Below are 144,179 nucleotides of genomic sequence, written 5' to 3' on the forward strand. Positions count from 1 at the left end.
ATGGTTTAAAGTGAGAAAATGGTCATCTGTAATGATTCACCTGCTTACACTGAGAAGTGGGAAAAGGTATTGACAATTTGAAAATATTTCTACATTCTTTTTGTGCCCCCAGTGCCTCTTGGTTGATCTGTGCCTAAAACTGGGGTAATGATGCAGCTTTTCCTCAAGATTGTAATGAAAAAAGCTAAGTATTTGGAGAAGGTGAATGTGACAGACATTGTGATTTTTCTCAATGTTTTTATGGGAAATCTAATCCTTATGAATTCAGAGCAAGGTTTGGATATGCCAGGACTGGTTTTAAAAGTTTGCAAAACAGGGAATAATGCTGAGATGTGAGTAACATGTGGAACAAGTGATGCCTAAATGATTATTTCAATGACAATTGATGACTGTCATCCCATAATTTCTTGTACTTGGTGCACTATCACACAAGTTTCTAGCAAAAAACCAGTCAGGGTTTTAGAACCACAGCTAGTGACTATTGTAGCTCATTGCACTTATTTTTTAAAGGATGTAAATTAGGTAAGTGTATAACAGTGTTTCTGAATGAAAAACAGAACCATAATGTGGCACATTTCCAGAAGAACACTGAGGGGCAGCATGTATATCACTGAGCAACTTTATTTAATTACAGTTTTTAATTCTATTCAAGATTACTCTGCATTTTTAAACTTCTGAAGTCCTTGCTCTGGTCTGATCCTTTCATTCTTAAATTATCCCTGAGCATTACATTTTAGTAATAGCAATACAAACAATAGCTAACATTTCTTTTTCATTATTGAGATTTATTCAGACATTCTATGTCCAGTTCTTGTAAGTTTTTCATGTCAGTTTGAAAGAATACAGGGAGCTTTGTTTTGATCTCTTCTACATGGATCTATTACTCACATTTTTATTGTTTGTGAGCAAGTCTGTAAAGAGAAAAACTAGGGAATGTGGTTTTTTGCAGCAAGGATTAACTTCAATTTACCTGTAAAATTAAGAGTTGAGTAAGATACTGGTTTCAAAGCAAAGTGACAGCATTGCTTAATGGGGTTTTCCACCTGAAATTTTCTTTTTTTGCCCTCTAATAAAAGCACATGTGCTGTTTCTGCTCCGAGGACCTGTTCCCTTGTCCTGCTACACCTGTGTGACCACACCAGCTGCAAGACATGATCTAGTTATGACTGAGAATCTGCCTGACCCTGCTGGGGTAGCTGACTTTTTCTAACTCTGCCTTCTCCAAGTTACTGCTCTTCGTGCAAAAGTCAGAAAAAAGAAGAAATCTGGACGTCCACACTACCAGCACAGGTATAATTTTAATTTGAAATTGTAAGCCTTTTCACTGGTATGGCCTCTATTCTGTCCCTTTGGGTACAGATATCTTGGTTTTGCTTAGCTGTTCTATATTCCACTGGATGCAAATAATTAAAACTTGTATAATTCTGAGAATGTTAATTTTGTTCAGAACATCAGACTCTGCTTTTGCTTCCTTTCCTCCATTCTCTTTGGTGAAATTTGTAGGCAGACTGGGATACAGGATTCATTGTGGAATATTGAGAAATGTCACATAATTTAAACTAAAGCTTTTCCTTGAGCTAAAGGTACCTAAGCTAACCAAAATATGTAAGTCAGGAATCTGCTAGGATGCTTTGTGTCAGATCCAGCTTGGCCTTGCTCTGAAACAATAACCATAAAGGTGAAAAGCAAGACCCATTAACCATCAGGAAATGGACTCTCACAGATTGGGGCTAAAATTTTTTAATGTTTACAAACACATTGGAATTTGTAAAATGCTCTGTCAGATGGCACAGCACAAATATCCATTAGAAACCATAATAAATCTTCTCTTCAATGAATTTCAAATATTGCAGTCCTATGTTAACACATCATTTATCCCTCCATATAACATTGCAACCCAAAATGTCTTCCTGGTGAGACAGTTGTGAACTTTATCTTTTTTTTGTCTATCTATTAAGTTCATGATACTAGACTCTCATGGAATAGTTATAAACAAATTCATAATACTATTTGCCTGAATTATTCATTTGCTGTGTGATTGCAATGATTTCAGGTCAAAGGTGATAATGCTTAATTATATTTCTAGCAGTTCTTAAAAATAATTGGATTAGAAATCATGCACCGAGATGCTACTTATTATTCTTAACAGTTCAGGACTTATTTAAGTGTTTTAATCAGGCCGTAAATGACGTATATCTCAGACTACTTTCTTTCCTGGATTTTGAATCACAGTTTGTAAGCACTCGAGCACAAGCCTTTTCATTAGGCAAAACAAATTTTTGTAGCATTTTGCCTTTCTGGTTGCTCACTGTAGGGAATAAACCCCAGCCAACAATGTTAGAGGCAAAGCCACACTATGCTGCCTAAATAAATATCCAGAATTAGCACATCAGTGAACTAATGCCACCAGAATTAATCTCATACACCTGCAGAATGTCTTGCCCAAATCACTCTTAATTGATTGCCATTGGAATTTGTCTGAGTTGCTAATGGAAATCCAGTTTTTAGTGAGGCAAACAGTCTGCTGTGTATTTTCATTAGACTTCCCGTGCCTGTATTGTACTGCACCTGCCTGCTCCCAAAATGCTGGTTATAGCTGTCATATACTTTTATGAGGATGGGAGCAATGTTCTGGCAAGCTAACCTGACTCAAATTGTGTTGGGATATAAAACATGAAGGCCCACTTGTGATTGCAAAGGTACTAAGTCTAATTTGATTAGGGCTCGGGTGACATGGCACATTATGGACCTCATTTGTCATTCCTCATAAGTGCTCGTGAAAGGATCGTTCGGAGAGGAGGCACAATTGGAGCCCGGGAACACATTCAGCACCTCTTGTGCTCAGGGGAAGGGCAGGGAAATGGCAGCAGAGCCTGATCAATATTGGCTTTAAAATAAGAAGAAACAGGAAAGGCAACAACCAGGAATTCCTACCTTTTGAAATGAGGGAAAAGTTTTCAGAGGGAGTATGATTTTCTCTTTAAGATTTGTGTTGCTGAGCCTCAGCTATTAAAAACTCCCCAATTTCAAGCCTTAGAACTCCGTTGTTAAACAACTGGGCCTTATTTTCTAAAAATGTTCTAAAAAACCCTTCCATGAGTTGCTAAGCAACTGGGCTTGGAGAAAAAGGCCAGATCCTCAGTTTATGTGAAGGGGAAGATTTCTAGGTATATGTGTGAATATAGTATCCTCTCCATTCTTCAAAACTGTGGATCAGGTTAGGGGCTATTGGGCAGATTTGGTTGTGGACAGACAATTCAGCTGATTAAATGATTTTACAGAGATGGCAAACATTAAACATTTTGGCAACATCAGTACGATAACAAAAATATCTCCTGTGGAAAATTGCAAAGGTTTTAAATTTTTCTGTCTCTATTTTCCAGAATCCAGCTGGAATACGTGTTTGAAATTATTTGGTCTCTGCTTTTTAGTTTTTAGGTGTCTTAGTATATAAATATTGCTGAAAGGATTCGTTAGAAGGCTATGAATACTGGGGGAAGGAGTAGAGTGGAAAAAGACCTCTTTTCCTCTTTTTTTTCCTGGAATATTCTCTCTCTTTTGTCAAAAAAACATGACTCAGGTTGGTGTTAAGGTAAGGGCTAGTGTGACCTCAGAAAGAAAGTGTGATCGATATTAATTACATAATTAATTTCATAATCACGGTATATTTATGTTTCCTACTACTGCACCTGGGAAGATGGAAGACTAATATAAAGAGAAACCAGGAATATATTTCACCTGAAATATGGGACTAAATTAACAAATAGAGGTGGACTTTGCAAGAGGGAATTGGACACCAAAACTATCTTTGGACACCAAACTATCTTTGAGTTCACTTCTGAAATAGCTGGAATATCTGCCACTGGACTTTTGTGAAAATATTAAATTTTCCAGGAAATTTGGGCTCTGATTCAATTTTCAAATGGGATTTTCGTAATAATTTAAAGTTATTTAAACTGTTACAAAAATATATCATGTATAAATACATTTTTCTTCATCATGATAAAAATGGACACTGGTATTTAGATTTCTGTATTTTGGGATAACCTAGAGATTAAATGTATACAGTGAGGTCATTGTATTCTTTTGTCTGAATATTTTTCAAGTATTTTTTTTCCTAGAAAATGCCCTTGCACAAGTAACTTGGCTTATAGATAACTGTTTGGAAATGTCAAAAAGGGCTCCCTGGACCTGGCAGCTCTAAACTGGATGAAGAACTATGTCAAGGGAGGGAAAGAGAAAAGGTCTCCAGTAATTTCCAGTATAATAAATGTTTTTTAGTGAATTTCTCCTGCAGGCAATAAGTGTAAATATAATGCACAGTGCTGCTGAATTAGAGTTGCTTTGAGAAATAACTTGTAGGATACATGAATGGAAAAATAAAAATGTGGTATTTAGTGTGTGGGTAAAAACATGGCATTTGGGCTGTCTCCAGCAGCTTCGTGTTCCCTCACTAGGAGCTCTCCTCTGTCTGTTCAGTCCCTCTGTCCTGGTTGCTTGCAAGGATCATGCTTAAAAGTTAAGTTTTGGTGAAGAAAAAGCAGAAAACAGTATTATCAATATGAGGTAAGTGTTCAATTCATCTTTCAGTGGCCACTGGTAGAAAAACAACCTTAATTCTTCAAAATCCAATTGAGGTATATATATTTTTTTAAATAAATAAGGCATACTGGATATTTTCAGGAGATTATAACACTTTTTGAAGCCTCGTGACATGCATTTTAATTATCACCTACCATCTAGTGTGTTGAATGTTTTTGGGCTTGTTCAGTGCATTAAAGCAGCAACTATGTTAATAAATTCTTGTCACTGATTGATATTAAATGACACGTAGCAAACAGTCCATCTGTCTCTGTTCTATCGTTCCGTGCCTTCTTTCATGTTTCCATTACAAATTCTGTAATAAATAGTCTGATCATTTTGAGTGACATTTGGGATCTTTATTGGACAAGACATTTCAAGTACATCTGTCTTCTGACTGGTTTATAGCTGACAGTTCTAACAACAGCTATTACCTTCCAAAAGGCTGCATTCAAAGTGTTCTAAGTGATCTCCATATTCCCCTTCCTGATTTTCTTTCTGGTTTCAGGGTGCATGTTGCTGACATTTCTGGCCTGTGTACTTTTTGAATTCAGACACTTCCTCTGTGATGATGATTTTATTATCACTGTTATGCTGACTCAGGCTGTATCTGCATCACTGTAAATCTTACTCCTGGTGTCTTTTATCTGATCCTGTTGCTGTCCTCTGTTAACCATATCACTCTGGCCCCTTTATATCTTGGTGGGTGTAGACTTTCTAAGTACTCAAACTTTACAGCTTCTCTAATATACGAAGTCCCTGGAAGCCCAGAGCAGAACAATTGAAACTACCAGCTCAGCAAAAGAGTGTTTGGCATGTCTGATTCACAAGCTATTACTGGGATGCTCTAGTTGCTCTTATCTCAAGTTGCTGTGAAATTTCTGTGGAATTATTGTCAAATCTGATGGCTGAACTATCAAGTCATGAAGAGTTGGGTTTTTTTCTTGTTATATAAGACATTCAAGACTTTTCTTCCTTCAGTTACTATCCCACTCATCTTCACTATTTTTAATAAATCATGTTTGGGTGGCCACAGCACTTACCTTTGTCTTATCTTCTCATTCCCTGGTGCTGGGAGGTGGCAACTTGCAAGGAGTCATACTGCTGAGATAAGTGACACATAAAATTATTTGACTTGGCAATAATCCTCTCTTATGTGAAAACCAAACCTTAATACTCTTGTGAGGACCCGCTGGATTAATTTCCTCTATCTGCATGAGCAGAGGCACCGGCCTGTGCACAGCAAAGCCGGAGAAACGCCTCCAGCTCCGGTGCCTCTCACCAGAGCTCTGTGCCCTGTCACTCCTTCTGGGGCTTTTGCTATATATAAACCATATATAAACTCCTGAGTTAGGAGATAATGGGTACAGGTGAGGAGGTATCTCTTGAAATCCTGTGAATTCTACGTTAAGTGCAACAGCACGTGAAGATCTTTCTAGAGCATCCAGGCCCCCCTTCTTGCTTACTTTGTTTTAAAAGTTTCTTTGAGCTTGCTTTAAATGAGAAGTAAATTTTGCACTCAAGGTGAACAGTAATCATTAAAAAAACAGCCTTTGTCATAGACAAAGTTTGACTGAAATTAATTTTATTTTGGATATGTGGAAGTAAAAATAAGAGTCCTTACCAGTTTTCCCTGCTGTATGTCAGCACATTCAGTCCAAAAGTGAGGAATAGTAACTGTTAGTGACTAAACTGTAGCGTGATGTATTATGTTCTGAGGTTGTACTTCTCCACTTTAAATATGAATATTTCATCATTACTACACTTTATTTTCAACTCTTCTGGGGAATGCAGCATCATACATTTTTAATTGTTCAGCCAGACACTTTCCACAAACACACACGAATTTTAATGGCGTATCTTCTTGTTTCAGAGACGCCCTGGGCTGGAGGATTGGGTGGTTTGAGGGACCAGGCCGTGTCTTGAGAGCTTTTCACCTGAGCACCCGATCCCAGCGCCACTGGAAGCAGTCACTGCCAGAAGGTTGGAAGGAGCCATGACTCCAGGTCTGTCCCTGGGAGGTAACAGGTGAGGCCCTTTGGCAGCACCAAAATGTTCACGGCTCAGACTTTGGGTTGAACCAGCCTTGTATAAGCAAAATTATACTTTCTGGTCTTTCTCCCCTCACACGTGGTCATGTCATACACGCAGTTTGGTAGGTAAAAAGTGACTTGAAGTGGCACCATAGGATGTTGTTGTTGCTGCTGTTGTTCTAAAATTTTAACTGCCTTTAGTCAAAACAACAAATTTGCTTAAAAATGCAGGCGTGGGCCCTTGAGATTTCTCAGAGTGGCTCACACTTTATGGGAATAAGCACGTCAACAGCAGAATTGTCAGACTCCTACTGCATTGTATAAGAGCCTTTGAATATCTTAAGTGTCTGCAGGCACCTCTGTGGAATTGGGAAACCATTTAAAAAAATCAGGCTGAAATGTCTGAGTCCCATCTCAAACTGGATAACAGAAAGTGCTGAAAGTTTTCAGCTTTAATCACGATGTGACCTTTTTACCCTTTCCCTCGAAAGGCAGGGGAAGTCATGGATTTAGAAGTCAAAATATATGCTTTTGTAAATAATATATAAAATAGGGCTGAATTAAGTTGCATTTTAAATCCAAGGAGCTCTAGTTCAAGGTCACATAGTTTACTCAATTTTAGCCATAAATCTCCAGATCAATAACAGAGGTTGAACCTGATAAGGAATATTTAACCTTTGACAAATGCCTCTATCTGTTTTGTAGAGAACTTTAAAACACAAAATCCCAGCTCTGTGTGTATGCAGTCACATGTGCCTGCAGTTATTAACCATGGAAGAAACAGAAATTATGTTTATATTAGGCAAAACATAGAAGATGGAATGAACATATTTGCCAAAACATTCTGTTATTCAAAATTCTCACTTTATTTGTGTGTTCCTAAAACTTGCAGCTATGGTTAAAAGAAAAATAAAATTAAATACAATTTTTTTAAAAAACAGAAAAGTATATACTTAAATGTTAAAGCATATGCAAAAAGAAAATTTATTTATTGCTGTCCCTCTTAAATTAAGAACTTTAGGCCCAAAATGACTGGTTATGGCCCTGTAAAGAGTGTTTGGCAGTGCAGGAGGAGCTCTTTCAAGCATCATATCCTGAAATTTCAGCCCAGTAAAGGGAAATTCAGACAAGAGAAGGGTGGGCTGGAAAATCCAAAGTAAAGTTTACGAAGCAAGCATGTTTATCCCTTCCTGAAGCTCCCAGGAGAAGAGAAAGGAAAGCAACATTACACCATAACAATAAAATTTCTTTTTGTTTTGAATGAATGTATGGAAAATTGCAAGAAAGTCCCCTGTAGACTAACCCAAAAAGTGTGTTGCCTTTCTGTGCATGACTCCCACCTTTTCTGTCTTTGAGAATCTGAATGTTTAAGAATTCATTTTGACAACTTTAGTGAGAGTATTTTCAGGCCATTAAAGCCTTACTGAGTTCAACGTGAGAAAACCAGTCCTTATGATGAGAGGAATAGCTACTTAGGATATCAGTATCCCAAAGAGGAAAGAAATAAAGGCTCTGGCTCTCATCTATCATATCCAAGCAGGCAAGACTCATTTTGGACACAGATGCATATTTAATAGCTTTGGAAGTGGTATTAACACAGGTGCAAAGCAGGCAGGAACGTGTAATTGCTTGTTACTGCAAAGCCCTGGCACCACAATGTAAAATACACAGTTACCTGTATCTACCACGGATAAATCACATTTATGTGGGCAGCAGCAGCATCCAAAATAACCCCACACACATCCCATTAATTTTTAAAGTGCGAGGGCAATTAACTTATTCACTGGGAAAGCTAAAAATCGTTTTCTGTTGAGCAACTTGTGGCTTGTGCAACTCGTGCATTTTGGCTTTGGAAGAGGCAAGGAAATATGATGGCATCTCCATACTGGGTGATGAGACTGACTGAAAGGTCTACTTATATATGTATATATATGTATTATGCTTAACTTGAATCCTTTAATATTTTCTAGTAACTTGGAGCAACAGAGGTCATAAATGCATTCCATAATTTATCTTACTGTCATCCCTCAGCAGTACAGGATCTTCAGGTTCTCTCATGCTTCCACCAAACATCACGGTGTGAACCCCTGAGAGAGATCTGATGAACTGAAAAAGAAACAAAATTGAGAAAATTTGGATTCTTAGAACTGATTGGATATCAGAAGAAACTCAATTTAGGCAATTCTTTGGGGAAAAAAAAACCCAAACCCCACTTCTAAATCAGCAAGGAATTAAGCTAAACTGTCTTTTGCTATGATCACACAAGTACCTGAAGGGAAAAAGCCAGAGCACATCAAATGCAGTTTGCAACACGTCCTGGGTACAGCTTGTTCTGCCATCCAGTGCAATCAATAAAAACCTTTCACTGATGTTAATGGTTTGGGATTGAGGCCTCCGAGTGAACAGCTGTATCCTGGGAATGCAGTTGTGCACCATCGCACCACGTCTGGCAGGTATTTTGAGCCCAGACAGAAAAAGCTACCAAACAGCTCATTTGCAAAAAGGGTAGAAATCAATCTGTGAAAAACTCTAACGTATTTTTAGGTTGCCTTTAAATTGATCGTGGAAGATCAGTTTAAAAATATGTATTCCTCAAGTCTAAAAACTGTGCTTGTGTTAAATATGTTTTGCCAGGAGTAACGTATGACTCTGTGGAGGTGGATTAGAATCAATACTGAAAGAAATCCAGTGACGTAAACCCATCTATTTGCCTTACAAAATTCTTGCAAAAATTGATGTTGAATCCAAAAAAAGCCCATTTTTTTTTAACTAATGTTTAAGCTTTTGACCTAAGTATTTGGTTCAAACTCATAACTCTCTCTCAAAAAAAAAAAAAAGGCAGATACTTATGATTTCTCAAGAGAGATATGGATGTGCTTGGGAAATATTCTTTGCCACTGTTTACAACTTGAGTTTTTCTGTCATGTCCTGAGTGATAAATCTTGAGCACTCCCAAAACTGACATATCAGTTACTACTAAGCAAAGATTTTTTTGGAAATGGTGTTTTACATGGAGTTTTGTGACTGTCTAGAATGATAAGAATGGCAAAATTATTTTTAGCCTAAGATGAAGTATAAAAAAGAAAACCACAATATTTGGTGCTTTTTTTTTTTCCCCTCTAAGAAAACATGCAGGTCACTGAGCTACTGAACAACCAAGTACTGAGCTGGTGTCTAAATTAAGAGTCCAGTGGTTTGGATTGCCAAAGCTTCAGCAGGGTCTGGGCAAGTACAAGGACTTGTGAATAAAGAAATATTCCTGGAGCTTCTATTAAATGTGTCTTTTCACTGCTAAGCACCTGCTTTATGTAAACCTCACAAAAATTTTAGTCATGGCTTGTCTGCAAGTCTGTTCATTTCCATTCACTCGAGGTTTGCGGGAAGTAATCACTGAAGAAAGAACTATCAATAATATTTATGAAAAAATGGAGCCTAATGCTTGTCAGATGCCATTTCATAACACTTGGAGGTACAAAATCACAGTGCACACTGTGCAGGCTCCTTGAAGAAGGTGCTTATTCTGATCCCAAACACTTTATCTGATTGTGTAGCTCCCCAAATAAATCAAATCCAGCTCAGTGCATCTGTTGCTGGTTGCTCAGCATATTCTCTCCCTTGCTCTGAGCGCAGATTTTAGAGTTCTGTAGAAGAACAATTTTCTTTTTGACAATACAGCAACATCAAAACTTGACGGGAATTTTATATTCAAATGTCTAATTGCATTTTCCTTAGTTGTCTGTTTAAATTGGGAACTTACTTTGACACTATCTCTAAATTCAGTTACTCCTTACAAAGGGACAGGAGGAGGATGATATAACTTTTTAAATATTTGGGGGTTTTCCATCTTTACATGGTAATCAGTAACTTTTGAAACAAAGGGTATATTTATGTTTTCTTTTACAACACTAAAAGTGGTAAGCACTGAAATAAAACTTATTTAGTGGGTAGTGAATGTAAAGCAACCTCACACCCCCTAATTGAATAATGGATTGGTATGAACAACATTATATTTTTTTAAAGATGCTTCTGTTTCTATTTACTCATTTAAAGATAACTCAGGACTTCCTTTACAGAAGCTGTGTCATTAATATTGATATTAAAATCTGTGTTAAAAATTGTATCAGCCAAATTCTTAGATAATTTCTAAAAATTTTCCAGTATTCATGTCAGATTCTGTTTTTCAAAAAAAGTTATATAACAAAATTTTAGTAACAGTCTCCCAAAGACTGAAACACATACAGAACTCTGAAGAGTAATTTTATTTATTGTGTTTTCTTGTGTGTGTGAATAATATTTGTACTGATCATTTTTAGGCAGTTATCATTTGTAAACGCTCCAGAATATTTTAGATAGTTCTATGATTTCTGCTTTTGAACTGTTGTATCAGTAGTTTTTTGTTTTAATTGGCTGTTAATTTATACGATTACATGTAAAAACTGGGAAACTGGTGGCTTTCCTGTACCTTTTATGAAATACAATACCAATTGTTTGCCCAAATGTTACCCTTTGGAAAAAAAATAATGTTAATGTTAGTATAAAACACAACCAAAACCAGTTTTTAACTAGTTTAAAGCTTCTGATGTAGAGCTACTAGGATGGTTCTCTCTTGTACTGTAAACACTGATAACATAGAAATCTAAAAACTGACAATGTAAAACTCTAAACCACTGATATTTAGGTACATGTGTATTTAACTCATATATGTTTGTACCCACAGTTTGCATTTAATGAAATCTCCAAATCACACAATATAAATGACAAAGTAAATGTTAAATACAGCCTGTAAAAATTATCTTGTTCATACATTTGCCTGGTGTTGTGGAAATCTATAATAGTATCATGTATGCAGCATGATGCTGTAATCTGCTCTCAGTGATATTTCTTCAATACACCGAGGAATGAATATTTTCATCACTGATGATTAATTTTTTCCATTGATTAGTGGAGAGTTGATGTCACCATAAGTATCAAAATAACATCTCGATGTTATTTCTGTATGTTTCTATGTCTCAGAAACAGCAAATATTGACAAGATTAAGGATTCAAACATGAATAAACTGTTTTTCTTTTCATGTAGCTAAATAAGAGCTGAAATGCTTTTTGTATTCTTTGCTGCTCAATGCCTGCTCACAAATCCATGATGTGGTTGATACAGTTCTTGGTCAGAACTTTACACTGGAGCATTTTGTTGTTTCTTCTTTATGTTTATATTAATCCTGGACAGTTTTGAAAGTATTCATTGGCTTTCTAGCATTCTTAGAACATTCTTATTCCTGTTTTGAGACAATATTTAGCAGAAAAATGCAAATGGACTTGCATGAAAGAGTGTTTGGCAAAGAACTTGCAATTAAATAGTGATATTGAAGATTTAAATGAAAAAGCTTTTTTTTCCTGCAAAGCTTTCTTGATTTCTAGAATTTCTTGCCAAAATACTTCTGGAGCCAGGATTTTGTCTTGTAGAACCGGGGAGGAGTTCCCAGGCATGGTCTGACTGTGCTGGAACAAGATCAAGCCAGGGAAGTTGGATTCCCCTGAGTGCAGGATGCACAATTGTTTCAGAAAGAACCTGGTCTAAAGTTAAGGTAAGGCTTAAGTGATATTTTCTATTAGCTCATGAACAACTTGAGAGACAAAAATGGTGCTTTAAAACCATGCAAAACATAGTAATATTTAGTGTGCAAAAGGAGTCAGTGAGAGAGTTCAAGTCACTTTCTGGTAAATCAATAAATGGGACTGTTTGCATGTTAACTGGGCTTTGGCTTTTCTTAGTCACCAGGGATTGCTTGCTGTGGTAATTGCAATATTTCAGGAGCATAAACCCCACATGTCAAAAAAACCCCCACTTTGACACATTCCAGTGCTTTAAAACAAGTCTCCATATAACCTGGATCTTGAGATAACCCAAAGAAAGTTTGGGGTCTTTTAGAGTTAATCCTCTGTATTATGTGAAGAACACCATACAGATGAGATCTGGAAACCTGTCTGGTGATGGAGGTGCAAACCACAAAACATGCAGTTAGCCTTTCTCTTTGTAAAAAGTGTTTTAAGCTTTAACCTCTACAGAAAACTAATTTCCAGGATTGGTGTGCATTAACACCCCTATAGTAGTTCAGCCTGTCACATCTATAATTAAGTTTGTACCAGTATTTGTGATATATGAATTCAGCAAAAGTTCGTGAACACTAGTCAGAACATTTAAAGGACCATTTATAGTGAATTTGTCTTAAGGAAGTTGAGGGCACTTGATTTTTGTACAAATATCTTTCTTTGCAGGCTACCATAGACCAGTTCATTTGAAATATCAAAGTCCCTAAAAGATGACAGAAATATGAAGAGTGTAAGCAGATCGATTTCTGAAGGTCTAATGATAAGGTTTGTCGGGGTGTTTTTTGGTTGGTTTTGGTTTTTTAATCAAATTTTAGTATTAGTAGGTTTGCAGAATGCATGAGATGCTGCTGCTGCCTTTTTTTTTTCCCCTGAAAAGTGGGGAATTATGTGGTTGATTTTGTTTTGTTGATGCCATCTGTTTACTGTACTGACAGTCCCAGGGGCAGCTGGACGAATTTTTTTGTGCCAGAGGATTCACATCTAAATTTACGTGATATTAAACGGGGGTTTTTTCTTTTTTATTTTTAAAAAATATAATAAAGCTTTACAATATGAGGATGTAAGCTCTCAGGTACCATTTGAGATACTAATATTGTCATTATATAACCCTGTTAGGCTTTACAAGATGGAAAAAGCTGAAAATGGACCTGAGGGCGAGCACAAAAAGAAATGCAATATGGTGCTTCCAAAAGCAGTCGGTTAGGAGAGAATTATTGCAAACCTGGGCCCTTCATGGGAGGAAGCTGCACAGGAGGCAGAAGTGACTGAAATGACCTAGAGATGACAGTGCCTGTAAAAATACAGTGAGTGCTAACAATGCAGGACAGAGGGGGAAATGCAAACACGCCACGTTATGGATCAATAAATGGCCAGGCCCTGTTTTTGGGGCACCACTGAGACCAGCTGCAAGTGCCTCCTTGGCAGATATTAGTGGGAAGGAGAAAGGTAATAGCACAGTGTTGAGAAGAGGGGAAAAAAAACAGGAAAAGGACTAAAATTGTTAGAAAAATTATTTTTGGTTTGGTAGTAGCATTAAAATTCTTTCTGCTTGTAGAGTGCACTGAATTACATATTTTGGTAAATATTTTTTATCCAAAAATTATGTGTTTAACTCAACATGAATCTTTACATTCTCACATAAAGTGTATGTGTGCTATGTTATTTTTAATTTAACTTTTCCCCAGTTGCTACATTACTGATGTGTTGTTAATCCCAGTGTCTCAGGAAGTAGCAATATTTGCTTATACATAGAAGTAAATGCATAAATGGCACCTCAACAAGGCAGCTCTGGTTCCCTCCAGCCACAGAGTATTCTGAGGCAAAAAAGAACCTTATGATAGGTGTAATTGTAGGTTAAAAACCCACAAACAAACCAACCCCGTTTTTTAAGGTTTTTCCATGCTGGGAAGGTGCTGCCGTTTGAGACTGCTGGGTTCTCTACAGCACATATCAGATGTGAAAGACATACACAAAAGCACTTCAGGCTTCTTGGACACAGGTAAAATATTTAAGAAAAAAGCAAAGGAGTTACATTTTCCTTTAAGGTTAATTTTTGAGAAGGAATTTCTTTCGTATAGTCTCACTGCAAACTTATTTACTTATCAAGGTTCTCTGCTCAGTTTTCCTAGGGTTGCAAAAATCCCTCCCTACAGACTGGTCTGAAATTATGAAGTGAACTGCAGACAAAGAAATGGATTTTTTGTCAGTGGTTGCTCACAATCTGGATATTACAGCAATTTCAGAGTCACCTGGAGGAGTCTGAAACCATTCTGTCCACCCTTGGCAAGGAAAGATTGTGTCCCAGACCTTAAACTAGAAGCTCTTCCTAAGGTAACAGTGTCAGTCATACTGTGGGGGCAAATATTGGGATGCAGCTGAATGTCATTGGAAGGCAAGGTACTGTATATTAGACCTACATAATGAATGCAAATTGTTTTTTTAGGATCCAAATGGGAAAGCATAAAAGGCTACAAAAGCCTTAATTTATGATTTGTTCGTTTAGAGCTTCAGACCATTAAGTACCCATTAAATCACTATTTTATATGCTGCTAAGTGCATCTCTATCACCAGAATAAAAAAAGATTGTTTAAATTCACCCTGTATCAAATAAAACATTTTAATTGAGAGCATTTGTGATAACAAATTGACTGGAATCGAAAAATAAATTAATGCTGAGCTCTGATGACAGGACATCTTTCTGATTTTGCTTTTAGTGCCTTGTAGGTACATGAACAGTTACATTATAAATATGTTTGTTTGTATTTCGATTTCAATCACAAACACTGTACCCCAAATAAGACATTCATTGCACTGGCAGAGTTCCCTAGACTTATGTCTGTCACAGTAACTTTTACCGTGGAGCTCAAATAATAACTTTTTAACCATTTTAACCTTTTAGTCTCCATTATTTAGGCTGTGTCTTAAAATGGGGAGCAGGCACAAGCAGATGAGAAGAAATTGCACATTTTCCTCCCTTTGGATATTTCAGTGTTTGCTTTTGTTTCCAGAGAAGGCAAAGTTGTAACACCTGCCTTCAAAGAACATTGATTTGGAAATAATGACATTTTTTGGGGGGTCATTTTTGATTGCACTAAAACACTGCATTCCTGCAATTGAATTGGTTCCTTTTCTTTTGGTCGTGAGCTGCTCAGCCTTTCTACTGCCATTATTGCCTGACCTCCAATTTTCTCTGTGGGGCTGAGAACTGCTCCTCCCAGGATGAAATAATTGGAATATGTGTAGCTAGATAACGACATACACAACTCTGCAGCAAATTGAAGGTCTTGTTCACTTATGCTAAAGATGTCTGAATTCCCAGAAGAAAGTATTCTAAAAAAAAATGCAGTTGGCAATCATTGATTTTAAAGCAAAACGTGTTGAACTGTTTAATATAATAAATTGCTTCAATTTGGTTAAAACAAACCCAATACTCGATTTTCTGAAGAAAATTTTGGCATTAAGAAAATATTTCCAGACGTAGTTTTTAGGTAAAATTATGTGCTAATAGCTCAGAAATTGAATTCTCTGTCAATATATGCATCTGAAAAGGTCACCCTGTGTCTCCCAGGAACTGCTGGATTGCTCCTGTAACGACTGTTTTCTCGATAATGGGGAGATTCTCAGTGTGGGAAGGAGAAGCTGAAGAGCAGAAGGGCCGAAGAGATGTTACCTGTAGCAACGTGCAGCTTGGAAAGGCAAGTAAAGGGCAATCCTGCAGCTCCTGGCTCAGACATGCTCACCAGTTAAGCAATTATATTACCTTGGGCTTCTCTGGGTAGTGTTTTCTGCCAGCCCATCTGGCCTGGTCCTTAACTTCTCCTGCAAGTTTTCTATTTGCAGCTCTTCCACCTTCCCCAGAGTTGCTTCCCCATCACGTTTTCCTACTTTCTGGCTCTGCCTTTCCCCCAGCTTCTTCCCTATTATTGATCAAACAACAGCAGTCACTGAGAATTGCTGGGCAAGATCGTGCATTTTAATATCTGTTTTATGGGATTATTTGGGATGTTGTTAAAATCCGCCTTTAAAATATATTTAGTTTTAATCTGGTTTTAGTGGCCCTCCTGCTTATCCATACGTGAGTAATTCCTCTAACAGTTTTCAAATTCACTACCTTTTCAGCCTAATTCAGAGTGGGAGGCAAATGTATGTACCTGCTGGGAATTCAAAGAAGAATTATTCTTAATTCTGTGTGAAAGGGTAGTTTCAAGAAAACGTTTGCTCATTCCATTAAGTTACCATATTGTTCTTTTTCTGAGGATTCCATTAATCTGTATTTGTCATTTATACAGACAAGGAACAACTCTGAAAGAGAAGGCATTTATCTATTTATCTGTTGATGGAAAATCACCTAGCACAGTATTTCAGTTTGCCTCAATTTTTTTTATTGAACTTGGAGATTTAGCTCAGACCCAGTTAATGAAACTACGAATATTGGAAAGCAGAGAGAGGGATATTGTTGTTGAAATGGTAAATTGTGGTTTAATTCAATTTTAAGTTTCTATTTTTGTCATATTAGGTTAAATAAAGGGATTTAATGATGGGTATTCAATATTTTTTTCTTTTAGTAGCAGAGATGTGATCATCCCAGCCTGTTTAGCATTTGTCAGGTGGTACCTGCAGTACATGCCCTTTAAGAGAACTTGTGCACGTGGTTTTCAACAGCATCCCTCTGGCACTTTGTGGTGCTGTTCTCTTTTATACCAAATCCTAAAACTCAGTGACTGAAAAACAGATTTATGCATATTTTTCAGGTATCATAGAAAAGACTTGACTCTAGATTGGGGGTTTTTTGTGTGGCTTTTGGTTTATTTTTTTTTCCCCTTTAGCTGACCTTTTGTTTCTGCCCGTGGAAAATCAATCTTATATAATGCATTGGGAAACTCTCTCTCTTAAGACTCCCTGCCTTTCACTTTGGGTTATCCTCTCAGCCAAATCCTGCAAGATTATAATTGATTTTAAAAGTCAGCAGCAAAAGTATTTGCTCCTTAGGTGACAAACAGTCAAAGAGGAGCCCTCAGGATCAGTGTTAAACGTCAATGAAATGAGATTCATGCTAGGATAGGCAGGTTACAAAAATTTAAATCCTGCTGTAATAGTGACAGTAATAAATGGAAACTCAGCAAAATGAAGGTATTAGTCAACAGTGTGTAATGTCATAAACTTGAACAAATGATTACAGAGCAGCTCAGGCCTGAATTAAAACCAAACAAGCTGAAACAAGCAATATCATTGAGATGGATAAATAAATTTATTCGAGTGGATATAATGACACCTACATTAGAATAAAAGCCAAAATTTTAGCTGATCTGTTTAAGGTAATCTGGACATCATCACTCAAAATGGGCAACAGCACCTGCATGCACTGCTACTAGAATCAGAATTTGGAATGCTGAACCCTGTCGTTGTTGGGTTTTTTTCTTCTGTGGTGCTTAGAGAATCTCTGTAGAAAACTATAGAGAGCTTCATAATGTCCTCATGAAAACTATTGCAACTATTTAGCATGAAGAGCACCTAAAACAATACTGGTACACAGAATGGCAAGGCAACCTTAGCAAAGAGCAAGGTTGAATTAAATTGACCTGGCATTAAAGAGCACAAAGCAGCCTGAAGGCACTTGGCTGTAGGAAGGGTGTATAGGATAAAACAACCAGAAAACTGCTTCCAGGGAGACAACCTTTCAGGGCATGTAATCTACATCCTGAGCCATAAGAAATACAAATAAGGAGAGAAAAAAAACCAAATGGTTTCTGGGAAAAAAATAATAATTAAATGCTGTAGCACACAGTGTTATGCTGCACTCTTAAATGCAGCTTGTTTTCAAACAATGCAAAACACTGTGTTGAGGGATCTTAACAATGACTCTATTGATACTATAACAAGCTGCGATTTTTCTTGTAAGGTCAGGTGTTCCAAATTACACTTTTAACACCTTCAGCAAACGCAGCAAAGAGTACTATCATGATTTTTCAGCAGCAAGAATGCTAAGTGAAAATACTGGAATAGTCCAACTATAATATACAAATAGAGTAAGAGATACTTGATGCTGAAATAACGAATTTAAGTTGTGCATAAAAAGGAATTCTACCACTGAAGTCATGCAAAGTTTTGCTATTTTTGCATATATGTTAGCAGAAAATATACAATAATTTTCTTTCTTACAGGTTTAGAACAGCAGGTGACTTGTTAGCAGACCCAAGATGCTTCTGGAAGCAAAGCAGTGGTTCTGCATGATTCATCATACCTTTTGGATCACCATGTTGTAGGTTGAAAACATCTGTAAAAATAACCTGTATTATTTCTTTGTGATCTGTGAGCCTCTGAAAATCTGGCTTCTTCAAAATGCCTATTTTTTAAGTGGAAAAATTGAGTTTTATTTCTCAACCAAGACGTACTTAATTGGGATAGACCAGATTTCAGCTGATTTCACTATTTTTTTTCCCCTGGAAGTAGGAAACTGCATGCAGATCTTGCATATAGGTCCTCTTCTTTTAGCAAAGTCTCCAAAAATATAAATGCAGGTATACAACTCAATCCAAAGTGTTCAAGTGACAAGCAAAATAGAGGAGGAGTACCTGTGTAATACAGGAGTATAAAATCAAGTGTGAATTTAATTTGCATTCGAGGCTCAAATATTTAATCACCTCAGATGAAAAGTAGTGCACTCAATTTATTCCACTCGTGGTTCACTCAAAGGGTGTCTGTGAGGTACTTGATCTCCACCCTGGGTGTTGAAGGGCTCTACCTTTATCCACAAAGCAGCATCAGTCCAATTCCAAGCCCTTCCTTAACAGTCCTTTTTCCAGTCTGAGAGAGCAGAGAATTATCTTTGAGAAGTCAGTGGTCACAAGTATCCATGGCTCCAAGCTCACATTATTCACATCAGTGGAAAGCCTTCTGCTACTGCTCAGAATGAGATGATTTTTAGATATTCTATCAGTGCTCTGAAACCTAGGCCTCCTCAGCCTTCTTCAAAGCCAGTGGAAGCTGCTTTTTGGACTTGAGGAAAGCTGGCTGGAATCAATGGCTTGAAGGTCTGTCTGCCCTCACTCCTCCTTTCCTTCCTTCCAGTCTGCATTCATGTGGTGGCTGTCCTATCTGTATCTCCAGGCAGCACAGGGAGGTAGGCACTCAACTCAGACACAAACACCAAGCCAAAATAAACCAAACAATTCCCATCCTCTTATCTAACATTTTCAAGCTTGTGAGATGTTTTAGAGGGCACCTTGGTGACTTTGAGCCAGCTGGTGCCCTTGTAGCCCTCTGTCTTGGCCGTGTTTTCAGTCCTATTTCCAAGGGCTTTCTGCTGGTTTTCCCCTGGTTGTACGAAAATCTGCTTGTTGCCTTGACAAATATTTGTTTCTGTTTCTGTGTAAGTAAACATCTGACATAAAATTGTCTCAGGATTCTATATGCAGATGACTGCTCTGCTACTGTTTACCAGAGTTCAAAACCTGGGCAAACAGCAATTTGTTTGGGCTGAGTAAGTAATACTTTATTTTAGAGGGCACAAATAACCATGTAATTATTTTGAATTAAGAAATTACCATATCATTTCAGGCTCATTACATGGGTATTTATTCTCAGCAGATTATATGCAGGCTGTTACAATAGTAACTAGTGTAACTTTTGTTTTGAAAGGGAAATAGGGTAGTAATGAAAGGAGGAACCTGCCTCTGGTGAGCTTGCAATCCTTAAAATGGCAGTGCCACCACAAAAGTGTAGAGCTCCATTTTCAACTTGAAAATAATTACTGTTCTTGCATAGTGTTTTAGTGAAGAAGCAACTAGCAATAATGCACTCATTTATTTTTATTTACATATTTCTCACAAGGAAACCTAGGAGCTTTGGGAACCATAACTCAGGCAGAGGCTCTGAGAACAGCTTGCTGATTGCTGGCTCAGCTTGTTGTTCATTCCTACCTGGAAGTCAGGAATCTCAGCAGAGCCTCAAGGCTTGATTTCGGGGCTCAGGCTCTGAGCACCACTCCCTGAATTCCACAGATTGGTGTTTGTACGGAGTTAGTGCGAGCCACAAGGTTTGGGAATGATATGCATAATTCCATCCATGGTTTTGATGTGAGGGATGGATTTTTTAATGATAGTGGGCCAGGTGTGCAGCCCAGGCATCGCCACAGAGCTTTTCATGTGCCTGAGAAAGCAGCAGGAGGTGCTGGCAAAAATGACAGCTCTGGACAACCCATGTTGTCAAAGTACTACAACAGAGCAGGTAAAAACATAGTCAAACTGGGTAATGATATGTATGACTTATGTATTCCTAGCAGAGAATAGGTAGTTGTAATTCCCTGAGGATCAGTCCTGGCATGGGTTAGGATATATCCATGTGTTTCAGCACCTCTAATAGAGCAGCAAGCTGGTTGTCAATGCGAATTCCCTTCTGTTTTCTCAGTGTCCATCAAGCTTCTGTGCTGGACTGCACCGTGAGGGTGTTGCGTGTGTCCACCTTTCTGCCATGAGCCTCTCGCCTTCCATTCATCCCAGAGAGCCTGACCATGGATAACGGGATCAACAACCTCTGAAGAGCCTGATCCAGTGGACACAGGAAGTCTTCAGGCCTCCATCACCTTCCAGCTTGTGCTGTAGGGCACTCACCTGGCCTGAGTCCTCCACTTCCCCAGTTCAACTTCCTCTAACAAGAGTAAGATTCCTCTGGCTTTCCTTTCGTGATTCTAAATGCTTATTTAATCTCTCTAATCTTCTTAGCACCAGCTGAAAAGACTAGCACAAAAAAACGTGAGAAATATTTGTTGTGAGGTAGAAATTCACCTCGTCATAAAATAATTGCTTCTAAACTGTTAGTCATTCATGGCATGATTCTAATTGCATTATACTTAGGGGATCATAATGAAACAGACTTCCAAATTTACCCTGGAGCACTTCTTCTGCAGTATTGGATTGGAAAGCTGTAATTTGAATAAATGAAATGAGTAACCAAGGACAGAATTTCCCTCTCCCCAATATGTCTCATATAAAAAAAAAAAAAAAGAAGGAAAAAAAGAAGAAAACTGTCTTGTTTAAGTAATTAGTGAGATGCTGACAAAATGCAGGAGGTGTGCAGTGGATATTTTGTATCTCAGATGAAAACAAATTAAAAAAGACGATTTCTGTATAGACAAGCTAAGCTTGTTTTCGGGAGGGACAAATTCTTATTTTTGTATGATCAACTAAAGACAAAAGAGGCAGTGAGAGCAAAAATGTTCAAGAAAACCTGACAATAACCTTGTTGTTAATTTTAGAAAGGGAGAGCCATAACATTGAGAAAGCCCTTAGGTGTCTCATACAGCTGTCAGACCTTGGGTCTGAGGCTGGAGGAGATAATGACTGTGTTTGCTGCTCAGTGCAAGAGAAACCAATAGAAGGGTTGAGGGATGGCAGTGTTTTGCTGTGATATGCAATAACAAGAAATTGCTAAATTCTACCTCAGCCCCTTCCCTGTTTTCTCCTCCACTCCCATGAGGTCACTCTGCCTGAGCTGCTTTCCTCAGCCACAGTTGCAGTTCCCTCAAATTCACACAGCTCCCTATCACAGAGTCAGGGCTTTGCTGCAAGTCACAACTCACTTCTTATTCCAATTCAGTGCACCTCCTTCTTTGGTCTTGTTCCTTTTAAAAACTGGCTTGATTTCAGTTAATTAATTCAGGTCAGTGCATTCCTTCCACAGATTGTTGGAACCAGACTCTTTTCCAAAGGCTTGGAGAGTGAGCATGTCCAGTGAGATTGGGCTGATGTTAAAAAGCAGAAGGTTGGCCAACTCACCTTAATGTGAGCTAATGAGGATAACACAACTACACACCTCAGACTGGTTTTTAGATAAAAGTCTTTTACTGACAGATCACCCCTATACATCTGAATATTGCCCTCGTGTTAGAAGATTTACCTCTGAAACAAAGGCTGCTTGTGCATTTACCCCACCCTCACACTTACTCCTATATTTTCTTCCCTTTTCTAATTCCTCTTTTTCACCACTGGGAAGGAGAACCATTCTTTCTGTGTCCTTTTCTCACCCCTGATAATTTACAGTGTTCTTAGAAAAGGTGCAGTGAAGATGAACACTTTCAGAGTGACCCTTCACAGTATATATCAATAGATGGTAGTAGCTGAATCTCATTGGAAAGAACACACCTGTAAAAATGTCATAATTGGCTTTTTCTGTAAGACAAAAATGAATGCACACTTTATGGATTAAAAGAAATGCAAGTTATTTCATAAATCAGGGGCAAAGTACAATTTCCCTTTTTCATTCTCAAAAGTTTTGATAACAAAAGTTGCTTTAAACAGCATCCAGTTTGCTGGAAGCCATAAATTGAAAGACTCCACAGGTTCAAAAACAGGATCAGAAACATGGATCTGTTCAAGTCCATGAATCTTTCCTTGGAACCGGGTTGGAGACTTGTTACTGATGACATGGCCATGACATTCACTTACAAAACAGATTGTCAATACCTGCACTATAATTTGGAGCCAGAAAGTCCTGCATCCCAGGTGGATTAGCTTGTTTTTGAAATTTCCCCAAACGTTTTCCTAATGCCAATCCAAATATTCTGTAGCAGTCTTGTAAATACAATCTAATCTCATTATTTTGTAGTATCCTGCATGTGAACACATCTATTTTAATGTCTCCAGTTTACATGAAAGCAAAATTTCAAAGTACTCTGTAATCACCATTGTTTTAATGGAGTAAGTCCAAAAAGCTAGTCTGTTAATCAGTAACTCGAGTATCTGCAACACATTTTCAAGGTGTTCACATTTTTGTTTTAATTTTCAAAAATTTGGAAGTCCCAGTCTCCTTCAGTGACAATTTATTCTTCTCCTTTCATGGCTCCTACTTATTTTCCTGTAGTACAAAATTTACAATTCGTTATTGTAATGCTGGAAAAGTTTTGAAAAATCAAAATCTGTTTTCACATATGTATTATACATCTTAAGTGAAAACTCATTTTGAAGCATCACATGGATTTTTAGATCACTTAGATTTTTCTCCTCAGAAGCAGAATGTCACCAAAATTAGCATAAGGCAGTAAATTAAAGCATATGGCTGCTGATGTATCAAAACTTCTTGATGGGAAAAACAGAGCCCTCTGGCAGAACATTTCTGAGCACTGTTATCATCTGAATTCCTGGATCTGTGGAAATATTTTTTGCTTATTTGCAAGCACAGTGGTTTTTTAAGTCTTGATGGTGATTATTTAAATTCTTTTGTTTATAATTCAAAGTTTTTTTTGCTTCTCCCTTTCTGTAAGTGTTTAAGTGATGCTCCAGTAAGAAACATTCAGAACAGATATATTTTTGTGACATTTATTCTGTGAGCAGTTGGGGGAAATGCACTGCCTGGTAATTGGCAAACCAATATTTTCAGATTTCTAGTTGAGTTCAGAGGATAGTAAAATGCTGGAAGCTTATGCTCAGTATTATCCAAGTTCTGTGAGCCTTGCATTAGCAAAACCATGTTGCAGTCTGAAAGAACCAATTTTTTTCATGATATGTAAAGTACATTTTCTCTGGATAGAAAATGTGTGAGGGTAATTATTTTTGTGTGCTGTTATGAAACTGCTTACTTGTTGCTGTATTGGTTTAAAATGGTAACTTGATAATGATTAATAATTATTATTTCAGGCTTTGACCAGGTGTTCTTGTCCACTCCAGTCTCCAGGTCAGCCAGAATGCACCTGTATTGCATATATATCTACTTATACAATGATTTTTGCACTTCTCATTCTGCTCCCTCTTTCTTTTACAAGCTAAAGCTACTAAGATAGATGGCTTCATGCTTCTGCATGCAAGCTAAATAGATGTAATTTTAATCCAAATGTGAATTTTACTTGCATATCTACAAGATGATACGGTGCATTCAGTTTGAGCGAGATGCATTTTTGATGATGAAAAAGAATTTAAAATGGGAGAAGAATGTTACCCATCATTTTCCCCAAATCATGATACATGATTTCGCTCAAACATCTGTCAGCCACACAGTAGTTCATTTTCCTGAATCAAACCTTAGAGAAGCTAAGGAACAATAACGTTGCTCAAAGAAAATTGAGCACCCGCTGGGCAAATGATATTATTGTTTTCAGCTGCGTGGAAGTCTAAATTCTCAACTGTTTTGACTGGAAGAGTCAACTGTTTCCAGAGGTGTGTCCCGGTGCCCCTTCACACAGTGGCAGGGGCTGCAGTTTGTATTCCCAGATAAAAGCCATGTTTGAAGTGACACCTGTGCTTTTTCTCAGTTCTTTGAAAGTCCAAAGCTCAGATATGATCTTTCCTGAAATCACATTCGACCTGTGCTGAAGTCTAAGGGTGGAAATGAAGAGATTTAGCTTAATAAGATTCATCTTTATCTGCTTGAGGTATCTGGAGCAGAGCCCGGGCCTGTGAGCTGCACCCATTTCCTGGAGCAATGCAAGTTTGCACTCAGAGATGCAAGTTTGCACTCAGAGATCTGCTGTGAAGAATTAAGCAGGATTTTTTTTTTTCCCACAGACATTTCATGTAAGTAACAAAATCTATCCTTACTTAATATAAAGAGAAAAAATCCCCAAGCTGCTAGAGGAGAAGGTGGATTTCCAGGGATTAAAAAAAAACCAAACACACTTCATAATGGTGCTGAGCTTTAAAGAAAATTGCCTGATCCTTTTTTCTAAGATAACTGTTTTTTCAGTCATGGGGTTTGAGAAACCTTTTACTACAGTAAGAAATTCTCATCTATATTTGGGACCATTTTCAAAAGGCATATTACATTATTTTAGTCTAAATTTTTTTGTTATTACCAATAAAAATAGGATTTCCTTTTCATCAGGTGAATAATATTAACTGTACTGGCTAAGACTGTGGGGTGTAATGCTACATGCAGGTGTTTAAAAATGAAAACAATCATTTAATTCCAAAATGCATGTTATTTCACATCATCAGGACTAAAAAAAGGTTGCTTCTTTAAATGTAAATGCAAGTGTATGTAGTTCAAGGATCAAGGTGGTGCTGTAAGAGACACAGACACAATAATGTACATTTTATAAAAGTTTAAAGTTTTAACTGAAAAAAAAACCAAAACCCGAACGCAGAATAAATGTCAATCTGTTTCTCTCTGTTCGTTGGTCACTTCACCCCTAGAAAATTAAACAGAGAAAAAAAAAGGGGATAAACTTATAATACAGTGAGTTATCTTTACTTCACATCATCTATTTCCAATCCTACTGTTCTTTTAGCTGTGGAGCTACAGATGGTGGTTGCACTGTGGAGTTCCCGAAAGCACCGTGTAGGTTCAAGCACCAGACCATCAGAATCCCAGCTGCTAGCTAACAACCCAGTCTTGATTTAATTTAATCTCATTTTTTCCTGTTTCTAATTATTTTTCCTTCCACTAGAGTGGAAACAAGTTTAAAAGAAGAAATAAAAAAAAAGTATAAAAATATAGAAGAAACATAGATGTTACTACCAACATTTTTTTATTCTCCTTGGCCTCCTACTCTGCTTAAAATTCACAGCTTCTATTTTGTGAGGATTATTGGGATGATGAATAAATACTGTGAAGTTTATTTCACAGTCTTTAAGTCTTCTCTCGGAGTCATTTGGATTTGCAAACTTTCACAGTGCTTTGGCAGCACTCCTTGATGTTTTTCTCCAAGACAGATACCCTTCCACAGCAGCCTTATTTCAGTCTTTCCTTACACTCATGACTGGTTACTAGGACAAAAACCTTAATAAGATCTATTGAGTTTGTCCTTATCCACTCAGTGCATTACTGGACTCATGAGAACTTTCTAGGTTCCAAACAGAGGATGAAAACCAGCCATTCTTGTACTCTCATCTCTGTCAAACAACTTGACCTAATTTCTGATGACTCTACTAAGATTTTGAAGCAACCTGCTCCTACTAGAAACCTCCATAGAGTAAATGCAATCTGAGTTAAAAAGCTCAGAATAAATACACCAGGATCCTTCTTTCTTTCTTTCTTTCTTTCTCAAAATGCAGGTCATCCCTGGGAATTCTCCCTGATCTCTCTGGATACTTCTGCACCAGACAGATCCAGAGGGCCCCTGAATCCAGAGATCCCAGGTGCAACCAGCTCTTTCTTAAGGTGAGATCTCCTTTCCTCTTGCTTCTCAGTTGTCCTTGGATGGGTGTCAACAAATCAAAGTATGCTTCAAGCATTTTCCTGATGTGTGGACAGGATCCTGGAGCATGCAGTGGGGGTTCTGCCAGTGAAATGCTGACTTCTCTCTTATCTTTCCTAGCATAAATTAGACCACTGGCTCAAAGATGACTTCTAGCAGTGCTTTAAACAATTTTAGCCAGACAGGTGATGTGAATATGTATTATTTACTGATGTTTTTTCCAGCTCAGTTTTTTGACCTCTCCCCAGATTGACCCGCTGTCACGCTTAATAACATCAGTATGCTTATTTTGCCTTCTGAAAATATATTTTGTTTATAATACAGATTCACAGAGATCCTGTGTTAGTACTGAGGGAGTTTTGCTATAGTGCTGGTTGTGTGCTGGGGTACCCAGAGGCTGTGGAAACAGTCTAACATTATTGTTTCAATCCAAACAAATATGGTAAAGACATAAAGAAACCTTAAAAACACATTCATGTACATGCTTTCTGCTAGAGCCATGAAACGGCAGCAAATCTAAAAAAAGTGTATCAAATGATGATTTTCTGTTGTGATTAGTTCAAATATCAAAAGAAACCTGTGGCTTTTCAGCCTTTAATTAAACCATAGGTGCTTCTTTGTTTCTCCTTCCTACGTATGTTTTGCTTTTAACAAGGGTGGAAAGCCTAAAATGGTTCAGGGCTGTGCTTTGTCTCAGAAATGGCTCCGACCTGGCACTTCTGAGGATGATGGCAAGCCTGTGGTTTGCTGTGAATTAGCTCAGTGCACTTGCTGGGACTGGGAATCATGTACTGTAACTAAGGCGATAGACCATTCCCGGGATTCATTCTGTGAGGTTCAGGGAGCCTCCTGCAAAGTGCTTGCTTTTAGTGCCTTTTGGAGGACCTCAAAGAACACCAGGTTTGGGGGGGAGGGGAGGGAAATATAGCAAAAGTACCCAACTCCTAATGCAAATGCATTGTTTCCTGTCAGCTTTGCTAAGTAGGGGCAGTGTGGTACAGCTCATTGCTGAAGAGGAAAACTCAGTTTTTCAGCAATACCCCTTGTATTTTTTTTTCAGGCAGGGAAAGGATCTGTTTTCTGTTTCAGGTTTTAAAATATGATGTGTAAGAGGGACTGCATTTCTTTTCTCAGGCTGCAAGAGTAAATACTATATATTACATCTAACTACTATTTATGCAGAGTCTAATGAATTTGCTAGATTCAGCGGTATATTAAAAATGTAAAAATATTTATTGCTGAGATTTATTTAAAAAATAATTAAAAAATAGTTTATAAAAGCATTCTGGAAGAGTTTTTGAGGCATGAGTTTTCTCCCTTGCATTTCAGGTGGGGATGCTTCCTGGAGCTGTGAGCATAAGCTTGGCTCATCCCTTAAGATCCATACTTGGATGGTAGCCCGTATGGAGAAGAGTTTAGCTATCTGTGCTACACAGTCCTTCACACAAGGAGGCTTTTCTGAGGGATTTGAGAGGGTAGTGAAGTGGGCAACACCAGTAGAAGAGTTTGGCAGGCTGAGGAGAAACATCCCAGCTGGGAGGCTGTAAGCACAAATAGCTGATCCCTCAGCTTTTCTTTTTACCTCTGCTTCTAAAGAGCAGCACGTGGTGTCTTAGGAAGCCTGAAGTGCACACCACTCTGCTGGACTCTGTAGTGTTTTTTATCCATCTTCAGGAAAACAAGAGCCAAGTGCCAGAGTGTTTTTTGGGAGGCATCACAGGATCCAAAGTTCGGGTCTCAGGTGAACAAACCACACTCTCCAAACGTGTGATTAGCCCTCATTCCATTCACTCTCAAGTGGAACCTTCCAAGACTTACAGCTGGTTTGTCCTTTGTTTTGTTTATTTTTTTCCCTCTCAGTTACAAACTCACGTAAGAGCCCAGGCTAATCTAGAGTGTAACATGATCGAGGATTTTGCTTATTCATAACAATTTAGTAAGCTGTGCAAAGATAGTGCTATTTTAAAAGTTTTTAGATTGTATCTCTTCCTAAAGAGTAGAAAATGCAAATGGCTTAATACAATCAGCTGTATCTGCTTAGACTTGCTAAATCATGAGGAGTCATGGTGCAAAACAACACAGCTCTCTTCCAGGCAACATTCTAAATTTATGGTACAATGATACCAGATGACAATGGAATTGCAAAGGAAGTGCTTAGTACCTCAAAAATTAATACCTAGCGAGTCCATTTTTTTTATGGTGATGATTATAAGTATTCACTCTGTGTTTGAACATAATCCTCTCAGAACAGCAGTTTACTAAATGTACTGGAGATTATTGAACAAAGTACAAGTTGAGGTCACGTTTGGGTCTTCATTGGGCAAATAACTATCATTTTCTTCTCACTCAAAAACAAAATTGCAATGTTGCAGGAGGCACTCGGATTTGGTGGATACAAATGGGAAGTTGATACCTGTGCTCTGAGCAATTCAGAGCTACGCAGAGAAAAACAAGCACATCGCACTTCTTAGTTATGAGAATAAGTGTATTATTTGACTTCAGGAGCTGTTACTTGAATGTGAAAACACTGACCAAACACACTAAGAGGTGGCAATGCTACTGAGTCCCATGCAGGGATGGACACCTGCCTTAGTGTAAATACTCACAGAGGTACAGAGATGATAAATAGGAGGGAGGGAGGAAGGAATTCAGCCTCTCCCAAACTTTTCCATTGTTCACTTCAAATAGAAGTTTCACAACCTCTGCTTTATGATCCATTTGTTATATTATGTACCTATTTTATTTGGAGTAACAAACCAGTTATAAACATTTATTTTTAGCAGTGAATCACACTTCTGGGCACACTTAAGCAGAGCTCATGTATGGTCTGTCCGGTACTCTGCGTGCAGCTCTTTGCATTAGATGAAAAATACACAACTTAATCAATTGCAACTGTAGCTATATACCAGGAGGGCTGTTTGATCTTAAATCTGAAGAAATCATCATGACTTTGTTTATTATTTCCAATTTCACAGTCTCACGCAAAATGCAAGAGTTTATTTTAGCAGCAATCGTAAAATTGAATAATTTGTTTCTAGACATACTCTTTGCTAATTCATGATGCAGTAAATTTTTTTTCAGTCAGTTTTGTGTCTTTTGCCACAGCTTCTCATATTTACATACAGACCCAGAGAAGCAACTACTAGAACTGGAAAAACGGTGGCAGAATCGTGGATGGCATATAGTGTACTTTGACTAATTAGGACGAAGTGCAATTTATTCCAAGTGCAAGGGAAGGATAAAGAGGGTCACTAACTGCGTTTGTGTTAAACTGTGAATTTCCCTCCTCACTTTTCCCCCCTCTGAAGTGGAATTTCTCCTGCCTGTGTTACTCGGGAGGTGATGTCAATGCAGTGTAGGACATTAACAAGACCAACCCTCTTAGCTTTGAGGTTTGACTTTTCCCCCCCTCCCCCAGCCTCCTCTTAATGATGTGACAGTTTGTTGCTGCAGGAGAGAGGCAGAGCTGCATCTCTAGTAAGTAAAGGTCAGACGCCCAGGGCTGCACAGGCTGCTGTGCTGATCAGAGCTGGGGAGAAAAGAGAGGAGTGATGGCTTCTCAGTGTTAAGAGTGGCCTCACAGAAGAAATGCATTTGAAGTAACAATGGTCTGAAGCAGCATGTCACTAACCTCCAGTTCTGGATATTAAAAAAAAAAAAATAAAAAAATCCCAAGCCCTTGAATATTTAATGATAGCTGAACAAACTTGGAGTGACCCAAGGAAGATGGAAAGTCACAGAAGTTAATGCTCCCAAAATACAGCAGAGCTCAGTAGTCCTTTAAAGCCATTAAAGAGCTTTTACCATCTGTTAAGTAATTACCTATCATCATTAGTTATTAGAAGTAGGAAATGATGTAAAGGGCACCAACACAGCAGAAAAAGAACAGCCAGATTCTTGTGGGTTTCTTGAATGAGGTCATTAAAACGTGGTTATTAATACTGAAATAAAAATGAAAAACATTTATAGGCGATGTTGTAGCTGCTCTGTTTCAAAAAAGAAAGCACTGCATTTTTCCTGACAGTAAATATTTAGCTCAAGTCTTGCACTTGTTACTAGCATGAGATAAAATCTCCAAAAAACAACATAAGATGATGAAGATTTAAGGTTTCTGAATTCAATGCATTATAGCTCAGCTAAAACCAATTACGGAAAACTCAATTTGAGGATCATGACTTAGAACAGATTAAAACCAAGTAACCAAAAACCCCCAAAGCTGTGTGTGCTTTTAAGCTGCATGATTCTACATGCAAACATATGCGCACATTCTTACTTGTACACCAATATGGGCTTTGATTTCCCTAATTCTAATTTCTTTTTTTCACCCTTCTTAGTTAAAGTAGGTTCCCGAAAATGTATTTCTTTCTAGGCATTAGCTGCATATCTTTAAGCATTCTGCAAGAATTGAAGTCTGCAGGACTCAGGTTGCACTGGGATCCTTGGGTATAGGCTTTGCAATTTTTTAGTTTTATTTCCTTCAGCAAACTGATATATCTCACTGCAAGTTCATAATACACATTAGAGTTATACAAATGCATAAAAGCCCTGTTCTGGACGATTTTTTAAAGTGTGCTCTCAGTTGTTTTTCATGGAGTAGTTCAATTCTAAAAATGATGTGGTTTTCTAGTAAAGGAGGATAATTCTGTGTCAGTCAAGAAAACTCAGAAGGGTGAAGGTTGTTTTTGATGTATTTAAGTTTGAATTTTGATAGCTGTACCAATTTCTTCTCAGGTTCTCTGCTGGAAAAGTCCTTGCAGACACATTATTGGGCCTCCTATAAAACTAAAAATGGTTTCAATGAGTGAAGTTGTTCCAGAGGCAGCTTGTGAGGGCTGAGTTTGCCTATACTGCAACAGTGAATGTTGAGAAAATACCTCTTCCTTGGCAAAATTGCTTGGCTGTTTGTGAAAAACCTAAAAAGCCCATAAGTGGCAAAGGATGAGCTGTGCCTGTGTCAAGGCACACAAAGGGCCTGTCCTGAATGTGTGCTTTGAGACCTCAGTGCTGAGAAACTGCCAGTATCCAAAGCAAATAGTGCCCAAGTGAGTGGCCTACCCTGGCCGTGTAGTTGCACAAAAAGAATAGAAATAAAAGAAACTGTTGAGCCATCTAGAAATCAAAGAGAAAGTCATGCCCAGGCTGCCCAGGCTAACCATGGTTTATGGCTGCAATAACAAGACAACTGTGTGAGAAATGGGCAAATCTCATACATTAAAAAATGGGGAGTTTGGGAATTGCTGTGGTGGATGATCAAGAAAGAAGTACAGTAAACATCAAAAAAGGGGAATTAGGACAGCAAAACCAGGGGCACTGGGGTAAGAGAACACAGGGTAAGCTATGTAATGGGGAGACAAGGGATGAACATGGGAAGGGGAAAAGGTAATAAAAGGAGTAAAAAGTGGTGCTGCTCCAGGGCTCCTTTCAACAGCCCCATGCCTGATCAATGCAGTCGTTCCCACCATGATCCTGTCTGACTTTCTCTCCCATCCAGAAGGGAGACGGTGCATCTTCCCTGGCCTTGTGGGATCCTCATGAGCTCATCCCAGCATCGAACATGGATGGGAGCAACTCAGGGAACACAGCATCACCTTCCCTTCATGACCCTCTGCATGAGGCTGCTGGATCTGTGGCTGCAGACATTGAAGGACTGCAATGTCTCTCTGTGTATGTATGGCCTTCTTTCTTTCTAGGGCTCTATTGCAAAATCTACTGAATAATATTGAATTACTTTGCTTCTTGGAGTAATTTTTCCCTGTGCAATTTCTTTTTAATATGTGAAGTATGCCATATATAAAATGCACTGCATATTAAAAAAAAAACCAAACCACAATTTTATTTTGGTTTTGGCAGCTGAAAGTCTAAACATTTAGGTAAAGAACAGAGGCATTAAGTTTGTGCTGCCAAAATCTTACTCATAAGGTACCTTATCCCATTATTTTTTCCATCTGTTTTGTCTCTTAGAGATTATTGCAGCAGCTTAAGAGTTTGATTTGTTTCCACCAAGGCATAGGAAGAGAATCTGTGAAGAGTCAGAACTGCTTAAAACCACAGTCTTAACTGCTGAAATATTCTGTTTATGAAAATACTTTCTGAATTTATGTTCAAAATCCTCTGCCTGATTTGCTGAATGAGGAGGAAGAGAGAGCAGGGGATTTTTCTCTGTCAGGTCTCCGCAAGCACGGCTGTGTTGAATATTTAAATACAACATTTGCTGTCGGTGCATATTGTTATACACTTTTTTTTTGGGAACAACAATCTGTGGAAGATTATGTTTGCCTTTTCATTAGAGTAAAAACAAAAATATCAAACAAGCACTGAATTATATTTTAATGTAAGTTGATGTTATGTTCTGTTTTAATCAAAAATTGTTTGGGAGTATCTCTCCCCTTTGTTGCTTCAAACCCAAGCAGCAGTTTTGGTAGGGACAGTGTGTTGTCTGGATGATGGTGGTGGTAAAGAAACTTGGAACAAAGACAATATTTGCAAAAGTGACTACCATTTAATCTGTATTCAGACACCTGACTAAGAGCTGGACTGCACAATCCTTGAGTACCCAAGACCCTTCTGCAGAAGGAACTTCATTCTGCAGAATTGTTCTGTCTATGTGGACAGCTTCATCTGCTCTCAAACTCCCCCTGCACCTGAAACATGTCTCCAGTCCATAAATAACAGTGTCTTGCTGGCACTGAGCCTCAGTCCTGGCAGCTGATTTATGGACCTTCAGGAAGAGCAGGCCAGCCCTTGAGGCCAGAGACTCACCCCTCCATATTTTAACATCCAGGAGGATGTAAGGGTGGCAAAGCTGAAACACTGACCTTCTCATGCATTGCAATATACCATATATCAGGTAGTGCAATCGTTGGGTTAATGCTGGAAAAGCAGCTACCAGTAGAAGGTTTACTGTGAAATAAGCAGAAATTTAGCTTGTCTGAAAATGGAAAGGGAGCTCAAGAACTGTGTGTCACAGCCTTTGTTCACTGTGATCTGAAAAAAATGTGTAAAAATAATTTTGGTTTGGGTTTTTGTTTGGCTTTTTTTATTTCTTCCTAGAAAAATGGAGACAGGTTACCTGAGCAATGGTTGAGGAGAGGACTGCAACCAGGGCATCTCAATGGCATTTGAAGGTAACACAATGTCTATAGGGTGAGTAAATCTGTGTATTGGTACCAGCACCAAGTCCCTTGATGCATTCTCAGTAAGTTAGAAGTTGCAGCATGTCGAAAGCTGTGACAAAGAAGGTGTGACAGTTGAAAAGGAAATATCAAAAATAAAGTAAAATAAATCTTTGAACGAGCTGAACTCTAAATAATTAAAACTCGCAAAAAGTGTAAGAAGTGAAGCAGAAATAATTGTTGGTGCTAATATTTAAAAGCTATGAAATGCCTGCATGTGTCCAGGCATCATTTTCTTTTCTGAGATGTCAGATTTTACATGACAGAAAGTTATCACCCCCAGACTGGTATTTTTGGAACTGCTCAGTGTCTAGTCAGTTAGTGAGAGCAGTTAACAATTGCAAGCCTCATGCCTGGAAATAAAATCAACGTGAGTGTTCCTGCTGTTGGCTGAGTTGGGCTGGGGGTGGGCAGGTTGGTGGTGGACAGTGATGGGACCTTCAGTGCCCAGCAGATGCCCACTTTACCCACTCCAATATGCTTTTAATCATAACTTGCTTTCTATCCCTACTAGCAAGGATTTGGGTGGGTCAGCTGGAACACAGAAACCCAAACAGTAAGTGGTACCCTGGATCTTAACCTAGAGGCATAACAGCCATTTCACTCTATAAATCTATAAATATTGCTACAAGCCTTTTGTTGTAACGTTGCTGGAAGAGCTTTTATTTTCATATTGCAAAAATAGGAGGAAAGCGTTGGGTTAAGACAATGCTGTAGCCAGCAGGAACAAGGGAGAGTAGCGGCGCTCTGTGACAGCAGAAATAAAAGCACAAGCAGGGAACCACACTGCAAACCATACCCACCAGGAACTACTGAAAATCAGGAGCTGCCCCATGCAGGCTGGAGAGCTGCCACCCGTGGAGAGAGAGAACCCTGGAGCTGCACAGGGCACAGCTGTGGAGGGCAAGCCGGGGAGTCACGCTGTGCTTGTGAGGGAAGGAGAGCTGGGGGAGCAGGGGATGAAGTTTCTAAGCATTGCAATTTTGCTGTGATTTGTTCAGGATGGGCTGCTCACCCGTGAAGCAGGAGATAGCTGCTTTTTTCCTGCTTTTTATTTCTTTTCTTACTTTTTTGTTTTTCTTCTCTATTGCTGCAGAGCTTTTGTCAGGTCGGTGAGTTGAAACATCCTCCAGCAGGGTCAGACAGGAGGTACAGACAGCCCAAAAAGGGCTTCTCAGAGAGGGACATGGGAGAGGCATAAAGATGGAACAGGGAATGGGAGAAGCTGTGAATCTGGTGTGTCCCAGCTTGTGCCCCTTCCTCCTGAGCCTGGTGCTGCAGAGGCTGTGTGGGTGGTCCTGGAGCTGAGGCCTCCAGGTCCTGCTGTGAGCCATCGACATGGCCTCTAAACTGTGAAAGTTGTGAGCACAGCAGGTCCATTTGGCATCCACAGCTCCCATCCCAAATAGGTGTGCTTGAACACTTTCCAACCACTGTTAAGAGAGGGCCAGTGGAGACAGATTGTGCAGTATCTACCATGATTGCAGTGACTGCTCTGGTAGCTGTGTGTTCCTCTGCTTGTTAATCCCCACTGTCCTCACTGTTGATTTAAATACCTTTATGTGGCATTTGCAGACTAATGGAGCACGGGGACCCAGAAGGAGCCTCTGAAAGGTTGTCTGATATGATCCACATAAATCAGAGCCCATTCATTCTTGCACACGATCCCCTGCCTGCGTAGACACAGCTTCTGCAGCAAAAAATAGAGATAAGTAGCAAAAGCTGCTCAAGGAGAAGCCTCATTGTACATGTTATGACAGTCGGGAGAGGGATTAATCCTGGCAGTGTTTCCTTGTATTTGTTAAGGTGGATGATACACAGTGACAATGGCAGCTGCTCCTTTCCACAGCGCTGCTGAGGAAACCTTACCTGCATGTTCCTTCAGAGGTGCATAATGCATCATTCCTAGCTCACAGGGGTGATCAAGCCCACAGGTGACAAACACTCCTGTGGCACCACACATAAACATAGCACCTTATTAGCTCACATTTTGAAGAGTCTTCTCTGGAGGAATGTAAAGGCTGTGAGTGTCATGGTCTGAGAGCAGCACAGACACATCCCCTTCCCTGTTCATGGATCAACAGCCTTTCCTGGAGTACGTAGCTAAGCCCTTTCTCTATACTTTTGTTTTCATAATCTACAGAGAAAGAGCAAGGCTTTTTTCCTGCCTCACTGAGTGTGTTGGTTTAGTGCCTGTGTGTAGCTTAGCTAAGGCAAAAGAGAGTTGGTACCACTCAGAACAGCACTCTAATGTTGGGCTACTTGAGGAAAAAGTGTTTCTCAATCACTCCTTTTGAACCCACTGCATTTAACATAGAAGTGCTAAACATGAGTGGAATGAGTGGAAAGGAATAAAGAGCTTTGATTTCTCAATGCTGGTGATGAATGGTGGTGGTGATGGGAACTCTGGGCTAATTGTATCTATGCTGGGGATTTTTTTTTCCTTCCTTTTTTTTTCCCCTTTCTTTCTTTCATCCCATAATTGAACAAGCTGCTAAAAGAACCTTAGGATTAAATATTGAACAAGATGATTCCTGAGTAACTGTTGCAGCTAATGCACCAGAGAGTTGTCCAAGTTTTTGCTACACTTGTGTGGTTTAGGGATAGGGATTTGACCCTCCTGCCTGTAAACACACAGCTATGAGGAACAGTTGGAAGGATGGAGAGGCACTTTACCTGCACATCAAGCTGGTAACCCTTTCTGGATTGCACAGATCCCCCTGGGAGGAGAGTGTGAAGCTGTTTAGTTCTCCCTGCAGAGGGGATTCCCCAGGAACAGACAGTCCTACAGCATTCACTGCCTAAAGCTGACTTACCATCAACAAAAGCTAAGAGAGGAAAAGAAACACAGTAAGTGATCTAAAGAGACAGCCATGCTGGGATGGAAAAAGCCTTTAAAAGTAATTACATAAAAAGCATGAGCTTCTATGCAGAGTTTGGGTCCCTGAATGGAGTAATTAAAAAGGAGCATGCATTTTCTGTTAGAAATCTATCAGAAGTAAAACCAAAATGTAATCAGATTCAGCTTCTAGATGGAAACTTTTTTCACTTCACAGAACAACTGGAAGAAGGTGAATAACAAACACCAACAATTCCCATCGCTGTCATCAATATTGAAGTACTTCACTGAAGCAAAATGTTACGAAGGAAGTTGGGAATGGACATTTAAAGACTTAAAATTTACTGAATTTTCTCCCCAATTTGATTGTAAGTAACCATACCCTCATTTAGTGCAGCATGTGAAGTGTCTGAGCAGCCCAAGGAGCAGGACAGCGCTTCAAACACAGGCTGTGCTGCTTCAGCTACTGCCAAGGGAAGGTGTTGGGCTTGTCAGGGTAGTTTGTATGTAAATTGAGTGAGGTTATTTGTGTTTCAGTGTTACTTAGGAGTTAAACAGCCCTTTTAGAAGGAAATTTTAGTCAAATCAACACATGCATCCCACCCTCCTCCCAATGGGGAAGCAATTAAGAAAGCGAGCAGAGCATTCCCAAACAGCACTGCTTAACAAACAGGTCTGAAGTGTTTGCTTTTTTTTAATCTAATAATGATACCGACTGGATGACTCTTTTATCTTTGTATTTCACTCCCTCATGGTTTAAGCATAGACAATAGTTTATGAATCTCCTGTTTTGTAACAGTTCATGAGAGTGTTGCTATTGTTATTTTTTTCATGTTGCATAGTGGGAAAAGAGGCAGAAGATAACTTATTTGCCTGCTTATATCTTACATATTCTCAAGAGCTCGATGAGAAATAAAAAGTTCCAGAAATACAAATGTAAAATTGTAAGTGTTGCTTAGCAGGATCTTTCCTACCTAATTTTCTGAATAGCCAATCTGATTGCACCTCCAAGGTGAGGGCTGTTATAGGTTCAGAAGTGTTGGATTTTGTTAGTTCAGTTACATTGTGTTCTGTCTGGATCCTGAAATGCCTGGTTGAAATTCCGTGGCTTGTGTTATACAGGAAGGCAGGAGAGCAGGTCTTAGCAGTTCCCTAAGCTCTTGAGAGGCATTTTGAGGATCTGTCAGTCAGACTGGGAATCAGGCTCCCAGAGGATGAGAAGCACACAAACAGTTGTCTTTTTTGATTTTTTTTCTCAATGTGTAATTTAGCATCACGTGAAAGATCTGTTGCAGAGCATGAATCTTATTCTCCAGGGCAGCTGTGATTGTCTCTCTTCAGTTCTCTCTTCTACACACTTTGGAACTCTTTTGTGTAAGAGGTGAGCTCTTGTAGCTGGGAAGTTAACTTCTACCCAGGGTTGATATTCCATTGAAACACTACCTAGGACAAGAGAAGAAAGGGAGCTTGCACTATGCACAAAACCAAACTCCATAAATCTAATGAAACTTTAAAAAAGTGATGTCTGCCTTATTCTAAGATACGGTTTGAAAAGTCACTGTGTAAGTCAAATGAGTCACACCTGGAATTTCAGTTGAGGTTTTCAGGAGAATCCTTATTTACTGTTTTCATATGCTGTGGAGTTGTCGTGTGGTAACAGGTGAATTTATCATCATATTAGCTATTGTGGTTGTTACACTAACCATTACTTCCCCATCACCCTTTCTCTACAGTTCCCAAAAGAAATGCCATTATCTAATGCCCTTTTTTCTCCAACTAGGTTGGTGAAGTTCAATGCTGAGTTCTGCAGGATTGACTTGGAGATGCTTCCTTTTGACTTTGATGCCTGGTTACTTGGAGAGCCCAACAACAGCATGGATTTAAGAATCTGCCTTGGTAAGTACCTTTGACTGTCACTGTTACTAAGATGCTCTAACTTGGATAATTTCATTTGTGTCCCTTTGTAAAAACAGGTTTGTTTTTCAGGCCTTTTGCCCCTCGAGACCTCAGTGATGTGAATGTGAGCAGTGCTCTGTGCATTTATGCATGCTCGTGTCCTGGAGCCTAGAAGCACAATTTCCCGTAAACATTTCCAAGTTTGGAACAAAAACAGGTTTTCACATTAAAAGCTCCTTTTTATGTTTGCAAGAAAGCTGTGTGTGAGCTGGATGTGCTCAGGCAAGTGCACTTCATTAGGTAATTCTGCTCTCAGCTGTGTGCTCATGAACCATTCCCCGTTTAACCTCAGAGAAGGATGTGCATGTGTGAAGTCAGTGAGCTCTTGCAGTCCTAAGAGTCATCCTTTTGGAAAGCATTAACAACTACAATAACAGAGATAATATTTTTAAAGCTGCTTCCTGAGGTTAACAGCTAAAGGCCATCTGAGATCCCTGCTCCATTTTCCTTTATATCATATTTAAAAGAGTGGTGTGGTATCCAGCCCCCTTGGAGAGATGTGTGCCAGCCACAATAACCACAGCTGTTAAGTTTGTCAGGGAACTTTTTGTCAGCAATAAAATTATCCAAATTTCGGGAAAGGCATCATATGGGCACCCAGTACAGGTACTCAGTGTAGATAAGTTTGTAGTCATAACAGCACAATAATAAACCAATAGTAAGGTTGTTATTCCTCCTCTCTTCCACTCCCCACCCCTCAATAAAAAAAAAAAAAAAAAAACAGTCCTCAACTTTTCTTAAGTTTTCTGGTTTTTTCTTATTTTCAGTGATGGCCTGTGCCGTGACTTGAGTTCAGCAAGAACTGCCTGCTTGTGCTACATGTCTTCAGGTAGGATTGACTGGCTCAGTTATCCTGCTTTATGTGACTGCTTAAGAGAAGACTACAGCCAGTCTCATCTGCAAAATGAAGCTCAAATTCTGTATTTATTCTGGCCCTGTATTGACTGCAGGTATGGCTTTGTTTGCAGCCTGGCACTTGGAAGTGCTGTTGCAGTTCCCTGGCTTCACATCATCAGTTCTAAGCTTTCATCCTGCTTGGAATAGAAATGCTATCATATCTAATGGGAACTATATTTTAGCAGTAAATAACAGAAAGGGAAGACATCCTGGGTATCCCTTCCGCTGTTTTTCAGACCAGTATTCAGCACACTAAAGGCAGGGGTCATTGTGTGAGCTTCCCTCCAACTCCTGTGTTTAGGCAAGGTAGGCTGGGCTAATGGTTTATAGCAAATAGCAGTAGGTTTCTAGACTAAAGGAGGAAAACAACAGGTAGTATGTGTGTCATTGGAAATTGTGTCACTGCTGGAGGGTGACCAGCCAGTCTGCTTTTATTTTTATATGCTGATAGTGCCGTAGACCAATTTACAATGCCAATGATTTGGCTTTTGTCTGTTTAAAAGATGGCTGTAGTCTAAAGAAGAACCAATTCCAGTGACCTTTTAAAACTGCAGGTTATCTTTAGCCTGCTGAAAATAAGTCCACTCTTTGAAAATGCAGAGTTATTGTCTTCACACAGAACACAAAACATAAGAGCATAAAAAATCCAACCCCGTATTCATCATCTTATTCTGTGGGAGTTATTCTTGAGCATGCAAGACCCCACACATTATTCCTATGGGTGCTTACATCTGACAGTCTCTTTTGTAATATGTCTGGTGTTACAATTCTTCTCTTTTTAATAATGACCTGCTTTTATTCAGAAATAGTTGAGCTACAGCAGCCCCGTCTATTTTAGATAACAAAGACTCCTTTTTAAAGCTGAACTGTGTGAATGCTTTTTAAACCCCTCTTTTATAAAGAGAAATCTGATATTCTTAAAAAGTTTAGGTTGTACATTTGCTATAACAAACCACTTGCAGCTGATGCATTGGGGGGTTCTTATTTTTTTTAATAAATTGTTTTCCAAATAAATAGCAAAATTCCCCATGGACACTAGGGTAGTGCTAAACATCTGGCTTGTCTCTGTAGACTGCACCATGTGGAACCCGAAATATCTGGTTCAGTGCTGTGCCTGTCTCCCAGCTATATTCAAAACATCAGCTTTTCTTGGAGAACATTTGGTAAAAGCTTCCTTCATTGCTTTAGGCCAATTCCCGTGTGGATATTACTCCTTCAGACCAATGTGAAATTATTCAGATTACAAAAAAGTGAAGTTGTCAACATTTGTTTGCAGAACAAAATGCTGCATTGCAATAACAAGTGTGGAACAAGGAAAATTCCAACAGCACGTAATACATTGCAGTTCTAATTTTCCCCCCACATTTCTAGCTTTAATAGAATATTCTCTGGTCTGGAAGACTAATTGTTTTTTTAATAAGAGAAAGTTTTTATGTTATTGAATTCAATGAACAGTTCTCTCCTACCTAAGCAGACAAATGCCTGTCATGTAAGTACGAAACACAGCCTATATATAACTAAGATCTTGGTTTCTGTCCACATTTCAACAGCTTTTTGTCAATATGATTTGGTAAAGAAAAGTGAGAGAACGGAGTTTCTAATGATAAGGTGGAGCTATTGGAGGGGAGAGGGAAAGCCAAACAACTACCTTTTTTCTTACATTTGCAAGTTTTTTTGTTAATATTACAAGGTTAAAGCTTTTTCATGACCACATTCCTCAGACAATCTCCTTTGTGCCTTCAGGATGTTTTTGCCCTACTCCAGGGCTGGAGACCCTTCCGTGTACATCATTCCACCACCTACCAAAATCCAACTGGATGTGCTTCTGGGGTGGGGAGGGCTTCTGAAATCAGCTTTACCATTAATCAAAGACATGATGCTCTTTTTTTTTGCTCTGTCAGACTAATTGCATGAAAAGGCACATGCACTAAATTGCCCCTGACACTGACCTGGTTAACAAGTGCCAGGGATATCTCATTTCATCTGTGGTTAAAGGGAAACTCGTGTGTCATTTTATAGAAAATGTAGATTCTGTAAGTTATAAACCCAACAGCAAACATTATCTACAGCAATAGGACCTTTCAAAACCTTCTGAGAGAGACTCACTGGATTACGAATTTTCTGCAGTTGCATCGTCTCTGGTTCAGTCACACAGATTAATGTGATCCATTGCTCTTATCTGCACCGATTTTATTGCATTATATGTACGTCATGAACATGGTTTGTGGTTGAAAAGGGAATTGTACTGCCACTGTATGAGAGTGAAAAAGCATAATTAAGAGACAAGTCATGAACATCCTTTAATATGGTCTAACAGCCATGCTAATAGCCTTGCTTTACATTTATGTGTAAAAGGTACTTCAAGAGGCAATGCCTTATGAAATAAATTTAATTTTGACATTAGGATGCTGTTATAACTTACATAGCCTGTAGATGACTTTAGATGGTTGTCTGCCATATAGCTCAACTTCGAGACACAGATAGAACCTCGACTGGAATCTTGACTGGGGTCTAACTTTTAGTACCTGGTCAAACAATATTTTTCCACTTAAAGAGCTTTTCACCTTTGTTTGCAGTGGGAGTATTATCATTATATAAATGGAGACAAGAGGTTTTCACCCAGATTACACATGTGCAAAAAAACCATACATTAAGCTAGAACATCCACTTCCTGAAAATATGGCACAGGAGAAGGGAGAGAACTGGTGTAGGTGTGAACCTTGCACCTGCATTTTGGAAAGGCACATTCTACCTGTCCTTCCATCCATCTGTTCATCACCCAAGGAATCCTGAGAGCTTTTTTGCTTTGCTTCCTGTGCCTATGGAAACAGAAAAACTAAAGAAAGATGAACGACTTCTGTGTGAAATTTCCTTCCAGGGAACTAACTGCAAATTGCAGTGGTTATTAATAGGAGTGATTCAAGTCTAATCAGGGAAAAGTAAGTAAAAACATTTACTTTGCATCCTACTATCTATGTTGGGGCTGGAAAACAAGAACTCTTTTTCTTTTTTTGGCACTTGTTTTCATTTTCTTGACTTTGTTGTTCATTTATAGAAAATAATGGAAAAAGGGAAGCCATCTCAGGAAGGAGAAAAACTCGCTTGTCACCTGGGATAAGGAGAATCAAAGGTGAGGCCCGGGGTGAAAAATGGGCAGAGAAAGGGCTCCCATGTTTGAGATAGGTGCATCTACAGGATATATATGTGATGTGGGCTGTTGCTGTCTTAGGTTTTTAGCTGGGAGTTCCCCTTGTGGGTAGAGCTTTACTCCTGACCCCTCGTGGTTCTGGATGTTCAGTGTCAAATTGGCCAGTGTACTCCATTTCCTGTGCTAATATAGGTCTTTTCTTTGTTTAAATCATGCCTTATGCCAGTGGGAGAAATCAAATACACAAAGTCATCCATATTCCACATCCAAAATGATTTTGGGCAACCGGGTTCACTACTTTCATTTAAGCTGCAATTTTATTTAACAGATGGAAAATAAAATGAGGAAAGTACAATTTCCAGTAAGATTCTGCTGAACTTTGAACAGGAATGAAAGGACAAATTGCGATATTCTTATTCTTGCCAGAAGTTATCTTGCTCCACACCATAAGATACTGTTTAGTGCACGTGAAGCTTCGTGTTCTGATACAGCACTGATTGACTCGTTCAGTTTGGAAGTCAGATTGAGAAAATCTATGTACTGATCCTACCATGAAATACTTCATTACCTTGTAATAGGCAATATATTCACACTGTTGTTTTCTGTAGAATAGATATATATTTTAAACAGCATTCACCTTTAGCTTGTATTTTGCTAATTTTGTGTAGTTCTATATTTTCTATACCTTTCTTATTGACTCACCAAGATTAGCAGTGCAGATATTTAGCAAGCTTCCCTTCCAACAGTGCTTTATATTTATTTAGGAGTTTTTACTTTGTAACCAGTCAGTCTGGGATTCTGATGAGCTGCGTCAAAGGCTCACCATGCCAGATCCTGTCTTCATGACACTTTTGGAATTAGTGCACTCCAGAAATAATAGTGAGGAGTTAAAAATGCTATCCAAGAAGACTCTGTAACAAGCAGCTACCTAAAGAGACTGCAATCTTCATTAATACAAAAAGTAACAGCATTTATTAAATGTGAGAAAAACTAGAAGGTGACTATACTTTGTATTTGATGCAGATAATTATGTATATTATTTTGATAGAGCAGCTTTGACAAGCTCCTCAGATGGTTTAAACAGAATCGTTACATGCACATCTGACTCTGTTACTGTTAAGAGGCTCAGTTGATTTATTAGTGCAGTATTGCCTTACACTTGGTTTATTCTTTGGACATGTTTCCGGAGGGTTTAGTTTCACAGTCTCTTGGGCATGGCATTTTGTTGACTAGCCATCATCTAAACTTGGCCAAGAGCAATCAGATGAGCTTTCCGCCCAGGCTCTGTAAGCTACATCTGTTCTCAATAATTGACAGCACAGTAATCCTCCCCCAAAACTCCTCCTTGGGGCATGTTGTATCCTCACTTGCCCTGCAAATTCATCACTTGCTTGGCTCTGCAGATCAGTCACCTGCCTTGTGCACTATTTCAGCTAAACTTCCAATGCTGTGGATGAGGAAATGTGGTTGGAGAGGAAGAGGTGGCATCACGAGCAACAGGAAAACAAGGCTGTGAATATCAGGGAGCATTTGGCAGTACCAAGAGGGTGCAGCTCAGATGACACAGGCCCATAGCAGTTGCCCTGTTTTTCCCATTGAAGTGGAAGCATTTGGATTTCAGCTGGTCACATTTTCTGTACAGCGTTTACACCATCGTGGAGTTCACGCCCCTCAAAGAGGGCCTTAGATGAAACTGCAGAGATTCAGTCATATTTTCTGGTTTTACTACCATGAGACTTAACCTAAGGAAGAGAAAAGGAAGTGGGTCACAGGGGAGCAGAAAAGGCCGTGACTCTTGCTGAAAACTGCTCAGCAATAATGAAAACATCCCCAAATTATCAGCACTGTTTCCAGTGCAAATCCAAAATACAACCCCATAGCAGCTACTGGGAAGGAAATGAAGGACCCCAACCCAAAGCAGCACACTGAGGTGTTTGCATTGTCTCTTTCTACTTTTAATAATGGCTTTTTATGTGACAGTGTGATGGCTGAAAAGCAACCTGATGCAGCGGCTACATAAATTTGGAAAACTCTTCTTGAAATCTCTGGTATAACCTGTGTACTATAGTGTGTCCAAATGGATTTAGTGTATCATAACGCTCCTAGAAAAACAAAGGGACAAAGAAGATGGGATTGCTAAGGGAGACATTAGATTTCATTTCACAGTGGTAATAGTTTAGAGACGTGTGCTGAGCAAAATGTGATTCAATTCTGCGGCACTTTTCTTTTTTATTGCTGCTAAGTGATTTCAATATCCAGTCTAAAGTGATATTGAGAGTGTTCGATAGAACGGGGATGAAATCAGGGAGCGCTGGAGGCTCAGAGGAGGCCACAAATCTCAGGTTGACTGGGCGAAGCCTTTCGAAGCCATCCCCACCTGACCTTAACCCATCTTATTTAACCTGGAGGCTGCTGGTAAGTACCTTGCAATGTAAGATATGGTCTGGTGTTAAAGGGAACTATGTGGCTAGATTGAATTTTGGACATCAATTGATGCTACGTAGTTATGGCTTTGGCCATGAACTTACCGCTTTCAGAAACATTTATGGCTAAAAGTTTATTGCCCAGCTGTTGCTGCCTGATAGACATATCATAACTAGGAAATGGTTTAAACCCTGTAACCTTTCAATTTATGGCAGTTGAAAGCAGATGGAGATTGCTACACAAACAGGGAGGAATACCTGTAGTCGATGGTCACAAACATGGTACTTGGGGGCTGCTTCTCAAAGCTAAGGAACTCCTTTCAGCTTCTGATAAACACGCAGCTAGAAAAGGTGAGTGTTGTTGTTTGTTCTACATCTTTTGCATTATTGATGATTGGAGTAATTTCTCAGTTTCTTGAATTTTAACTCAGCTGTTAAAAATGTGCTTTGTGTACAACAGTGTACAGTGTAGGATACTAAATCAGATGATAATGGTAGGAGCCTGAGGGGCACAGGAGGAACCACTGAGAATCTGTATTTTGGCTTTTGCAGGTTTTGGGCATAGAACTGAGGAAGTGTGAAATGAGGGCAATGCAGAAAAATACATCAGAGAAAGGCAGTCGCTCAGTAGGTGCCCACATTAGTGAGAGTTTCACAAATCTTTTTGTTTTCAATGTAACAGGGTTACACAGAAAAACAAGTTTATTTTCTGCAAGAAAAGGCTCAGGAGCTACACTGTATTGTCCTCGCTATGCTTTTGGAATCCTTTATATTTCCAGGCATCATCTCATTTTCTCTAACAAAATACTGAGTTGCTGATAAAGTGCCATGAAATTTAAAAAACAAAACAAAAGCAACCAACCTTTGAAAGGATTTTAAATTCATGTCTTGCAGTTAAACAACCTTGGCTTTTTTTCTGGAATGGCTCCTAACTTATGTGTTAGCATGGAATATTTTGTTCAGTTTCTGTGGAGTTCTTTGAGAGCAAACTCCTGCCTTTGGTCTTTAGCTGCATAATATTTTGGTTTAAAACTGGTAAGAGTAAATAACCCCCAAAGCCAGCTGTGGTTTGGTAAAACCTCCCTAGGGCTTTATTTAGTCCGTGTGCTGTGTTTCCATTTGAATGCGTAAATTGTGCTGTCACTTGACTTGATCTGCAAGGCCTTGCGAGAAGTAAAAGTGAGCTCTCAGCACTTCCTCCATTAAAAATGCCCTCAGCAGCACGGTGTAATTTTGGCTAGACAGCCACTTAGCTTTCAACAAGTTTGCTTTTAAGAACCTTGACTGAGGAGGCAGCTGTGCCCTCGTGTCTGTTCCTGGCGCTCCTGAAAGGCGTGTCAGGGGCTGGCAGGGGAGCAGGGCATTCCCGCTTATCCTGCCTTCCCCACCAAACAGCTCCTGGGCACGGAGGAGCCGGAGCCATTTATACTGGTTTCCCACTAGGCCTTTATGTAACCTGACAGCTCTGGCAGCAGACATGGCTTCTGCACAGTCATCAATGATTGCTTCTAAAGCTTCATTAAAAGTGCAGAGCACACTGACAGTGCTGTGCTCAGATTTGAAGTGGCACGGTTTCATTTTTTCATATGTGAGCAGATACTCTGCTTTGTGCTGAGATACTTTGCATACAGCCTGTGCAATAATTTATTGGCTTCTATAGCATTCAGGGACCTTATTTTTTATGAAGCAGGATGCATTCGTAGAATGTGTGTTGCTAGTATTATTATTTTTAATTTTCTATTGGCAACTGAATTTTCTGTTGCAGAGAATAATGAAACGAGATGCATTTGCTGGATTCTAGTTTACTTTAAAAAAATCACAATGGCAATTTACATATGTTTCACCCTCACATCCAGATTTTCACTATTTACCATAACTGGATTAGATTCTAGTTATGTGCAGAACTGACTGGAAAATAAACTGGCATCCTGATTTGCATTCATTCTGCACCAGTGGTTCCCCTGTCAAATTTGTTCAGTGTGGCAGATTTGTCCAAGAGCTGGGGTTGTGTATTACCTGTTACTGCAGGCAAAAGCCTCAAGTATGTGTTGGCCCAAATCCCTGACATGTATAAGGAATGACATGTTGCTACCCAGAGAATAGGAATACTGGAATTAAACTGCACTTAGTGCTCAGTGTAGAAGAGGGTTGGGGGGAAGGTTTGTGCCTGATAGCCACGAGCCCTTATTTACAGAGTGTGAAAATGGCTGCTGAATGCAGGGTGACCTCAGCCTGTGGTTTCCAGGTGGCTTCCTTGTAACTATTCCTGCCCTCCAAGGCAGATAGGTCGGGTTTGGGGGATGCCAACCACTTGTGTTTTGTGACTCCACTGCCACTTGACCAGGCACCAAAAGAGTGGGTATGTTAAAATCTTCCCTTCCAATTGAAGGTGTGTGATTTCAGGGAACAAACATTTTAATTTGTCTGTCTTTTCACGCTGTTTCCTCCTCATGGATTTTGTTTATAGGCATAACTTACTATGGACAACAGCACTCAGTGGAAGTTAAGAAACAACTGCTGGTGTGTGCTTATAAAATATGCATTAATGCTCAATGTTCTATGCAAAGTAAAGATTGTCTTTCTGGACTTATTTTCCATCCTTATTTTCCAGGTTTCGTGCAAAACCTCTCCTCTCAGGCCTAATGCCAGGCTCCCATTCTGGGGTGCCTTTTATTCTTTGCTGACTCCCAGGCAGAACCCAGTTTTCCCCATGTATTGCAGAACATCCTGTTTGGAGAACTTAACTCTTCAGGAGTTAAATATTTGTTTCACCAGCCCTTGTTCACCCTGATGCAGAGAAGTTTAACTCACCCTTTACTCTGCTGTTCACTGTTACCATCCATGAGCTGTCACAGTCAACCCCCATGTTCTTATGGCCAACACTATTACCTCAGCAACAGATTGGTGTTGATATTATTGCAAATTATATTTATAACCATAATTATTCCTCTTTCTGTCTAATAGAGATAGTAAAGGACTCGAAGGTAGATTTAGTACATATGTTTCAGCTTGAGCTGGGTAGATTTGTGAAAAGCCAGAACTAATTAAATAGGATATAAAGCTGTGCTAACACAAATATCAAGTTTTTGAGAAGTAAGCTAAATATAAAAGTGACCTGATCTGGGCTGAAGGGGGAGATACAGAAGGTTTTGCTTCCATGCAGATTTATACAAAAGATAACACAGCAGTCAAAATAGTAGCAGCAGAGAAGAGAGGTAGATGTTTAAATGGGATTTGAGTGTCCCTGGTGGCTTCAGAGGAAAGTGAAGCACTTCACTTGTGTTTGAAAATATAAATAAACTTGCTGAGTGCATCACTCCTCCAACTGCTCATTCTAAAGGCTGCAAGAGGCACGTGGGTGCTGTGCATCACATCTGCTGGCTCGAGCTACAGGGGGGCTGATGCGTCCGTCTGTCCCTCTATCTGCCAAACAGGGTTTCTCACAGGCTCTGTAGTGCATTTTGGAGGGCTGGGGCCTGTGGAAATTTATAAGTGCTTGAGGGTAATAGTGCAACTAGTGCCATGAGGTGTGCACAGCTCTGTGCTGTGATTCCCAGGGAAGCCTTCAGTGGATTTACTAAAAATTCCCTTTACTTTTGCAATATTCTCTCACTAGAGATGCTTGGTAAGTGACATGGAGATCAAGATAAGAAAAAAACCATGAGAAATTCCCAGTATTTACCTCACAAATTTTGTGATAGGAATGCAAGATAGTATTGAGCTATTGCCCTCTAAGGAAAAGGGTTAAAATTAAAAGCAGGAAATTTATGAAGTGAACATTGGAAAATATTTAGAAGAAAGAAGGCAGATGTGCAAAGAGGCTGTTTGGGATGACACAGCACTCTGCTCCGTGAATTAACACTCAGGTCTTTCTGACTATCCCACACTGCCAGTCCAGCACCCTTCCTCCTTTCCCCGGTGAAGAGTTTCCAAGACCTCACACCAAGGCCACAGCTCTGCCATGTATGTGTGGGCAGTAACATGCATCACTAGATTGGTTTGTGCTCTTGTCACATTCCTCAAGAAAATTATGGCTTTGGTACACTCAGTTATAGATTTAGTATAGACCTGCTTGTATCATCCACTCAGGCTGCTCTGAGAGACAGGACACAACTCAGGGCTGATGCCAGATAATGATTGATCTCCGTCTCTACAGAGCTTTCACAGGCACTAGGGACAGAGGGACACTCATTAAACTCTAGAGGATGCCCAGGTTTTCACCTGTTCAGATGCATCTATCTTGTGGAGGGGTTGAAAGTTATTTAAATTAGTCATTCAGAAAGATCTTTCATCAAGAGGCAAAATAGATCTAAATTTACTTTAAAAGTCAGCTTGTTATGTTTCAATTACTAGGAGCTGCAAATTGTTTGCCTACAGCCCCTGAGCAGTTGCACATCTTTTTAACATGCTGTTTAATTATCATTTGTATAGGAGCTCCTGGCCAGCTCCATGCAGATACAAAAATGGTATTAATTGTGTAGGTAGTGCATAGGCAGAGTATGATATAATTAGCAATATGAACATGCTATGTTCATAAACATCCAGAAGACTCAGGTGCTGAACAAATTAGTAAAAGGTAAAAAAGCCAACCTGATAAATGGTATGGTAATGATGTTTTGATATTATCTCATGGCCAAGTGACCGCTTTAAGAGAACCTGAAGATCTCCTGAGTTCCTAATTGACAGTGACAGATTGGTACTAATTAGATAATCATGATACCAGCGGAAAATGAATTGATGGGGACACACAAAACCGGTGACATGCAAAAGGGCACCAGGAAGGGCTTCCTTAAGTAGGAGGATGCTTCAGTGAGTTGAAAAAATACCTCTTATTGTTCTCATTTCTGCTCGCTGGCTTTTGGTTTTGTGGCTTTTTAAAGTATATGGTAATTCTTTTATCCTTTTTATGTTTTATTTAATCTCACGGTATCAGTGTTCCAGCTGGTTTAAACAGAGAACATTCCTGTGACCTCTGTCAGAGAGAAAGTGTTTTAAATTTTCTAAACTTTTCCTATTATAAAATCTCCTTTTAAATACCTGACATATGCAGATAACCTGTACTCAGATTAGTCTGGTATCAGGGCTTTTTGTTGCTACTGCTTTTATGCAATAAGCTGTGCACAAGCAAAATTTTACTTAGTCATGAAGATCCTCTTAATGTTTCCAGCATAGCAGAATATTGCAAAGAAATAAAACTTTAAAATTACTCATTTCATTAGACTGTGCCTTCACTTGAGGCCAGCTGCTGGAATATAACCTTCCTGGGCCTGTGCCATTGCCAAGAGGTAACTGGTGTATAAATGTACCAAATAAAAGCTCTTGCAAAGGTGTTCTCATGGTCTAGAAGTCCTGTCTAATTTTCTCTGGATGCAGCACAATTTCATATTTCTTTAATTATGTTTCAGTCACATGTATAAACCCAGTCCTTCAGAGCTGAAATGACTGCTGCTTTTGATTCATCACGTAGGGGCACAATTTAATTCTCCAAGAAGGTTAATAGCTTCATGCATTCATTGTTTAAGTAATTCCTTAAATCCTCAATGCTTACATGAGCAACTTTACTGGCTTATACTTTCTTTTATTGAAATATATTACAGGAAATACCTCAGAGCCTACTTCATTAAGTTTCCTTGTAAAATGCTGTATGTCTCAGAAAGAATGAATACTAATCCGTAATACTTGTTTTTAAAGGGAGACCTCAACTCTTTACTCAAAAAATTGCAATAAGTATATCTCAACCTCAAATACAACAATAGGTGCTCCTGTTCTGATGCTGCTGAAGCCACTGCAAAAAGATTGCCCTTCCTCAAGGATCAGTGTAAGACCAGGACTAGAATCAAGTTAATTAAGAAAATGTTGATTCACCGGTATTTTCCCCTCAGGTTATGATAGTGTTACTCATTGCCTGGGTAAAACAAAAATCCCCATAATTTCCAAGAATTAGCTTTCTTTATTATTATTATTTTGAGTGTACAAAGATGGAACTGCAGCATGATAGAGCTGAGATTCGAATGGGACTCCCTGGAGTTGCGTAGCTGCTTGTGAAAAGCTGTGTCATTTGAGATGGTCCTGTGGGTTCCTAATGAATACAGTTGCTTTCCTTGGTGGTGCTTGGGTTTGATTCTCTTGCTACAGCTGGTTTAGTAAAATTCATTCACTGATGATGCTGGGCAATCTACCTCAGTGAAAATGTATTGATTTCCTGTAAAGTCCATTTTTGGAAATGTTCTTACACTGTGTTTTTACATATGTTTGCTCATAATTTAATTGCTGTACCTTTAAGCTACCACTCGTGCTGACATAGCTTAAAGAGCCATACAAAGCTGCAGAAAGGTTCTTTTGCAGACAATTGGCATAAAGAAGGAATTAAGGCTTTTTAAAAGCTAAATTCTTTAAGATTTGTGTCAGCTTGTTGCCTACACAGTGTTGACACTTTATCTAAACTAAGTGTTGACTTCATGTTTAAGGGTTTATGCCACTAAATTATTAGGCTCAGTAGGTCAAATGGTGCATATTCTGGAGTTTTAAAGACATTTTCACTGCTGAAAAAAACACACAAGAAAGAGAAGCTTAATGTCTGTTTTAAAACTGTTAAACCTGTAGAAATTCCTGAAGCATAAAGTGGAAAGCATTGCTGCTTGCTGTACTTGGTCTGCACCAAGGGAAACTGTGTGATGGAACATTTCCAATGAGGAAGGGAAGGAAAACAGTCTGAGCAGAGGAGAACACAGCAGTGATGGTTATTGCATGAAAGATGATTAAAGCAATTACTAATGCACTCTGTGCCTAATGGATATCTGACTGTGACTGTCTCCCATTGATTCTCCCAGACAGTGGCAGTCAGAAACACTGCCAAGCACCTCCTTTTTTGTGCAATTTATTTCAATCTCATTATTTACTTCACTTTGTAAAATATGCTTCATATTTTACTGCTTAGAGAAAATGAAGAAGGCAATAAAAAGCTGGAGGTGAACAGCAGTGGTTTCCTCTGCTGAAGAAAGAGCTGTTGGAACTGGATATTGGACAAACCTCCTTAGTAATAAGGGCAGGTAGATCAATTTTTAAAAGGCTGGCAGTGAACACTCCATATCTCTAAATCTTGGAAGCTGGGTCTGGATGCCTTAGCTGAATATATACTCTTCTGTAGCCTAAAACTTCTTAGATGTGATGTAAGAATCACTGCATGACATTTTCTGATCTCTGTTATATGGAAGACCAAATCTGTTGATCGCACCGATCCCTTTGGGTCTTAAAATCTTCCAGCCTATTGCAAGGAAGATTGCTGCCATTTAACTGCTGTACTTGGGGTACAGGTCCTGAGAGCTTCACACACCTCTGCTGGTTTACCTTCAGTTCCTGGAAGAAGTTGAGAATGATGTTTAGTTGCTTCCCAAATTTATGGGTTTCATTTAATTCATATTTTTTCATTAAAATTTCTAGGTCTGTAGTTTTTGTTTTAATTATTTGCTGTAAGACTTTATTTCAGTTCTGTATCCTCTCACCTTACAGGATAGCAAACAAGGCCTGTGGACATTCATGCTCAACTCATTCCCAGGGATTAGGATTAAAATCATGCGAAGTTACTTTGTTTATTTGTATTTTTAATCCTCGTTGGGTACTACCATTAATACTCAGGTTTGTTTGTTTTCTTTGTGGGGTTTTTATTTGTTTATTTGTTTTCTAGTGCCTTTAATACATCCCACTTGAGCTATTGTTGAACCCCTTCACAGTTCATCAGTGTGCACAGCTCCCTGCTGAATTGGGATGAGCTGGCTGAGTCAGCTGACAGAAGGAAGAGAGGAATCGAGTTTGACAGCAGCACAGACTTACTTTGGCTTAAGGTGAGAATGACCTAACATTTGTCATCTGTTGTTTATTCTCTTGGCCTCTGCTGCATGAGGAGATCTAGTTGTGGATGGCTCCATTGGAGCTTTTATTGTTAGTGCTGCTGTGTATTTATGGATTTGTTTGGCACTTTGTGGGGAAGGTGGAGAGGTTTATTTATACAGTGATCCTTGGAGATGTTGTGTCTTCAGCAAGGAGAAGGTTTGCACAGGAGGAAGTGCCCGGGGAGTGCTCACTCTCTGGGCTCAGCAAGGACTCTACTCATGGTCATGGGGCCAAATTCAGGTCTCAGGACAAACATCACTTTGCTGGTTTGCCAGTCATATAACATGTACCAGGTCATTACAGGCCAGTGAACCACATATACAAGCACCTTGGTGGAACCTTTTTTTACAGGTATCTTGTGATAAACTGGTCAGTCTGCAATACCAAACTGACAAGGGGTTGGTTCAGACCATAAGGTAAGAGAGAAACTTCTCTTGAAGAAGCAGCAGGAATTTTTTTGGTTGAAAGTACAAAACAAGATAAATACCACATTACCTTTGGGGTCAACTGCCTCTGTGGACCCCTGTCAGGAGTGTTTCTAACATTTATGCATCCTGCACAATTTAGGATCAGAGATATTTTTTTTTGCTTTTTTTTGTCCTTAATCTTGCTGTTCAAAATAAACTGTAGCAAAATGGGGCAGCACTTTGATTGCTGTAATCATACCTACCACACTTAAACGTTTGAAGTGTTCTTCATCTCCAAATTTTCAGCTATCAGTAGCGTTTAGGACCCACTTTTCTTCCTCTTGAAATCACAGTGTCTGAAACAGAGCACCATGAGAGGTTGTCAGCAGCCTTTTCAACTCTGAACTCCTGCTTTTCAGCACCTCAGTGATATTTTTTGTCTCTTCCTTTGGGGGAGAAGAGGACAGGAAGCTCTTTTGGATCATGATGGCTCCTTGTTCTTTCCTGATTATGCTAAAATTTCAAGGATAACATTAAGAAAAATGACCTAGAAAATTATTGTGCTGATTCCTTTTCTAGTTTAATGGGCACTAACTACTAATTGCCTTTGTAACACCTAACCTAAACTATTTTTTTTCTCTCCTCCTTTATTTTATCAACAAATTTAATTAAACTAACCACAAAAGAACCCAGAAATATGAATACCAAAGATATTGGGTTTGTTGACAGATATGAATGTGTTAATTAGCCTTCAATTCAGCCACATTAAGAAAATGAAGTCTTCAGTACACTCTGTTGTTTTTTGTTAAAACTAAGGAATTAGAAAAATAAAAAGTGTCAAAGAATAGATAATAAAGCTTTCAGCGTATTGAGACAATATTGGTAAATCTTAGTGATATGCTGTTTATAAAAAAAGGAAATATAATGCTAAAATTCTAATGAGAATCTGCTCTGTTGACTCTCCTTCTAGCTGTGGGAACAAAGCAATTTATACTCTTTTCTGGAGCTATTAAAATTGTTTCTTTTCTGTTGTATGCTTTTGCACTTATGGTTTTTTTCAAGTTCTGCTCCTGTGGGTCTCCTTTCTCCTTGTTTCTTATTGGAGTGATGAGGATCATTTGAGTCAAACCCATTAACTTTCGCATGGTTTTCAATCAAGACCTTTGCAAAATGCCCAATTTCACAATGGCTTTAATGGAAAATATAGATTGCTTCATATTTGATTTAGACCTCACCCCTCTGCTTGTTTTCTGGTTTTTCCTCTCAGGCTATGCAGCTTTGCATGATTTTTCTCAATCTTTTCCTGGTATAAGCATGTATGTTGGACAATTGCTCTGCTTCTAATTATTTTTGCACTGCACTGAAAGTCATTAATGTTATTTGTAGTGATGCGCTTGCAGTTGGTATCCTGGAAATTAAAACATTCAGTGGGAAATCCCAGCTCTGCTGGAGTTCAGGAAAAATCCCCACTGAGTGAACATTTTTTCCTATCTGTCTAGGCATCCAGGTCGAAAAATAATTAGACCCTGGTTTGTCTCCATCTCATCTTTAATAGAGATATTACCAATCTTTAATAGAAATAGTAACTGTAGTTGTTATAGCTGATACATTACAAACTGTTAGTTTACTCTTTCCAGGGAAATTCTCCGACATAGGATTCTCTCCTGAGCCAGTCCAATTGAAGTGGAAGTGACAGCCCTGCCTAGTGATCTTATTTAAGGAATTGGAATGTCCTTTCTCACTGGTGTCAGAGCCAATTTCTGCCGAGGCAGTAAGAGCACCTACAGCCAGGAGAGTTTGATAGGCCCTGGCTTTCCTTAAAAGCATTTCTCAGGTTGTTACTGTCTTTTACTATTGAGTGCATTCTGAAAATATACTTTTCTGGAGTATCCAGACACTGCAATATTTACCTAACTATTAAACTGAGAGTATACAATATATGAGCAAGTGACAGTGTGTTTTTGATGGATAAAGTGGGCTTTTAGTGCAGAAGAGGTGATTTCTCTTAAAGGTGTTGTAACTGCCTGAAAGGAAGAATAAACAGACAGGGAAGTGGCTCTATAGGTATGATTTTTCTTCTGAAGTGATTTTGTTGTTCTTTTGGGCTGCAGGTGGAAGAAAGTGTTCGCTCTTTCCAAGTGACCTAAAAGCATCTGGAAAAGTGAAGGTAATGGACTCCAGACAGAGTTTTTTTCAAAGGCTTATACTGAATATGACAAATATTTGTGATTGCATCACTCAGGCCTTATGAATAAATCGAAACTTTTTAATTTATGTGGTAGTTTTGCTCTCAGAGCTCTATTTCCAAGGAGCCCTAACACAGTAATGGGCAGGGCTGGTAATGGGAGTGATTCCTCTCACCCATTGTGAGTTTTTGGAATGCAGTATTTGTGTGTAATTTTAAAAAGTATGGTTTTCACTCACTAAAGACGTGTCTTCCAGCTTCAACAGGTCTAATACACAACTACACTTCTCAGCCTGCCTACAACCAAACAAACAGAGTTTGCTCATTGCGTAGATTCAAAACAAGGGGAACAGCAATTATCGTCTAAATATAAAAGAATTAAAGAATTTAAAAAACAAAATAATAAAAAAGGAGAGAGGAAAAAAATCTAATATGGCCATGGGGTCCTTCTTAGTTTACAGAAGGCTTCTTCCATAGACTCTTTTTGTGATGCTTTTCCTTCATTTTGACCTTCTAGATTTTGGCCCGAGAGCATCCTCAGTGCACAATTGATAAAGTCATGCTCAGAGGAATGGTAGCCAGAGACAGCCTCAGTAGGAAAGCCCTTTTTCACTCACTTTCCAGTTTGTACTGGATGTCTTAAGAACATGATAGGGATTTCTTTTTTTTTTTTTTCCCCAGTCATACCACATTTCAAAAAGGCCAGCTTGGTTTCTTGGGTTTTCATAAATGTGGGTTGTCGGGTTTGTTGTCTTTTTTCATTTCCCTGGTGAAAATCTGATGTCACAAATGCATTCAGAGCGTACACAAACCCTGAGAGAAAAGAGCAGATTTGTTTATTGAAAATCAGCACCGTGTTACTTTTTGTGGCAGGGAAAGTGTAAAGGCAGAAAATTATTCAAACCCCATGTGTCCTGACTGCAAAGTGAATTTGTAGGAATCCAGAGCATAATAAGCCAATCGACTCGCTAGACAGTATTTTTAATCTTTTGCTGGTTTATTTCATTATTTTCATTTAATCCCATTTCCAAGTCTCTCCAGCCTCTCGAAGTGAGCATATGGGCAGTATACAGATATCACAACTATGTCTTAATATCCAGCTGCTATTTGTGTGCAAATGGGGACCGGCTGCATGGCTGGCTGGAGTACCCTGAGCTAACCTGCTGCTTCCAGAGAAATACTGCAGAATAATTTTGGTCAATTGCCTTTTAATTGGGATAGTTGCTGATCCCTAACATAGGTTGTTGAGAAGTCACGATAGCAGAGAGAAAGCAGATTGAATTAATGGAAGTATGGAAACTGTTTAGAGGGGAGGAAAGGGAGCTGACACTTTCTTCTCTGCCTTTACAGATAGAGGATTGGGGTCACAAAAACTCCGTGTGGGTTTAGCATCCTTGAAAACGCCAGGAATGGAGTAATTGGATGGCTGGTACAGGCTGTGGATGCAGCTCTTTCATCACTGCCCCCAGTGAATGGAATTCTTTCCCTTCTACATTTAAATCTAATACAGACCTTCAGATTTCGCTGTGGATGGTTTCACCTCTGAGCTGAGCAGCAGCCCGAGAGGTAAGGTTTGGATAATTGGAGCAAATCATTCAAAACCCTTTTCTGAGCAGTGCATTATGCATGCACCAGTTTTAAAAATGGACAATTATAAAGACACATCTTTTAAAAAGTGCTTTTGTAGTGAGTAAAACAAAGTGATTTCTTCATGCTCCTGTGCAAAATGGGTGGCTACAAAGCATGTGCATAGATTTCTGGAGATAGAATACAAAGGGGATGATAATAATAACCTTTTTCTGTTGCCAGAGAGTCTGCACAAAGATTCCATCAGCATTTTGCACAGCATGATAAAAAATGTGTTAAATCCTCATCATCAATGGAGGTTCAAAGTGAAACAGAATCAAGCAGAATAAGGTGCCCATAAAGAAAAGAAATAGCTAAATGATATTAAGGAAGCCGAGATAACTGAAAAAATTAACAGCACAATAGCTTATAGAATCTGCTTCTGCTAACAAAAGGCAATCTTTAGTGCCCAGTATCTCCATTCAGTCTGAAAAAGAAAGGTAGTTACATTCTGGAATGAACAAAACAGGAAAGGCAAGAAGCAGTCAGGGACTTATTCTCGACTCCAAACTGCCTTGGGCATCATTTCACATCGAGGTGTTGGCAGAGAGAGGAAGTCTCTCTTTTTATTGAGAGGTGAGAGTTCAAGTGTCTTAACTTCAAAATTTAAATTATCAATGTAAAATCATGCTTTTCCTGTTTTGTTCATCTGTTGCTTCTCCATGGGAATCATATTTCGGAGACTTTTTCCCATGGAAGACTCCTGCTTTGTATTTGTGGTTGAAACCAGATGAGACAAAAGTGTTTTGGGGGTTGCTTTTTGTTATTTTGCTGTTTACAGCTACATATTTGTCTTCAAAAGCAAAGGTCAGAGGGTTGTATTAATTAGAAATACTTCAAAAACTTGTATCTCAGAGCTCTTCAAGAACCAGAATAATAAAGAACAGAATCGGAGAAAAGAAGGTTAAGGGAAGATGAGAAAAAATTTAATATACCTTTTTTAGACTTATATCTTATTCTCTTATGTACAGAGAAGCTTTAAATCAAGCAAATTAAACCTTAACATGGTTCACCTTTGAGCACAGGGCATAAGGGAGAGACACCTCCTGAGGTCACTGCACTGCTGCAGCAGCCCAGTAAGAGCCAAAGTAATTTTGTTTAAATTCGAAACAGGTTCTGCCAACACATGCCCATCTGCCACCCCTCTGGCTGAGAGTCAGGTCTGCAAAAGTAGTATAAAGATGTAACTCCTTGCTTCTTGTCTGATTTTTTTTTTTTTTTTGCCCCTTCAGGTGCCTCTAAGAGCTTTTCATCTGCCTGTATTAAGTTCTCCAACAACACGAGAAAATAGGTCATGAATGCAGGGGGACAGAGAGGCAGGTTAAAAGAAAGAGGGGAAAAGGCAGCAGTTTGTTGTTGGAGAATAGATGGAGATGGATGGAGGCTCTTGTGGAAGGGCCTGGGGAGGGAGGAGGATGTTACTGAGCTCAGGGTTGAAAGTCACTATTACTGGTTATTTTATCAATATAGTTAATTTAATATTCTGATGGACCTTCAAATGTTTTTGACAGTTCTGCAGTGTTTGCATCTGCCATGAAAATAATCATGCATTCCTGGGAATTGGTAAATGTGCCAAAAAAAGAGGCAGTCTCCTTCATTTATCCTTGTTTTATGCTTATTGTAACTCATGTTACAACATGATGAATTAATTGTGTCTTACAGTGCTACAGGTTGACTGCATCAAATTGGATGAGTGTAAAATACCTCAGTGCAGTAATTACCATATGCTTCCAAAAAGGCTTTTCTGCATGTGACATGATGTATGTATGGCCATAAGTAAAGAAGAAAAAAGAATACTAACACATGACTTTTTTAAGGAGAAAAACTTACATGGGAAGCAGAATAACAGTTCTGATGGTCAGGGAAAATATGGGACAAAAAATATAGAGTCAGAAGTCAGTGTTTGGGAGGCAAAGAGGATGTAGCAAAGGCCTTGCAGATGTTGACTAATGGATGTTGAAAATTGAACCAGGTGTTATCTCCTAGAAGAAAGAAGCAAGTGTAGGTGTAAATATGCAATTTTTGAACTTGAAGCAACTAGAATTTTGAGTTAAAACTGAATAATATCGCTGTGAAACATTTAGCAGGAATTGGTGTGCATACAAGTTCAGCCTTGCATGGACAGAAAAAGATAGAAAAAGAGGAATAAAGAAGACTGCCTTTTTTAAGCATTTGGGTTGCACTTTGTGGTGTTGGAGAATACAAATAAAGAAGGGATTTCAAGGAATCATTATGATTAAGTGATTGAAAATAGTATGGTAGGATTCTGATTTGCAGCTTAAATGATGTTAAAACTGAAACAAGAAATATTGAACTGTGAAGGCAGGGGAGGTTGTTTGTAGGGTTTTTTTGTTTGGTTTAGAAAGGATACTTTTTTCCCCACAGTTTGGGCTACAGATGGGTCTCATGGGATTTGCTTTCCAACATAAGGGAGATATTCAGGCTTTCAGATTTCATTACCACTTTCTTCATTATTGTGCCTTGAGGAGCTATAAATAACACATGGCTAATTTGTGAATATGGCACATTCCAGGGGATGTGTGTATTTTAATCAGGGCACCTTCTGACATTTGGTAATTGGTTTACAAATTTGTTATATAATTTCATGAGTATTAAGTTGTTAGGAGGAAAAAAATCTAAATTTATGTGGTCTAAAATCTGCCCTCATTGGACCCCTACAGCAGCTGGTGCTCCTGCTAGGTCTAACTGAGGACAGGTTTTGAGTCAACGAGTACTTAAACTGGCACCATTTCTTTATTTCTTATAGTTTTAGTAAAGTAATTAGTAGCTACATTCTTCATTACATCTTTTTTTTAATTAAAGCTTTTTTATATGTGTGTCCATATATCACTAAACTGCTTTTAAGATGCGGGTAAATTTTGTCTGGTGAGAAATCGGGTTTTGTGTTGGAAGGTGCATGTTTGTTATCGGGGTATTTTTTTTAGGCCTGTTTGTAGGAACAAGTGTCGCCAGTGTCCAAATTGTGAGCTTGGATGCTGCCAAAGTCAGTTCTAAGGCTGTGTTGTGTAATATTGTTCTCCTGCAGCCGGGACATCCATATGTCTGAAATAATAGACATATGACATGGATTAATACGGAATATTATCGCCCATTTTTTGTATTATTGCAATCAAAAGTACAGACACAGTGAAAAGTCATCTCATTTAAAATCTTAATTATTGACTATTAGTTTTCTCTTTTGCACAGAACAAGACATACCTGACTGTGTTTCCAAACTTTCCTTACTTCTCTGTCTATACTTATTGCCACACAGCATTTAGTGTGTTAATTAACTGCTAACGAATGAATATTTCAGCTATAGACTACAGTGCTGTGCTTGTTCATTTATATTATTACTCATTCGATAAAGGCAATATGTGCCAAACAGCAGGATCCGGTGGGAACATCTGCTAGTGAGCAGCCACAGGCAGGAGAGCAGCTCACAGGAAGAAATCCACTCCAGTAATTTACTGAATTTTTATTTTACTTACTCATTTTAGGGAAGGCTATGGGTCATTCAACCATTTTGTGACAGGCCGTGGGGTTGGTTACTGCCATTTTGGGTAAGGGCATGGGTGGGGGGAGGTCTGTCCGCCATTTTGGGTAAGGGTGTGGGGTCAGTCCACCATTTTGTGACAGCCCATGAGCCCACTCCACCATTTTGTGTCAGGCCACAAGTCGGTCACCACCATTTTGAGACAGGTCATGGGGGCAGTCCACCATTTTGTGATAAACCATGGGACAGTCTGCCATTTTGGGGCAGTCAGTGAGGTCAGTCCACCATTTTGTGACAGGCCATGGAGTCACTCCCCCATTTTGTGACAGCCTGTGGGGTCGGCTGCTGCCCTTCCAGTGTGGACCAAAGGCTGACTAAAGCTCAAGGGGATGGAGTGGAGCAGTGGCCATCCCATCTACACAGAGTTTGCCCAGTTCCCCTCTACTTCCCACCTCATTGTTTTGAGCCAGTCAAGCATTCCTCCAATCTCCTACAGTCGTGGTGCAGGAAGCCACTCACAGATGGATAATTTAAACATCTGGACTGGCAGGGAACTCCACTCGTTCTGTCTCCCTGTCTCCCACTCCTTTAGGGCAGAACTGATTTAAAGCATAGCTACAAAACATACTGAGGTGTCTCATAAGAGTTAGAACATCCCAGAAATGCTTCTCTGGCTTCCTTTGGCACTGAACCCATGTTTTTGCTTCCAGAGTAATCTAAAACATTATTTATAAGTGTGTTGTACTACAGCCCCCTTAAGTCTTTGGACTTGAATCCTGGCTCGTCAGCAGCAAATAATGTGGCCTAGAAACTGAAACAAGGTTCACAAGGTCTTGAAAGCTGCATAGGAATATGCAGGCATGAGGGACTTGTACCCTCCATGTCGTGAGCTGTGGGTAACTGATAAGATCAGACAGTTGAGGGAGAAAAGAAGATCAGCCCTGAACTGGAATTCTGAGGACTTCTATGCTTGTCTTACATTTTTCAAGTTCTTCTACACATAACCAATGCAATATTAGCATTTTTAGATGGATGATAAGTAAAAAAAGTAGTGTAAGAGTCCACTTAGAGCCTTTGTGATTTCTTCTCCCTAATTTTACTCCATTTTTGTTGCAGCAAGGATCCCATCAGCCCAAGCTGCAGCACCAGGTATGAAGGTGAAATTTGTCTGGCCAGCCGAGTGTCCCTGCTGTCCATGCACAGCTGCAGACAGGGCACTTGCTGCCCCATATGCCGAGGAGCACAGCGGCCTGTGGCATGTTTTAACATTAAAAATGCCAAGCACCTGCGACAGGTTTTGGCATCTGTCACTGCAGCGTGAATTGAGGCAGCTTGGGCTGTACGAGGCTGGCTCAGACCAGGCAAGGTACCAAAAATTTTGCCTTTCTGTTCCAGAGCTTCACCTCTGCTGGCGTATGGAAAACCCTCTGAGGCTCCAGGTGCTGTGGAGCTTGTATTTGCCTTCTGCAAAATGCTTCTGGAATTTTAGGATGATTTACATCAACGTATCCCTCTGCCATTGCGCCAGGAGGAGTGGTGAGGGTGCCTGAAACACTCTGCAGGGATAAGGACACAGGAGAACCACACTCAGAAACCAGGAGGAGAGTCCCCACGAGGAAGGTGAGTGACTGCAATACCATGCCATGTTGCCCAAGAAAAGTCACAATTACTTTCATGGTGCTTGGTGGAGATTCTTGTATGTGGCTGGAGCCTGAGGCTTGAAAACAAATAGGAAAGGGGTATTTCTGCAGAGTCTGATGGATAACAGCTCCTGCGCTCCTGCTGAGCCAAAGTCCTGGCTTCTCCTGTTGAATTCTGGAGCCAGCCCCTACTCCCTTGGACTCAAGTGTGGTACAGCCTTGCCAGCAGCCCTGGTGGTGCTCTTTGTCAGGGATCTGGATGGGTTTTTCCTTATTTTTTAATTATTTTTTTTTGGTGCATCACAAGACTGCTTAAACAAATTACTTTTGAGGATTATAATTCTTACAAGAATTGCTTCTCTGTAGTGTATCTTAGACAACTCATTTAAGAAACCATAGTAATTTCTTACTTGTAAGAAGCAGTGTGTCCTCTCTTTGTTAGCTGTGGTATTTATCAGCTTGAGTTTCATACAGACTCCCTTCCTTCAGTCTGGGTTTTTCTTGAGAAAAAGCCAATATTGATAATAGTGTTTTAGAAATAGGTTTTGTCAGTTTGTGGGATCTTTGAGGTTGTCCAGGCAGTCACTGGTGGGTTGTACTGGGCTGGATTCAGCTATGCAATACTGTAACTTCAAATATTGTGGTTTTTTTAGTGTATATGGCCATAAAATAGAGACTTTGCCATAAAGTAGATTAAGGAAGATCTTTGATGCTTTCATTCAAAGCACAGCTCTTCCAGAAGGTGAGCATTAACAAGATGGTGGTGTCACATTTTCATGACAAGGTTCTGACTGAGCAGATCATTAGAGAGAAAAGGATCAAAGCCACTTCCACACGTTACATTTTGGGTGGACATGAGTGTGTCACTGGCAAAAAAGCTCGAGTAGCGAACTTCACAGGAGGGGAAGCTCACTCCTCCTGCCTTTCTCTCCTTTGCAATTTCCTTTCTGTGAGTCACAAACTTCTGGAATTTCAAAGCCCTGATGTTTTAATCCAACTGCAAGGGCTGATATAACTACAATAAGAGACTTAGACATCAGAAAAGTTGTTGGGTCTCCTTCATCACTAGTGGACAAAACCCAAATACCATGTTAAATCATAAAGTGTTTAGTTCTTACTGTCTCTCCAGTAATCTCCTTGGTCTGGAATTGCCTTTTTTTCAGAAGGGTTACTTATCTAACAAAAGACTGAATAAATTCACTAAGCACAGAACAAAAATTTCTAGCCAGTGCAGTAAACTGGGAAGTTTTACTTTCTAAATTTTAGTAAATTAGATTTCTAATTAATTTAATTCAATTTATTAATTTAATTCAAATGTTTAAATTTTACTAAATTGGAAAGCTACTTTACCATGTAAACCTATAATCTCTCTCTGCCCTGTATCTACTGGTGGGACATTTGGTGCTTTCCTCCAGGGGTATGGAATACGTACCCTAGAGCCCAGAGGCACAGGGAGCTGTTAGATCCTGATCTCAGGGTCTGCTGCAGGCAAGAAAGGCCCTTCCACTGCTTGATAAAGTCTATTGAATGTGTTGGATTGCCATTAATCATGTTCATCTCTGAGTGGGGACCAGCTCCTCGAAGATCTCCAGGAAAGTAAGCTAGAGCCACACCAAAGTTGTGTTCTTCAACAGGATTGTAAGCCAAAGTGCTTCTCAAACTTTTTACAGATACTCCAGCACATTTGGAGCATTTGACAGAAAAGAATAGGCAAGGGCAACAATGATTGATCCATGTTTTTAAGAAAAAAATTGGAACCATATTTCCACCGGGGGCTTCAGAGGGACATTGATATATTTATCGTGAAAGAGCTGACGAGCGCCAGCCTTTGCATCACTAAAAATGTAGCCTGCTGCAAGAATTTACAGCTGCAAGGGAAGATTCATGGCCCCTCTCTTTATTTATTGGAAAAATCTCTCGCAGCTGAGTAAAGACATAAATATAAAATTAAATCACAAAAACTACTCTGAAGTAGTGCTAAGGTTACTTCTTGAACCTACAGGGCCAGGACAACATAAAACTAATGTTGAAACACAATTGAGATGAACAGTATTTACTCATTCATTATGACAAACACCACTTTACAGCTAATATGTAAAATCACAGATTATTCGAGAGGTTTTGCTATATTCTTGTATGCAAAGCTTAACAGGAGGACTCAAGGACAGCATGTTAGATAAAGGTACATCCATGAATTTCTGTCCTTATGATTTATAGCTTTCATGTCACTGTAAAATTATTTTTATAGTTCATTTTACCAGTGCATGGTGCAAGAGAACTTTATATGCTTTTGAAAAATAGCTTCATAAACAACAACAGTCTTTGATATAAGTTCTTTGAGTGCATAGATATGGGTGTGAATGCCTGGATTAGGTTAATATTCTTTGTCCTTTTTAGGTCACTGCAGATATTTTAAGTGGCCTCAGCTCCATGGGCTGAGGAGCGTAGGAAACAGAGCAGGTTCCTCCCTTTAGCAGCCAGGAGAAAGGGGGCAAAAGACAACCCACCCCCAAGAAAAATTAGTGTTAATGTGTTATTTTGGGGAAGACAGTCCATAATCTCTACATAGTGAGTTTTCATCTCTAGATCTTCCAGCTCTTTATCTCAATTTTGCAGGTTGCAAAACTGATTAATTACACTAGCAACATCACTATAATTAGTGCTGATTATTCTCCGAGCTTTTTCTTCTTTAATCATCTGTTTAATTTGAACTAAATCCCTATTTATCCAATAGTGTAGGTTTTAGCATGGGAAGACAGTGGATTTTGCTTAAGTCTTTCCACCTTGAACTCAGGTATTGTTATAAAAGCTTTGGGAATACTTCTGTGGGATTATAATGATTATAACTAGATCAGGATTTGGCATTTTTTAAATACCTGGTCATCTGTCAAATGTTTTGATGGTATAGCTAGCACTTTGTTTAAAAATCTAGGAAAAAGAGATGAAAAATAACATCCTGGAGACTCTCATAAATTCCCTGCCATATTTACACCTTTACTCCATAACAGAATCTATGTTAAGCCATGAGGGACAATAGTTTGTCGGCCAACCCGGAGAAGTTTGAATTGTCTTTAATCAAGAGCTGTCAGGATAAAAGAAAATGCGTGGAAGCAATATGTGGCTGTTTTTCAAAACATAAATGAAACAAAATCTGAAGAAATAAGGACTGTACAGCACTTGTACATGATGTGCTCTTTGTAGTATCAAAGCCTGGTTTATGTTGACATATTGTACCATGACAGGCGAAAAGAAAAAATAAGTAAAACTTACAGCTGGGGTGGAATGATGTAAGAGAGGGAAGCAATACTTGCTTCACCTCAAATCTTTCAGTAGGTCTGGAGCTGATAGTTCTTCTCCTTCATTAACACCTTTCTGTTGGGGCTTCTCTCTCCTTTCATGTCCCCCCAAACCACTGCAAAAATAATTACTAATGATGATGAATAGGTTTTTTCTATTTTCAGTTTCCTCTATATGAAAATATTTATCATTCTCTAACTACTTGAAAAGTCAGTGTAATTCTCTGTAATTCAGGAGCTCGGGGCATTTTGCCCATTAGGATCTTTTTTTTTTTTTTCATCATTTTGGTAGCTACAGCACCTCTTCTCAAAGTGAAAAGAAACATAAGGGAAAAAAGTCACCTCTTGGTCCTATCCTAAACCCCTGCTTAGGTAAGAGACTTGCTGCACATCTTCTGTAATGGTTTGTCATACTTAATTGGAACAGGAAATATTGGGGCTATGCCAGGCATATTTCTGTTTGGTTAAGTTATTCCCATGAATCTACCACTAAAGATGTGCTTAATCTTTCTTCTGTTTAAAAAAGAAATAATTTTTTACATGGTGACTCATTTCCTTGTTTTAGCATTACCATATGCTGTTTATTGGTTATTTAAATTACATTAATGTAAAACGCTGAAGTTTGATTTCAGTGACATTATTGAGTGGGGGGTGGTGCATCAATTGTAATATGTGATGTTTAACTGCACTCACTGCAGATTTAGCATGTATTAACTTTTATTAGAGGTGAAATACTTGCCTAGTGAACAAGTTTATGGTGAGAAGGAAGTGCTCGTTTTCCGGTCACGATCTTGTGCTTTTTTCTTTCTAATTTTCCATGACTCTAGAACTTCGTTCTTTCTTTGGGGTAAGTGCAGACTAAAAACCCAAGCAGCTTCTGCTGTGATTCTTTCCCATTGCAATCCTGATTCTGAAGTTCAAGTTCGGTTTTCAGACTAATGATCTCTCATCAGGTCACTGCAGAGAAAACAGAAAACAGTGAGAGAGGAAAACAAACAGGAGCTGGTACATATGTAGCTTTTTTTGTCCTCTCTTGACCTTCCATGTCTAAGATGTTGGTGTATTTTAAAGGACAAGCTGCAGGAGGCACCTAAAATGACATCATATATTCTATTAGCCTTTAATGTAATTTTTCTAATATTTCTAACCTTTCCAATTGCAGTAAATCTACCTGGGTTTTGTTGTGTTTTGGTTTGGTCTTTTTTATTAAATTGTAAGTACAACCATATTAACCTCTTTGGTTCTCTTTGTTCTTCCTACAAATGCCCTTTCGTGGTAGCCTGTTCTTACTTATTCCCACAGCTGGTGGCTCACGAAACACAGGCAATGCCCTCCGTAGGGAGTCTTAAAACACAAATATACTGGTTTTTAACGGGCTGTTCTTCAGTATCAGCTGTGAAGTGGAAGCACAGGAGGAAGAAAAACAGTGATATTAATCTATCAGCCCAGGAAAGGCAAAAATAAGAAAAGTATTGATTTTTTTTAACATCATTAGGATCAGCAATGCATCACTTCCTTGTGAGAAATGACCCATCCTCCTCCTTTCCATTGCTGCTGCTTTTGTAATGAGTTTTTATTAGGTAACCTATTTTCTGTAAATTATAGCTCAGACTTCTCAACAGACATCAAACCATCTTCTCAGGAAGAATACTTGTTAAGTTATTTATTTCTACTTGGAAAAAATGCACTTCCCAATAAAGTAAGAGTTGTAAGGGAAGTCATATGTAAAATAGAATTGTGGGTATAAAAATGTTAATTGCAATCCTTGGTTAGGTTTTCTTCCTTGTCATACAAAGAGTTTAACTTAAACCTATTCTTAAATTTTTCCCATTTGGGACTTAATGCCAAAGTCCATTGGTGAGGTAGTAAAGCCATTCTATTGAGTTTAATTCTATCTCTGAGGATTTAATTGGAAGGGAATTTGTTTTTCTGTTCGTATTTTCATCAAAAAGATCTCATCAGTTCATATTAAATATAGATATATTTTAAGATAATAAACCCTTTTAGTTAAATGCCTTAAAGATTTGTTTAGCTGGTCTGTGTTACACAGGTTAGGAGACCTTATGCCCTTTTCCTGCCTAAAATGACTTGGACATTGGTGTTTACATTTAGTATCTTTGGCTATTCTTGGTGAAAAAATATGGTCAAATATTTGACTGAACCTCCATTTTCTAGTCCTTTTTGGATAGAGCAGTGTGAACTATTCTGCTCAAAATATTAACATTAACAATGGCCAAGGAAAGGACAACTTCTGAAAGAAGGACATCAGATAGATTTATTTTCAGTCTAGAGCTTTGAAACCATTTTTACTGTTCTCCAAATGATTCTAACACTATGTGTAAAAAGAATCACAAAGCATGCCATGTTTTATCAAAGCTGCAGGATCTTTTTATTATTTTAATGCACTGTTTAATGAGACAACACTGAAATAGGATCAGTCCCATTAATTTTTAAAGCTGTATTCTATACATGGTCAGTTTTTTAAGAGAAGTGAAAAAGGTTTGCAGCTCATCTTTCACCTGTACATCAGATCCCTTCTTATGGTTAGTTCTGGTATAAATGACAAAAGGTTTGGAGTCTTTTAGGGATCTGTTTCAACTAACTATTCAATACACACTGATTACAAGGACTATTTGGAATTACATGTAAACTCATCACCTTCTCTCAATGACTTATAACTTGGTATTTCCTTATTTTAGTTGTTTTTATTATCTGTGCAAAGAGAATCATACAAATGATGAGTTCAGCTTTGATCCACATTTGCTATGGCATCACAGCCTACTTCCCTCAAGCTACTGAAAATATGTTTATTCTTTAGCAGAGCCGAGAAACCAAAACACTCTGAATAACAGGCACAGTTTTCTTTCTACCTCTGCCCTGGGCTCAGATCTTTTGCACTGTTTTAATGTTTTATGGTGGTTTAATGTTTCATGGTGTTGAAACAATTTTTTTATCTGATGGGATTCCTGTAGGATATCCTGAAGGATAATAATTAGGCTGGATTTTTCAATCCCAATACTGGAAGGCTAGAGAAGAAGATAAAAGGATGCAATTACTGAGCAAGTGTGTACATTCTGGGCAAGGTTTCTTGATGATTCCAGTAGCATGGTAGGATTCAAGGGCTCGCAGAGGAAAACCTGAAGCATGCCACTTAACCCTTATTCCAGGTTTCTGTAGGATCTTGGCACAGCTTTAATGTTTTTGTTGAACCGAGACCATAACTGTGACATAGGGAATCGCTGCTGCTGATTTGTCCTATCAGCCAGAGGGTGTCAAAAAGGGACACTGAAAAGGCAAAATGTCCTTGGAGTACATGAGCCAAGATAGCACAAATTTATTAAATGAAGGACCTATAATATTTTGTGTAACAAACACAGTTTTGTGCAATTAGAATATCCCAGCCTCTATGTCCCCACTACTAAGAGGCTAAGAAATAATTACAGCTGACCAAAAAATTCTCAGTATGAGAGAAACTGTTGGGTTTGCATATTTGGGCCCTACTCCAGTGACCTCTCTTATCAGGTGTAAAAACAGTCATGCAATCAAATTTTTTAGTCCTGTCCCGTCCTTTTCTCTCCTCTGTCCTGTCTTCTGCTGTCCTTACTGGAGTAACTGTCCCTTTAAACGATGCCTATGTGGCTTTGATCCTAAGGATCATTCATGCCTGAGAGCCAGAGAGGGAAGAGTTCAAGACTTGAATGAAGTCATGAGTAAACAACTGTGCAGGAGAACACTCTGTCATGATTTTAAAAGAAAACAGGATTGTTGGACATGAACTTTACAGAATGGACATGGAGGATCAGATTAAGGGGAAGTAATCTCCAGCTACAAAGGGCAGTGCAGCCCAAAGGGTGACCCCTGCCCATGGCTGAGGGAGGGGTCAGACAAGAGCTTGGTAGCAAGTAAAGTGGGGAGAATGTGATGTCAGAAGATTAGAAAGGTCAAGATACATAACTTCAATTCGTGGCTGTTTATGCTGAAAGTACCACGACCAGGGATATTCACGGTGTGGATCTGAGGGCAGCCCTTGGGAGAAATGGAGATTTACCAGGTTGCTCTGCCTCACCAGATGGTTGGTGCTCATTCAGCTTTCCAGAATGGCTTCAAGCTCATGTCTAAGGGCTGGAATACTATCCACTGCAATCTGATAGGAGAGGAATAGCCAAAAAACCATCCCTCTTACATCTTTGTGGTCAGCATCCATTGATCCCCCTGACAAACAAGGCAGAATAGGGCCTTGTCCACACAGGCTCTACTGCCAGCTCTGCCACTGGGAATTTTCCTGCAATATGTCATAGTTCTTCACTTCAAAGTAAACATAATGCAATGCATCTGCTGTGCTGCTCTGTAGTTTTGGCTTGCACCATGTATTTTTATATCCCATCCTACCATGGTAGAAAAGGTATGGATGTGCAAAGAAAACGACATATGTGCTTTTAAATAGGAGTTGTTAAAATTAGAAACTGTAAATAATCATAGTTGCTTCTACTTCACAGACATTTGTAACAACTGTTTTCAGTGTGTTCCTTATTACATTTAGAAATTTTCTGGGTTTGTGTCTTTCTTTTTCCCCCTCCCTATTTTGTATGCCACAAAGCAACAAACACTCCCTCTCTCGCTTGCCATTTATCTTTTTCTCTTTCTTTTTCTTATGGGATAGAAGAGAAAATGGAGAAAAGAAATATGAAAAGCATAACATCCTTTGAACATCATGCATTCCATTAAACCCACTAGAACAAAACCAGGGGGAAAAATGTGAAAATTTGTCAGTTCTGAGCTATCACACAGCCTTCCTTTTTGAATTAAAAGACATACATAGACCTACTATCTCTTCTTTTAGCAAAGCTGAATCTTAACAGAATGTGTTTGGAGCCATTAAGTTTCAGAGAAATCTACAGATTTCAAAGCCCTCATCTTTCAGGGTTTTGTGCCTGAACCCATTACACAGTTTGCTCTTATTTCTGCAAGAGCACTACAGAAATTTTAAAATATAAGCTCAGTGATTTGGATCCTGATCTTTTTTATTCAAACAGCATCAATTGCCTCAAGTCTCTGAACCTGACAGAACAACGGAGTCATTTATTTCTAACCTTAGATAGGGAAGAGCTGTTTTTTAACATTTCTATTTTCTTGTCCACGAGGCATGTAAAATCAACACATCTGTAGGAATGCAAATAGCTTATATGTGAGGACAAGCTGAAATTTAGCTTTCTCGAGCAGATTATATTTATTCATCAGCATTCACATATTGTCTTATCAACACATGTAGGCACTTCTATTTTTAAAAAGCTTCCTTTATCATTTGTTCAATGTTTGAGGCTGAACTGTTTTTTCTCAAAAAATTGTTTCTTAGATTGACAGATCCTTGTGATAACAAAAAAAAAATCAACCAAAAAACCTCACCCACCTTTCTGTGCCTGCTGTGCAATAAGCCACCTGTCTGAAAACAGGCCTAGAACCAGCAGAGGGGTAGATTTCAAATATTCAATAGTATATATGGGTCTTTAGATATTGAAGTTGCATATAGAGTATATTAGAAATTAACATGCAAAGTTTTCTGTTTGGGAAAAATTATATAGTTATTCAACATACACGTTTGGTTCCCTGTTGGTTTTATAATTAGCTGGTTTGTTCCTGGGAATAATTCCTCTCCTTTTTTTTTAGGAGTTCGTATATCTTCTTTAATCAGCCAAAGCACACATTTGTCTTACAGACAAATGCATTATATGCTACATATTTCATCACTGAGTGGCTGCCAGAAATGGATTTCCATATCTAGTATTCATGAATCAGCAGAACACCACTATAAATCTTCACTCCCTATAAAGCTGTTTTTAATAGAGGTGTATTCTCATTCTGATATTCTATAATCAGCTTTGTCAGAGACACTGTGGGCCCTTTTTCTTTAAAATATTAGCTTGCTAAAAATTTAAACCACTATTCATAAGCAAGAGAGAGAGAATCCACATATTCTATCTAAAATCATTAAAAGATTGATGAGCATTCATACCAGCAAAATTCTGGCAGAAGAATAATTTCTTTGCAGCAACCTGTGTAATTAAGGAGAGAATGAATATTGGTAAAAACATTACTCCTTACCCTCCTTTTCCACTCACCAGAAATGGATCACATCTTGCAAAACTGTGTTTCCCTCTCCTGTAATGGCACAGACAGGTGGGTCAGTTGTAAGAAATCAGAAACCACAGGGCTCAAATAGTCAAGCTGAGTACTTGGACATAGGATCCCTTTCTCACTATTCTCCAATCTAGATTAAATAATTTTATTTCTTTCAAGCATTCCTGATAGCTCACCTTGTCTAGGCCTCTGCTTATTCTATGCCTTTCACCACCTCAGATTTAACACTGAAAAGTACTGGACGCTGGCCCTGTGGGTTTAATGTGTAGCAGACTGGAAAGGAGCTAAGAAAGCATCAAAATGTAGGACCCTGGGGAGTTATAGTGAGATAACAAAGGCCTGTGCATGGTTAGATGGAGTAATCCCAGCCAGTTAAACACCTCTGAGGGGACAGCACTGGTCATCTAGAGGGAGGTGGAGAGAACAAGAGAGGCATCACATAAACCAAGTAACAGCTCCTTGGTGGGAGGAACGACATGGATCTCTTTTGTCCCAGATCTTGTCGCCACTCGTAGAGAGAAAAGGTGACGAACCCCTGTCAGACTGAGGAGGAATGTTCTACCTAAGCTCAGTTCTACCCATGAGGTGGGCATTATTCATAGCCAGCTGAGAAAAGAGTACACTAGAAATCTAGCTAAGTTATTGTGACCGAAGAAGCACAAACTGACCTTAAAACTCTTAATATATGCTTTTTTTATGCAAGAAAAGCTATTCTTGTAAGAGCACGATATAAACTACAGACATAATGTTTCTGTAATTCATTTGTTGCACATACAAGCAATTGCCATTCCCTTCAGCCAAACAGCTAAACCAGTTTAAGTCGTTGTTAAAACAAGCCTTATTGTTGTTTTCAGCAAGAGATTATGGTATCTGCACAAAAGTAGACATGCCTTTAGGTTTCTTCTTCAAGTACAGTTACTGGCATATGGAATAATAAAAGCAACATTCGATGGCTTAGGGCAAGACCAGCATCCAAAATAGACTTTAAATGACAAACAAATTGGAGCAGGCACTTATGTCCACATGAGCCAAATGGTACTTACCTTTGACAGTAAATGCACAAAATTACATCTGGCTGAGAAAATCCCTCTGGGCTGGAAGGAATTGGCAGGTGGAATAGTACTCACAGGAGTACCATGGTTGGGTCTTACTTGTCCTTTGACATCTGCTTGTGCCTACTGCAGGAGGGAATATTGGGATCTCTGAGCAGGTGCTGGCAGTTGTGTATTTTTAGGTTATATCCAAGGAATTACATCACCTTCTGCCATTCTTCTCTTTGAGTCACTTCAGTGGCTATTCTGGAATAACTGTAATGACAATTCTGGGTTAAATCAAGTAGAAATGCTTTAAGTGTCTGCATTTGCCATGCTCGTTTTACCTCAGCATCCCTAACTTTCTATGGCTTTTTTCCAAGCATGTCCCACACTTACCTAGCTCTGTTTAATCTGGGAAAGGTATAAGAAAAATAGCTGGAGGTCATATGGCTGTTATCCATGCATAACTAATCCTTTATCAGAACAGATGTGAGCTGCAAAGAAAGTCAATGCCTGAATTTCCAAAAGGTTTGATGGAAATCTGTCTGGAAACTGCCAGAGCTGAGTGAAATATTTCCAGTGAACCTTTGCTTACTTCACTGAGAACTGGTGAAAGCACCATGTGTATATATAATATATATATATTTCAGTGACATATGTCTATTCAGTAATGAATTTGTTATATGCTGCAAAAAGAACACTGTACTGATGGGAATCAAACCAATGGAGCCTTCCAGTCTTTCCAGCTACTAGAGAAAAGGATAAACATGATTTTCATAGGTGGGATGGATAGTGATGACACTTAATTTGCTGTAGTAAACCTGAAGAGAAGTCTGAAGAGTTTAAACCTTTTAACTAATACAAATTCTAGAATTTCTTTGGAGCTTCGTTAAAGGCTTCCACTAATTGTCGATGTTGGGTTTAGTGGTGACTAGATACTGTGGGGATAGGTTCTCCAGAAGTGCTGAGAGATAGATAAAGTTGGGATAAACTGATGTATTTCATATTAGGAGCAGCTGGATGAGCCCTGAACACCATACCCAAGTGATTAATTTCTGAATGGTGGTGAAAAGAGAGGGGGGTGCTCAAATAAATCAATGGTGATTTTAATAAACTGGGAGCTTCTAGGTACTAAATCTGTCTGCATCTGATCTGAATTGCAATTACCTGTCAAAAATTCATCCATCATTTGCAAGTTCCGGACAAACTTTCTGGCAGCAGATGTTTCAGGAAAGCTATTTCATGCGGGAAATATATTGTTGGGTGTACAGCATTCCCAAGAACAAAGAGCAAAGTAGAAAACATTTCACGAGTAACAGCAATAACTTCTCTGTCATACCTAAGCCTGGTTTATTGGGGAATATAATTTGTAAATGTGAATTTCCAGCATAAATCAGTCAATGAAATCCTACTCGTAATTCAGCCGATCTCCAACAGATGTAGTAATTCAATATTTGTGTACTTGTGAAAGCAATGGTATTTCTAATAACTTTAAATTCAGCATTATTAAACCCCGTCTCTCAGACTAGAACACAGGTGACTGCTTTGCCAAAATAAATAAATGGTGTGCCTCCAGCAGCCAGGCTGTGGGAAGAGCAGCTCTCATGGTGACTGAGATAATAAATATGAAATAATGAAAAAAAACCACACCAAACAACCAAAAATCCAAAACTCAGAAGAAATTGGGGAGAAAAAAATATTTGCCTGCCACTTAATATGGGTTCATTGACTTCCTGTCATAAGAGAAAGGACTGTATGAAGGATTTAGATTCAGAATACCTAAACTCCAGTTTTTCCTTGACACCTGTTCCCCCATTTGATACATGGCTGGTCCCTCCTGTGGCAAGAAGGCAACATAATGAACATTTCTTTGCAGCCATCAGTGAAATTGTCATATAACACCTCTATTTCTCATCTGAACATGTACCTGGAAAATGACCTCTGAAGACAGGCTGGACATATGATTAGAAGATTGCTATCCCAGCCAAATACAGCCCCAAAAGCTCTTCTACTGCCCCCTCTATCAAAACCCTCCCTTCTGTTTGCCAATTAGAATGGCAGAATCTATCACTCTTTTCAATTTTCACTGTATCAGGAATTTACTTTGCACTTTTTCTTCCCCTCTGTAGTACTTTCAAATCACGTTTCATTAAAAGCTGTTTCTGGCATAATTGGGAGCAATTCCCTCATAAAATGACTGCTGACAGATGGATCCATTTGTATCTGATACATGATGTGCCGAGCTTCTTATCTTGTCACCTGTGCCTGGTGTTTGAGGATCCATCTTTTGTATTAGTGGCTTGGGAAGCCTTAGTTTGGTACAGTGTACCAGGCGTGTTCATTTGAGCTCTGCTCTCACACCCCTGGAAAACTGAGGGAGAAAACATCTGGGAGAAAACGTCTTTTACTTTTGCAGTATGTCATTTTTCAGAACTTCCCAGTGTGTGTGGCCTCGTGGCCTCCTCCAAACCACACTGAAAGTAGTACAAGGACTCCTGTTGGCCAACATGGGGTAACATTTTCTGTAGAAAGATGCGATTCAGAAAATATTTACATATTACATGCCCGCTATTTCCCTGTTATTTATTTCCTTCTATTATTTAGCTTGGGAGGGCTGTGGGTACTTTGTGCAAATCACTTCTCAGGCCTGTGACAAGAGACTGTGTCCAATCCAAGAGGTTTTACTGCCTTAGCACTGGCTCCTGTGTCTGTTCCTGTGTTCCCATCTGTCCATTCCCCTGTGCCAAAGACACAGAGGAGAACCAAAGGACAGGGAATAAATGCTCGGCTGCATCTCACAGGTACTCCAGGGGTGCCTGAAACCAGCACTGTGCACTAACCAGAGAAGAAAGTCCATCTCTGGATGAGAGGTAATAAGTAGGGAGTGAATTATAATGAATCTTGAAAGTAAGGATAAATAACTTTTATCTAACAGAGAGGAGAAGCTGGAGCTGGCAATGGGAAAAATAAAGAGGTGAATGGCATGGAAAATGATCCTGGCAGGAAGCTTCATAGTGAGCAGAGGGTAAGATCATTTATATCAAGGCCTGGGCACAGCGGGAACTGGAAGGGGAGGGTGTGAACCCGAACCAGATCCTCTCCTCTCTTTACATTTGTGAAAGACTGCATTTTAGGAATATCAAAAGGAAAATTAACTTTCAGCCTTAGAAGTAACAGGAGGAGCAAGTGCTTCAGGTTGGAGATGGTCTGGGATGAACATAATCTTGTGCTAAGGGTAAGGGTGCAATCCTGTCCTATTTAGCTGTCAGCTGGACCAGTGTTTCTCCAGGATGTTTTATGAAGCCTTGAGAGACAACAGTGGATTCAGTACTTTGGAATTTGCTTACCCTGGAGAGGGAAAGGTGCCAGCACCAGTCAAACAGTGTCCAGCTTCTTCATTAGAAGCCTATTGTTTGAAGCTGGAATCTTTCCTGACTGGTGTTTTCCCCTTAATTTTCCTGTGGAAGGATTACTGAAAAAGCTGTTCCAGGCACTGTGATCATGCAGTCCTACAGCCTTAAAAGTTAAACTTATTCCAAGTGCAGCCCCTATATGTTTGAGGCCTATATGCATAATGTATTTTAACATTGCTAAGGCATCTGTGACCTCAGCTCAGAAATACCATGAGAGAGAATGGCAGAAGCCAGACAGATGAAGGACAGGGGGTGTAGAGCTTAAAACAGCCTCATTAAAATGTATTTTTCTAAGTCTGAAAAAATAATGAGAACCACCCCTTGATCCCTTTCCCTGAAAGCAGTGATCAGATGTTTGAGAGGCCAGTTTCATTCTTATTAATAATTTTTTATTAGGAAGGATGGAAAATATCTAATGTGATAACTACGAAGGTATGTGGGTCCTTTTTATTATGAACATTTATTTGTGGGATAAAATTACCCTCAGGCAGAAAAGTCCTCTTCTATTGCACATATACACCTGGTCTTTTAGCTATTGCTTATCTCTTCTGTAATGAAATACCTACTTTAGGTGCATCAAATAAACAAATCAGAATAGCACAGACCCAACACGATGTGGCCACATTTCTGTCATTTTTCTGTGTAAACTGGGAGCTTTCTTTCATTAATGAGAATGAACGTGCTACTTGAATCATTCCAAGGAATCACAGCCCTGCCACCTTCTTAAACTATCTATTGATATCTACAGCACTTTAATCCATCTCTTCTTCCCACCCCACACAGTGAAAAGGCAGAAGTCTCAGTTTGCATTATTTTAGCCTTCTAGTCTTCTTAAAGATAAATAATGTTCCCTGCAGGTTTACATTAGGGATTGAATATCTTGGTGCTGAATAACTCTGGAAATAAATCAAATGAAAGGGGGGCACAGCCTTTAGCTCTGTTTCTGGGGCTTCTTTTCAGACTATGATTTTTATGTAGCACTTTTGTTTCATCTGTCTGAGGACAAAATGTAAAACGTTTTCAGAAAACATCTTCCCTTTCCTTTTTCTTAATATAGACATGAACTTTTTTTTTCAACTATCTCAGAGTTTTGAGGCTGACAGATGATGTTGCACATGAACTTGGCTGCTTTGTGGCACAACCTGGCTTGCTATTAAGAAACTGTCTCTGATCTACAGCTTTTCAAATATTTCACTCCCAGCTGTTTTTGACATGTCTTTTTTTTTTTTTTCCCCTGGCTTTCCTTGGGTTTAGATGTTTTGTTGGCATTATCACTGTCTGGCTTCACATTATGACTTAGTAGACTTTTAATTTTAACACCTGAACACAAAAAATGAAAATTAAGAAACTGTTCCACTAGACTTAAAGCTTTATGGCTCTTGAAATAGTCAGGGACACCTCAGCTGTAGAAATCAGATGCTGGTAAGTATGAATCCTATAGAAGATTTCAAAACTAATTGTGTTTCTTCAGAGTCAGGACTGTGTAATGTTTGGCTGCCTGTTAGATTGAGCTTAGGCTGCTTTTATGGCTATACAGAAAGGAGTGCAGCAGCTAAAACAAAAGAGTAAAAAAAGTAAAAGAAATAAGAAATACTTTGTGTGATTTAGCAGCCTCCTTGGAAACAGAAAACAGAATACTGTTTAGTTTTATGGCAGAGGAAGAGAGTTGGTTTCTTGGTCTTTGAAATTATATATAGCTCTGATTTAGTATTCAAGGGAATAACTAGCCCTGACTGTAGAAAAGAATATTTGTGTGATATCTTTTCCTGGCTTTTTAAAATTGAAACCAAGTCGCTTCTACTGGAAGGTATTTCCTTATCTTGTCTGTAGCCCGTCCTTTTTCTTTCACTATTTGAAGTCCACAGGCCAAACCCAGCAATGCTGGATCTGTCCCTGCTGGGAGGGACTGACACAAGCAGGAAGGGAGAAGGCACCAGTCCCTGTTGGCAGCACTCAGGGCACATGTCTGAGGCTTGTTTGGCCGAGATGTGAATTCCTTCCCTTCATCAGGCAGAGCTACAGCCATGGACTGTGGCCCAACACAGATTAAAGCAGGTTCAGCCACTCCTCCTCCAAACAAACCCTCCATCCCGAGGAACTGGGAGCAACGAGGAACAGCAGGGGCTGGCACAGCCCTCAGCAGACGTTCCTGTTGGCACAAGGGGTGTCTGGGTACAGTTACAAGTGCACTGCTGCCCAGCAGAGCATGGAAACAACCTGCTGCTGCTCCTCTTTGGTGTCACAGTGTTTTCCTGGGAGCAGCATGGGTTTGGTTTTCCTGCCTGCACAGAAAAATGACTGTTCTGTAAGCTCAGAGTGAGATATTCCCTTCTCCTCATACTTATCCCTTCAGATTTTACAATGACAGCATGCTAAGAGGGAACAGAAGGACTGAATAATGCAGAAATCAGTTTGGCACATCTGGAAAAAATGCCTCTGTGTTTCCTTCTGTAAATGTTGCGAACAGGTGGGAAGTGCAGCTGTCTGAAAAACTTCATCTTATTCCCAGGAAGAATTTTGATTATTTTTTTAATCATCCCCAAAGTGAGATTCTTCAGTTTTGAGGTGATTCTGATTTGCGAAAAATGCTGTTTAAAAGACAGAGAGTGACAGACACTATGAAAAAAGAGTAAAAAAATCTGTGCAAACACAACTTTTTAAAAAAACACAGAATTAAGATGGAAGAATCTTACCATACCCTGACAGAGAGAGCCTTCTAGCAATCACTTCCAAGATCTCCATAGGCTGATATGCCACAGGAACTAAAAGTCTTGACATCTAGTGAGACTTTCACCCTTTATTTCAAGGTCACAGTAACTTCAATGCACATGATTTTAATGGGATCAAGAGGGGATTGTCACCTGTCACCCCATGGGTGGTGGCCTGTCTTGGGGCTGGTGTTTCGTGAGGATTTCTGTTCTGTCCTCTTAACCACAACCTGTGGATTAATATTGAAATAACCCTTAAAATTCCTACAGCATTGCACTCATGTGGAGATAGGTGACTTTAAATGCACCTTTAAGCAATTGTGGAAATTTCTATGCTAAGAACTTATTCATACGAAATTGTTATTCATATGAAATTGTTATTCATATGGAATTGTGATAAAGCTCAGAACATGAACCAGAATTTGAAAACCGTGGCTTTTGGCTGCCTTTCAAGAAAGGCATTTTATTTTCACCCTGCATTTGGTAATCCAAAATGAAAATCTAATTGAGATGGAAGGGTAACTGCTATGTGCCATGTTGCATTGATTGTGGAAGTTACTTTACATAGTTCTGGGAATGCACAAGTTGCCACAATCTTTTTGTGCTTTCATTTATAAAAATCTTGCACAATAAGGTGGCTGTGGGCAGATATTAATGCTAATGCGTGAGACAACTGCTTACCTTGTATGTGCAGGGCTGTTTTGTGTAGATGGTTTCTTCACATGGGTTTATCACTTCTCCTCCAGTTCTGCCTTCATTCCCTCTCCTTTTACTGCCTGACTTCATGAAGTCTTTACTTTTCTACTTGTCCAAAAAGTACCTTGCAAACCTACAGGGATATATAAATAGCATTAGTGATAAATGCTTAACCAGTTACCTTGTAGTTCTTGGCCTCAGCATTGACTCTGTTGGCTTGTGCAAAACCAGCCCTGCAGGTGTGGTGAAGCCTCCAGTGTGGTGTCCCACAGGATGGGTGTAGAGCAGCAGCACATGGGGGTATTTTTGTTGAGCTACAGATGCATTTTTATATAAAAATGTGTAAAAAAGCAAAGATTCCTTAGTAATCAGTTAAAGCAGTTGGCATTTTTCACGGATGTACAGAAAAGAAGTCTCCTTATTTTAGAGTTCATTTAGTGAAGCTTATGGCCAATCTCATTCTTTTCATAATGAAGCCTTACTGTAATCCCACATCTGCTCTCCTAAATTCCTCACTTCAAACGTGGAGATAGTTAAAATTAAATGCTACTTCATGGAAACCACCAGTTCTCTTATTCCTGTGAATTTTCATCCTTGAGCATCTCGGGCTAATGATAAATAGCTGATTCCTTCCCTTCCTTGTGCTTTTTCTCCAAACAACAACAAAAAATTGCTCCGTTAAATTCCAGTTCAAATTAATGGAAGTCTGGGGGAGAAGGAGCAGACAAACAAACCAGGAAGTGTTTTATATTTGGGTTTTTCGTTTCATCTTGTGGCAGATGGGTTTGGTGTTTTTTACAGCCACCTTTTGAAATCAGTATGTTATTTTGTCATTTCTTTGCAGGAGAGTAACAGCTCTGAATCTTTATCATATTGATCGTTTCACAGCCCTTCGTCTGGGGCCCAAGATAATACAGAGCATTGTTATTGCATTATTATTTTTCATTTGTATCCTATTGATTTGCTGCCAGTAACTTACAGGTCAATTTGCAAAAAGATGGGCTATGATTTATTTTTTTTCTGAAGGATTATGCCACGATGGGAATGCTTTTATAAGGCTGTCAGATTTTTTCTTCTCTCGGGAGTGCAGCACATTTCTGGGCTGGTGGCACGGTTCCACCTGGATTTACACCCGGAATATCCATGACTCTCATATAATTCATATGGATAAGTGGCTGTACACAAGCCTACCCTTAAATTGGAATTTTACTCCCGGGAAATGGTTCTTTTCTCACTCAGAAATAACACACAAAGTCAATATAGTTACACTGATGTAAAAGAGAGGGGAGAGACTTTATCTGTCTGAACACAACAAGCTCCCAAGGTTTAACACCCCCAAATGGCAGGTGCTAAAAACAGACATGAAAAATTATTTTTGCTACCATCTTTTTTGTTTGCCATAGTAACAACAGTTTACTACCAAGTAGTAGTAGTCCAGTTACTAACAACTTGGTACTCAGAAGGCCCACTTTTGAAACAAAATAAGGACTCTCAACCAAATGTTTTCCTTATTTATATTTGACTTACCATCATTAGAATGTAGCTACTAGGAAAGCATGGATTATAACAGTATGTAAAATTGCACAAGTACTTTTAATTCCTTCTGTATAAAACTCCTGCTACATAATTTACACAGGGTGAGTTTTTTAATTACTCAGTGCAAAATGTGTTAAATGCAGTAGCTGATGTATACATCCACCGTGATTTGTGCTATTATTTTTCCCTGGAACCCATCCAGGTAAATCAAACCCACAGTGAGGGACTTCCAGTTCATGTTCTGCTTACAGTGTATTGAATTTTCCTGGCATCCTTTCAGCAGGAGCAATTTGACAAGAGAATTTTTTTTGGTAGCACTGAATCCCTTTTTCTGCCAGTGAATATTTTCCCGTTTGGAATTGCTGTGATGTTTTACACTGGACTGAGGTACAGAACTGGGTGCTGATGTTAAACCATCCTCTTACCAGCTCAGGTCACTGGAATAACCTTCTCAGTGTGGGAAATTTTATTCTAAATTGTAGATCATTGATGGAGCTCAAAGCAAGACACAGCCCAATTAAATTTCTCATTCATATCGTGTCCCATGACAAGAAAATTAGCAAGTAGCTGAATTGATGCCCTTATGTTGTAGGAATATTTCAAAGAATGTTTTAGTTTGTTTTCTTTTCTTTCTTGCCCAGGTTTTGCTTCACATTTTGACACCACTAGGTGTCTAATACAACTATACTAGACAGGAGTGAGGTCAAATGAGATTTCCTGCTTAAAATGGAGGAGTTAAGTCACAAAATGTGCTGTGAGTGGCTGTTAAATGCAGCACAACGTTTCATATATATATATATAGTCATATATATATATGCATGTGCAGCTAAATATTTTAGTATGCATTTATGTTAATATTTGAGAAACAAAAATGACCATGTTCCAAGACTGCTGGAAGTTTTCTTAAACACTATTGGATGATATAGTGCTATTTATAGATAGAGGAAAAAAAGTAATTTTTTTTGTTGGTAATATTCATGAGTGCTTTAGTGAAGCTGAGATTTTTTTTTTTTAATTGAAAAGGAATTTCCTTAAAAAAACCAAATCCTTTAATTTATTACTAAGGAATCTCTGAGGTTTTTACACATTTTTATATGAAAATGTCTCTGAATATTATATTCAGAACAACTGAGTTGTAGTTTCAAAATTTGTCGTCCTTTACAAGAATGAAAGATGTTTCAAATTGGTCAAAATCTGTTTCAGCAGGTCTCTGTCAGCTCTGTGTCTGTTAACACAAGTCAGCTTCTGTTAACAAACACAAGGAGTTTAATGTTTAAAGTTAATGCTTTAAAGTTAAACATTGTTTTATAAATCAAAGCAACTGTTTTCCACCAAACCTGAGTTCTGTTTTATTTCAGAGTCCTGCAAAAGTATCTGCCTTGTATCTGCCAGTAAATTGTGAAAACAGTTTGTGCTTTCCTCAGTTCAGTTGTACTTCCCAAGAAAGGGAGATTCAGCAAGAGTTTCGAAGTTACCCAGGCACTTAGAAAAGACCCCAAGCACTTTTTACAATGATGAATGAGGATATTTATTCCTCAACTCAGATTTAGTGATTGACTCAGACATTCTGACTGCTGCAATGACACTGAAGTTGGGATATTTGAAATGAATCAGTGAGCAGAACACTGAATTGAACTTATTGCTGATTTACTACCTGATATCTGCACAGAACCCAACATTTCTGATTTCCTCTTTTAAATCTGGCAGCTCAACCATAGTTATAGTAAGCCTTGCTTCACTCTTTGATTGTGAACAAGTAAAAAGCAATGAAATATTAGTTACATAAATGTCTATCTCTAAAAATTCTCCATGGGTGATAAATAATTAACTGGATTATTTACTTTTTTTTTTTCCCCAGCAATAATATACAGTGCCTGAGTTAAGAGGTGACTTATCACAGATATCAAGCTCTTCTGGAAGTTCTCTGTTTCCTGCACTGTTTCTGGCTTGGTGCAGCCCTGGACAATGTCAGGTGGGTCAGCTCCTGTCAGGGTAGGTGCATCCTCCCCCAGCCAGCAGGTCACTGAAGGGTTACTGATGCACCATCTGTTGACTTGGCTACTGGAATGGGAATAATTTGTGGCAGGATCCCAAATGATGAATTAACACTCAAATTTGTGTTGGGGATAAACATATTTATAAAGCTGCAATGCAATTACTTAATGCTATTACCAGATAATAAGAGAACTCTTCTGGAATTTTGTTGTCTGTAAAGACATCCTTACTCTTTGCTAACTTAGGAAAGTACATTACAGAGCTTTGGCAAAATCCCCACCTTTTATACAGTGCTATTCCAGAAGAACTGCCCAAGCAAATCAGGTTATGCCTCTGCACGTCAGAGCCTTCATCATCTGAGTTTTGCCCTTACATGCAGAAGCAAAGACAACATTCATATTTTAATAACCTTGAACCAAAGTTCAGGTGGTGTTGCAGAACTGGGGAAACATATATCCATAAACTGTTTTCCTGGCATAGAGAAGCCAAAATTTCATTTTAGATCAAATCATGTGGATTAAATGTCAACAGCCATAACCTTCAAGCAGGACTTGCAAACTCAATCACTGGATTATGCCGGACCAGTCTAATTCTTCATAAATCTCTTCTATGTCTTTTGATATCATTAATGAATTTCTATGATAGTAAAATATATGAGATAATATAAACATTAAAAAGGGACAGCAAATTAATCTTTTTAATATTATCTCTCTTAGGAAGCAAGTGCTTCCTTAATATGAAAATTCATTGGCAGAACCTAGAAGTGAGTAATGGGTGCACTCCTGTGAAGAGGACATCTGACTGTGAACATCAAAGCAACTTGTGGCTGTTGGGTTGTGTTTGTGTTCACACAGGAAATCTGTCATTCAGCACCAGCGGGGCATTTGTAGCTTGGGCACCTCGGGCTATGCAGTCTCACAGTGTAGCAGCCTGTCTGTACAAATAACTCTCTCCTGATATTTCAGGTTTCCAGAGTTTTGTTCTTCCATGTTGGTCTGGAATATGTTTACAAAATACACGTGTATGTGCAGTTCATATTGCTAGGTATGGGGTTTTTTCCTCAACAAAACATAAACTGTGGCACGAGGCTACTCAAAGGCATTTTTCTGCACAGTAGATTTTATTCTGCAAATTAAACTGCTGAAGTTGCAGCTGAACTTAGTAGCCAAGTTTATTCTGTCAGTGTCTGGTCTGTAATTCATGAACCTCCCTTTTTTGTAGCCAGAAGATTCCCTACTCTCTTTTTATTAGTCCTTTTAGGAATATATAATCATGATTTTCTTAAGGTATTTATATGACTTCCAGGACCTGTACCAAAAAATACCTTTTTTTTTTTTCTCTCCTCACAGGGATGTGGTGTCACCACTTGAAGATCTCAGGAAGGACAAATCAATTTTGAAGTGAGTCCTGGTGCTTCTTTTTAACAATTAGTATTCCTGTTTCCCGTGGTTCCTCCTTTATAATGAGGTCTAAACATGTCAAGTCATTCTGGAATATTCCCTGAAGTATTTTGCTCTCTAAAGACAGCCATGGGGATGTTCAAACATTTCTGAATTAGGTCAGACTGAGGCAACAACACACGTTTTATCATGGAAGCAGCACACCGAAGGAAGTGTCAGGTTTTCCATTTCAGAGGGACTCCAGGCCAGGCCTTGGTGCCTTTTTGCATCTTTCACACGGGGTACCTGGATGGATCCCAGGGCCACACGGTGAGGTTATTTACCATGAGTTGTACAGGTGGTGAGTCTAAATGATCTAATGATCTTATGCCCAGAAAATCTCTCACTCTACATAATATTCCTGACCTTTTCCTCTGTCGCTCATTCATCTGCACTTGGAGAAGGCTGGCACGTGGCTTCTTTTATTGATGGCTTGCTGCATGTCCTAGGATCACTGTTAATGTGCTGTAATCTTTATATAGCCATTAAAGCACTATTAGAGACCTCAGTCTTGGACTTTATATGGTCGTTGGAAGAGTTTTACACAGGTTATTATCATGGTCCTCTGTCTGGAACTGTTCAGCAAACGCCAGGCAGCAATTACAGAAAGGGTTACTTACCATCAAACCTGTACACAGGGAGTTGCTGAGATATATTTCAGAGGTATAATTCACCCATCCACCAGAGCACAATAAACCACCTTCTTTATTTCTGATTTTATTGGTTCTGTCTGCTCTCATCTGGTGCCTGAACATTTTATCTGTTCACGCCGCTGTTTTCTAATGCAATAAAAAGAGCAGACAGGATTTTGCCCTTTATTTAAAATGTTTTGCTGCATTTAGAGGTAAATAACAACCACTTTTTGTGTTGTATATTTTGAGACTTATCTGAGAAAGAATTGTTTTGATAGTAAGCAGGCTTTACAGGGTCCAACCATTGTTTAATATGAATAGTCTCTTCCTAACATCTTATTTTTCCTTTGCTCTGACATGAACCTGTCCCTCTCCCCTTCCATCAGCTCGTGCCCTATGTGGGTGGTTTCCAAAGTGTGGTAGTGGTCAAACACAGCTCTCACCCCACAAACCAAGATGAGAGCTGGGTACTTGCCCTCAGGCTTAGGAAGAGACATCTCTGGGAGTCAGGCACCTGAGTTCCTTCATTAATATTAAAGCAAAAAAAGGAGAGGAAGGCTCTGGCTCCCAGTGCTTACATGAATGGAGTTTAAATCATTTACATGAGGAATTCAGTGAGCAGAGATCCTCACTTTCAAGCAGATATGTCTTTTCAGGAACAAACTGACACTGAGCACCAAAACAGATCACAGGAACTACAACAAAAAGCAGTGTTCTGCCAAAGCTAAAGGCTGAGGAGTCTGTCAGGGAGAATGATGGAGCTAGAGGAGTGGTATTATAACAGGCAGAGGGGGAAAGAGTGGAAAGTATAAGAAACTGGAAAAGGCTTTAAGAGACATAATGCTGTTTAATGGGGCAGAAACTGAGAGACAAGTGAACCACAGTGCAGTGATCAGCATTTTGTCAAGACGATTTGTAAAAGGTGACAAGTTGTAGATTAAACGCTTCGATTCACCTTTATGTCACTCTGCCTGTGCACTTGTGTCATTCTTTTAATGTAATAACCTCCACTAACACTTATGGGCTGCTGCATAATTTTGTTGACCTTAAATTAAGGAAAAAAGATGTGATTCTGGAATTTGAAGCCTGCAGTACTTTACTGGCTAAAGGGTAAAATAAAGAAGTGTAGCTGAGTGATGTTTTCATGTCACGTGATGAATCCAGGCTCATGCATCATAGGAAGTCCAAAACAACTTGGTTCATGTAATTTCAGCCTCTGTCTCAATCCTAAAATTGTATTAAAATTAAAGCCTCAGTTTTTAGGTATTTCTCATAATGATTTATGGGAATTGTTTTCTTTGTAACACAGAATATCATAGGATGGGAAACAGCAGTAGTTTGGGGGATCTTTCTGCTTTCTTTCCTTTTCTCTTTGTTCCTTGCTATGTGACACTGCAGAAATGCAATCTAAGTGAGTAGAAGAAAGGCAACTACATTAGGTTAACAAGTGAGGAAAAAAAGTCAATCTTTCAGGCTTTAGAGGAGCTGATAAAGGAAAAAAAACCTGTGCCTGCAGTAGAAAGCCAAAAGATACCAAACAGCCTGAGATATGCTTTCACAAATCAACAAAGAACATAAACTAGGGAAAAAAATGCCTTCCTCTGGTCAGTGTCCCTAAGATGAGAAACTGAAAACCTGTGAGTATAAAGCAGGTGTGGGATGGTTGTCAGTGGAATGTCAGCTTCCAGCAGACAGGAATAACTCAGAGGGCTCGGGATGACTTCTCTGCTGCCTCACACATTGTATAGTCTTTTAATCAAACCCCAGAACAAATCGTTTCCAGCCCCAAAACACACATCAGACCACGAGAAAGAGGATTACAGCACAAATGGTGCTTTACCAGGATTTAAGATCTAGAACTAGTACTAGACAGGGTTCAGCTTGAGTAATGATCTTAGTTCCTTCCTTTTCCCTTTCTCCTGAAATATATTTACCTACATACATACCTGTTTCTTCAGCTGGCTTCTGGAGATCTTCAGAGGATCCATCCTTGAAGCACTTCCATCCTGGAAGTGCTCTGACCTTTAGATATGGACAGAGGAGCTGTGTATTCTCATGTTCTATAGTATGTATTGACAATAATGGCAGCTTTTCCATTCCCTTTGTAAATAGTTTAATTTTTACATATTTCTACGATTTCAGGATATAGTTGCCCTTCCATAATATATAATATTTCTATCAATTCTTTTAATCTAGGGATGCCAATGCTGTACCACATATTGATAAATACGTTATACCATTTAAACCATGTCACTCATCCAAAAGGAAAAATGCCAGATAATCTGTAATATGAGGCTAATTAATTTATCCACAGAGGCAACACTACACACACGGCTTGACTGATAAGCAGCTTCTGTCTCCTGTGGCCAGTGGTAATTCCTTTTCCATATTAGCCATGTGTTGGACCTTGGGTTTGCACATTTTGACACTGGTGCCAGATTATAGGTAACAGCTTTGGAATGTGGAGTATCCTCTGACGAGGATTGCACACCACTACCAAAATAATTTCAGTTAGCACTCCAATTAACTGTAGAACTGAACTCCAGGGGTAGTAACCAGTGTCTTATCAATTTAATTGGTTGGTGCCCATGGATTTTTTTCTTCAGAATATTTTCAGGGAAGGATACGAGATACACCTTTTACCTCTCTGTTTTTGTCTCTTTCCATGGTATATCAATATATCACATCAATCCCTTCAACATCTGAGAGGAATCCAACAGAAAAATCTTCAGTCTTCTAGGCCCCTAGAAGAAGTTTTTACCCCAGTGTCTGGAGCAATACTTCGGAAAATATTTCTGTAAAATTCTCCTTTTAATTCTTGATCATGCTCAGACATATTAGACTGATATAAAAGCAGTATATAACTAACTTCACCAGCCTCGGTGGAATAGCCGAAGTCTCTGCCAACTTTGCACTATCAAAGCATAATTATATTACAGTTATAAATATAATTATCACAGGACATTGGCTTCACAACCTCAATCTTCATGCTGAGGGCAGATAATAGCATTTGTCTAATATTTGCTTGACACAGGGACTGATAACTCCAGGCTTTGTGACAGACCAAATCCTTGCTCTCCCCAGTTCCTTGGAGCTGAAGGTGCTCACCCACACTGACAGTTTAGTCAGTGAGACTGGATTATGTTTCTACTAGCAGAGCTGCTGTTATGGAAATTCCTATTCCAATGCACTTCCATAGAGAGAGAAATACAGACAAAAAAAAATCAAGTTAAAAACTAGAAGGCAGCATTTCTGTGGCAGTGTAGCAACCAAAGAGGTGAGTGAAATACCAACAGAGAGGAGAGGAAGGTCACTGTCCCGAGGGAAAGCAACGCCAGATGGCCACGAGCACAAATTAAAAATTCTGCAGATATGAATTTTACTCTCACCCTTTGATTTTTTTAGCATAATTTGCACTGCAGTTTATTTTCATGGCCATTGGGGGGTTGGTAAAGGGCCAGATTGCTCTAAAGGGAAAATATTTTAACGTCTACATACAGTGGGATATTCATATTGTCAGCATTAAACCTACTCGGATCAGCTCTGTCTCCTGAGATGACAGTGGCAATAAAAGAGCCACCTGAGGGTCTCTTACAGCTGAGATGCAAATGCCCTCTCCCTTTTCTTGTAAAACAAAGCACGTGCACAGATCTCCTAGATGTGGTTGGACCCCACTGAAACTTTGATTTAACTGCATTTCTGTGCTGAATCGAAATTTTCAATGGCAAACTGAGAACATTTTGGCCTTGAATAAGAAGAGACATTTCTTAATAACTGCAACTAGCTGCTTCAGAATTAAAACAAATGTTGACTGCACATTCATCCTGGCAAAAATAGAAGAACTGACCTTAGTAATGATTAACGGGGAATACGCCCAGATGTACATTTGAAACATTTGCATTTCAAGCACCAGAGAATAGTTTTTCCTCCCTAATGTTGCATAAAGAATAGTCAATAAACTGCCATTCCTGTTTATGTTAGAGCTCTATAACTGAGCAACCAGTGTTTCCAATGTTGTTTCACTTCACAATCTTCTGAGTTTTTCTTCTGCCGTGTTGTGTTTATTTTCTGGACATATTCAATTTTGCTTTTACAGGAGATAAAAATAATAAAAGAAATCTTATGGTAGAATAGTGGGAAGCAAATGACACTCGTGCATTTTTCATTGATCCTTGAAAAATTAGATGAGCCTCAGACTTACTTTTGGATTTATCTATGCTGTGTTAGGGTGTTCTCAAAGAACCTTAAAGAAACAAATTCTCTGTTTTGCCTCCTATTTGTGGTAGGGGCAAAGAAGAACAAAATGAAATATCAGACTCAATGGCTTAAAAACCTGATAAACCTGTAGGAGAAAGATGTTTTCTGCTGCATCATTTGTCATAAATGAAGTTATTAAGATTTAAAAAAAAACCCTCAACCCTAGCAGCCTTTGCCAGAAATGGGATAGACACAGTAATCTTGAAACAGTTATTCCTTCAGTCTTTCTAACCTCTGAAGACAACTAAATTAACACAGAAATTGGAGTTCTCACACACCCTACAGCCAACAGCTCCCAAAATTATGAAAACCTTTATTGATTCAATTTGTTACAAATGCTGTCCTGAAGCAGCAGAAGTGACTCTGCACTGATTTATTTAATCCTTTTACCTTTTGGCTGAGGGTATGCTTTGGCTTTGCACGGTCCCACAGAAGAGCAATGGAGAGCATAACAAGGATTACTTAGTCATGGAATCATCAAGGCATCTGCTAAGACTATTAGGTTGGGTTTTTCTCTTCCTACCGACTGTACTGGTGGACAGTATTCTCAGACTGTGTTCAGACTGCCTGGTCTGTTTACCTGGTCATTTTTAATTCTGCACTGATGGATTTGTCAGTTATCACATCGAACACAAGTATCAATATTGGTACTTTCTGCATGTTTGAAGCCTTTTATGGATGTGGCTCCAGGGTTTTCTGTTTACAAGCAAACCGCAATTCATATTTACACTGTTCATTTTGATCTGTGAAACAGAGAAAAAAATCACAGAGTCACTAAGGTTGGAAAAGCTCTCTAAGATCATCAAATCCAACCATTCTGCCAGCACTGCCAAGGCCACCACTGAACCATCTCCCTGAGTGCCCTGTAAGTGTCCCCCAGGGTGGCACTGACCACACTTGTCCATCCCAGGAGGGCCCGCGGATCATAAACTAACATTTCTGGAATCAGGAATCTCCAAGGTGTTTCTAACAACATACTACATCAGTTCTTGTCACTTTTTATTCAGTGCAAGTAGGAAAATTTCTGAGATGGACAATGAAAAGCAATACATAAAAATCCAAAACAAATGATCATAAATTGCCCTGATGAGAATCCAGATCATACATAATTTAATGGAGGTAGAAGGTCATTCTAAACACATTAAATATAACAGCACAAAGCAAACAGGCAAAGCACATCCTTATGTCATTGTGATATTGAGATTGAAAGATCACATGCTTAAAATAACTTAAAAGGAAAATAAAAAGTACTCAACAAGTGGAAAGCCAGATTTTTCTCTGCAAGTGCCATAGGTTTTGGGCACCCAGACCTGAAACATCAGTCAGCCATCACCCTCAGGAGTCCTGCTTTTGTCCTGCTTTGGAGCATACACCAACAGTTCAGATTGAGATTAAGGGCAGCATTTCATAGGGGAAAAGGAATGGCAGCTGTCCCCTCCACTAAATAGTGGCAGTTAACACCAGAGATAAAATGCTGGCTGTTTTATCTCCTGTAAGAGCTGAAGAGATACACATGCATGTTATCAGGAGTTTTCCCATAGAATACTCGTGTACATTTTCAGCCACATAGGGATTTTGGGGTTTGATAATGTTTGATAATGTTTCCTACAAAAGAACTCAAGGTGCTTCTGGATGTCAGAGTATTATTGTTATTTTAATTATGAAGACAAATAAATGAGTCCCTGACAGTGGTATTTAATGTGATGAGCACATGTAAGGGTGGCTTTGCAAGAGGCTGGTGACTACACTGACCCCCCCAATAGCTCCACTGTCCTCTCTGCACATGGGAAGGGTTATTTGTACCTGCTTGCCCCACCATTCCACACATTCACTTGAAGATGGGCACAAAGGTAATAAAACAAACTTATCCCTGGGCAGAAAAGAAGCCAGTGCTGGTGCTCTGGACAGTCCCTAAATGGAAGAGCTGTAGTTTTTCTCCATTGCTGGTAGTGCAGCAAAACTCCTTACAGCAGCTAAAGAAATCCAGTAAGCCTTCCGTGTTTTCCTTAATTGTCTCTGATTTTCAGGAAGTCCCTTCTACTGTTTTCAATTCCCTAAAAATGGGCAGCTGTGGCACTGTGAGAAATAGCAGCATATTCCTTGGAAAACAGACAGGAAAGGACCAAAGTGGGTCTCAGGCTGGGGGTGCCCCTTCCAGGCTATTATGTGTCGTTCTGTTAGAATTCCTAATTCTTTAGGCACCTAATTGGCTCCGAGGAGTTCAACCATGTGCCTGGGGAGAGCTTTGATAAGCAGATCTGGACAAATGGAAACCCATCCGCAGCCCTGAGCCCCAGCCCCCAGATCTGCCCAGCTCCTTGTATGCTCCCCTGGAGACCAGATGTTCCCCTTTGGATCAGATCCCCTGGGGCGAAGGCAGAGGTGTTTTTAAGGCACACTCTGCCATCCCATCACGGCCATGCTCTCCCAGTCACATCCATGCCCCCCTGGAGGCAGCAGCCTATTTCCCAGACCCTGAACAGCAGCAATTGGGGCAACCCCACAGCTGGGGCCACTCTGGCTGATGGGAAAGGACCCATACCTGGGCTGGGCTGGGCTGGGCTGGGGGTGGAGAGGGAAGGGGCTGGGATGGAATGGTGGAACTGTTGGGCAGTTGTGGTGCAGGGAATGCCTCGGGTGCTGTTGAGCCTCCCTGGCTTTGCTCTGTCTCCTGTGGCCCTGTGAGGAGCCTGGCTGTGGTGAGAAGCCCAGCCCAGGGCAGAGGGTTTGGGTCTGGCTTGGGGCTGTGTGTGTGTGCCCCGACAGCTCCGGGAGCATCTGCTTTGTCTTCCAGGACCCCCTGGCATCGCGCCGAGGAGCTGCGGAACCAGAGTGCACCTCGGGCCCAGCTGGGTGGCCATCACTCGCCCTCCCAGGGTCCCCGCGGTGAAGGCTCTGTGAGGGTCGCGGCTGCGGGGGCCACACAGGCATCACCGCGGTTGGGATGGATCCATAGGGATGTGTGTCCCTTGTGACTGATGCCGGGGACATGACTGCTGTGCGGGATGGGCCTGTCTGCGTTTGGGGCTCGGGGCTCTGCGATCCCGCGGCTCTGCCGGGGCGGGGCGAGGGGCGGGGCGGGGGCTCCGGAACGCGGGGCTGGGGCAGCGATCGGTGTCATTGTTACTGCCGTCAGTATTGTGTGTTGCCACTGATATTACACTGTCATCTTTGTCTTGGTGTCCATTATTAAACTGTTCTGATCTCACCCCGCGGGCTGTGTTTTATCTCCCATTCCTTTCCCAATCCCACCGCATGGGTTGGGGATGAGCGAGCGGCTGCCGGTGCGGAGCTGCCGGCTGAGGTTCCACCACCACACCGGGTCATTTTGGGGGCTTACAGAGAGAGACCCAGCGCTGCGTTTGGGGGGCTTGGAACTCACACAGAGTCCTGCGATTCTGGGCTCACAAGCAGAGACCCACTGCTGTGTTTTGGGGGCTCAGAACCAGACTCACTTGGTCAAAAGAGAGACCAAGTGCTGCGTTTTGGGTGCTCAAAATTCAGGCTCAGAGCTTAAAAGCAGAATAAATCCTGCATTTTGGACTCCTGAAACTAGACTCATATGGCCAATTCTGGGACTCAGAAACAGCAACTAAGACCTGTGTTTTTAGGGCTTAAGGCAGAGACCAAGTGCTGCATTTTGGTGGTTTAAGGCAGAGATTTCGTCTCCATTTCTCAGTTTTAACACTGGTCACATAAGCCTGGTTTCAAGGCCCACGTGCTGTACAAGACTCAAAGTCCTCCCGGCCTTAGGTGGCCACATTTTGGGCTTAGAAGCAGTGATCGATTCCTGCATTTTTGGGGGCCTGAGGAGAGACCACGTCTTGTGTGTTTGGGCTCAGAAATGAAGACCAAATGCTGAATTTGGGTGCTCAAAACCAGGCTAATTTGCACAAGTGTAAAAATGGAGATTAACTGTCAGGTGTTTTGGGGGCTTGAAACCAGGGTCACTCAGACATTTGGACTCAAAATGAGAGAAAGTTCTGCGGTTTGGGGGGCTTGAAGTAAAGCCCAAATCCCCTGTTTTGGTGCTCAAACCAGGTTCATTTGGCCAGCGAGTCTCTGTTTCTCAGCTCTAAGTCCTGCATTTGGCACAGTCTGAACTCGGGCTCACCCGGCCACATCGAGAGCTCAGAAACCGCACCTCAGTGCCGCGTTTGGGGCTGGAGGCACGGCCCCTGTCCCGTGTTTTGGGACTCAAACCGGGCTCCGGGGACGGTTGTAGGGCTGAGAGCAGAGCCCAAGTCCCGCGTCTGGGGGCACTGGCAGAGCTCTGCGCATCGGGCTCAGCAGGTATCCTTGGGGGCTGCCCCTGCACCGGCACAGCCCCGGGTCCCCGCGGCAGGAGCGGGACCCGTGCCCGAAGCTCTCAACCCCGCGCCGGCCGCAGTCTCAGCAGGAGCGGCAGCGCCGAATTCGGCCCCGGCGCCCGCCCCGGAGCGGCTCCTCCCGCCCGCGGCGATCCCAGTCCCGGTCCCAGCCCGGCCTCGGTCCTCCGGCCCCGGGACCCCCACCCCGCCCGCTGGAGGAGACGCGGCACGCCGGTGGACACCAGCAGAACTCGGGCACGACCCCCCTGCTCCAGCCCCGTCCCCGCCTCAGTCCCCGGGCTCCGCCCAGCGCCGGGGGCAGCCCCCGGGCCGGGCTCCGGCCCCCAGCGCAGGTCCCGCCCCCCGGGAGGAGCGGCCGCGGCCCGGGGCGGGGCGGGGCCGGGGCGGGCGGCGGGGCGGGGGCACGGGGCGCGAGGCCGCACAGGTGAGCGGGGCGGGGCCGCTCAGGTGCGCGGGGCCCCAGGGCGGCTGCGCGGGGCGGCACCGAGAGTATTTAAAACCCGGAAGTCGCCCCCGCCGCCATTTGCTCGGTCAGTGCGCGGTCGGGGCGGCTCGTTCGGGCCGGGCTCCCCCAGGGGAGTCCAGGTGAGGCGCGGGGGCTTCAGCCTGCCGTGCTCTACCCCTTCTTCTCAACTCTCCTCGCTGTCCCTTCTCCTGTTGGCCCCAGCCCCTCCTTTCCTCCCCTCCTGGCCCCCCTACGCACTCCGACCCCCCCACTCTATCTCTCTTTCCTCCTCGCTCCTTCCCCCGCTACCCAGCTCAGCCTCCGTTCTATTCCTGCTCTACCTTTCCTTCCTCCACCTTGCCTGCTCCTCCTCACCCGACCTCCCGCTACACACACCCAGCTCCCTTACGCACCCCCGGCCCCCCCATACCACTTCTGTCCCCCATGCCCGTTTCTCCCCTATATCACTCTCTTCCCTCTACTCCTCTCCCCCTTTTTCCCCTATACCCTCTGTCTTCCCGTACCCCGCTCCCTCTTTTCTCCCGCAGCCGCGGGGTTCGGGGCGCCGGTTTAATAAAGCCGCCAGGGCCAGACCCGGCACCCCTCGCTACAGTCCCCACACGGGGCCGGGCCCGCTCGGCGGGTCCCCCCCTGCAGTTCACAAGCACCGCCCGACACCGCCGGGGCTCCGGCCTGTCCCGACATCACACCTGGGGCTCCGTGGGCGGGTTCGGGCTGGGGGCAAGTCCTGCGAGTTTGGTCTCAGAAACAGATCGACAGGTCTGTTTCTGGGACCAAACCCAGGGGCCGTTTGGGCCGCGTCTTGGGGTCGGGGGGTCGGGGGGAGGCGGGTGGGGAGGGGATGAGGGTCCCCTCCGGAGGAGGGGGCCCGGGGGGGGGGGGGGGGGAGGGAGGGCCCCCTCCGGAGGAGGGGGTCCCGGGGAGGGGGGTGGGATGGGCCCCCTCCGGGGGAGGGGGCCCCGGGGGAGGGGGGGGGGGGGGGGCGGAGGGGGGGGGGGTCTTCCCCCCCCCCTCCAAACCCCCCCCTTCTCCCCCGGGTCCCCTCCTCCGGACGGGGTCCATCCCGGCCCCCTCCCCGGGACCCCCTCCTCCGGACAGGGGCCCCGGGGTGGGGAGGGGGGTACACTGCGTTGCGAAACTATCACACTTCATGATGCAGACTGACGTGACCCCCGCTGCTGCCCCCCCCACCCCTCCCTCCCCCCCACCCCGGGGCCCCTGTCCGGAGGAGGGGGTCCCGGGGAGGGGGCCGGGATGGACCCCGTCCGGAGCAGGGGACCCGGGGGAGAAGGGGGGGGTTTGGAGGGGGGGGGGGAAGACCCCCCCCCCCCCTCCGCCCCCCCCCCTCCCCCGGGCCCCCTCCCCCGGAGGGGGCCCATCCCACCCCCCTCCCCAGGACCCCCTCCTCCGGAGGGGGCCCTCCCTCCCCCCCCCCCCCCCGGGCCCCCTCCTCCGGAGGGGACCCTCATCCCCTCCCCACCCGCCTCCCCCCGACCCCCCGACCCCAAGACGCGGCCCAAACGGCCCCTGGGTTTGGTCCCAGAAACAGACCTGTCGATCTGTTTCTGAGACCAAACTCGCAGGACTTGCCCCCAGCCCGAACCCGCCCACGGAGCCCCAGGTGTGATGTCGGGACAGGCCGGAGCCCCGGCGGTGTCGGGCGGTGCTTGTGAACTGCAGGGGGGGACCCGCCGAGCGGGCCCGGCCCCGTGTGGGGACTGTAGCGAGGGGTGCCGGGTCTGGCCCTGGCGGCTTTATTAAACCGGCGCCCCGAACCCCGCGGCTGCGGGAGAAAAGAGGGAGCGGGGTACGGGAAGACAGAGGGTATAGGGGAAAAAGGGGGAGAGAGGAAAAAGGCAGGGAAATGCCGGGTGAAGGAGGACAGGTGGGGTGGAGGAAGGAAGGAAGAGTAGAGGGGTAAGGGCCGGGGTGTGTAGGGGAACAGGGGTAGAGGGAGGTTGCGTTAGGGGGAAGGGAGGGTGAAGGGATAGCCGTGGCATAGATGAGGGGTTCGTGCTGGGTAGCGAGAGGGACAAGGCAGGAAAGAAGGGCAGAGAGGTGCGTGTTGGGATACGTGAGGGCAGGCAGAGGGCAGTAGGGGTAGGCGGGGGGAATGGGGAGGGCAGGTAGGGTGGAGGAAGGAGGGAGACGAAGGAGGGTAGGGGTGGGTGGGAGGCCGGAGGCGGGCAGGGAGGGGGGTAGGGGTAGAGCGGGTTTGGGGGGGAGGGAGGGGAGGGCTAGGGGGGAGAGGGAGGGGGGGGGGTTTGGGGGGGGGGGTGGGAGTAGGGGGTGGGGGAGGGGAGGAAGGGAGGGGAGAAATGAGAGGTATAGAGGAATATAGAGGAATAGACGTGGGAGGCCGAAGCCCCCGCGTCTCACCTGGGCCCCCCGGGGGAGCCGGCCCCGAACGAGCGACCCCAACCGCGCACTGACCGGGCAAATGGCGTCGTAGGCGATTTCCGGCGCTTAAATACTCTCGGTGCCGCCCCGCGCAGCCGCACTGGGTTTCCGCGCACCTGTGCAGCCCCGCCCCGCTCACCTGTGCGCCCCCGCCCCCTTGGGTCCCGCCCCGCGCAGGCGCTCTGTGGCCCCGCGCACCTGCCCTGGCCCCGCCCCTCGCCCACCCGTGCCGACCCCGCCTCCCGGGCCCCGCCCCTCCCGCGTCCCGTACTTCCCGGCAGAGCCGCGCCCGCCCCAGTCTGGCTCGCACGTGCTGCTCCAGGGGCCGCGGAGGCACCAGTGCTCGGAGCCGGAGCCCCGGCCCGGGGCTGCTCCTAGTGCTGTGCGGAGCCCGGGAACGGTGAGGATCGGCCGGGGTTGGCGCCGCAACTGCACATGGGGGCCGGGTCTCTGGGGCTATGGAGCCGGCAGGGGGGATCCACCCGGTGCCGCAGTTCCCTGCGGGTACCAGGGCTCTGTCCCGCCCCGTGGAGCTGGTGCCTCGGCTCCGAGGTTTCCTGAGCTCCCGGCGCCCCGAGCCCTGGCCTGACCCCCAGAACTCCGCAGCAGTGTCACCGTCCCAGTCCCACCACCGCGGGTAGGGGGGGCCCCGCTAAGTCCGCCGTTCCCTCTCCTCTCCTGTCCAGGGCTCCGGCCACGGGACCCGCCGCGGCTCTGCCGGTCCCGGGGGCGCTGAATGGGCGCGGCGGCTACGCGCAGGTACCGAATAAAGGCTGGAAATCACCGGCCGTGCTGGGGCTGCCCCGGCGCTGTCCACCCGGTCCTGCAGTCGCCTGCACTGGGGTCCCAGCCCCTGAGCAGCCCCAGCCGGGGAACAGCCTGGGAATGGTCATCTCGGCGCCTCCCGAACCACCTCGTGCCCCCGGGACCACCTTGGAGGGAGCCTGCCCATCTCAGGAACAGCGGTGGGGGCTCCACGGCCTGAAACAGCGATGGGGACTTGTTTGGATCCTCCACGCACCGGCCAGGTAAGCCTCACAACGCTGTGGCTGGGCTGCAGAACCCAACAAGGTAAGGCTTGACCTGCGTTCTGGGCCCTGAACCTGCCCTGATGAGCTGAGGGGGGCCAAACCCTGACAGTGCCAGGCCAGGGCTCTGTGTTCCAAGCACACACAGGGTTTGGATTCTGTTCCTGAGCCCCCAAAATGCAGCATTTGGGCTCTCTGTTCAAGTACTTAAACTGCTTGGATGAGCCTTGTTTTGCACTCCCAAAACACAGAACTGAAGTCACTTTCACAGCCTTAGGATTGGCCCAGTGGGACTGGTTCCAAGTGCCAGCAACACAGAACTTTATCCCTGAGGCCCCCAAACCCTCGCCTCCACCGAAAAACCACCGGATTTAGTCTCCATTTCTGAGCCCCAAAAATGCCTGATTTATTAGTCCGAGTTTCATAAGGTTGTGGAATTGACCGTGGACATCCCCGCAGATGGTGACAGGGCAATGTACTTCTTGCACATCTCATTCTTTTCTAAGAATTTCTGTAGCCTACCAAGAAAAATACATTTAGGATTAAAAGGTAAGAAGCTCCTCCATAAGCAGGTGCAAATGTTATTCCACTGTATTCCCGCTGTTTCACTCTGGTGGCTCAAGCTGATCACTGGAAAAAGTTTGAGTAAGCACAGGTAAGGTATGTTTTGGAAATCCCTCTGCACAGGAATGAGCAGGTTTGCTGTGGTGGGGCTGGGTCATTAGATCTCACTGTACCACAGGCACCAACAAATTCCAAGTAGTAACTAAACACTTCCCACCCCCATGCCCCAAAACAAAGCCATGCAACGTGGCCTATCTGCATTATGTATTTATCCCAATAATGAAGTATCCTATTATCCAAATACCAGGTTTGTTGTGGTGCCTCCAGCTCACCGACTGATGCCCATCAGCGCTCCAGGCACACCGGGGGCACAGGGAACACCCCCGGCTTGGCTTGGTCTGATCCCAGCAAAAGGGAGGGAAGATCACCAGCACTGAGCAGTCACCAGCAGGTGATGATCCAGGCATTCCTTGCCATGTCCCTTAGCTCAGGATAAGGTAGCTCCCACCTGCTGCTGCCAGGAAGAAACCACTTCCCAAGGACATCCCCAGTGGGCTCCCCAAGGATGACTGCGTTCCCATTCCAATGCCAGCTGCCCTGCTCTTTTCAGGTAAGAATATATTTGGAAAGAAGTCAAGGGCCTGGGCAGCATCCAGTGCACGGAATGCTACCTGATCCTGTAAGTCACATCCTGCCCCTGGGCTCCATGTCGTGGGGTTTCTCCTCAGGCACAGTGGGCTTTGCAAAAAGAAGGAGGAAGATGGGAGTGCCCAAGGGGAGCCCGGCACTGGCTGTGTTGAGCAGAACCACACGGGCAGCTGGCAGGGCTGGTAGTGAGGGGGAGAACTCGCTCTGTGTTCCTGGAGCAGTATTAAGAGACTGGCCATAAGCATTTAATATTCATTTTAGGTTTAAAAACAACTCCCATCAACTGATACCAATATGCATTATGCAAAATAGCCACAATATCTGCAGGCTTCAAAACAAAGATAAACAATGTTGTTTTCCTTTACTTCTTTTATGCAATTATATATAAGTAAGATTAATAATGCTTGATGACATTTTCTTCCTTAAATCTCGAGGCCAGTATTATGCCTTAACTAGATTTCAAAAGCAGAAAGAGATGAAAGTGATAAATTAGAACCGATGCCCGATCTTTGCATATTCAGCTTTCCATTACAGAAAGCCCTGAATTGATCCACGTGGTCTTCTGCTTGTATTATCTTCTATTTTGTCTCACTCTAATCTCATTATGACACCCTAAATCTACCCTGTTCTGCCTTTTGTGCTGGAGACTGCTGTCATCTCTTCTCCTGACATTAGCATAGGACATGTTTTTATGAAACAGATAATGGCAAACCAAATTGCATTTTGCTCCTTCTGCAATAAATAGCATAACTTGGGAAGCTGAAATAGGGTGGTACAACTCATGGGTAGTAGCTTTCAATGTGATGAATACCAAATCAGAGGTAAGTTGTGGCTCCAGACTTGTGAGTTTTCAGAATTCATGGTCAGTAAATGACTGTGTCCTTAAAGAAAATTTATCTTGTCAGTCCTCCTATTTTTGTGAGCCACAATTATAGCTAGTGAGGGGCAACAAAGTAGACCACGTGTTTGGGGTGCTTTCTGAGATCCTCATTTCTGTGGAGTCTGACTACTTTTGTTAAGGGGAAGTCACATTACAGCAGGGAAAAGAGAAAACCAAAAAAATCTCTTTGCCCCTGTAAAGAGCAATTGATTATTAAATATTTTTCCAATTTCCAGAGCTTCCTCCATCCATAAGTGTTGGATAACCATTGCATTAGATACTTTAAGTAATCTTAGCACGGTCCCACCTTGCCATCCCCAGAAGTTGTAAAAGCCCCTGAATTTCCCCAATGTGCAGGCTTATCCTGGCCAATTGCTTATCTAAGGAGCTGACTGCTAATTGCTTTGGTCTTTATCAGATCTAAACATGGAGCTGCTCTTTTTCAAGTCTTCACCTGTAGAAAACATATTGTTGTAAAATGTCACCAAAACAGAAATTACTGCTTAAGCTTTCTTTGCCCTTTCTTAGCACACAAGGGAAGAGCACACTATGGGGGTTAAAGTGCCTTATTCCTGCCTTTTGCGGCTCTTGGATCAACCTATGTGTTCATTTAGATCTTCCTGATAACTTTTGATCTTTTTTTAGTGGAATCAGAGCCAAGTGAAATTCTAGTAAAGCAGAGGTGAGCCAAACCCCAGCTGTCTGTATGATCTTTGACTGTGCACCTCACTGGGAATTGCCTATTCCCTGTTCCATCTGATACGAGATCAGATGGGATTCAGAGGATATTTAAAGGTTGGTGAAACACTTTAGACAGATTGCCCGGGCAATCATTCAACATGTGCAAGGCAAGAACTGTAAGATATGCTTGGAAAGATGCTGACCTAAGCAGAGATGGAAGGAGAGGAGAAAAAGGCTGGTTTTCATCCTGCTTTCTAGGTGCCAATGATGCAAAGCCTGCAGCCATGGAGCCTGTTGTAATCCCTGTCCATAGGCAAAACTTAGGGGAAGCTGTGCTCCCGTTACCCACAGAATCTCATGGCTGTCACATCTTTAGTAAAAGCCATGGGATAATATCCCAGAGACTCAGTTTTAGCCTTGCTGTGACTCAGATGTGCCAGTTTCTAATTAGCCAGCAGCGCTGGGATGTGCTTTTAGGGCCGAAGACTTCCCTCAATACGTAATGTAAGCCAGCTGAGCACCTGCTCAGAGCCTTTTGAAGTCAAATGAAAGACTAATTGTGACTGATTTTGATTAGGAGTCTGCTCTTGCGTGGCTGTGTAGCTGTAGCTGACTCATGCTGCACTGAGGAATAGGTCCTCTGTGCAAACCTTTAGTATGAGCTTTAATATTTCATCTTTATTTTACATCCGCAGTGTTGATAACTGAAATGTGTTCAGAGCAATGCAGATTTTAAGGTAAGTAATGTTCCAGCCTGGCTGCTGGCTTTGTTAGACAGATTATCTCCATCTTTAAGTAATTACTTTCATCTGAACCGTGACAGTTATCAGGAATAATGACCTGGAAGATCTGAGAATAGAAACATTGTTTGGACACTATTTCACCAGGCACTGCAATAACCTGATCTCACAAGAACAAACAGTTGTGATTTAAGTGAGGATTTTTAGTGTGACAGGAACAGGCTGAATGAATCACTATATCCTGTGACCCCTCCAGGGGGAGGGGTGGGGACACTTCCCCCAGCTCCATTAGCTCACCTAACCTAAGGTGCTACTCCTGTCAGCTCCAACAGGATTCTGGTTTGGCCCAAAAACCTTTCAAATAGTCCAGGAGGAGGACAGATAAGCTCAGGGGTAAACAAAGGTCTCTTGGAAGACAAAGTATGTATTTCATTACGACAAGGCAAATTAAATCATCTTTTTATCTTCATGGTTTATGTTTTCTTTTGCTTGCTTGGATTTCTGCTCTTTGACTTTTGTCAGTCTTAGCACATTTAACTTTCAATAATTTCATCCTCTGCCTTTTCCAGGCTGCCTCTGGTTCAGCTCACCTAACAGTTGTTAGTTTTATCGTGATCTTTTTTGCCTTAGAGAGTGTCCCTTTCTGTTTGCCATCATTCCTAACTGCTACATGAAGGTGAATTCCCACCTGTAAGCAAGCAGGGATTTCTTGCCCTGGCCAAGAGAAGCAATCACCTGTGCATGCATTTGCAAGTGTCAGCTGATATTTTATAAACCTCTGTTTTCCCCGAGCTCACAGATCACTTGCAGTGCAACATTTGGGGAGCTGGAAGCCTGTCTTAATGATCGTTACTCATGCACATGGTTACTGGAAAATCATTCATGAATATTGAATCCAATTATTATGAACAGGTGCAACCAAGTAACTACATTTCATGCTCACTGAGATATCACAAACACTTAAATTTGATAAAGTTAATACACAAATATATCCTCTGGTACACAACAATAACTTCATGTACATTCATGAGAATGCAAATATAATGATCATGATTCTCAGTTTTGAGGTTGTGATCAAGATTCATTTTCAGTAATTTTAAACAATTATTTCACCTCATTGCTTAATTCTTTCTACAGCTGGGAATCCAATAAGGGGAGAACACAGTTTATTGTAACCCCTTTCCTGCTAAAAACTGAGGCTCATTTAGGTCCCCGAGAGAAAGCGCAGACAGTGATTTGCTGCCCCTGCTCTGCTGGGATTGCACATTGCATTCACGAGGGAAAGATGTCTTTATGAAAATTGATCTAATTATTTTTATGCTTCATAGTTCCCACTAAAATTATTTTGACCAGGAATAAGACTGTTGAGCATCACTGGGCAGAAAAGGAAACATTCAGCAATCCTGATAACCTTGTAGAAATTGTTGTTGTTGCTGACCTGAGCCCTGGGGGTGAAAGTTATAATGGTAACAGCAGTAATAGGAATACTAATATTCTTCAGTAATATCAGAAAATGCTTCTTCCCGTTTTAGGGAAAATGCCTATAGTGAATCTCCAAGTTACAGCCTCAACACTCACTTGGTTTCTATAGATAATAATTCCTCATACCTTCCTCACAAGGCATCTTCATCAGTTTAATCTTCTACCTGTTGGGCACTGTTCCCCCTCATTATTTCAAAGGTGAAAGCGAGAAACTTCGCAATTGACCTTCACTGAGCTCCACTCACAATATCTCTCACTCCTTTCATTTCTTTGCCAGCAAGGAGAAAGATTAAAGAGAAAAAAAAGTGCATTATCATCTATGGAAGGCCAGAAAGTGGCCTGAAGAGATGTAGTTTGGATTAACTCTGGTTAAGTAAAACCAAAGTCAATTAGCATTTCCTCAAGAAAAAAAAAAAATTAAAGGATGAGGTTATTAAAGTTATTTAAATAGTCTTATTAAGGTCTGCTCCTCCTGCTCCTCAAGGTTTTATCTTTGGCTCTTCTCTGAGCAATGTGAAACGCAGCCTGTGAGTAATTGTGATGGACTACACTGAAGAGGAATTGGAGGATGATTTCATTCCCCCCTCCAAATCAATTGGAATTGACTTAGACAAGGACAGGAATTCACTTTAGACTGTCAATCCTGCCCAATTAGCAGGAGGGTGACTCGGATCATTTGCACTTCTAATACTTAGCGGGCACCTGCTGAAGAGCTGTTGGATCACACTAAGCTCACACCTTTCAAATTAAGCTTTGTGGGATTGCTTAGGAGATGCTCTTCCTTATTTTGCATTTGACTCTCTCTCCTAGGGAACATAATGCTGTGGCCCATATGTCACCTGCCCACTGTCCTGGATGAGGCAGAGCAGAGGACTGACTCCCCACTGTGGTATTCACATTCCCACTGCTGGAATATTGCATGACATCCCTTGAAAACTGGAGTAATATGGTGCTGAATGAAACTACTCAGACGTTGCTGCAGCTTTCAGCACAGCTTTTCTGTCAGCATAGAGAAGCCAAGTCACAGATGGCTTTTACACTGCTATAATTAATAATCATGGTACCGTGTTAGTGTCATCTTAGCATAAAAATGAATCTATAAATTGCATTCAGCATTTTTAGAGCATCTACACTGACTGTTTTTTGCAACAGAAGGGTACTGCTCTGACAGTAAGTCTTTTTGAACTGCATTTGTAAAGAATAATTTCAATTTACTGTTTGTTTTCTTTAACATTATTTATGAAGAGGCATAGTTAATTTTTTCTGTACATCAGTTTTAGATCGAGCCTTTACAAAGTTAGATTACTTTTCTTATTTTACAGCATGATGTGTTATGTCACTCCTGAGCTGGCCTAAACTTTGAACAGCCTGATGCTCACAGCACTCCCAAGACCATTTTCTTTGTGGGCAGCCCAAAACCCATTAATTATTTAATGATTGGACCTGAGGATCTTAAGGGTCTTTTCCAACCTAAATGATTCTATGATTCCATATTCCCAAACTCATTTGGCTATTGAGGAGCCCAGACAGACACACTGTATTATGTAAATCACAATTATTTTTTTCCCCCCACAGATGGGCTATTTCCTACTCAGTATAAAAGGAATGTGTTTTTCTACACAAAAGCTGTAATTTACCTGATGTCATTTGCCATCCTAAACCAGAGCAGTAAAATGCAGCCAACAAGAAGCAAAGAAAAACATGAAATGAGTCCTTCACTGGCCCCTGGCCCCTAAGAGATGCCTGGAGAGTTTAAGGCTACAACCACCTTATTGTGAGGACTGGCCTGGTCTCTCTCAGGCTACAGCCCCCTTTTTGGGGGCGAGCTTACTGGGTCATAGCAGAAAATTCTGTTTAGTGAGTATTGATTCCCCCCCCCTTTCCATGAGCATCTGACAGATTGGTTTTGGAATTCATGGGAGCTTCCTGCAGCAGCAGCAGCCTGTGGTGCTGCGTTCAGTGGGTTAAGTACCTCTCATTTTTCAAACTGTCACGTGATAATTTCATCTGGTGACCCCAAGTTCTGGAACTGTGGGAATCAGGGAACCATTGTTCCTAGAGATGTTCCCCGTCAAGAGCTGTGGGCCATTTAGTTTTCCTGTTCCTTATCCCAGCCAACCTTATTCTCAGTCTTTTTATCCACATTAGTTTTATATACCAAACACACCAGCTAAACCTGCAGTGCCGCTGTGGACATACATGTAATATACTGACTTTGTTCAGGGTTTTTTCAAAGTATCTTAAAATTTCTTTCTCTATTATTCAGCTCCAAAAACACATATTCCGAAAACACGATGTACTTTTTCTGGAGCTCTTTTGACAATAAGGTCCTTTCAAAACTGTTCTGTCTGGAGGGCACCTTTGCAGATTTAGTTATGCACTCAAGTTCATTGATAGAGTAATCCTAAGTGACTGGGAAAACTTGGCATCTGCCTGGATCCACCAATATTTTTCAGATATGACATCCATCAGTTTTACAGCCTGTTAGGGCGGAAGCTTAAGCTGAGCTTTTCACAGACTCAGAAATGCTCCTGGTGAATATCCCCAATCACTTTTCAAGAGCATCCTATCAAGTTGGGTTGATAAAGATGAGATTAACCTATTATAGATGTCATTTTTCTCAAACACCGATATTCTCATTTGTCAGTTGTCCCTGGCAAGAAGCAGGTTTGACCTTTAAGGCAGGAATATGTAAGATGATGTCAAAATGAATCAGAAACTCAAATAAAATAGAGGTGATACAGCATTTCCAAGACTGCAAGAGTGAGAGTTCACTTCCTATGCCCCCCCCAAAGACCTTGTTCTAGAAACAGCAGTGCCAAACACCAACAAATGCCTGCTTTACTTAAATATATTTTGGGGAATTTTAATGTGCTTGCAAGGAAAGGGTGAGCATTAAGACAATGACTGGTGCAGACAAAGCTCTCGCCACTGGCAGAGTGGCCCGACCTTCTGCAGTTTTGTCACTTTAACCTTGGAAGATTTTGGCTTTGGGACTGCAGATTGCTGTGTGCCTTGTTTAGTGAGTCTGTAAAGTAAGTTAAATGAGCTGACATGGAAAAACTCTGCTTGCTATGGATATTACTGAGTTAAATACACCCTCAGGTTTCTGTGGATATAATCTGTTTCTCCTTGAATTGAAAGATTGAACTCTTTTTTTATACAGCACTCACTATTACCTCATTATGTGGTACTTGGTAAGTGCATGGTTTTGAAAATTGTCTTACAGAATATTTCTAGAAAAGAATCTATGAGAGATTGAAATACTAGTGTTGAGCTTTTATTTCATGACATCACCCATCATGATTGAACGGATCGTGGCTTTGTCTTTCTGAGTAATTGCACCCATCTTCCAAATTTGCTGAATGATCATTTACTGTTTCCTACTTCGGATGATCAAGCCTTATATCAATAAAGCTCATATAGAACTGGTTCAGAATCACACTGAAATTCAATGACAAATCTGAAAATTGAAGGCCTGTCTCACGAGCACCAATCACACACCTCCTCATCCACCCAAACCGTGCCCCAAAGACAATCCTCTGCCCAGGAATAAAATATGAGCCCCAGTCCTGGAGAAAGTCAGCCCTCAGCTCAGGCCTAGCTATGAATTCCTGTAACACAAAAAACACGAGGTTTGTTTTTCACCTATACCCAAATTCATATCTCTGGTGAAGGCCTGAGCTGCTGACAAATAATTCCAACAGATCAGCAATTTCTGCCACTGGTTATGCTTCTTGGTGAATGCTGTGTCACTAAAGTCCATAATCCTTCCCCATGTCTCTCCCTGCCACCCCTGCTCTGGGCTGTGCCCAGCACAGGAGATGTGGGATGGAGTTTTCTGAGCAGGAAATGTCCATCAAACAGAGGAGGTACCTCCACGCTCAGTGTATCACAGTGGTGAGATGAAGATCATCACTGCAGCAATATGGCATTTATTTAGAGACAGGTAACCTTTGCCCCTTCAAAGTGCTTCAGTCACATCACCACTCAAAATCTGGCACCAGAGTTTTCAATAGCTGGAAGAATAACCTGCCCATTTCCTATTTACTTGGGTTCCTCCCATGTACCACTGCAACAGCAGTGTCCTAGGCCCCTGCTTTTTAATTCTGTGATAACTGCAGCTTTTTCAAAAATAATTTAGAATAGGGCGTATATTTCTCTTCCAAATCTGAATCTAGAGAACATTTCTATTGTGGGTAGTAGCATCAAACAAAAATATTGACAGAGCAGCCACCGGATTTAAGAGGAAAATTATTGTAACATGAAGGAAAAACTTGCATCAAGGTTTTTTTAAAGACAAAGTGCAGTGCAAGAACTTGTGTTTACACTCATTCACACTTTGTGAATGTATACACATTCAGTTGGCAGCGTGCCAACAGCAGCACCCCTGTCCTCCCTTCCAGTGCCCGGGACTTTATCCACGCTGTGTTTTCCTACCACTCTCTGTGTTTTGCTACCAGTGCCTGCCCAGCCTCGCCCAGAACAAAACCAGCCAGAGTTTGACCATGATTATTTATAAGCTAAAGCATAATCTGCTCTGGTAAAATGTAAGACCTAAAGTCATCACACTCCTGTCTGTTTACCTCTTCATTACTCGGTCAAAAAAAGAGAAATATTTATGATTGCAGCTTTCAAAGTAAGTTTCCTTCTTCAAGTTGTTTTTTCAGATTTCCCACAAAAATCCCTCAACATAATAAATAATTCTAATTAGCTAACTAGCAAAGGATTTAGCCTTTTCCTAATAAATCCAAATAGTTTCAGTGGAACAAGTTCACAATCATTTTTCTTTTCTATCCCTTGCTTCAAGACTTGCCTCTTCACTTTTTTATACTCAATGCTATATTTCAGATTTTTAAGCTGAAGAAAAATCCTTCTCTCTGAAGAAGATTTTCTCATCAAGTGAGCCATATATATTTTTTAATAGGAATATCAAACCCAGCCTGACGGAACAAACACCCTAAGACATCTTCTGGACATGAATGTCTCTTTGAAAATATTAAAGCTCTAAAGGCTGAATTGTTTACAGGTTTAACTGAACTGAAAGAATAAGAGACATTGCAATAAGACAAAATGACAACTCAGGTCTGCAGCATACAATCAATATTATAGGATTTCTTCAGCAGCCCATGCCCTGTTCACCAATTTAACACATAAAATATGTACACTTTAAAAATGGTTCCTGAAACGTTGCCCTTCAATCTATTAACAAAAGTTGACTGAGTAGGTACTTGAGAAAATCCTAATGCTAAGAAACATTTCGATCTTAGCATTTACTTTTGAATGGGGGCTTATTTTTTTAGCCAGATTTTGAAACTGTTAGTGTGGTGGAATCTGACCTTTAATAGATACTTTTAACTTTAATGTAGTGTAATGGTACGAGTGGACCTTTGTTTCCAACTGCTTGTGCTTGTTTCTGTTGACCCTGTATTGACCCCAAATAAATATGGTGCTAGGTTTACATATAAATTAATGTGGTATAAAGATAACTATTATTTCTTCAGAAAGAGTCCCCTACAACAACATAAAATTTCTTCTCAAGCCAAGGAAAGTTTATTTCACCTCTGGTAATTTTATTGTGGGTGTGCTAGGTGGAAATACAGAACTGTGAAAAGGCTCATTTTAGCAGGGATAACAACTCACCAAAGTTATTCTGAGGAATGGGGTGGAATGAATCATATTCATACGTGTGTGTGCTGGATGGCAAAAATCAATGCTTTCTCTTAGCAAAGACACTCTCGGGGATAGAGAAATCAGAGCTGCGAAAAACCCAACAAATTTTGCCTGACAGATTTTCCAGGCAAACTACACCGCTGGTGCAGTGGGAGTGCGCTGGGGATGTCAGGCCCTGCGTGGAAGGAGCAGCCCGTTTCACTGCGGCTCCTTTGGGATCCCTGGGGATGCCCAGAGCCCACTGCACTCCCCACCCCCGGTGCACCACCCAGGCTGGGAAGCAGTCGAGATGTTGGGATGGCAGGGAGCAGGAGTCTGGAGGGGGATGCAGGACGGGTGCTGCAGGAACAGGCAGGCACTATCACACGCAAACCCGAAAACGGGGAGAAAAATAAGAGAAGCAGATTTGAAGGGAAAGAAAAACGAAGCACAGTGTTCCAAGATGAACAAACCCCACTCGCTGGTGTCCCCATCCTATTAAGATCTATCCCTGTGGCCCAGTTCAGCACTGTTCCCTATTTGATGCCAGTGCTGTTGCAGGTATTCCCTGGAGGCTCACCACCATTAAGCTGGTGTAATGGTGTCCAGGCTGAGAAAGCCCAATTATTGGTGGTGTTTAATGGGCCCCTTTGAAAACATCCCTACCTCACTGAGTCCAACAATACCCTGTTAAACAATAATCATGGCCAGAATGGTGTATATTCCTGCAGGCCTCAGCCACAAAACCTGCCCATTTTGTCTGCGTCTCCAGCCTTCAATGGCCCTGAGAGAACAGGGAGAATTGGTATTTCTGTCCGGGAAATGCTCTCTCCTGGGAAGGAGAAAAGCAGCCTTTTCTTGCCCACCATTATCAACAATTATAGCCCTGCCTCTTTGTTTGTCAGCACTAATAATATGGCTCAGGAGAGAGCAGAACAGATGATGAAAGGTGCTCCACTAGCGTGGTGCTGACAGCTACTGAACTACCTTTGGTCCTTGTTAGGAGAAATTATGTGATCTAAATGTCAGTGCCTAATGCAACCCCATCGGAATGCACAGGACTGGAGCACATACAGCAAAAATAAGGGAAAATTGCTGCAGCCTGATGGGTGCTGGCTAATACCAGCAGTAAGAAAAGAACTACATGGAATTGAAAAATTACATATTTAACAAGTAGATGGATGGTAATAATTATTTTAGGCCAATATTGAATCCTGTCTGGGGCCATTAATTACGAGTCAATCTGCTGATCTGAGTGGGAGTGAGGTGTTTACAAACCATTGCCATGACAAAAGGATCTCTCCCATCAGCAGCTTGTTGAGGTGCCCTCGTAGGGTATTTGCACAGAAAATACACTGCAGAGCAAGGCTGAAGGCAGCAGGTAACCACCCAGCTTTTATCCAGTGAGCCTCTTCTATTTTCTGTGCTGTGCACCAGGAAGCAATACTGCTTTATGTTGAAAGGAAAAAAAGAAGCAACCTAAGGAGCGGGAGTTGCTCTAAACACAAGGAAGTCCACACTTCCAAAGGCAAACTTGCCTTGTTTTCACTCTTGAAAATAAAAGGGCAAGTCTCTGTTTGCTTCATCCTCATCAGAAAAGCTAACCCTTGTTCTGCTAAACAGGATCAAGCCAGTATTGATTCTACTCTGAGAATAACGTAGCTGAAAATTAGATGGTTGACACACACACCAAAACAAGTAGCGATAATGAAGTTGGAATAGCAAAGCTGAGCCTTAAGCTAGGCTTGATTCATACCATGAAATCATCAGGTTTTATGAGCTCAGGAGGGCTGCACCTCTTCATTATCTGGATGGAAGACTTCACAAAAAGCCTCAGGAGCTGAAGGAACAATGGAGGTACTTCAGCTCAAGATCAATAAACTGTCGTGCTGTTCAGTGCCTGGGTGCATTTTGTTGCCAGAGATCAGCTTGGAAGGGCTCAAGCACTTACTGCCACTGCCAGCCCCGCAGCAAGAGCATCCTGCATCCCACCAATGCTCAGCCTACTTTGTAAAGAAGATTCTAGAATTAAAGGACAAGATGAGGACAGTGACCAAATGCCTGGGGCTGTGCCTGCCCACACTTTGTCACACCGAGCTCTGGCTCACGTCAAGACCAGGAGGTCACTGCTCGAAGGGATGGCAGTGGTAGCAGCCCTGTCTGTGGCTGTGTCCCTCTGCTACTCACATACTGGTACCATTTTTATTTGATGCTTCCTAGGTTCATGTAACAAAAGGCAGACAAAAACTAGACCTGGTTACATTTCTATGGCAGAGCTGTAGAAGCCCCTCTCCCCCCTCCACTCCTACATGTATCTCCCATATATCCCTTTTTCCAGAATTAAACATCTTAGCCTATTTACACAGAAGTTTACCACACTTTTGGCTACCCTGTCACACCTATCTATACCTTCTTTCCTCACAATGGTAAAGCTGTAACACTACAGCTATACACAGAACTCATTATATCATTTATCAGCACCAGTTTTGTCTGCTGTTTTCTCACTCTTCCTGCCCTTCAAGCAGGTGAGGAGAGTTCAAGTGGTTTAAATGATCACGTACGTGTCTCCAAAATACTTATTGCTGCTGAAGTCTAAAAACATGCATTTTAGATGAGACCCCACATTACACTTCTTTCTCCTTACTAGAGGAATCATTAGAAAGCCAATTGAGGAGTGAACTTCCATCATTTATAACTTTTTTTATGTAAAGCCAAGGTGCTGGATTGCAGTGAAGTACCTGAGCGCTCACTGCAGGCACTAATGCTGTTTATCTGCTCTGTGCAGGCTGTGCTGTGCTCAAGGTGACTCTCACAGATACCTGTGTGCATAAATACCACACTAACCACATCCCCCAAGATGTACATAATGCATTACTTAGTCAAAGCAGCAGCGTGAGGCAATGCATCACGCAAGTTACTGACACCCAGAGGGGCTCGGGGCTCTCACCAGCACTGAGTGCTTAACTGGAGTTTGCTCCTGCCTCTCTTATTTCAGCTTTCCTGGTTCTTTCTGCCAGTACCGTGTGGTGACCAGCAATCCCCCAGCATTTGCCAAAAAAAAAAAAGTCCTTTACTGTGTTGCTAAGTGCAGCTTGACACCACTCAGTGACCCTGTTAGAAAAGCTCAATCTTTGAAAATATATCCCTCAGTAATGTTGTAGACAAATCATAGTGAATATAAGCAGCTTTGAACTCTGAAGTCATCATAATCCACAGTCATAATTATGTGAAATGAATAAATGAAGCTGGATTAAGTGATGATCTCTGACCAGGTTCAAAAGAATGGCACTGGCTGCACCAACAGTTAGCAAAAGGAATTGGAAATGAGGCCAACTAGTCAGGAAAAGACTGCTCATCTTCACTTATATTCCCTGTGGTTTTGTGCTATAGAGATTATTGTTATTTTTTCATCTACCAGCCTGTAGAGTGCCTCAAAACTGCATATGAATTTTCCATGGTGCCACTTGCTATCTATGCCTCGCTCAGGGCTCCTCTGGACCTGCTGAGAGGCTGAGGAGGAGGGAGGAGGCCCAGGAGCTTCCTTCTGCTGAAGGAATCTGGAGGCTCAGGAGGGACTTTAAAATGGTGAATAAAGGGGGAAAAGGGACTTTGTCAGAGCACTTTAGTGGATGCACATGGCATTAAGGCATTGCTGCGGTTGGGGTCAGGTGTGAAAGGCCAGAGAGTTCTTCAGAAATCATAACATCATAATAAATAAATAAATAAATCTCTCAGAAGTGCAGAAAGAGACAGACCTTAAACATGTGCTGTGGTTTAACCTCAGCCAGCAACTGAACCTCACACTCATTCATTCCCCCCAGTGGGATGGGGGAAAGAATCAAAGAGTAAAAGTGAGTGCACTGCTCAGCAATAACGAAAGCACCCCTGATTTATCAACAGTTTTCAGCACAAATCCAAGCCACAGCCCTATGCCAGCTACTTTGAAGAAAATGAACTCTTTCCTAGCCAAAACCAGCCCACATATCAAAACCATCACATCTTCACCCAGAACAGCAGATTTGGTGTGCCCAAACTAAGTATTTTGATTTTATGTTGACTTACAGAAAAATATTGCCCAAGAAATCTTTGGCTTTACAAATATCCTTTCCCCCACCTCCTTTTGAAGGGAAATGTATCAGATGTGAATTTAGCTATAGATATTATACTTGTTAAGATTTTGGCTCCTACTACAGCTCTTACTGTAATGCTAACTTTAGCATAATACTTCAGCTTCAATAGATTTTTAAAATCTGGGAAGTCTTAACACAAATTTTACCATGAGGAGTGACTCCTAGATTATCTGTACACTGCAAATTCTCTCATCAGAAGTCAAATTGTCTGATGAAATGTGTATTCCTGAAATGTCCACATGGAGTTGTAAGGGGGATTCAATTAAAATCACACTTAGTGCAAGATACCCTTAAATACACTGGAATAATTGTGTGCAAAGAGCAACAAAAAATGTCAGTGGACAACTCCTATAAGTTATTTCAAGCATCAGAAACAGTGCCAGATCTCCACGATTTCCGTAGGAAGGCTCTGCACACATCACAGCAGGGTTTTTCATCTCTGGGTCACTGACTGCAGGGCACCAGGCTGCAGGTGAACTACAATCAGCAGTCTCAGTTCTCTGCCTCTTTTAGTTTCTTTTGTGTCTTTAAATCAGGAACACGGTGTCAAAAGCATCCCGTGTTTGACAAATACATGGGGGGTGATGTGGTGGTGGTGGTGTTATTTTTCCTGTGTACTCAGCTAGCAGGCCGTAAAGCACCCCCTGGGTTCTCTCCAGAAGCCAATCAGTTCTTCCTCATGACCAAAGAAACAAGAAAATAAATTGAAACATTCCACAATCTCTGTCCCTTGATTTCTCACTTTTATCCACAACTTCTCCCTCTCATTTTCCAGCTTACATAGCGCGGATTCCAATCCTCTGCCAGAAAACGGGAATAAACTAGTAACAGCTATTTCAGGATAAACATTGACTGTCACAACTCTTCGAAGCCTGGTCTGTATTTCTGCCCCATTCTACAGGCAGTACCACCAACACCTGCACAATCCCTTGCAAACCTTCCAAGCTACTGTCTGTCCTCACCAAGCAGTGTCACATTTAACTGCTGTGGCTCCACCACCTGAAGGGGAACAACGGTGTCTCTGGTGACACTGCAGACACATCTTGCCATTTCTGCCTGCATGGCCAAGCTGCAGAGGAATAATTCACCAAGGGTGACGTGCAGGATTTGTCCCACCCGCTGTCTTTTCTATTGTAAATGCCGAAGATGCATCAATCTGGAGGCTGCTTTTCACTTTTCATTTCCCCAAAAAAGCACTTGCAAAGAAGATGAGGCAACTGTGAAAAACTGCCACTTGTTTCTGTTGGGGAGAGGACGCCCACCCTTCACAGGTACATCCCTGTCTGCTTCCATTCCCTGCTATAATGAGCCCTGTTCCTCCCAGTTTAGAGCACTGCCTGCAATGCCAGACTAAAGAGACGCCTTTCCCACTCTCCTCCCCGAAACAGATACAAGCTGGCACACATGGAAAAGTACACAGCAATGCCTCCTACTTGCCATTATTTAAATGCCACATCTTTATTTAAAAGAGAAAAAACCCACCAACCTCATCCCCCCAGAAAGTTACATCAAGAGACACTCTTATCCTTTCAAACACAGCAAAACTATGTACATTTTCTTCTGAGAAGTTTACAGCTGTTATTGTTGAAAATTACTTCCTGATTTTCCAGGTATTATGTCTACAAGGATTTATTGGGGAAGGAGGGGCTGCTCTCCCTCTTTTTTAGCCCACCTTTGCGCACTGTGCACAAGGCCACCTCACCCTGGAAAATGTCTCTGCTGCTGCCCTCTTGCTAGAGCTGCTATTTTGGAACAAAAGCACTTTAGGATTGCCTTTGATCAAGATGTGATGCGGGGTCCTAAAGTTTGTCATAAGAAAATGCTGTCACTCAGTTTTGTACCTCAGATTTCAAATTGCTGGCCTATTTAAGAAGATGACATGAACAGGGCGGCTCTCTTTTCTCCAAGCATGTAGTTAGATGCAATCACCGTTTGTGTCTCAGAGCTCTCAGGTTCTCTACCGCTTCCCATCACTTTGTTAAATGTCATCCCTCACTACCTGTCAAGGCCTTTGCATTTTTTGAAAACCAGGAAAATTATTAGGGAGCCTTAAGAAGGTCTTCCGGACATAACTGTCAGTCTCTTTTTTCCTTTTAAATGCCAAGAGCTGTGTTAATTCGCTACATTTTCCATGTAGGTGGAAGTTGTTTTCTCAGCTACATCAGGCAAATCCCCAAACTTCCCTGAATTCCAGGGTAAAATATGTTAAAACTGCCTCAACACCATATATTGCAAAGTTTAGAATATGGGGAGGTGAGAGTGTGAGACTTGTTGAAAAAAATATGTATACTGAGATTTCCGTGAATCACAGCAGTGTAACTCTTAAGAAAAGTTATTTGAATTTTCCTGTTAGCTTTTAAGTCATTAAAAATCACTTAAATGAAATAAATAATTGAAGTTTAAGGCACTAATCACTCCAAAGATAGCGAAACTTTGCCAGCTGGACAGACCTTCAAGAGAAACTGCAAGCACATGGCAATATCTTTCCTCATAATTTTGTTCCATTTTAACTGAAGACATTTCTTGGATGACAATTTAAAGGATGGAAACATCTAGAAGGTGGATCTCTCATGCCAGAGAAAGGACTAGTTTGAGCCCTGCTGTGTGGGCAGAGCTATGGACAAGATGCTGTTCTGCCCACAGGGTTTCTGGAGGAACTGCCTTCTGTCTCCCTTGGAAGAAGGTTCTCCTACATGACATACTTAAACCATTGAAGGAAAGAAAGGACAAGACCTAAAAACACTTAGAGAATAATTTTCAGAACCTACTTCTGTCTTTGTAACTCACACGATATGAGTATTAATGAGAGTAAATGTATTTAAGCATTTTTGGCTGCAAATCAGTAACTCTTGGGTATAACCTATATAAGTAACTACCTTCCCATGGAAAACATCCAGCAGATTAAGGATACTCCTACACCTAATAAACACCAGCAATATAATTATGTGCTTGATTTAGTAGCCATACAAAAGTGCAGGTGGGAAAATCAGTGAATACACACTAACAAGGCCAGAATAATCTGGGAAAAAAACCCCCATAGTTGCATTGTGGGTAAAAATAACGTTCCTTCAAAGAAAGTAGGATAAATTCTAAGGGATAATGTAGCAATATATTTTGCTCTGACATGAATCCCCTTGCCCTGATAACATGCACATATGGCTCAAAGAACAGAATTCACAATCCTTAGAAATTTATAAAGTGGAAACATTGATTGCACTAAAAAATGTATTATAGTAATGACAGACTGCACCTGTATGATTTTATTAATTGATGTCTAATGTCCAACAGAATGTAGTTTTGAAACTGATAGATTGCTGGATTGTTATCTCCCTTAATTTCTTTTTAATAAATTAAACCCCACCAATCTGCTATAGACATCATTATAGGTACAGGGAAGGCATTTGATTTATAATGTTTCTAAATAGATGGCACTGTGATGAATTACCACTGCACAAGATAAGTAGATTATTGGGTTGTGGGCTCTATTTTCTACTTTTCACTTTTAAGGCTATGATTCCAAGAAAAAAATCCCTGTAGATGTCACTGATTTTACAAGAGAGACAATGTGTGGTGGCACTGAAAATCATGGTTCTCTCTTTGAGGGCATGGGCAAAAAACCAGTATATTGGCCATCCACCATGGAAAGCCTGGAAGGAAACACTGCCAGGTACAAGGTACAGTCCTTAATCCAGGGCAATAGATTGTATTTATGGCAAGAGAGGGACTGGATTTTAAAATGAGGATGATGCAAAGAGATGAGAAAGAAGAGGGGATAAGGAGATCTGTGGTGCCAACATTCATTTTCAAAAACCCATTAAAATTTGTATGTATGTGCAAATGTGGGCATGTTTTCATGTCTAGGTCTGAGTAGGCACATATTGGGAAAAAATAGGTGGAAAGGACCTTAACCATCAGCTTGGGTGGCTCATCTTTAGAAACCTCACCTATTCCCAAAGTTTGTGCCAGTATGTTCAATAACAGAGATTTCAAAGCTCTCTTAAGCTGTCATTCCAGTGCTTGTGTGCACAAATATATGCTAACATAAAGATGCCATCTTCAAGTTTGCTGGAAATAAGTACTTTAAATCTAGAACTTCCAAATTGTTCTGTTAAAAGAGTAATAAATTAAAAAGACTGAATTCCATTTTTCAAGCTGGCAGTATTCTTTTGAAATGAATTTTTGATATCCATAATGGCATGTTTTCCTATGGATTAATAAAACCATAGCTAAGGGGAACCATTACTATCAACATGAGTCCAGGGCCTCAGACAGCTAATTAATAGCAGATCGCTCTTCTCTCGATTCCAGGTTTTTTTAAATGTGAAGATCTCCATAATTGAATGTCATGCAGAATATTATGCAAAGCATCATGCTTTTTTCCAAGATCAGCAGGAGCTGAGTGCCATCGGAAAGGATGTGACAGTACAGAGTTTGAGGAGCTCTAATGTTTACTCATCGAAAGTCTACAAATGCAAATCACAGTAGGACTCAAAATGGAGCCCTGGGGGAATCCGAGAATAACTGAAGCCCAGCTGGAATGAAAAATCCTCTGGAGCAACAAATTCAATATGCCAGGGAAAAAAAGTAGGTCTGAATAGAATAAAGTCTTGCAAGCAGACGGGCAAACACAGTAGCAAAAGTTGTGCTCAGAGATGAAAACCAAAATAAAAAAGGGTGTTACCATGATGGGAAGGGGGACCTGAAACACGTTAACCTAATTGCATTCTCACCAATTAAAACGAGGACACTTTCATCTTCAAAATCCTGTGTGTTAACAAATACCTCAGCATCCTGTTGTCCGTGTAGAACTACACTTTCTATGTGTCTTCTAATGAAATATGTGTAATATCCAATTACCAGTCAGTCTCCAATTAAAATACTATTTCCCAATAATATGATCCTGCTAACTGAATTTCCACACAAGCCCTTGGCATCCTACTTTGTGAGCAGTTCTGCCATCCATCAGTTATTGTGCTGTCAGGTCCGGGGCTGTGCTGAGCAGATGGCCATGGATGCCGCCTGAATTCCGACTGCTGGTTTCCATGCAAGCACAGAAGATGGGAACGAACATTTCCATATGGAGCACAGCTAAAATGAACCCACAAGGTGTCACTGTTGCTCCAGAGAAATTTAGCAGCCGGGGGATCTATCTGGGCACAAAGTAAGACTGAGAGTGGGGGATTGATTCCAATGGGGATGCATCAGCAGAAGGCCTGGTAACTGTTCTTCACTTTCCCAAATACTACACATGCACACATCTTTAAAGAAAAAAAAAACAGCATGGAGAAACAGCAGCAACACCTACCCAAATGTCACGAGCTCTTCCATCCTTCTGCCAGTTCCTCCCTGCTTGCTGTGCTGCTGCCTCTTGCAAAACCTCCATGTTGGATAACATCAGGCTGTGCCACTGCTCCAGCTGGGGAAGCTGCCAAAGTGAGGGCAGCTGGGCCCTGGAGCTTTCAGACCCCACCTTCAGCCCGGGTGAACCAGAAAGCAAAGCTAACAGCAAACGTAAATCTGCTGCTCGGCACAAAATGCAACAAGAACCAAGGACTTCCTTGGGCCTGGCTGTTTTATTTCAATGAAAGCTTTATAGCAAAAATAAATATTTAAGTAAAGCCAACCAGAATATATTTCAGAGCATGATTGGCTTTATTCAAGCCCACATATTCCCGATTTTAACAAAAAAAAAAAAAAATGGGGTTCACAGCATGCACCCTGTAGGGAAACACAGCCACTGCAAATATTCCAACACCTGCAGGAACAAAGATTCAGACTAAACAGAACCACATCCTCACAGTGTCTTCCCTAAACAGTTGTCTATGGATTAACTGTGCCAGTTCATTTTTCCCAAGCTGTAAATGAGGTTTTTATAAGAGAAAGGTGGCTCATCTGTGTGTTTGGTGGGATGCTTCTACTGAAACTTCTCACCACTGCTGCTGCAGGTGGATGGATGTCCAGATATGTCCATCAGTGCTGCACGTGTGGGATGAAAGGAGAAATAACTAAATGTACCTCAAGAACACTGAGTTACCCTTGGGATGATGAAGACAATCTTGAAAGCAAAAATAATTAATTTTCTTATTAATCCAGTCTCAGGAAAAGAAACCACATCTGTGCTGTTTTCCACCTCTCTCCCTTCACTAGTCTTCAAGATAATGGCTTGGCTAGAAATAGAAATGCCAAGGTTTTTTGATCTCCAGCACCCCCACAGACCACTCACACTCTCTTTTGCTATGAAAGTGATTTCTCACTAGGGAACTGAGAAAGATTTCAAAGAACATGAAATACAATGAGCAGGAACCTGTTTTCTCTCATCAGGCACTTTGTAACACTGGCTGCAGATCTGCTGTATCGGGATGGAGAATATGGCCTAAGTACCTACGTGTTAGAGGGTTTCCATATAAAGGGGTGTTGCTGCTGTGTGGGTGAGAGAATCAGACCTAGGTTTGATACAACCAGAAGCAAACACAATTTCTAGCCCTTTGCTGTCCTGAGTGAGACCTTCACAAAGCTAATGCAAAGAATCACAGCCTGCAGAAAAATCGCTGGGTTTTAGGCCATGTGCTGCAAAGACACTCCTGGGTTTGCTGTAAGTCCCAAAATCACACCAAAACCACAGAATAAATGGATAATGCTATGTATGGTAGAGCACTTCTCAGTATGCCCAGTTAACTCGAACTCTGTTTTAATCTGGATGTATTAAAAACTCCCCAGAATCGAGTCAGTGCCTGTGTCCAGATATATGAGCATTTACAGGGCACACGAGACTTCCACTAAATAAATCATGTGATCTCTCCCAGGCTCAGGAGCCCCTGCAGCTCATTCATACAGAGCCAATGAATCACAGCTATGTTGAGCAGGGAGCTGTACAGCACAGCCCATCAGGACCTCATTTTCTTACTGTGGACATGGTAATAATATTGCCCCCACTGATCACTGCCGAGAGTCCCAGCCACAGATCACGCCAGCTCTGGGCAAGGCAGCAATTCTGTTTCCTCACAGCAGGTTACAGCTGACATCAGTCATCCCCTGGGCCTGCAGAGGTGGCCTGAGGCTGCCAGAGTGTCTCAGCCAGCACCTTGAGCATCTCTGCCACTATGGGCAGGAAAGGGAAAGGAGGAGGATCGAGCTAGTGGGGCTAATGGAGGAGTTATGTTTGGAGGAGAACCGTTTGCCCGAACAGATGGATTAGTGCTTGCCCGATATCCACCTCCAGTTCCCCGAGCTGTTAATAGCCTCAGCCTCTCCCAGTGTTAGTCACAGAAGTGCTGTTCAGAAAAAGGGACCATTTCCTTTGTTGAGCTGGAAAAAACAGCCTGTACAGACTAGGGATATCTCTCCTCTTTCTCCTGTCTGGTTGTCTCAGCACTGTCTGGCCGAGCCTCATTTATTTCAACTGCCTGCAGCTGGGGCATCGAGCCCACGTTTACCTTGGTCCTGGGACACGGCAGTTTCCTAGGACAGGCTGAAATGGCCCTCACAGCCCACCTCCACCCCACCGCCTGCTGGACACAGGGGAAAGGCAAAATGAAAGAAAGGCACCTGGGTTTGGTTTTAAGGAGGCAAATTACTATTTGAATGGGAGAACAAGCCAGTTGCAAACTGCAGTGGAGGCTTGGGATTGATGTGAGTAGATGAGGTATGTCTTCAGAAGGTGGAACTGAAGTCACCCCCATGAATGTGCACATTCCTCTCTCACAGGAATCAAACCCACCCTCGCCCGGTGCCTCTGGAAGAGTGGAGTGAAAGAAGGGGCTTAGTTTTTACTGAATGGCTTTTTTTGGGGAGATGTCACTGCTAAATCAAACCCAGGAGCTTCCACAGTGAGCAGAAACCTTCTTTGGCCATAACCTTACAGAGTATCTTCAGAAGCAAACACAGCTTTTGAACAGAAATCTGTCCTTTGAAATGAATTGTAACATACCTAATACTACATAGTTTTACTTCAAAGACTGCCTATTTGCTCTGCATTTGTCAGCACTTCCTGTGAGATTCCTAATACTAGATTAGTATGGAAAATGTGGGAACATTGGGTTACTCCATTTAAATATGTTAGGCTATCTTTTCTGTAGACAAAGGGCTCATCAAATAATGGACTTTCCTTGAAGATAGACCTGCTATACTGAGAAACACAAAAGCCACTCAGCAGTTACCTCAAAGACACGGTAACCTTATATTTTCTAAAGGAAAGAATGACCCATGGATACTGCAGCATGAACTGCGCTTCTCCTGTTCTTTATTCAGGGGAGGTCTTTACCTATCACGTTACAGAAGCATTTCATACCTTCATAAGAGTTCATTTTCCCCCAGGTGCTCTCCACTGTGCTTGATATTAATTATTTGTGATAGTTAACATTTACTGAAAGGTATCGCAATATCCCTCCCAGCCATAGGGGAAGGAGCTAATACCTCAGGTAAGCAAAAAGGAGTTTTCCCTATGGAAAAACAGCATGATTTCAGCATGAGCTGGCTGCTCCACATTACCACTGACCCAGAGAGGACTGGATATCTGAAAGAGGCACCAGCCATCACCTCCCTCAGGGGTGAGCTGAGATCTGATACAAGAAGTCAGCACAAAGCAATCCGATGTCCACTCAGTGTAACTGCCTCCCTCCTGGTGTTAAAGAGGTCATAACTCTTCTCAAATCCAAAATACTCTTACTGTGTACAACTTGTTGCAATATAACTGAGAAACACCTCTGTGTCAGGCCTTCCCTAACCACAGGCATGTCCTTGTGTACAAATAAATAAAAATCAAGAAATTGCATGGCTCTGTTTTCTCAAAATCCCTTACAGTTACTCGTTCTCTCATCAGAACTCTTCCCAGCCACCTCACATTTCTGGTGTCTCTGTCTGCTGGGATTACTTTCTGCAGGAGATCTGAGAGGGACTTGAGCAGGACAGGGGCTCTAGTCTTGCTTCTGTGAGTATAAGAATGGCTGTCCTAAACCACAGCAAAAGTCTGTCCAGGATGCTGTCTCTGGTAGCAGATAACAGCCAGGTGTAATGGACTTAAATGGAGGAAGTGGGAATACCCTCCAAATGATCATCTTGTTTGCCACTTTTTTTATTCTATTGGTGGTAGACAGGGATGAGCCAAAGTTAATCACTGCAGTGGTACAGGTTAAAGAGAGTAAAGGGCTGCTGTTTATAAGCAATCAGTTCAGCTGAGTTGTTTTGCTGATACCAATTTTAAAGAAGTTTATTACAATGTGATTTCTAAGTTGTTGCTAATCACCTACAGTGTCTTTGCATGAGTGCACATATTATTTATAGTGCAGGCAGAGTTTAATCCCAGGTATGACATGAATAATCGATGATAAGTAAGTACTAAGGTATAAAATCACAATTTATCCTGGATTAAGCATCATGAACTAGCTGAGAACAGTACAATGCAATGTTTTTTAAAGAGATAATTCTCTTGGAACTTGGTTTACTGCACTTTCCTGAATTGAAAAACACACCTCATTATCATCCTGCCAATGCTTCCCAATATTTAAGTACCTGAAGAATAAGTTACCTAAACTTAAGCAACTTTAAGTTACTTACATACTTACTCCCTTTCAAAATCTATTTATTTATCACTTATTTGGTATCATTTTCATGTGGAACTCTCTGGTCATTCCCTTCAGGCAGCAAGGGGGCTCTTATTTGAGTGTAATAAAGAAAGCCCTGCTGTTCTGTTTTTCCAGGAATCAAATCGTGCTAACATTTTCTGTCTCGATTTGCTTTCTGGACCCAGCCAATATTTGGTGGCATGGTATTTATTTTGCTTTAACAGCAAGATAACACACTTCAGAAATGAAAGTATTCACAAATTATTCTAGGAGTGTCACCACAAAAGGAGGTCAATAATGAATTAAAACAATGTTATCATTCCCAGTTCCTTATATATGCTACCCACAAACATGTTACAAATTGGCATTACAAAATTCTGACCATCGGTAGGAACTAATGATTATCAGTTAGTTTCTCTGCCCAGAAATCTTAAAAACAGATATTCTTAACAAGTGTGAGTTATGTGTTAGTAACACAGACATTGCTCATGACCTGATTTATAACACAAAAGGTAGGAAAAAACCCTGTCAGTAAGACAGTTCCAAACTGTCCCAATGGATTAAAAAAGCCAGGCCCTGTTGTCACATCAACATCCAGGTTTTCTACTCGATACCATAATTGTCATAAAAGGTTGTCAAGGGAATTAGCATTTTTCCTGCGTTTGCCATAAAGATATACGTGAACAGGTATTTAATGAGACCCTTTATTAGAGCTGGACCAGCAGAGATCTTGCATGTATATATCTAACCTGGAATTGTGTTTAAATTTGGGCTACTTGGACAAATCAAAACCCAGATAGTGTCAGGAAAGTCAAAACCCATCAGAATTTCAGCCTCAGTCTGGAACAGAAGCAGCAAGGACCCTGGCTTTCATCTTACCACAATTTCAAAGTTTCAGTGCTTGCAAAGTATTTCACTTGGGATGCGCCTAAACAATCTGAAGCCTCAAATAACACTATTACCTGGGCAATAAAATGGCATTTTTGTAGATTGTTTAGGATCCCCAGAGAATACATGGCAGGGGGGAAGGAGGGTGAAGGCTGGTGAATTGAAATATAAAGTGAAATTGGAATTGAGGCATTTTGGGAACATTGCTGAGCTGAATGGCAGTTCAAAGAACCCTGGCTAAATGATGTATGAAAACTTCAATACAGTTTTGTTTTAGGCTTGGCTGCACAGAGAATATGTGCTAATAACCTGAATCATCAAAAATAAATTTTTTCAATGTTCATTTCTTTTGAATTAACATCCGTGAGCATGGTCTCATCATGTCCATTTAAGATTGTGTTCTGATGTTGCACATGGCAGCGTGTTTTGAGGAACCGTATTCCCTTTGTAGAATTGGACTACTTGGTTTTCTACGATGAAAATGTGGGTTTTTTTCTTTCCCAGGACAGTAGTTATCTACAATGATGGTTTTTAATTAGGGACAACTTGACATACAATGTTCAGTATTTAAGCTGCAGGGGGAAAATTCTGAAAGGACACTAAGGAATCTAGACACATAATGGCATTAGCTGAAATACTGAAGAGCATTGCTGAATTCCCTTATAAGGAACTAAAATTCACTGGCCTTGACCTTTGTTGGCCAAGGAGGGATCTAAACTTCTTTTTGTTAGAATCTCATAGCAGGTTAAACAAGAGGTAGCTACTACAAATGCTTTTTAAAAAAAAACCCAAACCCTAATGCAAACAAAAATAAAACCACCAAGATTTTAAAACAGTTTTACCAGAAAGGAAAAACCTGAGTTCATCTCTCATGTAAAGGAATTAAAATATTTAAGTATTACCTTCAAATTAAAGCTTGCTGTTTCTGTTTCAGACAGGAAATGTGTTAGTGATCAAAATATGACTGGGCTTTCCCCAGCTATGTATTTTAATCTAATAAAAGTTATTATTTCTCTTCATAATCCCTACCTCTTCACAGCCTCACACTACCATCCACAAACAGTATTCTCACTGATTGCACAGATCACCCCTTGCAGCAAGAAGCAGGTTTCTGAAATCAGCAGTGTCAAGAGACAACCTGGAGACCCTGAAGATGGTGGTCTGAAGGCTGTAATGCTGCCCCATCCCACCCCAGCAGTGAGGTCTGAGCGTGCCTGGGTCTGAAACTGGTGAGGAGGAACGTGAACTCCACACAGACACAGAAATGGTCCACTGGGGCAGGGCAATATCAGACTCTGCTGCACTGCAACAGAGGGCCTTCATTACATTTCTATGACAAATATCTCCCTGGCACTGCTGCAATTATCAACGGGCTTGATTAAGGGATTGATTTGAATGCAAACAGCATAATTGACCCAGGAGAAAAGATGAATGGATATGGCCAACACAGCCTTTAAGTAAGTGTGTTACAGATAGATGGGAGTATGGGGAAATGTCGCCAGTCACAATTTATTATATTGCCATTCTCCCTCAAAGGAAAACAATAGGAAACCTGCTTTTGTTGCATACAGCATATATAGCATTTTTGCATCATATGACAGCTTTTTACATAGCCTTCAAAGGTTTGAAATGGGTCATTTAATTTAGTGCATCCATAAAGCAATGATCTATACTAGATGAGACATGAAAAAAAGGTAATGAACATTTAGCCAGAAGCCCTTTTACAAACAACAATAAACAAGACGATTATTGGAATAATAGTTCAGGTTTTGTCACTTTCTAGTGAGTGGGGAAAAATGGAACACAGAGTTGGAACTTTTTGAACCACTGACATCCGATTTCTGGAAATTATTCCTTGTTGTTACTTGGCAGCTTTAATTATCTTTTGTAACATCACTAGTATTTAGAGGACTATTATTTGCCCACAGATATTCATTCTCATGTATCTCAATGAAGGCACCGTCTCAAGGATAAAAATTGCACCAAGAAGTACACAGTAAGTAGTTAATAAACAGAAGAAAACAAGTAAATATCGTTTGTGTTCATGAGTGTACCTTGCTAAGGCTGGTCCCTATTCTTCTGAGTAAACTGAATGATGAATTTGGTTAATGTACAGAAGAATAACCAAGCTAATACAATTACTGAAATGACAGCATCTATCTTGCAGCCTAAAATTGCTGATGAAGGATGAGTGACACTCTCTGAAAGGTAAGGAGACTAATATCATTGCCTTCATTTGTCCTGGAGCACGAGGGGAGTCTGCTAATTTCCCAGTGTGCACTGATCTGCTCTCCAAGACAACACTGCGTATATTTGCATTGCTCTCATGTCAGACTCAAGTAACTCCCACAACCACAAAGCAAACAATTTTGGGGGTGCATTTACAGTAGGTTGAAGTTGGTCAAGCAGCATGAAAAACCCGCTGCTCCTTGGGAGCAACCACTGCAAAGAAAGGCAGTGCAGCTCCACTAACACACTCAGCGATGAGAGGGAGGAACAGCAGAGTAGTAAAATAGTCTCTTATAACTCAGCTCAAAGAAATGCATCAATATTTTCTACTCTATCATTTAGTTAAGTATTAGTTCAAGCAGCAACTGGAATCCAGATCTTCCCCTTGTGTCAGTAGGTCCCTCTCACTACAGGTGTTCATTCATTCTAATAAATATTCACATATTTTGTATAACCTGTGGGGGTCCCATCAAAACCAGAGAGAAACAACCCTTTTGAAACTAGTTCACATATTTCTGACAGGGTTCCCTGTCTCCACAGGTGTTAAGAGCAAAATGCTGAGGAAAAACAGTGCACCCATACCCTGAGAGAGAGCTGTAACTACAGACTTCTGATTCTAAAAATGCCATTATTACCTGTAGTCAGCAATGTCTCAGCAAAGGCTTGCTTGATTTTCTGTAAAAAAAGAAGCAAGCACTCAAATAAAGAAGCTCGTTTATGCTTTGAGCTTTGTGACTATGCAATATATTCCTGTTGATTTAACCATATCAATAATCAAACCAAATCATCTACAGAGAGTCTGTAGAGTCATTGATCGATTCCTAAGACAGCACTGCTCCGTGAAGAGCAACTGGGTCTGAACGTGGTAAGCGAGGACAGAAAAGATGAGAACAAATCAAACTCCCATCACTTGTGTGCTGTATAGTGCCTGAACTCCTGCTGCCCAAAGAAATGAACCAGCAAAATAATAAGTAGAGGAGCCCTTAATCGACTTAGTTAACCAGCCATTTAAAAAGAAATCCTGCTTGATGCACTTTATGTTGATTTTTCAAGCCCGAACCCTTGACTGTTATGATTAATACAGCTCTACCCAGGTTTCCCAGGCCATTTGCTACCATGGAACAGGGATAAAATTGAGCAAGGGGAATGCAAATCACAGTGGTAAGAACACTTTACAGCACCAAGCTACGCAGATAGAGGTCAACTCACCATCCTTCATGCAACATCTAGCAGCAATGGCATCAGCTCAGCTCCCAGAAGCAGCTGGAAATTATGGATACCCCAAACAATTCCATGGCTGTGAGCTAAGCTACATGAAATCCAATACAATTCACACACAAGGAGATGAGAAAATTTAAATAGTTTTACTATGTAGCCTAGCTCAGTCTGAAAAGACACACAACAATACTTAGTCACCATCTGCCCCCAGTTATGCTCATCCTAAATGTCCTCAGCTGGACTGCATTTTCCCATTCTCCCAATGTGGGGTTGGTGCAATAAATGCATCTGGGATGCACCTTTCCTTCTCTTTAGGTGCCTCCTTCTTTGCTTACTTTCTTATCTGAATTTTTTTCTCCCTTTGCCTCCTTCAATCATTTGAAGACTCAGACTTTAAACTATAAAATATTTATTATGTGCACATTCAGAAGAATAAACTAAAGATGCTTTGGGGCTAGAGATGTTAGTGACTCTTGAATAATTCGAGTCATGTTTTTAAGGGAAACACTTCACATATGGAAGCAGCCACCAATGCCCAGGTGCTCTATTCCTACTTCTATTTTATCCTGTTCTGATCTCTAGTTGCCCTAAGCAGGCTTAATTTACCTAACATTCCCTTTCATCTGCTTCATTTGCAAAAGTGTTTCAGATGAATAAATAATACAGAGCACCAGATAAATGCATACAGGCAAAGTTGACAGTTGTCAAGCTTGCCACCACCACCATATATTAATGTTCTACATCTCTCCATCCATCTTCTTAATATATTACTGACGTTTGCACTGTTTGTGTTAAGCACAGGTGTGAAAGGGCCACTGCAGGGAAAACAAAGAAATATTCAAATGCTAAACAACTGTTTAAACCCTACATATTCTATATTCAAATTAGGCTTCCAAATAAAAAAAAAAAAAAAAAAAGAGGCAAAAATTTCAAAATATAGAATCCAAAATATACTAACATCCCCTGCTGAGCTCTTAGCTGAAACACTATCCTAATGCTTTCATTAACAGTATGAGTGACATTTGTTATAATAGTGATAAAGTCATTTAATTACTAAGGAGAGCTTTAGAAATAGACGAGCTGCCTTGAAAAGATGTGGCATTTGATGACAGGGTGCTCTCACCACAGGGTTGTAGATGCAGCTGGATAGTTTAGAAACCCAGATTTGGATCTGGAGATCATCAATCACACTTTAAACTTATTTAACAATATAAAAAGTATTCAGAGAGATAGACTAGGCTATTTTAAAAATAGATTACACACTTCCAGGATTTTGTGTGTGTGCAGATGGACTATTAGGAATAAACTGAGTTTTCTCTGCCTCTCTGCCCTCGCAAGCACTCGTGTGTCACATGTATCTAAAGGAAACAGTTGAGCAGGGCAAGTTATAACAAACCAAGGATCAGGCAGCAGGAGGACACAGGTATCTTGTGAACACACAGTGAAGGAGGGACTCAAAATCCCACTCTCTGTAATTCCTCAGCCCCCTATTTGTGCCACCCCCCAGAAATGAGGGTGGCTCTGCCGCTTCCCCTGCCCTGAGCAGCAGGTGCAGAGCAACAAGGCAGGTGAGACCTCCAGTATCGACTGCCAGACCTGTGAGAGAGTATCAGGGACTGGTTTCTTTGTCCATGCCCAAGAGCAGGCTTCAAAATCTTCCCAGTGAGATCTGGAAGGGGGCTGCAGGATGGCTACACAAATTTTCAGTCTCTCTTGCATTAAGCACCCGCTCCCAGCCCCTGCTGGGCGCAGCTTACTGAACTTGTGTATCCACTAATGCATTCCACCTCTCTTTCAATTGCTCTTTGAAGAAGAAAAATAGGAAAAATATGGAGGCAAATAGGTGACTTGCATAGAGAAATTTAAAAAACAGCTCGATGGTTCCACAGAAATATTTCCTGAACATCTGTCTGTGCACACTAACCACGTACCAGACATCATCCTTCATGATGGCCCAGAGGAAGCATTTGCCAATGCAGCTCTTCCTATTCATATGTTTTTCAAATGTTTATGGCACTTTCATTTGTACTGGACATGACATGATGTCAATGTAGCATCTTCCCTCCTTATGTCTTTGTGATATTATTAGTGACAAGAAGAAAGGCATGCTGTGTGCACAGAAGCAGCTTTTCAAAGGCAAATTACCCAGCTGCTGTGCCTGATTTTTATTTTATAAAGGGCAACAGTTAATGATTAATTATAAAATAAAAATAATGAGAGACAGCCCAAGGTATCTGCTTTTGGAAAAGCTGTTATTGTGCAGGCAAAACGTCTGTCCTCCCACTGGGAATTGCATTAGGCAGACACAAGGTGGGGACTGCATCCTCAAAGGGACAAGCACTTAAGGTCATGGCTGACTCCTCTAGTACCCCAAATCCTCCCCATGGTCTCCATTTAAACCTCTGGAAATTGCAACATTACCCCTCACCCCACTTTAGCTGTAGCTTCTTTTTTAATTAGTTTCAAAATTTTTTTGAACATTATGAGCTTTAGATGCAGAAAATATGTCTTCACAACTCTCGGGATACAGAATTGAGGCTTTTCATCAATTAAACACCCACATACTACAAACTCTCTGTACTCACTCTCTCCCTGCCCCCCTTGCCAGTCCCCAGACAGTTGCCTTTAAGTGAGATGAAACTTTTCGCTGTTAAAATCACAAAGTTCCACGCTGAGCGTTTGACAGACTGTTTTCAATGGTATCAGACAATTCCCCTCTCCACTTCTTTGGCTTCCCCACCTAAGAGCCTGGAATAAGGATGCCTGGAGAGCCCCTGTGAAAGCATCCATCACTGAAAGCAGCCATAGCCAAAAGCGTTTTGAAATCCTATAGCTGGAAACGGGACAAAAGAACAAGGTTTTAACTTATCAAATATTCTCTGATTTATCCTATTATGCCAGCAAATTCATACCCTAGAGTTTGCCAGCCCTATTTTAACACAGTGCTGTTGCACTGTGCCTTAAGCTACTACAAAAATAAGCTTACTAACTGAGAAAGGTGATTCATGTATATTGTACAGGTCATTTCTGACAAGCCAGGTGGATCATATTAATTAATCTAGTAAAAAAAAGACAGAGAGAGTAATACATAAAGCTCAGTGGTGAATGGCATAAAGAAACAGTTACATCCAGAAGAAAATCTGATGGAAAGAAGATGAGCTTATGCCCCACTTCAGATTGGAAGCAAAGAGTATTTAATGATTATGACAGAAATGAAGCCATGCAGTGAACTTTACCTTGAGTAATGAGTGTTAGTTATCATCACCAAATGGCTTTGGGTAAATAGTTCAGTACAGAATCAACTTGTTGGGTTTTGATTTTGCATCTAACTGTGTAAGCAGCTTGAAATAATGAAGTGCAGAAATCTCTGTAGAATATTCTGCAATGAAAATGCTTCCTTAGTGTCACCTGACACTGGTCATTAATCTGCTGTACAGATATTTAGAGGATATTATCTGGGTTTTCTCTTGTTCTGAGTGGCTTCCAGCTCCAGTGGGGTCAGGAGGTGACCATCAGCTCCGTGTGGACAGAGCCCCTGAGGGTACCTGGGGCTGTGGGTCCATCACCTCCTGGCAGCCACTGATGTACTGCAGAGCATCCCCCCTGAGCTGGATGCCTGGGCTTGGGCAAATTAATCCAGTTCTCTGTCTTTTCCACACCACTGAAGCTACTGTCTGGCACCTTTGTTATTATCTCACCACTTATCTGGAAGCTATTTCAAATTTTGGAAAGCCAGTATGTTTTTTTAGTCATCTTATCCTGTTGTTTCTTCTTTTTATTCCTGATCTGAAGTCCATAGAAATCACTGCAAGGGCAGTGGGGTTTTTTTGGTGTGCTGAGACCTAGTTATATTTTCTCTAATGAAATGTTATTTGCCAGTGGCATTGTGAGTTAAGTACATACCAAAATCAATCCCAATTTCTTTAACTTCCTAAAGGTTCTCCTCTTTGCTTCTATTCTTAAGGCAGTTCTCATCTAAGTACTGCAGTGTATTACTGGAGCTAATGGTTTCTCAGGCTGCAAGGACGGATAGGATCTATCTATAGATAATAGGAGCCTCCAGAGTTAACTCTTAACTATCATTAAACAGCTTTAGAAAGAATATAAAGGTCTCATACCACAGAACTGGAGTCTCTAGGTAACAAAGGTTTGAAAGAAATTCATCCTCTTGAATTGTGAATCTGTAATTGCCTACTGCAGGATTTCTGTGGCTCTTCCCAAACAATCTAATTCTGGTCATCACCAGTGATCTCACAGCCCAGCTCTGCCCCTGAGCCCATTTCCTTTGGCTGTATTCACAGCCTGCCCATTGTTACTTTTTATCTGCTGATGGGCAGGTTCATTTTTTGAATTTTCTTTGGAAGTTTTCTGAAGAACAGACTTCCATATTTCATTATTTCTATTATTAGATACAACTATAAGATTTAGTCCAGAGCAATGCAAGTTAAAGGAGTCATTTCCCTTGTAATTTATCCATTTCCTTCTCAAAGTGGGGCTGTACTAATTAACTAGTGGTGAGGAACATTTTGATATAGATATCACTTTTTAAAGATATGAAAAATTAATTCTACTGTAATTACCAGATTCACAGTCTGTGAGTGCTGATCTTTTGATACACCTGCTAAACTCTGAAACATACCACTTAATGTGTCACTAAAGTTCCAAACTTAATGGAGACAATCAACTGGCAATAAAGTGGTTTTAATTTTGATAAGTCTACCTGGAGGAATTAACTGGACAGAGTTTAAGTCCTCGTTTTTAGTAGTTCAGCGAGTTAGTCCTGCTGGTTTTACTTCTGGCTCCATTTTTTAATAATTCAAATTTTCAACAGCTGTAAATATTTCTTAATTACTATGATATTCCTTTCTCAGTCTTTGTTTTTCACTCCAACTCACCAGTGACTAGAATACAGATTGAATGTGACTTACCATTTTAAAGGCAAAACCAAAATCTGTGAACCCTGTGAGTTCTCCCCAAAGTTCAGTTAATTCTGAAAAAAACTGATCTACATTTGAAGTGGTCTTCAAAACAAAATTGCAGTTCTTTTCAAGTTACATTAACATTGGACAGATTTGCAAAAATGGTTAGTGATGCTTTTCTCTTTTATGTGCCTTTGATTTTGACGTGCAGCTTGAATAAGCAGCAGCTTGCCTGGTCTCTCTGTTCTCTAACACTGCAGTTAAAAGTGCTAGCCACAGGATGAAATATCCTAGACAAAGGGAAGCAAAGGTGGGACTTGTGGCTGTTTCATGGATTCCTGACAAAAGAGGAAACAGGAGGAAACGTGGGAGGAATAAGCAGTGAGTGATATCCACATTCTAGCATGGAGAGGAAGGGGAAAAGGGCATGTCCCCGGGGATCCTGGAGCTGAGCAAAAATGAAAGCACAAACAGCTTTAAACATGGATGAGAGAAGACAACTTGAGAAGAGAAAAAAACAACAGCTCAGACACAGCCCTGAGCAGCCCTGGCTCCAGAAACACAAGGGTGTGCTCCTGGGGATCAGGCAGCATGGACTGCCCTGTCCCACGGTCTCAGTGAACACCTTCATCTGCACCACGCAAAGGCGCGATCGCAAAGCTGTCCTTTGGGCACCTCAGAACATCAGAGCTCTCTCACAGCAAATAGTAAAATTTTACCCGATACCAGAAGTTTACCAAGGGTCTCACAAAACTGGTGAGCCTGTGCTCCCTCTGCAATTTCAGCTTTCAGAAAGTTGGACATAATGTTACATGTCAATGGGGTCCCATTTCTTAATTAAAAAAAAAGAGAATAAAAATTATGGCTTGCTAACATGTGCCTTGGAGGTACTCTGGAGGTGCTCGTGCCCTGCCTACAATGCTGAACTTAGTTGCAATTGATATTCATTATTTCCTTATTTAACCTGAAAAATAATTCTACAGACACATCCAGAATGGAGTCATAATCTAGTCCATGAATAAACCCGGTAATATTTCACCAGTGTGATAGTTAGACACTCCACAAATGAAGAAAAAAGGACAAACAACCTAAAATGGTTGTTTCCTTTTTTTTTCAAAGCACAATTAATTACGTGTGTAAATACATTCGCAACAGCAACAGCTCTGGACAAGCAATTAGACAAGTAATTATAGAGAAAATGCAATGCAAGGCTCAAACAGATGACCACCCGTCTGCTCGCCATCCCAGGTGTTCCTGTGCTCTCTGCATTGTTTGTTTAGGTTTATAAAAAACGGCTGTTCATGGAACTCAGACACAGCCACAAAATGCAATACATGGAAGTACAAAAAAACTCAGCCCTCCCATAAACATTTTTCTTTTCCTTTCTCCTACCACTGCTGTCAGCTCAAGGAGCAGTTCTTGTACTCATCAAAGCACATAAACTTCAATACACTTGCTAAAACATGTCCTTGTCACTGGATTTAAATATGTGCTCAGGTGCTCTGCTCAGTTAGTCCAAGACTAGGTTTGTGTTTAATTACGTTTCTTAAAATGGGGGAGGTGCTACTTTTAAAACTTATATTCCTCAAGGCAAAACTGTCAGTCAGAAACAAATTGTTTTTCAAGTTCCCCGGAATCAGATGTTTCACTGTTCTTATCCTTCTGGAATATACCATACTTAGTGCCCAGAATTCCATTTTAATCAATCTGGACATGTGCAAGACAGTGCATATTGCCAGTGGGATTTACATAGGATTCTGTTGCTTAGAAGAAACTGTACTGTGAAATCAGTATCTTTGTCTGGTTCTCATACGTCCTTTAGCCACCTTCAGAGGCAAACCAATGCCTTACCACAGCCACACTTAAATACTGATTTAAAATGTTAGAAGCAACCTCTTTTTCTTGGAGTTCTGATCCTGTTTTTCTGTTACAAAACTGTTTTCCTACCGGAAAAAAATGGGATAATCCTTTACATGAGAATGCTGCAGCTACTTTAAGATCTGTTGTTTTACCTCACTAAATACAGTATTTGGGAAGGGATTTTTTTCAGTAATTTATTCCCTTGAGACAAGTTTATAGCAACTAAACTAATTAGGCATGAGTCTAAGTAAACACGAAAATGCTAATATGCTTCCGAGTGCCTGCACCTAATTAATTAGGTTTTGTTTTATATTTATCTTTCAGCCTATATGAAAGTCTCCCATGTGACAGAAGCACTTAATTTCCTTTCCATGTTCAATGTCATCTCACCTTCTACAGCTCCTGTCTCATTTAGGATGGGAGAGGCTGCCCCAATCTGTGCAAAAACACATGTTGGATAAAAAGGATCTGAACCGAAAAAATTAAAGGTATAAAATTGGGAAAAACATTCACCCTCACACAACTGTTCATAGAATTCATCAAGTTAAAGTGCAAATACACTTTTGCAGTGGAAATCTGGTTTATTTTTAACAGGACTTTAGACTTTTTCTAAACTTTACTATACTGTACTAGATAGTATTTGCATCTATAATCCCACCCTCTGTGTGCATTAGCACTGCAGTGCCCTAAACATGATCATAGAATTCAAAGTTTAAAATTGCTGTAGTTTTTTAAAGGCTACCTCCTGATTTAAGGACACACACATTTGGTCTTCACACTCTTCTGTGCACTTCTAGCAGATGACACCAAAACCCCTGCTCACGGTCCAAACTGAAAATAACATCATGCACAAACACACGGACACTTTTTAGTTCACATATTAAGAGGTTCCTAAGAATGAGGAAAAAATCTGGTGCTGCCACTTCTGAGGAGCAGCAGGTAGAAAAGCAACAGTGTCAGTCCTTCAGGTGTACTAACTACACTGCTTTCTCAGTATTAATGAATGCAGCTTGCCCATGTAGGGTCCTTGATGCTAAGCAAGGCTGTTTAGGCAGCAATTGTGCCAGATTAAGGGGTTATCACTCTACTTTTTGCTGATCCTATCGTCCATTTCATCACTACTGGAGGTTACAGGCTTCTCCAAACTGTCAACTAATGGCATGTGTAATTGCTTCTAACCCAGTTCTGTCTAAATTAATCCAACAGCTAAAACACTTCTAATAACAGGAGTTATCTAACACAGCTCAGTTTGGCAAAACTGGCCCATGGAGAGACTACAAATGCAGTTACACTGACAGATCAGAGAGCCTGCTGGTTTCAGGGAAGGGGTGATGAACAGCTGAAGATGAGGTGTGGAGCAGCAGGAAAACTTTGACACAAGTGAACTGAATCCAAAATGGCAATCTGATAGTAGTGTGACTGTGCTCTGACTTTACATCTCAGAGAGATGCACAATAAATATTGATGTCTGGTTTAACAAAGCACTGCTTGGTGAACATCAGACTTTGTCAGCTGCTTCTTTCTTATGCCTCATTTTCCTTTTTAGGTCTCAGAGTATCAGCAATCTGCAGTAGGCAATTACAGCACTATTAGTGAAATGTGACCAACCTGATGGGGAGTGACAGTGGGAAAGGCATGGAGACACTTCCTCCTGCTGCCTTCAGACACAACTGGCTCAGTATGAGGGGGTCAAAACTCATATAATCAGCTTTGTTCCAGAGAGCAACTCAAGGGAGCTTTTAAAGGCACTCTTAACTGGCTTAAGGCCTAAAGTTAATGAGAATGGAAAAGCATGTCTGGGACGGTTGGCAAAAGCAGATCTTACATGTGTATAACAGGGGAGAGCTTATAAATGTATTTCCATAATAACTCTCTTTACCAGGAAAATTCTTTTCTTCCTCTGCTGTGCCAGCTCAGTGCATCTACCCAGGGCTCTCTGTCCTCCCTCATGCTTTTAGAAACCACGTTTCCACTCCTCCAGGGACCTGAAAACCACTTTTCAAGCCACTCAGTACCTCCTCCTTCCATCTCCTCCCTCCCCTTCACCTTTTTTCCTCCCTCTTTGCTATGAGTTAACTCATTGACAGCATCAAAACACCAAGCCCAAGTTTTGAGGAATGGCAGCGCTCAGGAAACTGGTTTACTGGGTGGCTACTGGTTCCTGTATCTACAGACAGTTGTAAATCTGTTGACTTGGTTAACAAGAACCAGAACCAAGTCCCTAATTTTTCATTTTCTTTCATTTTCAGAAAATGCCACGAAGTTCTCTGTATCAACAAGTGAAACTGGAATTCTGCAACTCGGAAAATCTCAGCTCTGCTAATTCAGACTTTTTAAAGAGTTTTACAGACAGACAGAAAAGCATCACTTAGCTGATTACCCGGTTCAGCTAAAAATATCTTTTATAAAGATATCAAACAAAAAGTCACAAAATGCAACAGCAAAAGCAAATAATCATGGGTATTTCTTTGGTTATTTTCCTTTCAACTGAATTAACAAGTCCACAAAAGTGTTACTGAGGACATGAAACCAGTGGGCTTCTTACCTGAAAGATGTGCAGAGTCACAAAAGCAGGTGCCTTGGTGCTTTTAGAAGTCCTCCTTGAGACTTGGATCCTTTGATGTCTTTCTAGTTGATTTTAAAATAAAACTACTTACCTGTGTTCATCTCTTTTTGCCAACTATTTGCTGGCACCATTATATATAACATTAATTCCAAAAGGGTAAGATTTCACTCTGTGAGACTAATCTCTTTAGAGGAAAATGATCCCTTCCTTTTTTTTCTACCTTTGTATCATGTTCTCAGAACTATACCTATATACCAATCATTTTGATAAGTGAATGACATTTCCCATATTTTTTCAGCCTCTGATTCTCAGCCTTTCCACAGAAGATGGTGGCCCTCACCAGGTACCAATCTCATAACTACTGGCTCTCACCAGGTACCATGGTTTTCAAAATAGTGAAATACTAAGAGCCTAACAAGAATTTAAAAAATAAAGCTTAATTTAAAATCTTTCTCTCTTGAAACGTAAATATTACCTGGAAACAGTTGGTTTAAAAATTAACATGAATTCTGAAAAAAATAAAAGGGTCTCGATATTTTCAAAAGGGGAATGTAATTTCTTAGTCTAACTCTTTTAAAATTGTAGCTTACGCTGGTTGTTTGCTGGGGGTTTAGTGCTAGGATACAATCTGGCAATTAAAGTCAGAGACATTTTCTTGCTACCCGGGACCTGGAGCTCAGAATTCATGAATTAGAAAAAAACTTGCACTTAGAGGAATAGTTGCTAAGAGGTTCTGATGGCTGCAAGTTACCTCAGCTTCAGCCCCCCAAACCACTCCCATACTGAATGGGAGACGTTTATAAAACTGAAACATTTTCATACAACCTTTTTTTGTTCCCCTCACAAAATAGTCATGATAGATATGACACAAAAGCATCGGAATAATTACAGGTCAGAGAAATTACAACAAACTTTTGAATTTCACCCTCATTTTTCAGTTGTTTCCCATCTATAATTAACAGCTATTAAAAAAGAAAATATCTTTTAAAAATGCAGCACATACCTTGTTATGGTGTCACAGTTACAGCTTCAACAGGAGACCCAGAGGCAGTGGATGAGGAATGTTGGTGTGGGACATATTCGAAGGCAGTCTGTGTGGGATGTTACATGGCCTCCTTTGCACATTCATCCCTTGTGTCTATCCAAAGTGTTTTTATCAGTTTTCCAGTCATGTTCCAGTGATAAAGTCAGTGTGATTTCAGGAACTGGCCTGGACGTGGGGCTCCTGCCTCCCCCTCACATACACACACTCTTTGCGCTTAATACTTGCTGACGATTCAGGTAGAAATCATTTAATCAATTCACATTTAATGACTGCTTCAAGGGTAGTTTTACCACTTTTTGAGCTGTACACATTTTCTCTCCACAGTTCGTGAGGAAACTTTCCGGAGTTCTGGAGCCGGGACTGTAGCATTTACCACAGCTGACACGTCCTATCATGGCGGCAGTCCTGAGGCAGGGTCAGACGGGCTCTCTTTTGACTTAAAAACTAGCCAGGGTTTTCACAGAATCACAGACTTCTGGGATTCCCCAAATCCATAGGTATTTGGTTCCCCTGGGAGGCAGCTGTGGGAGGAGAGCTTCCAGGGACTGCAGCTCCCACAAGCCGATACAATTATCAAATGGACACTGTGAGGCAAAGGCACCTTTTACCCAGCCTGAGTTTCACCTTTTTCCAGGCACACCAGCTCCTGCCGCCTCAGAATCTGAGCTTCTGGCAACCAGCACTGAATTATGATTTTTTTTTTTAAACTTCCTCCATCAGGAGTACCGAGTCTTAAATGAAAAACCTGAGATTAAGGACAGTGTCACAGATCCACCCCTCAGCCTCCGGCCCTCAGCCCTCAGCGAAACCCACCAGGCCCTCAGAGCCGCCTGGCCCCTCAGATAGCAAAACCAGCTATTTTATGTGCCCGAAATGAGAGTTTTTAAAGTTCTTTTCATCCCAAACTTGGCATTTTATGTTCCTGATCATCCTGGAGTCTGAAGAAGAAAACAGTACATGTAGACCTCCCATATAGCAGCATTTGCTCAGTGCATTTGGGCTGACATTTCATTCTTCTTTTCTTTTTTCATTAAAAAAAAAGAATCCTAATTGAAAACCCTGCAGAGAAGCTGTCAAGTTAAATTTATGACAAAGGTAGCTGCTTCTGCAGGTCGGTTTTCAAATCCGTGGCTTGAAATGTGACTGACACGTGTGACACGCTCTGACAGGAAAAGAGCTCGTTTGGAAGAACTTTTAAAAATCGATGTTTTTATAATTGGTCTGAGGGTCGGGAAATGGGAAGACAAAGACGCTTTGCTGTTTTTCGGCACATTTATAGGCCATGTTTCAGAAAATTAGTTCCTCAGGAAAATTTCTCCTAGGGGTAGCATTTAAGGATAAGTTTAAGTCCCACAGAGATTTCAGTAATATTAAAGGCTGAGTACAGATTTAAATGCTGTTAAAAGGGTTGATTTTTCTGACAGGCTTTCAAAATCCACTGTTCAGGGAATACACATTTAAAAAGGGGTTCACACGCCTAAGATGTGAAAATGTTGCCAGCAATAATGAAGTGCTGGTAAGCAGACATTTCTGAACCACAGAGTTCCAAAATTTCTTCTTAGCTGAAATATTCTCACATCCTTTTGTCTGATATCTTCTTTCCAGTACTCATTTTAACTTAAATCAGTAGTACTCCATAGCAGATGAAGTAATTGATTGTAATTAGGTTTGGGTCAAGTCCTGAAAAGAAAAGATAGGCTTTTTCAATAAATGAATAAAGAAAGTCTTCATGTCTTAAAAGTAGCATATAACAGTGATTTGAATGTATATTCAACCTCCTCATTATTTAATTATTCTGAATAGAAAAGTCTGATTTTCCTTGCTTTCAAGAGGAATCACTAAGTCTGAAGAATTTTCTTAAAGAAATCAAAATTGCCTTTAAACCAATGTCTTTGTATTTTGGGATTATTTTATTGCCCTTTGTTTTACATTCTGACTAAAAACCCACTTCTACTTTCAAAACTTTTATTTTTGCAAGTTTCCTCACTTTATCAACACAAATGTTTTCTCCGAAGCCTTTCAGAAGACTCCATTACAATCAGAACTTGAATACAAAATGAAAAAAGAAAATATGTAGTGAAAAAGGTAGAACAGATGGGGAAAGAAAGTAAACCTTAACAAAATTCAAGTCCTTACAGATGTTACTTAAACATTGTAAACAAGGTTTTACTTTTCCCAACGGTCTCCTTCCTTGCCTTTGAATTTTTTGCAGTAATTCCTAATATTGCTGACAAAACTTCAGCCACTTGGATATGAAAAATATTGGGAACCTTGGTATAGGTGTTGCAGGATTCCAGTTATGGTGTGCATTGATGAGACTTGTTGAGAGCAGGTTTTACCACCAGACTAATGATGTTTCTTTAGTCATTGTTATTTTTATCATATATTCAAATTCCATTATTAGTAGTATTTGCTCTATGTAGCCTTAGATGTCTAGCATGGCTGCCTAAATTAGGAGTCTAATCTCGTTAGGCTTTTCAGCAGTGAGTGGAGAGAGAAATATGGATTAAAAAGCAGAGCTATTCTAATCCCCAAACTATTAACTATAAATATTTCTATTTATTTATTATAGCTAGGATGTATCTCCAGGAGATATTTATCTGTGCCTGTAAATGATGAACATGAAGTGAAATTAGACTGTAAGGATCTAAAACCTGGACTGTGTTTATAGAGAAAGCTTCAGGCAAATGTATGTTACTGGTATTGTGACTATTTTATAGCAGAGTAAGGTGAAAAGCAGATATTCAGGTTTCCATTCCAGTGCTAGTGGAACTGCTGTGCTACGCTTCCTCCCCTAAGAGCCCAAAGTAATCAATTTATTTACCAGAGCAAAAAATATCTGAAATTTTACAATTTCCTTAATATTGATTCCTGCTCACTGATGAGCTCTGAAGGGCCCTGATTTACATCACATTCAGTTAATATTATCAGTTCATTTATGATCTACACCCGGAGTAGCTTATGGCTTCATGCATGGATAGTCACAGCAGCACTGATAAAATGAGATATTTATGGAGCTCAGGTACTAATTATTGGAGACTGGGCTGGCTGAAGGATGTCTTTTATCTGCAGGGTACTGCAACTAGACAAGTCCAATCTGTCAAGCTTCAAAACTCGAGCTAGGGGTTCCAATCACAGACTAAGCCCGCCTCTCCCAGACCAAAAAAAAGAAATACATACATCAAGGCTTGTTGCTCTTAAGAAGCACCTTTGGATGGTGCAATGGTTTGCTTTGTTTAAGGAGTATGTCCTTCTTGTTTTACCTCTGACAAGAAACTGCTGGTGAGGCAGTTCTTTTGATTCAGATTCTCAAGCTAATCCCAACAGCTCCATTCTGCCTTGTATGTCTGTCATGAAATAAACATTATCTGAAATAGAGCCATGAACAGCTGTGCCAATTACACCAAACCAGCACCTTTATTTAATCACTCTTTTTGTCATTATTAACTAACTATTAAATTGAGTATTTACACAACACATTAAAAAAATGCAGAGTACACATATCTCAAAATAATATGCACCTGCCTAGAAACCATTACCACCCATGGACTGTATAGCTGATGAAAAAATGCACTTAAGGCTGTCTGATCGTGTAAAGTGCCTGACAAAGATTAACTCTCAAGCATTTTTTCCTTTAAGTTATCAAATAATTATAATTTCCACTGGAGCAGTTTTACTTACAGATTCATTACTACATAGTCTTAATTGCAATTTTGCAATATAATTTAGTAGATTCTTCCTTCGTATATTGACTTACAATATTTTGATTCTATACAAAAATTCTCCCCTCACACCAGTTTACTTCAGTAATTCTCAGATCTAGGACTTTTCATAAATGCATGATTTTCAATATGTGAGTAGTTCATTTTGCACATTTTGGTGACCTTCTGCGAGAACCAAAGGCACTGGATCTTGCAGAACACACCTTTTAAAGTAATTTTCCTAACAGCTTTGTGACTAAGCACTGCTTTTTCCTGTGAAAATCACCAAAGACTTTCAATGCCTTTGACATAAATAGCACCCACTATTTAAGGTATTGACAAAACACATCATAACCTCACCTGGTTGCTATGGCAGGAAAACCTAAACTCTTGGGCCTAATGGTGGGAGTTAAATGCAAAAGGAAAGCTGTCTCAGTCAGTACTGCAGGATTTAAAGGAAGAACAGAGGTGCAATATTTATCAATTTGTTACATTAATATAATTTCCTTACATTAGTTACCTGCATGAAAAAACCTGTGATTTTCCAAAAGGTCTTGATCCATGAATTTTACCAGCAACTGCAGAAAGGGTCATTAGAACCAGGCCAGAGCAGCAGCAGCACCTTATGAACATAAAAACCAAAACAAGTCAGTCTCAAGAAACAAGAACATTTGTTTTTCCTTACATTTGTTTTTCCTTACATTTGTTTTTCCTTACATTTGAGTGTTCTGACAGTCATGATGGAAAAATCTACGGTCTGAACAGACAAACCTATGTCAGTATCTTACTCCCAATTAGCATGAACAAGATGTTAAACTTCTAACTTACATTTTTATATCAACTAAAGGAGTGGCATATTTTAATCTTGGAAGCATTGAATTGGTGTTGAGCATCATACATCATTCTATGAGATGCTTTATCAGAATGTAAGTTTTAGAGTAAATTTGGCTTATTCTTATCAAAACATGCACACTACTAAGAAATTCCTCCTGCAGTAATCCAACAAAGGCTAATAACTTTGTATCTCCATGTCTTAAGCACTCCTTCTATAAAAAGGGGGTAAAAATGCTTCCCAGGAACTGTTGTGTTGTCAGCTGATCAGATACATCAGGCACATTTACATAAGTGGTTTCCATGATGTGATAATAATAAGGAAAATCATGGATTATAATGCATTTCACTTCAGTATTGTTAGTTTCATTGAATCTCATTTAATGGATTTATTTCTCTTCGCACTGTTATCTTAGTTCTTCACAATGCAGTATGAACTCTGAATTTAATTAATAATTTAATTAATATTCCCTTTGCTTTTTCCTTGGGATTTTTAGGAAAAATATAAATACAGAATCTAGCAGTTGATCATGGGATACTAGAACGAGGCCACTTCCTGAGCAAAGTGTTCATCATTGCCTTTTGTTTTACTCTTTTGCTCATTTAATTAGTTTCATTTGCCTTTGTACATTTCAACTTACTGTAAAATTACTGTGCACTTATGATATTTTCTACAGAATAAATTAGTATTACCAAAATCCAAATGGGGATAAATTAAATATGCCCTCAAACTGCTAATATCAACTATTTCCTAATTTTTGAGGCACTGACTGTTGATATGGATTTAATTGAATCCATTTGGATAATATGTATATTCTTGTACATAGACACGCTCCGTTCAATTATCTTAATATGTGTTATACCAACTGTGTCTACAGGGAAAATATATTACTAAAGTTGTTATTTAATAATTAATCGGATATTAATCACCGTTTTTTGCATCTCCAGCCATCTCGAACATTTATGATTTTTCAATATTTACCAAGTAGTTATATTTTTATACAGAAAGCACTTTTTTCCCAGTAGAAAAATGTGTAGAAAATACATAGAGACACAAGCCCTTCGTTTCTCACCATTCTACTCAATAATTCTCTCTTCTTGCTTTATTTTTGCATCCCATAAAATCTGTCGGTTTGGGTGAGCATTTCCAAGAGCATATATATGGCTTGGAACATACAACGCTCATTTCAAAACCTGTCTTTTAATTTCAGAGCACGGTTCGCATTTGCCATTTGAAAAGACAGCTCCTATTTTTAGGCCTCCAGTTTGCTTTAAATCATTTTAACCTCACTACCTCAGAAGTGGGGTTTTTTTCCCCTGTTCTTCCTCTCTTTCCTGAAAGTTTTAGAATTTCTCTGAATTCACCAGACCTCGCTTCTGCAGGTAGTTACATGCACTCCCAACACTAAAGGTTTGCTTGATTATCCTGGTGCTGAAAATGGGCACATTTAGTGAAGTGGAACAGGAGGAGATCAATAAAACACCTATCTGTGTTGTTAGCAGAGTACCTCATGTACTGTGCTTATATGCTGTACATAAACCAGCACCGTAAAAGCTGAAAATAACCTTCCAATTGTCTCAAACAGACATTAATCACTTTGTTTGATATTATCATTTGTACTTGATACTAGACCAGCCAATATCGAGCACACAGCCAAAAACAGAGAAAGATGGATGCACATCATAAATATTAACTAACACATTTTTAGGCTATAAACTCGCTTTGTATCCTTCTCTTACTGAAGGATTTATTCTCCAACTTAATAACTGTAAACGTCCTATTCCATAATGGTTCTCCTTCCAGCTAGCTGTTTTCTCACCTTGTCCAAGCTTCTTCCTGTAAGACACCAAACTCAATCTCATCTGGAACAATTTTATAATGTGCCCATAATGGTAACAGCATTTCAGAATATTTCTGAAAGTCTCCTGAAAGAACTAATTAATCTCTTTTTTTTTTTTTTTTTTTTTTAATCCCCTGAAAACTTCAGCAGCATAGCAAATTATGTAGTGAAATAAGAATCGCAGTGGAAAACAGATGTTGTGTCTGGAGTTGACCTTTCTGGTGAATAAATTCCAAGCACAACAACCTTCCTCCTGAGGCTGTCAGCATTACACTGCTGTTCTGCCCCTGTGTATTCAGCTTTTTGCACAGGAGGAATGAGAAGGCAACACCTGGAGGCAAAGTGATCATCTCCTCTCCAAGGTTTGTCAGGCTGGCAGAGGGGAGACATCACGTGCCTAAATCAGGGAAGAAGGAAGGAGGAAGGAACATTATTTCTATCTAAAAAGGTTCCAAGCCTTTTTAGATATAAAGCTGATTAAGCTAAAGCTAAATGCAAGGTGATTTCCACACACAGGCTTTTCTATTCTTCATAGATTCTAACTGTGATTTGGAGACAGATTTCGATAGAAACAAACTGTTCTTTGGGAAATTTCTGCAAAACAAGACATCCAATGGGCTTGACCTCAAACAACAAGAGCACAAAAGGTTTTTTGCATCACTTTCAACTTGGATTTTCATTCTGCTTTCTACTTTTCTGTTCAATTCTTTGTTTCTGTATTTTGAAATCTTGCATTTTAGCTTGTCTCTGAATTCTCCAAAGGCCTTCTAGAGGATTTCAAGAAAGGGAGTCCTAAATTCTCCTTCTCTAAATTACAAAAAACTCTGAACGATTTCTGTTCTCAAACCATAGCACCACCGGAGAACAATTTTGTTCATAAACAACAGAACCTTTTCTTCCTGAATACATAAGTCATATTAAGAATCGACCAAAATTGTATGCTATCCTGTTTACATTTTACCTTCATTCCTTCTCAGTACAATATGAAATAAATTTTCCTGAATCTTGTAATGAGAGAATTTAATACATCTGCATAGAAAAGTTTTAAAGAAGTATATTGAGTCACAAGTTTTATGGGTTTTTCCCTCTCCATTCAGCCTCTGATACACAAAAAAAATACACAAATGTGAACTCCAGAAATTGAGAAACAACTGTCCCTTTAAACTTAACAAATGCTGTCTAATGATTTTTGGTTTTTTAAAGGAGGAACTTGTTCCTCAGTAAGATGAAATATATGTTTCTCTCATGCCCATATTTCAAGTGGATAAGAGATTTTCAGCAGCTCATCACATTTGGAAGCATGTGTTCTGCTGAAAATGAACGAGTTTTAAGTTCCAAAACCAGCTATAGTTT

General features: G+C 40.8%; 1 protein-coding gene and 4 long non-coding RNA genes across 7 annotated transcripts; 3 read left to right on the forward strand and 2 right to left on the reverse strand.

The window, feature by feature from the left end:
* The first annotated feature begins 14,103 nt into the window (after positions 1–14,103).
* Positions 14,104–16,301, forward strand: LOC127478788 (uncharacterized). Its single transcript, XR_007907347.1, has 3 exons — positions 14,104–14,220; positions 14,456–14,552; positions 15,790–16,301. It is a non-coding gene; the product is annotated as an uncharacterized LOC127478788 (long non-coding RNA).
* A 2,080-nt stretch (positions 16,302–18,381) lies between these two features.
* Positions 18,382–92,336, forward strand: LOC127478783 (uncharacterized). The gene is made up of 22 exons (XR_007907340.1): positions 18,382–18,480; positions 20,628–20,876; positions 23,852–23,888; positions 24,583–24,724; positions 26,204–26,309; positions 31,838–32,010; positions 33,397–36,725; positions 38,138–38,470; positions 39,081–39,263; positions 41,787–42,149; positions 42,266–42,340; positions 43,792–44,773; positions 44,998–45,132; positions 52,291–52,622; positions 55,190–55,245; positions 56,614–56,829; positions 61,781–62,005; positions 82,702–82,815; positions 84,188–84,238; positions 87,106–87,281; positions 87,944–88,033; positions 91,961–92,336. It is a non-coding gene; the product is annotated as an uncharacterized LOC127478783 (long non-coding RNA).
* Positions 43,998–60,659, reverse strand: LOC127478785 (uncharacterized). Of its 3 annotated transcripts, none has more exons than XR_007907343.1 (4): positions 60,381–60,659; positions 55,503–55,560; positions 53,342–53,591; positions 43,998–44,100 (listed from the first exon to the last, which is right to left on the reverse strand). It is a non-coding gene; the product is annotated as an uncharacterized LOC127478785 (long non-coding RNA). The 3 variants fall into 3 exon arrangements; XR_007907344.1 differs by lacking the exon at positions 43,998–44,100 and adding an exon at positions 49,010–52,137 and having other exon boundaries at positions 53,342–53,524; XR_007907342.1 differs by lacking the exon at positions 43,998–44,100 and adding an exon at positions 49,010–52,137.
* LOC127478789 (uncharacterized) lies at positions 66,067–74,900 on the reverse strand. The gene is made up of 3 exons (XR_007907348.1): positions 72,500–74,900; positions 71,438–71,477; positions 66,067–66,278 (listed from the first exon to the last, which is right to left on the reverse strand). It is a non-coding gene; the product is annotated as an uncharacterized LOC127478789 (long non-coding RNA).
* A 3,491-nt stretch (positions 92,337–95,827) lies between the features above and the next one.
* On the forward strand, positions 95,828–98,595 carry LOC127478767 (collagen alpha-1(I) chain-like). The gene is made up of 5 exons (XM_051804863.1): positions 95,828–95,848; positions 96,645–96,763; positions 97,050–97,391; positions 98,263–98,406; positions 98,566–98,595. The coding sequence occupies exons 1-4, from the start codon at positions 95,828–95,830 to the stop codon at positions 98,390–98,392; spliced, it is 612 nt and encodes a 203-aa protein (XP_051660823.1). The 3' UTR covers positions 98,393–98,406; positions 98,566–98,595.
* Positions 98,596–144,179: the final 45,584 nt, after the last annotated feature.

This window comes from Manacus candei, unplaced genomic scaffold, assembly GCF_025592945.1.
Source record: "Manacus candei isolate 608988 ecotype Guabito, Panama unplaced genomic scaffold, ASM2559294v1 h1tg000062l, whole genome shotgun sequence".
NCBI classification, from domain to species: Eukaryota; Metazoa; Chordata; class Aves; order Passeriformes; family Pipridae; genus Manacus; species Manacus candei.

Bases quoted from the DNA above. Each gene is read 5' to 3' on its own strand.
- LOC127478767 (XM_051804863.1), top strand. From the start codon at position 95,828: ATGCCGGGTGAAGGAGGACAG. The intron at 95,849-96,644 runs GTGGGGTGGAGG...ACTTCCCGGCAG, and splicing joins TGCCGGGTGAAGGAGGACAG to AGCCGCGCCCGCCCCAGTCT. The intron at 97,392-98,262 runs GTAAGCCTCACA...TCCAAATACCAG, and splicing joins ATCCTCCACGCACCGGCCAG to GTTTGTTGTGGTGCCTCCAG.